The 125830-nt window shown below is 54.4% G+C and overlaps 38 protein-coding genes and 5 non-coding genes across 43 annotated transcripts; 28 read left to right on the top strand and 15 right to left on the bottom strand.

The window, feature by feature from the left end:
- Positions 1-8391: 8391 nt before the first annotated feature.
- Positions 8392-12804, bottom strand: GLRG_06647 (ABC transporter; the record flags this gene model as incomplete). Its single annotated transcript, XM_008097332.1, has 10 exons — positions 8392-9269; positions 9342-9457; positions 9518-10047; positions 10124-10299; positions 10356-11109; positions 11179-11325; positions 11393-11672; positions 11742-12398; positions 12459-12646; positions 12700-12804. 10 exons carry the CDS (start codon positions 12802-12804, stop codon positions 8392-8394), a joined length of 3831 nt encoding a protein of 1276 aa, XP_008095523.1.
- Positions 12805-17931: 5127 nt separating this feature from the next.
- GLRG_06646 (glycosyl hydrolase family 61) lies at positions 17932-19029 on the top strand (the record flags this gene model as incomplete). The annotated part of the gene is made up of 6 exons (XM_008097331.1): positions 17932-18024; positions 18164-18193; positions 18253-18506; positions 18557-18617; positions 18683-18932; positions 18986-19029. The coding sequence occupies 6 exons, from the start codon at positions 17932-17934 to the stop codon at positions 19027-19029; spliced, it is 732 nt and encodes a 243-aa protein (XP_008095522.1).
- A 446-nt stretch (positions 19030-19475) lies between these two features.
- Positions 19476-19558, top strand: GLRG_13172. Its single transcript has one exon. It is a non-coding gene; the product is annotated as a tRNA-Asp (tRNA).
- Positions 19559-20240: 682 nt separating this feature from the next.
- Positions 20241-21404, bottom strand: GLRG_06645 (glycosyl hydrolase family 28; the record flags this gene model as incomplete). The annotated part of the gene is made up of 2 exons (XM_008097330.1): positions 20241-21128; positions 21204-21404. The coding sequence occupies 2 exons, from the start codon at positions 21402-21404 to the stop codon at positions 20241-20243; spliced, it is 1089 nt and encodes a 362-aa protein (XP_008095521.1).
- A 2571-nt stretch (positions 21405-23975) lies between these two features.
- Positions 23976-26123, bottom strand: GLRG_06644 (multicopper oxidase; the record flags this gene model as incomplete). The annotated part of the gene is made up of 1 exon (XM_008097329.1): positions 23976-26123. One exon carries the CDS (start codon positions 26121-26123, stop codon positions 23976-23978), a length of 2148 nt encoding a protein of 715 aa, XP_008095520.1.
- Positions 26124-26786: 663 nt separating this feature from the next.
- On the top strand, positions 26787-28174 carry GLRG_06643 (phosphoesterase; the record flags this gene model as incomplete). Its single annotated transcript, XM_008097328.1, has 2 exons — positions 26787-27063; positions 27156-28174. 2 exons carry the CDS (start codon positions 26787-26789, stop codon positions 28172-28174), a joined length of 1296 nt encoding a protein of 431 aa, XP_008095519.1.
- Positions 28175-29371: 1197 nt separating this feature from the next.
- Positions 29372-29460, bottom strand: GLRG_13171. The gene has a single exon. It is a non-coding gene; the product is annotated as a tRNA-Asp (tRNA).
- A 649-nt stretch (positions 29461-30109) lies between these two features.
- Positions 30110-34867, bottom strand: GLRG_06642 (uncharacterized protein; the record flags this gene model as incomplete). Its single annotated transcript, XM_008097327.1, has 2 exons — positions 30110-34544; positions 34608-34867. 2 exons carry the CDS (start codon positions 34865-34867, stop codon positions 30110-30112), a joined length of 4695 nt encoding a protein of 1564 aa, XP_008095518.1.
- Positions 34868-35702: 835 nt separating this feature from the next.
- Positions 35703-36938, bottom strand: GLRG_06641 (GTP cyclohydrolase II; the record flags this gene model as incomplete). The annotated part of the gene is made up of 2 exons (XM_008097326.1): positions 35703-35750; positions 35817-36938. The coding sequence occupies 2 exons, from the start codon at positions 36936-36938 to the stop codon at positions 35703-35705; spliced, it is 1170 nt and encodes a 389-aa protein (XP_008095517.1).
- Positions 36939-39380: 2442 nt separating this feature from the next.
- Positions 39381-40409, top strand: GLRG_06640 (uncharacterized protein; the record flags this gene model as incomplete). The annotated part of the gene is made up of 1 exon (XM_008097325.1): positions 39381-40409. One exon carries the CDS (start codon positions 39381-39383, stop codon positions 40407-40409), a length of 1029 nt encoding a protein of 342 aa, XP_008095516.1.
- Positions 40410-40960: 551 nt separating this feature from the next.
- Positions 40961-42628, bottom strand: GLRG_06639 (uncharacterized protein; the record flags this gene model as incomplete). The annotated part of the gene is made up of 5 exons (XM_008097324.1): positions 40961-41510; positions 41621-41991; positions 42112-42179; positions 42300-42336; positions 42452-42628. The coding sequence occupies 5 exons, from the start codon at positions 42626-42628 to the stop codon at positions 40961-40963; spliced, it is 1203 nt and encodes a 400-aa protein (XP_008095515.1).
- Positions 42629-46083: 3455 nt separating this feature from the next.
- Positions 46084-47964, top strand: GLRG_06638 (GMC oxidoreductase; the record flags this gene model as incomplete). The annotated part of the gene is made up of 2 exons (XM_008097323.1): positions 46084-46161; positions 46267-47964. 2 exons carry the CDS (start codon positions 46084-46086, stop codon positions 47962-47964), a joined length of 1776 nt encoding a protein of 591 aa, XP_008095514.1.
- Positions 47965-48846: 882 nt separating this feature from the next.
- Positions 48847-51187, top strand: GLRG_06637 (voltage gated chloride channel; the record flags this gene model as incomplete). The annotated part of the gene is made up of 2 exons (XM_008097322.1): positions 48847-49818; positions 49901-51187. The coding sequence occupies 2 exons, from the start codon at positions 48847-48849 to the stop codon at positions 51185-51187; spliced, it is 2259 nt and encodes a 752-aa protein (XP_008095513.1).
- A 541-nt stretch (positions 51188-51728) lies between these two features.
- On the bottom strand, positions 51729-52184 carry GLRG_06636 (NADH-ubiquinone oxidoreductase B18 subunit; the record flags this gene model as incomplete). Its single annotated transcript, XM_008097321.1, has 3 exons — positions 51729-51830; positions 51957-52081; positions 52160-52184. The coding sequence occupies 3 exons, from the start codon at positions 52182-52184 to the stop codon at positions 51729-51731; spliced, it is 252 nt and encodes an 83-aa protein (XP_008095512.1).
- A 1621-nt stretch (positions 52185-53805) lies between these two features.
- Positions 53806-55915, top strand: GLRG_06635 (serine carboxypeptidase S28; the record flags this gene model as incomplete). The annotated part of the gene is made up of 8 exons (XM_008097320.1): positions 53806-54033; positions 54092-54209; positions 54270-54424; positions 54498-54793; positions 54862-55067; positions 55149-55314; positions 55376-55573; positions 55657-55915. The coding sequence occupies 8 exons, from the start codon at positions 53806-53808 to the stop codon at positions 55913-55915; spliced, it is 1626 nt and encodes a 541-aa protein (XP_008095511.1).
- Positions 55916-56230: 315 nt separating this feature from the next.
- On the bottom strand, positions 56231-57001 carry GLRG_06634 (short chain dehydrogenase; the record flags this gene model as incomplete). Its single annotated transcript, XM_008097319.1, has 1 exon — positions 56231-57001. One exon carries the CDS (start codon positions 56999-57001, stop codon positions 56231-56233), a length of 771 nt encoding a protein of 256 aa, XP_008095510.1.
- Positions 57002-58519: 1518 nt separating this feature from the next.
- On the top strand, positions 58520-58608 carry GLRG_13170. The gene has a single exon. It is a non-coding gene; the product is annotated as a tRNA-Asp (tRNA).
- A 1033-nt stretch (positions 58609-59641) lies between these two features.
- On the top strand, positions 59642-59746 carry GLRG_13169. The gene has a single exon. It is a non-coding gene; the product is annotated as a tRNA-Phe (tRNA).
- A 541-nt stretch (positions 59747-60287) lies between these two features.
- On the top strand, positions 60288-61103 carry GLRG_06633 (dynactin Arp1 p25 subunit; the record flags this gene model as incomplete). Its single annotated transcript, XM_008097318.1, has 3 exons — positions 60288-60326; positions 60430-60659; positions 60785-61103. The coding sequence occupies 3 exons, from the start codon at positions 60288-60290 to the stop codon at positions 61101-61103; spliced, it is 588 nt and encodes a 195-aa protein (XP_008095509.1).
- A 520-nt stretch (positions 61104-61623) lies between these two features.
- GLRG_06632 (5-methyltetrahydropteroyltriglutamate-homocysteine methyltransferase) lies at positions 61624-62997 on the bottom strand (the record flags this gene model as incomplete). Its single annotated transcript, XM_008097317.1, has 3 exons — positions 61624-62186; positions 62261-62575; positions 62664-62997. 3 exons carry the CDS (start codon positions 62995-62997, stop codon positions 61624-61626), a joined length of 1212 nt encoding a protein of 403 aa, XP_008095508.1.
- Positions 62998-63998: 1001 nt separating this feature from the next.
- On the top strand, positions 63999-65411 carry GLRG_06631 (F-box domain-containing protein; the record flags this gene model as incomplete). The annotated part of the gene is made up of 2 exons (XM_008097316.1): positions 63999-65257; positions 65315-65411. The coding sequence occupies 2 exons, from the start codon at positions 63999-64001 to the stop codon at positions 65409-65411; spliced, it is 1356 nt and encodes a 451-aa protein (XP_008095507.1).
- Positions 65412-66073: 662 nt separating this feature from the next.
- Positions 66074-67117, top strand: GLRG_06630 (uncharacterized protein; the record flags this gene model as incomplete). Its single annotated transcript, XM_008097315.1, has 1 exon — positions 66074-67117. One exon carries the CDS (start codon positions 66074-66076, stop codon positions 67115-67117), a length of 1044 nt encoding a protein of 347 aa, XP_008095506.1.
- Positions 67118-68144: 1027 nt separating this feature from the next.
- GLRG_06629 (PRELI-like family protein) lies at positions 68145-68861 on the top strand (the record flags this gene model as incomplete). Its single annotated transcript, XM_008097314.1, has 1 exon — positions 68145-68861. One exon carries the CDS (start codon positions 68145-68147, stop codon positions 68859-68861), a length of 717 nt encoding a protein of 238 aa, XP_008095505.1.
- Positions 68862-69802: 941 nt separating this feature from the next.
- Positions 69803-71144, bottom strand: GLRG_06628 (RF-1 domain-containing protein; the record flags this gene model as incomplete). Its single annotated transcript, XM_008097313.1, has 2 exons — positions 69803-70992; positions 71141-71144. 2 exons carry the CDS (start codon positions 71142-71144, stop codon positions 69803-69805), a joined length of 1194 nt encoding a protein of 397 aa, XP_008095504.1.
- Positions 71145-72235: 1091 nt separating this feature from the next.
- On the top strand, positions 72236-72928 carry GLRG_06627 (glutathione S-transferase domain-containing protein; the record flags this gene model as incomplete). The annotated part of the gene is made up of 1 exon (XM_008097312.1): positions 72236-72928. The coding sequence occupies one exon, from the start codon at positions 72236-72238 to the stop codon at positions 72926-72928; it is 693 nt and encodes a 230-aa protein (XP_008095503.1).
- A 298-nt stretch (positions 72929-73226) lies between these two features.
- On the top strand, positions 73227-73320 carry GLRG_13168. The gene has a single exon. It is a non-coding gene; the product is annotated as a tRNA-Pro (tRNA).
- Positions 73321-74559: 1239 nt separating this feature from the next.
- On the top strand, positions 74560-75202 carry GLRG_06626 (uncharacterized protein; the record flags this gene model as incomplete). Its single annotated transcript, XM_008097311.1, has 2 exons — positions 74560-75025; positions 75105-75202. 2 exons carry the CDS (start codon positions 74560-74562, stop codon positions 75200-75202), a joined length of 564 nt encoding a protein of 187 aa, XP_008095502.1.
- Positions 75203-75596: 394 nt separating this feature from the next.
- On the top strand, positions 75597-76229 carry GLRG_06625 (uncharacterized protein; the record flags this gene model as incomplete). Its single annotated transcript, XM_008097310.1, has 2 exons — positions 75597-75672; positions 75733-76229. 2 exons carry the CDS (start codon positions 75597-75599, stop codon positions 76227-76229), a joined length of 573 nt encoding a protein of 190 aa, XP_008095501.1.
- A 1868-nt stretch (positions 76230-78097) lies between these two features.
- GLRG_06624 (uncharacterized protein) lies at positions 78098-78563 on the top strand (the record flags this gene model as incomplete). Its single annotated transcript, XM_008097309.1, has 2 exons — positions 78098-78314; positions 78457-78563. The coding sequence occupies 2 exons, from the start codon at positions 78098-78100 to the stop codon at positions 78561-78563; spliced, it is 324 nt and encodes a 107-aa protein (XP_008095500.1).
- A 537-nt stretch (positions 78564-79100) lies between these two features.
- On the bottom strand, positions 79101-80609 carry GLRG_06623 (RNA polymerase Rpb7-like domain-containing protein; the record flags this gene model as incomplete). The annotated part of the gene is made up of 1 exon (XM_008097308.1): positions 79101-80609. One exon carries the CDS (start codon positions 80607-80609, stop codon positions 79101-79103), a length of 1509 nt encoding a protein of 502 aa, XP_008095499.1.
- An 894-nt stretch (positions 80610-81503) lies between these two features.
- Positions 81504-82577, top strand: GLRG_06622 (NmrA-like family protein; the record flags this gene model as incomplete). The annotated part of the gene is made up of 3 exons (XM_008097307.1): positions 81504-82102; positions 82160-82494; positions 82558-82577. The coding sequence occupies 3 exons, from the start codon at positions 81504-81506 to the stop codon at positions 82575-82577; spliced, it is 954 nt and encodes a 317-aa protein (XP_008095498.1).
- A 535-nt stretch (positions 82578-83112) lies between these two features.
- On the top strand, positions 83113-84739 carry GLRG_06621 (uncharacterized protein; the record flags this gene model as incomplete). The annotated part of the gene is made up of 2 exons (XM_008097306.1): positions 83113-83217; positions 83318-84739. 2 exons carry the CDS (start codon positions 83113-83115, stop codon positions 84737-84739), a joined length of 1527 nt encoding a protein of 508 aa, XP_008095497.1.
- A 123-nt stretch (positions 84740-84862) lies between these two features.
- On the bottom strand, positions 84863-85764 carry GLRG_06620 (hydantoin racemase; the record flags this gene model as incomplete). Its single annotated transcript, XM_008097305.1, has 2 exons — positions 84863-85543; positions 85651-85764. The coding sequence occupies 2 exons, from the start codon at positions 85762-85764 to the stop codon at positions 84863-84865; spliced, it is 795 nt and encodes a 264-aa protein (XP_008095496.1).
- Positions 85765-86290: 526 nt separating this feature from the next.
- On the top strand, positions 86291-87698 carry GLRG_06619 (actin; the record flags this gene model as incomplete). Its single annotated transcript, XM_008097304.1, has 3 exons — positions 86291-86312; positions 86469-86891; positions 86968-87698. The coding sequence occupies 3 exons, from the start codon at positions 86291-86293 to the stop codon at positions 87696-87698; spliced, it is 1176 nt and encodes a 391-aa protein (XP_008095495.1).
- Positions 87699-90811: 3113 nt separating this feature from the next.
- GLRG_06618 (uncharacterized protein) lies at positions 90812-92239 on the top strand (the record flags this gene model as incomplete). The annotated part of the gene is made up of 2 exons (XM_008097303.1): positions 90812-90857; positions 90936-92239. The coding sequence occupies 2 exons, from the start codon at positions 90812-90814 to the stop codon at positions 92237-92239; spliced, it is 1350 nt and encodes a 449-aa protein (XP_008095494.1).
- Positions 92240-93638: 1399 nt separating this feature from the next.
- Positions 93639-94491, bottom strand: GLRG_06617 (ribosomal protein S24e; the record flags this gene model as incomplete). The annotated part of the gene is made up of 3 exons (XM_008097302.1): positions 93639-93715; positions 93888-94135; positions 94409-94491. 3 exons carry the CDS (start codon positions 94489-94491, stop codon positions 93639-93641), a joined length of 408 nt encoding a protein of 135 aa, XP_008095493.1.
- A 710-nt stretch (positions 94492-95201) lies between these two features.
- GLRG_06616 (uncharacterized protein) lies at positions 95202-96362 on the top strand (the record flags this gene model as incomplete). The annotated part of the gene is made up of 2 exons (XM_008097301.1): positions 95202-95447; positions 95529-96362. The coding sequence occupies 2 exons, from the start codon at positions 95202-95204 to the stop codon at positions 96360-96362; spliced, it is 1080 nt and encodes a 359-aa protein (XP_008095492.1).
- Positions 96363-102240: 5878 nt separating this feature from the next.
- GLRG_06615 (uncharacterized protein) lies at positions 102241-102753 on the top strand (the record flags this gene model as incomplete). The annotated part of the gene is made up of 1 exon (XM_008097300.1): positions 102241-102753. The coding sequence occupies one exon, from the start codon at positions 102241-102243 to the stop codon at positions 102751-102753; it is 513 nt and encodes a 170-aa protein (XP_008095491.1).
- Positions 102754-104164: 1411 nt separating this feature from the next.
- GLRG_06614 (RNA recognition domain-containing protein) lies at positions 104165-105776 on the top strand (the record flags this gene model as incomplete). The annotated part of the gene is made up of 2 exons (XM_008097299.1): positions 104165-104244; positions 104351-105776. 2 exons carry the CDS (start codon positions 104165-104167, stop codon positions 105774-105776), a joined length of 1506 nt encoding a protein of 501 aa, XP_008095490.1.
- An 8084-nt stretch (positions 105777-113860) lies between these two features.
- Positions 113861-115687, top strand: GLRG_06613 (uncharacterized protein; the record flags this gene model as incomplete). The annotated part of the gene is made up of 3 exons (XM_008097298.1): positions 113861-114037; positions 114289-114396; positions 114476-115687. The coding sequence occupies 3 exons, from the start codon at positions 113861-113863 to the stop codon at positions 115685-115687; spliced, it is 1497 nt and encodes a 498-aa protein (XP_008095489.1).
- Positions 115688-118363: 2676 nt separating this feature from the next.
- GLRG_06612 (phosphomannose isomerase type I) lies at positions 118364-119782 on the bottom strand (the record flags this gene model as incomplete). The annotated part of the gene is made up of 2 exons (XM_008097297.1): positions 118364-119578; positions 119633-119782. 2 exons carry the CDS (start codon positions 119780-119782, stop codon positions 118364-118366), a joined length of 1365 nt encoding a protein of 454 aa, XP_008095488.1.
- Positions 119783-120876: 1094 nt separating this feature from the next.
- Positions 120877-121917, top strand: GLRG_06611 (SAGA-associated factor 29; the record flags this gene model as incomplete). The annotated part of the gene is made up of 1 exon (XM_008097296.1): positions 120877-121917. The coding sequence occupies one exon, from the start codon at positions 120877-120879 to the stop codon at positions 121915-121917; it is 1041 nt and encodes a 346-aa protein (XP_008095487.1).
- Positions 121918-124840: 2923 nt separating this feature from the next.
- Positions 124841-125655, top strand: GLRG_06610 (ADP-ribosylation factor family protein; the record flags this gene model as incomplete). The annotated part of the gene is made up of 3 exons (XM_008097295.1): positions 124841-125090; positions 125223-125369; positions 125492-125655. 3 exons carry the CDS (start codon positions 124841-124843, stop codon positions 125653-125655), a joined length of 561 nt encoding a protein of 186 aa, XP_008095486.1.
- Between the last annotated feature and the right edge of the window lie 175 nt (positions 125656-125830).

Raw genomic sequence — 125830 nt, 5'->3', positions numbered from 1 at the left:
TATATTTATTTATAAGTAGAATACTAATTAATAAATATATAAAGAATCTTTTATAAATATAATTTAAGGTTTTAAAGTAATACTAAAGTTATAGAATATATAATAAGTAACTTTAATAAAGGAAAAAGAAAAAGAAAATAAAAAGTAAAAGTAAAGTAAAATTAAATTTAGCCTATAGGTAAAAGACCCTAGAAAACCTTTTCAAAAATAGCCTTAGGCTAAGGGGCCTAAGGGTATATAAGAATTAAAAAATAGCCCTAGGCTAAGGAGCTTAATTAATATTTATTACTACTATAGAAAAACGCCTTTATTTATAAGTTAATAAGCCCCTATAATATAGCCTAAGTGCCCTAGTTAAGGAGTAACTTATTAATAAAGCTATTAATTCTAGTATATATATAATATACCTTAAGACTAAGAATATTAACTAAAGGAGAAAATATAATACCTTTATTATTTACTTTACTAGGCTTATTTTTTATAACTACTTTTTCTTTTTCTTTTTTTTTCTTAGCCTCTTTAGCCTTTTCTTTTTCCTTAGTAAATAATTTAAATAGTAGTCCTATAATAGCTTTTTTATGATTAAAAAAGTAAATAAGACTACTTATACTTTATAGTATAAAGCTATAAATTATAATAATAAAGTTAGTATTAAAAAATAATAATATAATAAAGATATATTTTATACTTTTTATAAAGTACTACTAACTAATAAAGTATATAGAAGTATATTAACTAGGCTAATTAGTACTATAAGAATTAGCCTATAGCTATTATAATTTAAAATATAGTACTATTATGTCTTAAGATATATAGTCTATAAAAGAATTTTATAAGTATACTATAAAAGTAGTAATTATAAAGACCTATAATAGTAATATTAGTTACTAACTTTTTCTATATATACTTTATAGTATTAATAAAGATACTATTATTACTATTACGCTTTTTACTATTACCCTTAAGAAAAAAAAAAGATCTTAATAGAGATTATTAGTAATACTAGTGTCTAGGACTAAGATTAAATTTTTTAATCTATTAACTATTAAGAAAAGTAAATAGTTAATAAGTATATAAAAATAAAATAATAATATACTAGGTAATAATAAAAGAAAACTATTAATAAAGCCTTTTTCTTTACTAATAACTAAGAGTTATTTAAGATACTTTATATTTTTATAAATACTAGACAGATTATAGCTATATTTTTCTTAATTACTAACTAGGTTAAGGTAAAGTTATAGACTTTAACCTTTTTTAGGAGCACTATATAATAGTTAGTTATAAGTAATAAGTAATTATAATATAAGATACTTATAAGCCTTTTCCTTAGGGGTATTCTAGCCCTTATTAAGCTAAAAAGGCTTCTCTTGTAAGAGTAAGCACAAGAGCAATAAAGTAAGGTAAATAATAATATTGCTAATCTATAGTAGTGTATATCTATAATAAAGGAAATCCTCTTAAGGCTATAGCAGAGGCTAGTAAAGAGGTGAGGGGCCTAGGAGGTCACGTAACCTCCTAGTACATTGGCCCCTTTATAACACTCCCCCTTAGGCTCTACTAACTTAATAAATATTATACATAGGGGCAAAATAATAGCCTAATCTAAAAGCCTCTAAATCTAAGGAGTTTTTAAAGTATATAATAACTTTAGCTATACACTAGTAATTATCCTATTAGGCTAGTAATAATTAATTTATATACTAAAGTCTATATAATACTAATCCTTTAATATATATCCTCTATAATAGTCTATATAGCTTTTTAATCTAACCTATTTACTATACTTAGTAACTATATAAAGTCTTTATATTTAGTTAGTGCTAGTAGTTTAGTAAGACTATTAGTAGCTATCTTAGTGCCCTTAATAAGTTAGAGGGTAATATTCTTTTAGGTATAAACCTTTTATATTATCTATTTATATTAGACGTTAATACTTTAGGTATATACCTTATTAAGGGGATTTATTATATTAACTATTATATTAGTACTATTAGTAAAGAGGATAGTTAGTATATCTAATAGTTAGCTAAGGAGCTACTTAGTATAGTAGTAAATCTACTTTATAGTAATAGTAGTAAGTATAAGGTTAATAAACTTTACCTTTATAAAGCTTAGAGTAATAAAGGTCTACTTCTTTAACTTCTAGGTAATTAGTAATCTTATAAAGTAAATAATACAACTATATATAGAAACCTATAATAAGTAATTATTAGTAAAAAAGTATTTACTATTATATAGAGGCTAATATTAGCAGAGGGGTTAAGTTTACTAAATAAGATACTATAATAGGTAGTACCTTTAAGATAGTAAAAAAGATACTTAATAGCAGCTAGATAGGTAGATAACAGGCTAGTATTAGCCTAAAAAAGCTTACTAACTATAAAAGTAATATCTAGGCGTATACTAGTAGCTAACTAGTTAAGGCAGCTAGTCTACTTAATATAGGTTTATTAGTTAGGTTTAAAACACTTATCCTTTACCTATATAGTAAGTAACTTATAGTTAGTAAGTAATAGAGTCTTAATAAGTTAAAAATTACTATATTTAAAGTAATAAAGTATACTATTAGTATACTTATTTTAGTTAATAAAGATTTTATTAATAATAAAGTATTAAATCTAAAAGCTAAGAAATTAGGAAGCCTTACTAAGGTCCTTTAATAAGTAGACCTTAGTAAGTATATTATATACCTTTTTAGTAGTCTTCTTATTAGTAGTAGCTACTATATTATTATTAATATATATTAAGGTGTACGTCTAGGTAAAAGCTAATTTTTTCTATTTTACCCTTAATAAGTATAAACTACTATAGTAGTACTTTATAAAGGCTATAAAGATCCTTATAAAGTAACTATACCTTATTATTATTAGTAGTATAACTAGTAAATTAATAGATATAGATATAAGTACTATTAAGTATTAAGGTAGTAAGAAAGGCAGTATTAAAGTTATGTATTTTATATACTAGTCTATATAAGGTAATAATAGTAAAAAAGAGGTGTATAGTAGTAGTAGTAGCTATAGTAGTATATACCTCTTATAAAGACTATTTACCTTACTTATAGTTACTATAAACTACCTATTAGGCCTTATATCTAATAATCTTATTTTTTATATTAGTTTTAATATTAAATACCTACTTACTAAGAAGAATCTTTATATTAAAAAGAGGATTAATAAGGGTATAAACCTCCTTATTAGTAAATTATTAGATCTTAGTATTATAAGCCTGCTTCTAGTGTTACTAGTGTAGGCCTTCTTTAGCCTTCTTAATAGTAAATAAAATATTATATCTAGGTAGTAGTATATATAATAAGGTAGTAGTAGTAAGTGTGCTAATAAAGTAATAATAAGCGTTATTATAAACCTAAATATCTATAGTAAGATAAGCCTTTTTATTATACTTTTAGATACTAGTAGTATTACAGTAGTAGCCTAGTAGCTTTATAGTGCTAGTATAGCGTAGTTAGCCCCCTTTAGTAACTAAAGTAGTAGTAGCCTTAGTAATAAGGTCTAGCTAATCTTCCTCTATAATAGGGGCTAGAAAGTTAGCCTCCTGTTACTTTATATTATAAAACTTATCTTTAGTAGTATCTATATTATTAGTCTGTTAAGTAAGGTGTATAGTAGAAATAGGTTACTATTAATAATTTTCTAGAGGAGAAGTTATATAGTAGCTATTATTAATACGCTTACTATCTAACTTACTACTATTAGATTAATTAATTTACTAGTTATAAGACTTTTTAGTAATAAGTTAATATAAGTTAGAGATATAGGCTAAAAATTAGGTAAAGAGGTTAGGCTTATTAAATAGTATATTATAGTTAGTTTCTACTAGAATAATAACTCTATTAATAAAGTAAAGAATAGTCTTCTTAGGCTCTTTATAAAAATAAATATTATAATAGTAAATAACTTACTTCTTACTTAGGATATAAATATAGTAAATATAGCTATATAGAGAGCTATATTTAATAAGGTAACCCTTTATTATATAGGGCTTTATCTTTATAGAACACAGGAGGCACTTACTACTCTTTTTTTATATATATACTATATAACTAAAGGTACAAAGGTATTTAATATAAAGGGGCTTATAATTAGTAATAAGGTTAAGCTTATAAGTAATAATTTTATAGAGGCTTATCTTACCCTTAGTAAATTAAGGCAAAAGGTTAAGGATCTATACTATAGTGCTAAAGGTATAGTCCTAAAGCTCCTTTAGTAGGCTATTATTAATAAGTAATATATAAGTAGCCTCTATAAGTATATAACTAGCTTGCTTAATTAACCTATTTATTAATAAAGTATATATAATTATAAGGTTAAGCCTTATACCTATAAAGTAAGAATTATAAAGTACCTTCTTTAGCTTAGGTATATTATTAAAAACCTAGCTCTAAATAATAAGGCTAGTTATATTAGTAAAAGTAATATTAAAGTTCTTAATAGTATTAAGTATAACCCTCTAGTAATAAGTTTATAAGAGTTAAAGCTATTAGTAGCTACTATAATAGTTAAAAAAATAAAGAGTATATCTTATATTAGTCTTTAATAGTAGTTTAACCTTAATAAGGTTAAAATAAATCTCTTTATCTACTAAGGTAAAAGGTAGTAAAGTATTATAGCTAATAAGCTTTATAAATTTAGCTAAGTAGTAGGCATTATAGTAAAAGGTATTAATCTTAGCTTAAGTAAATTATATAGTTACTAAATAGTAGGCCTTAATAACCTATAATAAATAAGTATAAATAAGTTAATAGTATATTATTTTAAGGGTTATTTAGTACTTACCTTTAACTATAGATAAAGTAAAGGTAGTTACTACTAGTATAGTTAGCTTATTCATAATATAAAGTATATAAATATTAGAAATCTATTTAATAGTAGCTAATTAGGCCTTAGATTTAGTATTAATAATACTAGTAGTTATATAGTTATACTTAATACCTACCTTATAAAGTTTACTAAGGCTAAGAAGGTTAGCTAGGCTGTAAAGGCTATACTTAATATCTTTAATAGTCTAGTTAATTATTTAAGATAGATTAGCTAGATCTTAAGTTTAAAAGAAAATAGTACTAAATCTCTTTAAAAACACTTACTCTCTATTTATAGTAGTAAAAAGAAAAAGGTTATTATAAATAGTATATAATATAAAAAGTTAAAGTAAGTTAAAAATAAGGCTTAAGTAGCCTAAATCTAGTATAATATTAAATAAGGTAATAGCTTTATTACTTATAGTAGTAAAGATAGCCTTACTTAGTTATATTATAAGGCTAGTAATTAAGGAGCTACCTAGTGCGCCTAAGGCACCTTTTATAAAAACTAATATAAAAGAATTAGGTATAGTAAAGGCAGTAGCCTTTTTATAATCCTTATTATAAATATACTTAGCTATATAAGTAAGTAAATTCTTATAAAACATATAGTTAGTAAGAATAAGCTCTAGATAAGTAGTCTAACACTTTATAGTAATATAACCTTTCTTATAATAAAGGTAAATATTATAGCCTAACTTCTTAGTAAGAGTAGCACTTTAGCTATTAGTACTAAAGGTAGTAGTAATTATAGCCTTATAGTAAGTAATAAGGCCTATTTTTTACTTTTTATCTTAAGTAAGTATATAAATAGTCTTAATAACTATAGCCTACTTAGGCTTCTTATTATTATTAGTATAGTGCTTATATATATTAAGTAGATATATCTTAAAATAATTAAGTAAAAGGATAGCCTAATAGTAGTTAGAGTTTTTACTATAAAGGCTAGTAATATAGGCGTATAAATACTATATACGTTTAAGGGTATTATAAAAAGTCTTATAATCTTAGGCACTACCCTTAGAGAATTTATTAATAAGGGCTCTAACTACGTCTTTAGATACCTTAAGAATATATTTCTTAAGTGCTTTTATTAAGGTATAAGGATTACTATTATCTTACTATTTTATATTAAGGAGCTTATTAATTAATATATTATATAATAAAATAAAAAAGCTATATATAATATTATAGTTAGCTTTTTATAAAGTAAAAGCTATAGTGTCTTTAGCTAGTTAAGGAATATTATAGTTAATATACTTCTTAACTTTATTAGTATAAAAGGTAGCGCTAATAAGTATAATCTATAAGGACTAGTTTAACTTCCCTTTAAGCTTAAGGATAGTTAATAAGACTATTTAGTAATTACTACTATTAGCTATAATAATAGTAATATAAGTAAGTTACTTTAGACTATAGTTAGCCTAACTATATATTAATCTTTATATATTTCTTTTACTATAGTAAAAGGCGTATTTAAAACGTTATATAATTTACTACTATTTAATAGACGCCTAAAGTAATAAATTAATATAGTTAATAAGTAAAAGTATCCTTATAGTAATTAGTAAAAGATTCTTAACTTAAGCTATAGTAAAAATAGTAAGTAAAGTTAAGTAACTACTATAATAATTAGTAAATAATTATAAATTAATAAAAATAAGTAAAGGTAACTAATTAATTTATAAAAAAAATTAATATAGGCCTAGGCTTTATAACCTATAGGAGCATAAGAGTAATAAAGTAAGGTAAATAGTGATATTACTAATCTGTAGTGGTGTGTAGTGGTAAGGAGGAAAATCCTCCTCTTAAGGCTATAGGCAGAGGCTGGATAAAGGTGAGGGGCCTAGGAGGTCACGTGACCTTCTAGCACACGGGCCCCCTCACAACATATTACTAGGTATTAATTACTTTAGATTAAAGGGTTCTAATAAATAGATTTTAGTATATAAATTAAGCTATCTATTTCCTCCCTATAAAAAGATACCTATTACCTATTATACGCTTTACTAAGCCTTTTACTTATTAATAGTTAATATATCTACTAAGGGACTATTAAAGGGTAATATAGGCAGCTAGATTATCCTCCTAGGCCTAGGATAAGTGCTGCCTATCTTTAAAGGCAGTATTCCTACTTTACTTACTAAAGTATTAATACTAAAGTGTTATATATAGTATACCTTATCTATAAGTAACAGCCTAGAGGCTATACTACCTAGACTATATATCTAGGAGGGCCTGTTAGAGCTTATCTTTAGAATATTGCTTTATAATAGTTTAAAGAAGGTATCCTAAAAAAATAGCGTTATTTAGCGATAAATAGTAATTGTTGTGATAGTTTAAAAAAGGTAGTGGTGTTAATAAAGGAGGGGAAATGCGGGAATTTCGGGTGGTTCGGATGCGGGGGTGGTTCGGATATAGGGTGGGGGAGTTATACCAAAACCTATACGGATAATTATCGTAAAAGTGCGTTGGGTGCTCGGCAACATGCGCGATAAAAACTTCACCCATGTCTTGGCTATTGGGGCTAGAATCCAGACAGGCATTCTGCGAGCATTCCTTGGCCCTGATTTATACTCTGGCATAGTGGTGTTGGGCGATTACAATTGTTTATTCGCTGTCAATGAATTGCTATTTTGGCAGGAAACCATCGGATATAAATCCGAACAAATGCAATCTGTACGAGTGGGTGGGTGGTGCCGACACCCTGATTGGGAAATAAGCTTATAACGAGCCTTTTGGGGTTCCGTAAGTTCCACTTAGAACAGATAGCCAATACCATAATGCTAAATATAATTAAAAACTATAAAAACCTTACAGATCCTGTACTATGGTATCGGGCCAAAGTTTAACCCCCTCGTCAGGTAAATGTGGCCGTGCTTTTTTTGATTATTTCAGCAACGGTACGGATACTTTAAGGTTCTTGTGCACATCTATCATATATCATAATTCTGGCTAGTGAGAGTCTCTCATACGTGGGTCACAACTCCACACTACCTGTTATAGAGTTTAAACTTACCCATCATACCATAGTATGTGTAGTCAGTTGGGGCAATAACTAGTTAGAGCCATAGCTGTTGTAATATAAGTAGAACTAGTAATATCTTTAGTAGGAACTAATAACAGAGAGGAGCAATAATTGAAAAGTTGACGCTGAGCACAGTATTTTCCTCACTGTTGTAGTACGTAAGGCGTTAATTGCTGCTTGCGATTAACGGCGTCGTTTTTGCGACACTCACAAAGAGTGTTTGATTTTCAGGACTTTAGATGTATGTGTTTGCTTTTTCGATCATTGATCCAGACTGCTTTCTACCTCGACACATTTACAAATTCTAGCCCAAACTACATGATTAAACCATCAATATGATACTGAGCAGCAGTACCTGCTTCACGTGAGTCAGCTGGTTGCACCAATACGACTGTATAAATTATGGTATCGTGCTTCACCTAGGTATGTACATCTAGGGGTATTAACTCTTTTATATGATCAGTCATACTTGATAGAGCATTTTTATATATGATTCCTATGTTCTGCTTTTATTAATATATACTATGAATACTTTTTCCATCTAGTTGAGACTCTGCGCCGCGCACATATCTGAGTACATGCCCCCCTTGGCCAGCAAATCAATATGCGTCCCCATCTCAACGATTCGTCCGCCATAGAAGACACAAATAAGATCTGCGTCTTTGACCGTCGACAAGCGATGCGCCACGGCGATCGTGATCCGGTCGCCCCTCTTGGCGGCCTCGGCCAGCGCGCTCTGGACGATCTTCTCGCTCTCCGTGTCGAGCGCGCTGGTGGCTTCGTCGAGCAACAGGATGCTCGGGTTGCGGACGAGGGCCCGCGCGATGGCGATCCGCTGCCGCTGCCCTCCCGAAAGCTGGGTGCCGTTGGAGCCGACCTGTGTGCCAAGCCCATCGGGCAGAGACGATACGAAATCCCACGCGTTTGCCTGCCGCAGCGCCGCCTCAATCTCATGATCGGGCGTCGACGAGATCTTGTCGTCTTGGCCAGGCTCACCTGCGTCAACGCCGAGTGAAATGTTCTCGCGGATAGAGCCTTCGAACAAGGTCGGCTCTTGCTGCACCAGGCCAACCTTGCGCCGGTACATACGAGGGTTGATATCCTGTAGAGACTCGCCTGCGATGCTGACAGTGCCGGCGGTCGGATCGTAGAACCGTTCGAGCATCGATATTATGGTGGATTTGCCGCAACCTGAGGCGCCTACCAAAGCAACAAACTGCCCTTTTTGTACATCCAGACTCACGCCCTTGAGCACGGGGAATTTCGGTCTAAGGGGATATGAGAACTGGACATCTCTCAGATCGATTGGGCCGCCCGACTTGGGTTCGTGATTTTGATTCTCAGGCGTCTCCCGCACTGTCGGTTGAAGCTTGCCCAACCAAAAGATGTAGTTGGCGCCGTTTACCCCTTTCGTCATGCCTTTTTTTCATAACCGTTAGCGGTTGGGTTCCTTTGGCTCGTCTTCATCAATGAGGCTATGAGTTTCCTTACTGGTTGAGAATTGGAAGATCTGGTCTGTCCCTTGCGCGGAGAAGAAGACGGCCATCAACGCCACAAAGAAGGAGAATACTGTGATTTCATGTGACGTAAAAAGCTGTATGCCGTACCTGTAGAAATTTCAGCTGCTTATTCCGTTGATCCTAAATTCGAAACGGGAGGGAACCAACCAGAAACCAAGAGCCAGGAATAGGTACTCAATCGATTGCGTTAGGGAAAACCACAGCATCATCCACACGAGTGGCTTGATTGAAGTAGAGATGGCATGGTCAAGTTCGGCTGTATAATGGTCCAAGACCGAGCCCTCGATCGCGAGGGAGGATACGGTTCGAATGGCGGTGACCGACTCTGATGCGATCGCCGAGCTAGCTGAAAGCCGCTTCGAGATGTCGCGCTCCAGCTTCCCGTCCAATCGCATCCTCAGCCAACCGGAACCCACAAGAGGAGGCAGCCCGACCAGCACGATTACCAGGCCCAGCTTCCAGGCGAAGAAGATGGCGAGAACGCTGCAGGCAATGACACTGAGCGCAGCGATTATGATGACTCCAATGTTGTAGCCCATGAGCTCGAAAACAGCCTGTGGATGAGAGTCGAGCCGACTGGTCAGGGCCCCAATGCTGTTCTCGGGTCGGTCGAAGAACTTCAGATCCTGCCGGAGCATGTCTTCGAAAATTCTCTTGCGCAGGCGGTGTGCCAGAGTCTACATCAAGATGGTCAGCAATTCATCGCTAACGAATCGGTCGCCCAACGGCGGGTACAAAAGTGCGTTCACATACCTGAGACATCGCGTTGGATCCATAGCCGACAAGGAACCAGGATATGAGGCATGCGCCTGCCAAGACAACGTACATGGACGCAAAGAAGTTGCCGGGGACGGTCATCTGGGAAGGAGATAGTGTAAAGACCTCGACCATGTATGCCACAAGGATAGCCTGAGCAGGAAACAGGCCGGCTGTAGGGTTGCGGTTAGAGTCAGTCGAGAATAGTGGTTGAACTGAGGATGCTTACAACACAGAATGCAGCCGATGACGGTAGCAGCATACGACATCGAGAGGTCCGTAGACTCCTTCATCAATCGATATACAACCATGATGAGCCCACCATGGTTGTGCGTCTCGTAGTCCTCACTGCTGATCTTGCCATCCACGTGGTCGAGATCGGCGGTAGTGGACCGGGTTAATGATTTCTCGTTGTACTCATCCAACTTGTCATTAATATACATCCTATCCTCGCCGCTGTCTTCTGCCGAAGCCTTGTGCGAACTCATGAGCTGTTGGACTTTCACGAGCCGGGCGTACGCGCCATCCTGTGTAATGAGGCTCTCATGTGTCCCCTGTTCGATGATGCGGCCTTTGGACATGACAACGATGTTGTCCGCCTTCCGGATTGTCGCCAGCTTGTGGGCGATGACAATCGTGGTCCGATTGATGGATGCTTTGTCTAGCGCTTTCTGGACGATCTCCTCGGCGTGGGGATCAAGCGCACTGGTTGCTTCATCGAGAAGCAAGACCTTTGGCTGCGAGACAATGCTGCGGGCAATCGCAATTCGCTGCTTCTGGCCTCCGGAAAGGAGACCGCCCCTCTGGCCTATCTCCGTATCATATCCGTTGGGTAGTTGGGATATGAAGTCGTCAGCAAAGGCTATTCTGGCGGCCTCCTGGACTTGCTCCATCTTCTTTTCCCTGGATTGGTGTTCCCACGGTGTGCCAATAAGACCGTGGGAAATGTTGTCAAACACAGTCCCTCGAAACAGTGTCGGCTCCTGGTGAAAGACACGTATTATTAGCGTTGAACAGTTGAAGCGTAAAACATATGTCTCCAGGATACTCACTTGCTGCACTAGACGGACGTTCCTTCTTAGCCAACCGATATTCAAAGTCTCAATTGGCCGACCATCTATCTTGATGGTACCCGATGCCGGGTTGTACCACCTCTCAAGTAGGCCGACAATTGTGCTCTTGCCGGAACCACTTTGACCCTGTCGAGATATTCTGTTAGTGTCTGTCGGTGCAATATGTGTCTACCAACGAATGGGTTCAACTCACCACCAAGGCAGTGGTTTTGCCTGCGGGAACTTTCAGTGAAAAGTCATCCAGAATAGTGGTGTTGGGTCTTGTGGGATAAGCAAAGGTGATGTGCTCGAGTTCCACGTCTCCCTTTTCCAGCTTCGGCTGGTCTCCAGACGGGTCAAACGGGTCAATGGCGCTCTTTCTATCAATCAGAAGAAACAATTGAACAGCGCCAGAAGCAGCGCGGGTGAACTCTATGCAGTACGGAGCTAGCTGTGTAATGCTAATAGCTGCAACGGTTACAGATAAAAGGACGCTACATGACGGTCGGGTTAGCTATTGCTTGTGTGGCAGGTTTGGAGATGTTGTGATTATGCAGGCTTACGTGAAAACGTCTCCAGTATTTTGGATTTCTCCGCTCGAAATCATGCGGATGCCTTGCCAAAACCCGAGTGCGTCACCGCAATAGATAATGGTGTACTCTGCCGAGAATAGAATGCCTAAAGGCAAAGAGCTCTTGTCGCCCCATCGGTGAGCCTCGGTCAGGAAGGTATCAAACTTCTTGACAAGCCTACTCCTCATCTCAAACGCATGAACAGTGCGGATGCTGGAAACAACACCTTCAGCAAAGGAGTTGGCCATAGAATGGCAGTCGATGATCCTCGTCTCATAACCAGCCTCAATGAAGGATGTGACGGCCATGACAGCGACGGTGAGAGGAGCGACGCAGCAGACGGTCAGAGCGAGCTTCCAATTTGTGAGGAAAGCAATAATGAAGGAGCTGACAAAAGCAGAGATACCCTGTATCGTGAGCCCAAGCTTCTCGGAGATACCGTTGTGGACAAGGCGGCCGCTCGAGTAGGCCTGTGTCGCAATGGAGCCACCAGTCCCGAAATCGAAGTAGGCCACTTCTTGTCGCAATGCCGATTTGATGTATTCATGGCGAATGTTCCGAACAATGCGGTAAGCGGTGTAGTGAAGCAACGTATTGTACACGTAAGCCATCACGAACCTGCCGATGGCAAGGTAGATGAGATAGAGGCTGTCGTTAGAGTCAGCAAAGATTCTCATATAAACATATCTGAACCAACATTGAACGTACGCCAAATTCGAGCCATATCTACGAAAGCCTCGGGTACCAGCAGGATCGTTTTCGAGGTCTGTAAAAACAGTAATGAACTGGCCGAAGATGATGTTTTGAGAAGCAATGCCGACTCCAGAAGCGACTGCAGCGAATGCGGCAACGGCCATGAGAGCGCGTTCTACCGGCCCGGCATATGTAAAAACTCTCTAAGATCGTCAACGTGTCAGTAGTGAGCTAATACCCAGTAACCGCTACTTACCCAGTATGCCTTCCACGAACTGATTTTGACGCCATCTCCGAGAAGTTTAGATGGGTCGAGGTCCTCTCCATCGGACACAACATCCTGACCGTTTTCGGTAACCATTTCGTATAATCACAAATGGCAGCTTTGAGAGGTGCTTTTCCATCGATGTACAGTTGGCACAAGTAAGATTCTTTCACGGAGAGAAACTAAAGTAGGTGTTCATGAACGTATTAAACATGAGCAAAGAGCCGCATGATAGAACGCATGGTATGGCTGATATTGTGCGCGAGTAAGAGCTTCCGGGGACAGTCGAAGATCCCGTGTTTTACCAAGAGTTTTAGTTGTGCCTGACGTACTAGAGACGCTTGATTTACATAACGCCAAGTTTCATTCTAAGCAAGCATAGCCGAGTCTTCCCCCCTTCTCTTGGGTTTACCTCTGTGGAACTATTTCTAGGTATTTTGCTTGGACGCCGGCGGAACTTTGGCACCTTCTAGGCATCGCTCCAAGGGCAAGTGAATTAGCTTTTCGTGGTTCCTCAAGATGTTCCATCAGACAGACGTACTCAGGACCGTCAGCCTAGCAATTCTGCAACATGCATTGACAATGCATAAACCGCATTGACGCCTTTGAAAGAAATCTAGAGAATTCTAGAATAATATCTGATCAGTCTTTCCCCATTTGATTGTTCATGAGACAAGATGACAGGTACTCTACTCAGACAGTGTGTATCACGTGATTTCCCGCAGCCCGAGATTGCTCATGCGCCAGAAGTGATGCACTGTGGCTTGGGGAGCTGATAATACTCGCTGATGGTGATGAAACTTTGATTTCTAGTAATGACCCTGCTCTAGTGCCCTGGAAGATCTGGAAACCTCAAGAGGCAACGGGGATGTTAGCGCCACTAAAAGACGGAGCGACACTGTCCAGAATGATGGATTTTGTGGTTATGCTGCGTACAGAAGAAAGTAAAAGCACACTCGGATGATTTCAGATTACTCGTCACCCACACAAGAGGAGTAATCTGATCTCAAATGAGGGTGTGGGCATGGGCGGGGGTTAATGGCAATTCGAGACCCATGCGAACCTGTGTTGGTCTCTTCTAGCCGAGTCACCAAGAGGGACTCCACGTGGGCAAATCCAGCCGAAAAAAGTTCGAGTAGCTGTTGCGTTATGCAATTGATCTCACATATTGTTCTCGTCTTTCTTCTTACCATTTTGAGACCTTCGCCCAAGACGTCATATAGTGGCATAGTAGCTAGAGACATGTTTCCGGTCTTCTATCCCCACCTTGTAACTTTATTGCGACGCGCTCATGCTACCGATCTAGCAGGCGGTCAGATAGCTGTCGAATTGAAAGTCTAACCCTAAGCCAAAGGAATGCAAGCAAGATCCTTGTCATCGGCAGTCGATTCGTGTTGCTGCCGAGGCGGTAGAACGGGTAGTCCTAGACTCCTAGGGGCCGACTCGAATATACTGGTGAGGGTTTAGAGCCATGCCAAGAGGCCAAGATAAATAATATTGGAATGGGACTTCGATTGAGAATGTGATCATGAGCTGAGTGTTAACAATGCATAAAGGCAAGACTAAACCCATAATGGTAAGCCAAGGGTCTTGCTCAACACACCATGATGAGTAACTGTCCCGAATCGCCAACAGCCAGCGCTGTCATCATTCGATGTGTTGCAAATTCTTAACCGACGCCATGCTCGTGGGATGACTCACACGGGCCATTAGTGCGAGACCTGACCCAGCATGCCGGACTAGTTACAGGAGTAATCGGACGATCGTTTCGGCAGGCTAGAATCTGTTCCGAACAGATACGCATACATCAAACTTGACTATGTCTGCTAACGTATTTCTAAATAAAGAATTATTCTCTGATCTGAACCATGGTACACGGACTAGTTATCATTCATGTAGTAACTTATTCAACAATTGCTCATCAATCGCCACATTGCCACCTCGCCTTCATTTGGCCCTGTTAACCCGCTGCCTAGCAAGTTGAACGCATCAGGCCCCGAGCTGTTGCCACATGACTGATGATCACCCCGCAGGCATACTTCCACGCTAGTGTGAAGACATGCTAGGGCAAGATAGATAGCACAGACCTTTCGAAATAACCGTTCATGCATTCACTGAAACGGAGCGTAAGAGCATGTAAGGTAAAGAAAGTTTAGCCGCTAAGTAAAACGAAAAACGATCCAAGGCTAGCCTCATGGCTGTCAAGTGATAGCTGTCTCACAAAAGAAGGCTAGGGGTGGTCAGATCTTGATGAGCCAGACATGATGTAATCATGTAGAGTCTGGTGATATGGATTACGGAGTCATGAAAACTAACTTTGTTGATAACGAGATGGCATAGGAAGAGATCAACGGCTTTTCCTCTGGGCAAAGATGGAATGACTTAGTGAGGGGCAAGAGGATAACAAAACAATCGTCATGCTAAGTCCATATGATGCCCAGTCTAGATGAGGGGAACGCTCATCTTCATACTGCCAAGTCTAATCTAAAATGAGTCATTCTACACGCGGAGACTGGAAATGTCCCGGCCCTCTGGTAGAAAAGAGCACATAGTCATTCAAAGGCATAGTATTCATGACATGACATTGAGCACTGTCTCTATTCTCTATGGGCTCTGAGTCATCAAAACACCTTGCAGGCCATGAGCTGATCGATCTCAACCCTCGCGGTGTCTGGCCTCGGCGCCAGGTCATCTCCACTTTGAAAAGGCGACTCTCATCATGGAATCATCCTGTAGTAAGTTGCGGCTTTGACAATTTGAAGCCGTAGCCCTATGTTGACTTTTTCCTCGGACAGATATATTTTCCTGACTCAACCCAGGAGAGATCAAAAGCACTTACACCTCCAGTTCAGATCGGACCACGACCCAAGAGGTAGGGCTGAGAATTTACGATGAGGGCCCGTTGTATATAGACGACGCTATGACTTGCTCAATTAGTAAGCTCATCGAAGATCATGTGGAGAAAGCGGTACACAACGTTGTTATTAATCTTGTGCCACTTGACGGTAGACAGCATCTTTCAGACGGACGCTGCGGGTAATCCATATGGCACCATGAAATCCGACGCGATATCAATGACATGACCATTATTTTGGCTGCATAGTTGCGTCAATATAGAGTTCCTGATGTTGGACGATCCGGTCGGCGGAGCAGACTCCGCATACGCGTGTGACGTTGGGCTTCCGCAATTAACTTTGCAGCCTATTTCCAGCGTCTCCAGCACCACAATTAGTGGCCCAGAGTTAACGTTGTTTAGATGAAAATCTCTGAAAAGTAGAAAGAAAGAAATAGAGAGACTTTATCAATTCTTGACAAAGCTCAACTACAAAGCGTGATGGGGTAATGACAACGACAACAAACCTTGGCCTGGAAGTATGGTCTGTAGAGTAAATTGGGGTTGGTTGTCGTTTTGGGTTCTATTGACGTCGCGATACACAGAGTGACTAACTCTTCATGTCGACTTTTTGAGATGTGCTAATAAGGAATTCGGTTCAATAACGTGGGGAGATGAGGTTGTTGCCCAGTCAATTACACCGTGCCATCCGTCATCTTCAAAGCATGTTTGAGACTACATTGCAATGCATTATGCCTTCATATTTGGCGTAAAATTGGCTTCGCGCTTCCAAGAGGATGTCATATCTGATATCAAGTTGCCGGTTTCGTAACAAAGACGATGTGTTGCACCTCGTTAAGAGCATCAATTCGCCTTTGAGTACGTCTAGTCTATGCTTCTGAGGCCTATCTTCTCAACTGCTGCCGCCGTATGGCAAGCCGGATACTACGTAGTTGTTACTAGCTTTTTTGTGGAGACAGCATGTCCATTGACTCTCTTTCCCTGGAGAAATCCTCCGCTACATTACCACGAATATCTACAGAGTTACAGCAATAGATTTTTTGAACATGGCGTGCGCTTGATTGCAATAGGCAATATAAAATATGAGACTGTTTATGTTACAGCACATGCATTTTGTGGGCAGATGTCATGTACCTATAGCGGCCTGGCCCGTAACCTTAATCAAAGATACCCCAGGAAAACTCTTGATTAGTTTCATTGGAAGGGAATCTATGTCTCGCACGTGATAGTCAAATTCCAATTTGTTGACAGGGGCTACCATCAAGCCCCCTACCAATTGACGGATTTCTGCAGGCTAGCACGCAGTCGCGGCTGTGCAGCTGACCGCATTTGGTTGAGATGCCGTATTGGTTCTGGGCTCTGACCGGAAGCACCGATGGTTGAACTAGTCATACGTGGAACGGAAACAAGCGTGGCGATGCTCAACAGTCTACCAATCCGGACTCTCTGGATGTTCATACAGTCGCAGCTTCGGATGGAGCGCTGCGGTTTCGACATCTTTCCGTGAAACGTTTCAAGGAAAATAGGCTATAGCCGCTGCGGAAATTTTTTGAAGCCGCAGTCTGTCAGTTGTGTTTCCGCATATCCCTGTTGGTTTGAAGTTTTGTAAACACTGTGCGAGTTTCGGTGCCGAGCTTTACAGCTGCCTGGTCGGTTCCGCGACTTTAATAAGTGACTGAGACATTAGTGCTCGGCATTGTCTTCATGCATCCTCGACACTCAGGGGCCAGACATGGTGGCAATGCAGAATTCAAGCCCACATCACATGGGGGACCGAAGCGTAGCGGTTCTTGGAGTCTGCACATGCAGTGTGTGTGAATTGGCTCGATCTCTCTAGTTGGCTCTTTGAATTAGAACTTGCTGTGTTGGCAGAAGACTAGCACCGATTCTCGGCTTGCTGTGGTCATACTTGATTGGTGGAATCGCTACCTCCAAAGTGTCTGTCGGGTTTCGCCCAACCTCATTGGCAACCAGCCCCTGCTGAAATAATCAACTTGAGCCATGGCACTCGCTTGCCTTGTTCCGATCTTTCCTTTTGCGTTTACCGCGTGGTTCCCGTGACGAGATGCTACGCCCGGAAGAGAGCCGATAGAGCCATGCCAGGCACACTGTTGGTTGTCGTTGTGTCTTGGGTCGAATATTGAGTAGGAGTGATGATTGAGGCAACAAACAAGGCTTCTGGCAAAAGAGGTGTACTTTTATAATAAATATGAATTAGGTTCCTAGGTCTGAGCAAGTCGATGGTTCAAAGTCATCAGTCTCAACAGTGCTTGCAACACCGTTTTTGTTACTCTCGCAACAGCTGATTGCCAAAGTTTCAGATCATTCCTCCAAAAGAAGCAAGTCTTTAGGGAAGAACTTTAAGCAATATGCAAATTGCTGCCTGCATTCTGGGCTTTGCGGCTCTCGTCGCCGGTCACGGCTACGTTGACAATGCTACTATCGGTGGAACCTACTATCAGGTATGTTTACTCCTGTACCTCGCACCAAGGTCAGCAACAAATCTAACGGCCACATAGTTCTATCAGGTGAACAATCCTATCTAGGTGTTCTCTTTGGGAGAGGTATGCGCTATCAAAGCATAGAAACTAACAATACTAGCCATATTCAGATCCCTACATCAACCCTCTTGTAAGTTGCACTCGTTTCCGTACCGAATGAGTCGATTGACGAACCAATATGGCTTCTAGCCCAAGAGAATCTCTCGCCCTATTCAGGGCAACGGCCCTGTCGAGAGCGTCACTTTGATCGATCTCCAATGCGGAGGGTACACGGCAGGAGGCATCTCTGGCTCGCAGCCCGCAGCCCTCCACGCCCCAGCTGCGGCGGGCTCGACCGTCACGCTTCGCTGGACCCTGTGGCCCGATTCCCACGTCGGACCTGTGATCACCTATATGGCGCGGTGTCCCGATGCCGGATGCAATGACTGGCAGCCTGGGACCTCGTAGGTAGTCTGAGGGCTCGGTAGTAAGCATGACTAACACGTTTTTACAGTGCTGTCTGGTTTAAGATCCAGGAAGGTGGACGCACCGGAACCTCCAATACATGGGCATCGGTAGGTTCGGACCCGGGCATGAATCACAAGATGGCGCGTATTTGCTGACTCGATACTTCCAACAGAGCCCCCTCATGGTTGCCGGCTCTATTGCGCAATACACCATCCCGTCTTGTCTGAAGCCCGGTTACTACTTGGTCCGCCACGAGACCATTGCTCTCCATGCTGCCTCCTCCTATCCAGGTGCACAATTCTACCCCGGGTGCCATCAGCTGCAAGTTACCGGCTCCGGAGCCAAGACGGCTACGTCTCTGGTAGCCTTTCCTGGCGCATACAAGGCGACCGATCCTGGGGTCACTTACAATGCTTACAGACGTACGTAGCAACTCCCCATGAGATTACCTTTGACGAATGTTAACTTCTTGAAGCGTCGACTTACACCATACCTGGCCCTGCCGTTTTTACCTGCTAAGACGCCCGACTTTGAGTTTTACAATGGCAGCATTCGCGACTGAGCCCTTGAAAAAGTATAACCTTCGTGTACATAGTTAACACCGCGATAAACATACCTATACATTATATATTATAAGAAATATTCTACGCACCTACCTGTCAATAGACTTTGAAATCTTAAGGCCGCTCAACCGGCTTGGAAATCGCCGCAATTAACCTAATCCTCTCTCCCTACCGGCTTTTGTAGTACTAGGCATACACCCGGTGCTTGGCTCTAATGTCTAATAGCTTAGGTAAGAATTGTGTGGCCTCTTTAAACCTTGTACCCCCTCAAAGTCTAGTAGGTTAGTATCTACTCTTGATTTAAAGTCGTGAGTGATGAGGTAAGCTATTTCTCAGACAATATAATTGATGTAGTCACCCCTTCCCCCAACCCGCTATCACTGGATGAACACATCCAATCATTCCCCGATAGTCTAGTGGTGAGGATATCTGCTTGTCAATCCAACGATTCGCAGGGGACCGGGGTTCAATTCCCCGTCGAGGAGATTCTTTTGCTTTTTTGGGTGACCTTGGAATTTCCGGGCTTTGTTTGTGTATCGTGTTGCGGATGCGTACCCAGCATTTTGTGGCCCCAGTGGAGACGGGGATCCATTCTGGGTCCAGGGATGATGTGTCTAGGGCCATGTCATCGAGTCTACTGCGTACTGCTCTGCGTTTTGGACTTGATTTACCGTTGGGTGATTTATGAGCGACAGAATAATTAACAAAAACCAGTTGCATTGCATCTGCGATGTGGTCTTGATTAGGTACTTGGACCGCGGCCAAGAGTATACACGAACAACGTAGCGTCAAGCTGGAATTCCATCCCAAAGCACGACTCACTGGGTACAAACGGGGCCTAGTAGAGTAGCGTATTGTCATGTAACAAAAACGACGCTGTTAGTTACGGGGCAGTAACAAACGCTTATATATCTCGTGACACACACATATCGACGTTCCCTGGGCCATGCCCTGTATATAGCAGGCTGCCCAACTGTGATGAACCGCAGTGTCTGCAAAATGAAGTGTAACATAGTCGTTATATCGAGAAACTAACTATGGCCCGCTAATCGGGGTGAAATAGCATTATAAGTAACCCGTGCGGTAGGTAAAGTACTAAAGCCACGTCTGCGGCGCCTTCACGACACCAACGCATGTTTTGGCTGAGACCCCGTTTGTAAGAGACATTCAGCAAGCAGCGCCGCTGCCCTCGGGAATGCCGGTGCAGTTGGGGTAGCTTATGCCGCCAGTGACGCTGACGTTGGTCCACGTCCAGTCGCTGCAGGCGCCGGTGGCGCAGAGGATGTAGACGTCGATGGCGGAGGAGGCGACGGTGCCGGTGACGTTGCTGAGGGTGAGGTTGGTGATGGGGACGCCGTCGGTGGGGTGACCGGTTGGCTTGCCGTTCTCGTAGTCCTGCTCGACAACGATGCCGTAGTTGGCGATGTTGGACAGGGCGATGTCCTTGTACTGGACGTTGGAGACGGAGCCGGTGGCGCGGTAGACCGTCTTGACGCGGACGCCGTTGGCCGAGTTGGAGATCCTGGAGTTGGAGATGAGGACGGTGTCGACGACGTTGCTGCTGTGGCCGCCGACGGAGCCGATGGAGAGGCCGTGGCCGCCGGAGCAGTCGCCGCCGGTGAAGGTGATGTTGGTGCCCGAGTTGATGGCGAGGCAGTCGTCCTGGTTCTTGACGACGGCGCCGGAGATGTAGACGCCGTTGGAGGAGCCGACGTCGAACGCGTCGGTGTTGTGGCCGCCCTGGGTGTCGCCGAGGGAGTTGTCGAGGGTGACGTCGTAGACGCTGAGGTTGGTGACGCTGTTGATAGAGAAGGCCTGGACGGGGGTGTTCAGGACGTTGATGCCCCTGATGATGGAGTTCTTGAGGCTCTGGGCCGAGAAGAACTTGGGCTTGACCTTGCCGCCGTTGCCCCCCTTGCCGTCCCACCAGCGCTGGCCCTGGCAGTCGATGACGTGGTCGCTGGTGCCGTCAATGATGATGTTGGAGCCGGAGAAGGAGATGAGGGGGCCCGTCCACAGTGTGTAGCCAAAGGTGGTATTGCCTTGGAAAGTAACCTATACTCGCGTGTCAGTCAGCGGAGCTGCTCGATAGACCGGTTGATTGGCTCGAGGCTCAAAGCTTAGACGCACGTGGGTGCCGGACTTGAGGCCCGTCATGTCAAGAGTGGTACCGGCGGGCACGGCAATGTCCTTGAGGACGATGGTTTGGCAACTATTCTTGCCCTTGATGGCCGAGGCCGCATCGGTGAAAGTACAGTTGGCAAGGGCATCGAGGGGAGCAGCAACGGCGGAGGCGACCAAGGCGCCGAGAGCGAGAAGGGAAGAAACCATATTGGCAAGGTAAATCGGCTCTTGTTGAGAAAGCGACTTAATACACAGTATCAGAATGTCTTGGATAAGATAAGGTAGAACAAGCCAGGACAAGGTGTCGAATGCGCCAAGACGGGAGAAGGGTAAGCTGCACGTTTGATGGCTTGGATCATCCTCTTGGCGGCGACCTGGGGGAGGATTGGCGGTTGGGTTTATATCCAAAGCCACCAGATCTCTTGGCGTAGCCTTGTCGGGATTTCTTCACCAACGGCTCTTTGCTTTTACCGCGACATACAGGACGCCACATTCACGCGGAAACGCTGGCCGGATCAAGTAGATTGGTCATGGAACCATTCCACTGCATCTCGCGAGTGCAGGGGGGGTTGACCCTTGCACGACTAGCGGCGGATATAAGTCTACAGAACCCCACAAAGGCTCCTAGAATTCGGCAAACATGCCAGATTCCGTGGCTCAAGGGGCGCCGAATCTCCCTTCAGCCGACTTTGAGAAGCTCCTTTTCCCTATGCCTCTGAGAGGCATCACCCGGAACTTGTCCTGGCGGGATCCAACTGATGCCATTCGGCGCTTCTCCTCAGCTTCCGTGCCGTCTCTTCCAGCTCCAGTGGGGTATTATTCCGTTGAGATCAGTCGAGCTACCAACGCACATCCGACGGATGCATACGAAGCACAGGAAAGCGTAATGGAACAATGGTTCATCAGGGATGACAGTGACATGGCGCAGTTATTGGTGGAAGTTTGCTACCAAGCATCGGGAACTCTAAATTCAACATATTACGTATTACCACCAGTATGATCGACGACCGGGTAGCCTGAGCAAGCATGTATACTAACTACATACTACCGTATGGTATGATGGGTAAGTTTAAACTCCATAACAGGTAGTGTGGAGTTGTGACCCACGTATGAGAGACTCTCACTGGCCAGAATTATGATAGATGTGCACAAGAACCTCAAAGTACCGTCGCTAAAATAATAATAAAAAAAGCACGGCCACATTTACCTGACGAGGGGGTTGAACTTTGGCCTGATACCATAGTAGTATGTCGCTCGGGGACTTCTGGTGGTGGGGGTCACCCGCTAGGTTGCAACCGGATTGGCTTTCCGGAAAGCAGCGTCTCCTCCCTAGTATCAGACGACGGCTTCGTTTGGTCTGTGTTGATTGGCGGATATCTACTTTACGTTATGCGTGGCAGCGCAGGGAGCCCAGGCTTGTCTTCCAACGACCTTCAAGGGAGACTTTGGCCTTGGCCATCTAGCGATCACGAGGGTGGCATGATTTCTAGTCCCGTCGAACGGGAACGTTGCGTGACGGACTTGCCGCTGCGTAACTCTGCGTGCGTATGTCACCACGACGAGCCGCGTTTCCTGTCCCTTGCCGCCCCGATTCCGAGATAGAGTTTGGGCTGTCTCGTGTCCACGCGACGAACGGCTGCAAGGGGCCGGATTGGAGAACCGCTAGGTAGTGTTTTAACTTCCAACGTGGTCGCGTCTAAGTCTGGATTCGCCGCATCGGTGGGATGATCGTCGATCGTCCTCGAGACCTCGACGCATCTTCGGTGTCCATACGAAACCCATCAGACCGCGAAGACGTCGAAAACGTCGCTGCTTGGCACTCATTCGACTCAACGTTCGTGTTCGTGGTAACCTTATGCAGACCAATAGTAAACGCAGCAAGCGACAACATCAGGCCCGAAAGGCCCGGCCTCAAAGCCTCGGTTCCCGTTGCATCCCTCTTCGATCAGACGATGCCTTCTCCGCCCAAAAGCCACCGACATCCACCGGAGAAAAGTGGACTTATTCCGCTCCCTGGATTCTCAAGGCTGGTCTCACGTCAGACACAGCCGGGAAAAGCACAGTATAATCATCCTGCCCGGTGCTCAACACAATTGAAAAAAAAGGTTTCTAAGTACCATGGAATATCATAACTAAACCCTCCCTATCAACCAAGACAGAGCTTTGGGGTGGGGCACAATACGTCGGCACAATGGGGGGGCTCCTCGATGCACGCGGGCGTGGCAGGGAAGCGGAGAGTCTCGAGGCAGATCAAGTTAGTACTTCGCGGGTATGGCCTTGTTCAACCCATTCCTCATCTCCCAACTTTTATTACGCACGTATCCCCCCCACTCGAGAGATGGAGACCGCCTAGCTTGCCAGAGGTGGTCTCCGGAGTCTAGAACCTCGCGGTCGAGAGATGCTGCCTCCCGCCCGCCCGCCCGTCCGCCGCACCTCGGTGACCGGCATCTTCCGTCTGGGCTCACATGCGTGGAGCTTTCCATTACGTTTAGTCCAGCAGCCGCGCGGGATACGCTCATAGCCATCATCACGAAAAGCCAATTTCAGAATTCTCGGCGCACTTCTGAGCAAAGCAGGTCGTGTTGTCGGCACTTTCGTCAGTTGACAGAGTTTCTTCCTCTCTTACGCCGTGGCATTCTCAAGCTGTCGCGTGATGGGCAAACGAACGATATGGTGAGAGGTAAAGTTTTATCCATGTTTGGTTTTCTTCGTCACAGTGAATGTCTCCCACGGGCTTCCCGCCATCCACCCTCTTCGAGACGCGGGATCACGGCCATCTCAGCCAAAGTTGCCGAACCAGAGGTCGTCGCCCGGCCGGACCCCCTTCTCGACCCCCGGCAGCCCGCACAGCCGCGTCTCCTCCTCGCCTGCCCGCCACCCCCTGGACGTCTCGACCATGGCCGCGATGACCATCATCATGCCGGCCTCGGCGTGCCACGCGTTGTGGCAGTGGAACGCCCACATGCCGGGGTTGTCCAGCACGACCCTGACGGCGGCCCACCCGTACCCCTGGACCGTCACGGTGTCCCTCCTCAGCGGGTTGCCCAGGACCCCGGCGGCCGCGAGCTCGGCCTCCAGCTCGGCCGCGCTCCCCGGCGGGTACCCCGTCGGGCCCTGCTTGAGGACGAAGACCTTGTGGCCGTGCAGGTGGAAGGGGTGCGCCCCGTCGTCGAAGTTGCTGATGACCATGTCCACCGTCTGCACCCCCGTCGTCTGGTACACAAACTCCCTTTGCGGGTCGAAGGTGACGTCGTTGACCCCGGTCGTTAGGGGCAGCAGGGTGCCGTTTTCGGCCTTCGAGGCCTCGATGGCCCGGTACAGGGCCGGCGACGTGACGTTGGCGTGCCACGTCGAGGCGTTGAAGAAGCCCCGGGAGAGCCGCCAGGCGCCGATTTCGAAGTTGGCGCGCAGGAACATGGACGCGGTGGCCTTCGGCGCCGGCACGGCCTCGACGGGCCTGAGAATGGAGGCGTCCATGTCCCGGCATTCGACCTCGGGGGCTTCGCCCCAGCTCTTGCTCTGCGGCTCCGCGTACGTGTCTGCGGCATCCCGTGCAGTAGTGCTCCTCATGCCCTTCGGGCGTGCGGGAGAGCTGTACCGGACGACGGCTCTCACTTCGGGGTCGAGCCAGGGGTTTTCTCGCGCGAAACAATGGGTGACCATCCTGGCGCGCATCCAGAACGAGTCCCCGACCGTCGCGTTGGTCTCCAGCATGACGCTGTAGCGCTGTGCCGGGAGGACGTTGAGGCGATGAAAGGGCTCGGGGTGGACCGCTGTGCCGTCGACCTCGGTGATGTAGAAGGGGTGCTCGTCGATCTCGACCTGGAACTCGGCGAAAGCGCCCGTGTTGATTATTCGCAGTCGATGCCGTTCGTTCGGGGCCAGGTCGAAGGACTCGAGCGACTGCAGCCGAGGAGCGTTGTTTTGGCAGTCCCAGCCGTCGAAGTCGGAACAGTCCCGGTAGTTCCTCCCGTTGATGAGGCCGCTGGACGGCACGGGCTCCTCGTTCTCCCGGTCCGGTTGGAGGTAGTCCATCAACAGCTCGGCGGAGGTGTTGTGGTAATGATCCTGGATCATGACGACGCGGTCGGTCGCATACGTGTTTTCCGGACCTATCTCGGCCGCCGAGTGGATGACCAGAGGGCCGACGATGCCGTCCGAAGCCTGCACGCTGTGATGCGCGTGGTACCAGTACGTGCCCGACTGGTTGTCGACGGTGAAGCGATACGTGAAGGTCGCGTTGGGAGCGATCGGACACTGAGTGACGCCGACGGTGCCGTCCATCGAGTTCGTGCCGTTTTGCAGCATGCCGTGAAAGTGGATGGCGGTAGCGTTCGCGGCTTCGTTGCGGACGTGGACGACGATGGTGTCCCCTTCATTGCACTCGATGAGCGGCCCCGGAAACTGGTTGTTGATCAGCATCATGGGTCGAAAGATGCCATCCGGATTCAAGGTCGCATCTTGAATGGTCCAGTGATATTCCCTGATGCTGCTGGCCGCACCGAAATCCCAGGAAGAGCCGAGGACATATTCGGACGTGTCCCTCAAGTGCGGCGTGGATGGGATAGGTTCTTCGACCACGTGAACTGGTGCCGCAGCCGCTGAGCTGTGCGTTGAAGTCGCCGGGAAGATCATGCCCGACGCGTAGAAGACGACGAAAAAGACTACGGCGCCGAACACGGCGGCAGAGAGTCCGGTCTTCCGCGGGGCGTCTCGTCGGCCGCGTCGCTGATGCGGCAGCTCATCGTCATCTTCGTCGTGACTGAGACGGAGGAACGGCGACTTCTCGGAACGGTCGTCCACTAACACGTCAATGAACGCTTCATCATCATCATCATCATTATCCGAGTGCCGGTCCAGCACCGTCAAGCGGCTTGGTGGGGCATCCGGCGGTATCTCATGAGTGCTTCCTCGTTCAAGGTCCATGATAGCCTCTGCTTGTCATCATCGCCGGCGCACAACGCTGAGAGCAATGCAGGATGGATAAACGGTGTTGAAGGACGAAAAGCGGTTGCCGCTGGGTGGAGAGGGGGGGATCAGACCGCGCTCGGCGGTTCCGTCTGCGGGATGTGATATGCGGATCTTCTGACCCGAGTGGCAGTGTGTGTGTGTGTGTGTGTGTGCATTTGTGGCGCGGGAATCTTGCAATGTCAGTGTCATTAAGCCCACAGATGAATCGGCATCACCGTGCGCTGCACGTGTTCTAAGCAACGGTTATCTCTAGTCCGACCACCACCAGATAGATCCCAGGGTTCAGCCCAAAATGCCGTTTGATCCATCCGATGTGTGGCGGCATAAACGTCAGGGGTAGGGGAGGGGTAGGAGAGGGGATCCCCGGCCTGCAAGAGTTTCCCCCCTGTCCTTGCTTGCTGCGGTCTGCCTGCAGGAATAAGGTACTGATGCAGGCATGTCCGCTTCGGCGAGATACATAGTATGTAAATAAGATGTTCGGGGGGTCCGGCGTTTGAAGGCGGGCGTCCCCCTTCGTCTTTAGGCCTGTCAAGAGACGTCTTCATCTTGTCTTGTCGTTCCTTTGGAAAGGGGGCTTTTTGCTGCTTTTCACCGACAACTCATCTCACACATCCCAACATGCGTTGCGCCACTCTCGCCGTTCTCTTCGCGGCGACCGCTCGCGCTGCCGTTGTCGACGCCCGGGCGACGACGACGTCCATCAACGCCTCCTCCTCCGCCACGACGGACGGCGGTTGGGAGACGAGGTACACCGCAACGGGCGCCGCAGACGTTGCTGCCGCGGCCGCGACGGCCAAGACGAGCAGCCCGACGAGCAACGTCACTGGCAAGGCTTTCGACCGGTTTGTCATAATCTGGAACGAGAACACCGACTATGAAAAGGCTCTCGGTGATCGTAGGTCCCCCCCCCCCTTCCTTTTCTATTACTCCGTGATGTGTATATACGGACCTACGACGGGAATTTGCTAACAAATCCCCCACCCCCAGCCAACTTGGCCTGGCTGGCCGAGAAGGGCATCGTGCTGGACAACAACTTCGCCGTCACGCACCCCTCGCAGCCCAACTACTTCGCCTCGGTCTGCGGCGACTACCTGGGGATGCAGAACGACAACTTCAACCGCGCGGACCGCAACGTGTCGACCGTCTTCGACCTCCTCGACACGCGGGGCATCTCCTGGGGCGCCTACATGGAGGACATGCCCTACTCGGGCTTCGAGGGCATGGCGTGGGTGAACCGGCAGAACGGCGCCAACGACTACGTGCGCAAGCACAACCCGCCGGTCCTCTTCGACAGCGTGGCGTCGTCGGAGCAGCGGCTGTCGCAGATCAAGAACATCTCCATGACGCAGCCGGGGCGGTCCCAGTTCCACGCCGACCTCGCCGCCGACGCGCTGCCGCAGTGGATCTGGATCACGCCCAACATGACGGACGACGGCCACGACACGTCCGTCACCGTCGCCGGCGGTTGGACGCGCCGCTTCCTCGAGCCCCTGCTCTCGGACGCCCGCTTCATGCGCAACACGCTCGTGCTCGTCACCTTTGACGAGAGCGAGACGTACACGCGGCAGAACCGCATCCTCGGCCTGCTGCTCGGCGACGCCGTGCCCAGCGCGCTCGTCAACACCACCGACGCCTCCTTCTACAACCACTACTCGGCGCTCGCCACCGTGCAGGCGAACTGGGACCTCCCGAGCCTCGGGCGGTGGGATGTCGGCGCCAACGTGTACCGCTGGGTGGCTGAGAAGACGGGCAGCGTCGTCCGCCAGTGGAGCGCCGCGGCGACGGTGCCCGACCGCTTCTGGAACCAGTCGTACGCCGGCGTCTTCAACACCGACGCCCCCGCGCGCTACCCCAAGCCGAACCTGGCGCTGGGGAGCAACGCCGCCGGGAGGGGCGTCCTCGACTCGATTAAGGAGATCTGGAAGGACAGCACGGCGCCCACGTACTACGAAAACACCATTCACGTCCCCGACGGGCTCAACCCCCCGAGCGGCTACGCGGCCTGAGTGGGTTTACTTGATAGAGTAATACGAAGACAAAGACGGACGTTATGGTACCGCCTCATAGTATATAGTCCGTCATTAATATACGTAATTAATTCACCCACGCGGGTTTGCCGTCGTGTCATCACTCTCGTCCAGGTCAGGTTTTCTTTTTATCGGTTCACGCACTTAGTGTCACTCATCACCCTGCCGTTTATGTCCCTTTCTGCCCTACAGAGGCACGAAGAGTAAATTTCCAGACCGCCGTGGAAGGGTTAGGGGCAACACGCATAGAGTAGAGAGAGCGACAGACAGATGCACGCGGCTAAGCTACTCCCGACAAAAGTTCCCAAGACTTGCACCGGTTCCCCACAGCAAACGTCACCCGGATAGGCAGGTGAGCATATTAATCCACCTAGACACACACACGCACACAAGTAGGTACGTAAAAGCCCCTGCGGTGTAGGGAATAGCGTCAGTAACGGCATACATACAATTACCTAATCACATGTAGACGAGTCATCGAAGGGGGCCATCACTTCCGGGGGGCGCATCGGGAGTGGATACGGACCCGGAACCGCCCCCACATGGTCCTTTGCCCGCCCGCTTTAGGAAGGTCAGCGGCGATGCATCCCCCGTGACTGGGCGGGCGAAACCAGCGACGGTTCCCCCGGGAGTCGGGACTCCCACTCGGCGGCGGGGGGGCAGTGGGAGTGGCGTTTACGATGTGCAGGTGTCCCCCGTTTATTTATCCGTATTTAGCATCGTCGCGGGGCCCCTGGTGAAAAGGCGGGCCTTGGTAAAAAAGCTTGTATTTGTTTCTGCTCCATAATAATGCCTCTTATCTGCTGAGGCATCGCATGGAGCGCGATTTCACGGCATGGAGTTGCCGGAATGCGGTGTTTTTCTTCTTCTTCTTCTTCTTTTTCTTTCTTTTATCCCGTCAATACATGGGACCACCTTGGTGTTGGCTTTTGTAGCGGGGACCGACTGCCTAGGGCGGTTCGAAGGCGTTTGCATCCCTAGGACCAGTACTATTACCGTCAATTTCCAGACCCAAGATTATTAGGCCCTCTCTTTAAATTTTCTTTAGGTTGTCCTTCTTGCTGTAAACAGACTTTTGACCTAGTACTGTATACGGATACATACATACTGGTTACAAAATAATGTGTGGGGGAAAACAAAAAAAGAAAGAGAAACAAAAAGGAAGGTGAAAAAAATCTCCTCGACGGGGAATTGAACCCCGGTCCCCTGCGAGTTGCTGCCTTTGCAGTGACAAGCAGATATCCTCACCACTAGACTATCGGGGAATTGTGGATGTTTTCATCCAGTGATAGTTGGTTGGGCAAGGGTGAGCCGCGAAGGATACATATAGCCTGCGCACTGGTCTCCTCACGCAACACAGGCACACATTCCCGGGAGCCGACGATGGCACCACTGTGCCTGGTCCACTAATACATTCGGTGTTTCTTCTTTCTTCAACCCTCTCTTGCCATCCCTCCCTCCCTCTCTTCTTTTCCTTGTTTCCTCTCTTTCCTTGTATGTTTCCAAATCACCGTAAAACAAGTCACATCTAGCTTACACATTGAAACTCGTCCCCACCCGGGCGTTTCGTCCGTCAGATATACCCGGACGGGTTTCCCCGGATCCAGGTTTCATGTATAAAATGTCAACGGTCTCTCCCAAAGTATGACAAAAATAGAGAATGGGGGGGGCACAAACTATCAGACGGGGGTTTCGAATGCCCAAGTCTGTGGTCAGCGTCATTGGTTCTGAATCTCGTCCATTGACGTCAAGCAAAAGGTATCTTGCCAGGTAACGGGTATTTGACTATCAACTCATGTTCCAATTTGCCAGTTCCCACAGCAAAGAGAAAAAGGCTATCAAGTACAAGTCCAACTCGCTCATCCATGCACGCATAGGCATCCCCTATCAACGCCTGCAAAACAAAAGTCTCTCCTAAAACATCGATGATGGCATGCGTTGCCCTCGTCCATTGACGCCGGGGTTGGCAGGCATGGAACTCGGGGGGATAGACCGCCTTGCGCTAGCCGACCTTGCCGTCGCCTGGTTCGCCGGCACGCTCTTGGCCCGCGAGCTTGCCCTGGGTGCCCTGGTTTTCTGCACCCGACCGGAACTACGCCCGAGACTGTTCCTCCTGTTGCCGTCCTCATAGTCGGCATCAATACTGTCCTCCGCGTAGTCTTCCTGGGGAGGTGAACTAGATGGGCTCGACGACAACGTGACCACTTGAGAGCCAGGAGGAACCGCGAATGGAGAGCTCTTGTGCACTCGCTGTCGCAGCAGTCTGCCGCCCTGCTCCCCAACAAGAGGTGAAGATGCCGTCTTCGCGACTGGCTTTATGTCGGGCATGTCTGCCGACTCGGACAGCGGCGATTGGTCTGGCCGGCCGGAGGCGGGGAAAAGCCGCTTTCGGGTCTTTCTAAGCTCCAGAGGCGCCTCGTCTTTGCCGTCTTCTTCGTCACTGTCGCTTTCGTCAATCCGTCGCATTGCCGCCTCGTACTCCTCGTTGCGCGGCAATGTCGAGTCGCGAGACAGGAATGGGACCAATGCTTGGGCCTTGGAAGGGCTTTGCGTCTGGCTGTGCAAGTTCTGTTGCGAGGCGGTCCTCGCCAGACTTGCCAGCGACGGAAAAGACTGGTCGGTTGAGGGCGAGGCAGAAGTTTCCTTGTTCCGAGTAGGTGTTTGCCCTTTGGCTTTCGGTGTCGGCACATCGTCGTCGAGCACGAGAGAGCCGTCGCCCATGTCGCTAATCTGGTGGAGATCGTCACCGCTCACATTAAAGCCCAAGTCGTCGGGATCAAGCTGACGACCGCTGCGGATGCTACTCGCACAAGAAGACGGTGCCGCAGCCCCTCCGCCAGCGCTTCCTGCAGTAGGGCCGAGCTCTTTGTTGGGCACTTGCGTCGCAACCTTGACCATGCTTTCCTGGGAAAGGGGCGACCTCGACGCAACGCGGGAATGGCTGGCGACCTCCGCCATCTCCAGCAACTGACGAGAAGGGCTGCTGGTCTTTTGACGGAGGACGGAGGGTGAGACGCCCTTGCGGAATCCTGCGTCCTGGATCATGATGCTGATCTCATGGCGGCGGTCCGAAGTGACAGAGAGAGCGCTATCGTCGGAATTCTGCGACTCCGCGTTTTCTGTTGTTGGTGGTTGGTATTCATCGTGTGCATGGGTGTTTGCTCGAGGGGTCGACATGTTCTCTTCGTCGATGGCTTCTACATTATCGGGCTGGGCATCGGGGCTGTGGCTAAACCGAGGGTCTGCGACGATTCGAGGCTGTTCGTCATCCGTATTAGCCTTGGCTCGACCGTCTTCTGCATCGATTGGTAACTGACTTCCATCTTTATCCGCCTCGGACCGGCCAGCATCTTCTCCGTTAACCTGGTACGGCTGGCTGTGGTCATCGTAAACGGTCTCATGAACAATGCTGTCGGTCAGAGGGACGCTCGATCCCTCGTTGTCTGCGGGTTTTGCCCGGTCTTCCAGTGGTAATTGCACAATTTTGGGCTCGATAAGCTCCGCGTACGTTAACCTGCGATAACCCCGGTCGGGCTCATCGTCCGCATCGTCGTCGTCATCGTCATCGGGTGCCTCAAACCGGTCGTACACCCTCTGCCCTGTTTCTTCATCGTACTTTTTCTCCGTCCTGTCCACTTCTCGATCTCGGTGGGCCAGGAGAAACTCGAGATCAGTCGCCTCCTCATCATGTACTCTAACAAGAACGCCGGTCAGGTTGACGACCTCGGGTTGCCAATTAGTCGCCGGAGACAAAAGCCACTGCTTCCAGGTGATGACCATGCCCAGCTTAGCCTCTCCCGGCCGGAGATCGGGAAGCTTAGTCAGGTCTGCGGGCAATGATGGAAGATCATCAACGTCCGTCGCCTGGCTTCCTTCAGCTGCGGTCTTGGGTACTAGAGGTTCTTCAGGCGGATCATCGTAGTTAAGCGTCGTATCTCCTTCCTCCAAAGACTCGGCTGCATCCGAGAAAGTCACGCCCATGCTCTCTCCGGTTACCCGACGCTTCTTCGACGCTTGAGGGTCTCCGTCTTCGTAGAACTGCGCTTGATTGCGCTGTGCGCGCTTACGTTTCCCCCCGCGCTTATTCTTCGAACCGAACCATTCGTCCACCTGCTGTTGGGGGTCCCACCGCTGGACAAAAGGAAATGGCGGTTCTGAGAGCTCAATCCCGTCGTGACAGCATTCTACGGCTCGGTAAGCGATTTTCTCGCGCCAGGCTTCGGCATCTTCCTCTACCGATTCATGTGTCTGAGGAGGCTCGTCATGCTGCGACGCCGCTTCGGCCAGACGGGCGTTGGTGTGCGGACGAACACCCTTCATCAGGTCTTGTCGAATCTTGTCTTCGTCGGCCTTGGTCTTGGGGTTTTTGAGGCCGAGAGACCCCATGAGCATTCGACGCGTGGCACCAATGTTGGGCTTTATCCGACGCTGGGCCGAAGCCTCGGCTTGTCCAGCTACACTCTGCGAAGCCACCATGGGGCCAGCGCCGGCGGAGGAGGGGAGGCTATGTTCCCTCTCCCGCGGGGTTGAGTCGGAGAGTCCCTGGAAACTCTCCTCGCTGGTATGATCGACCGGACGGTCAGAGGCAATGGCGTTAAGCAGTGCTTGCTTTCTCGCGAGGAACGATGCCTCTTCTGCACTGGCCCCTATAGCCGGGGTCTGAGAAGGCTCTTCGCTGCCCTGAGCCGACCTTGACTTGCCAGCCGCCAACTGCTTGGCAAGCTTGCGCCTGGCATTCCTTTTCTGGGTTTTGGACAATCCTTGTCCAGGAGGGACGGTAGGCTGTTCGTTGGCAGGTGCTGCTGGGGCGGCCGGTGTGGCTTGAGGCAGCTTGCGGGGCGCCTGTGGTTGGGAATCCTCCAAAATCTGGCGCTGGCTGGTGAGGGTCTTGCTAGGAATCTCCTCGGGCTCAGAGTCCGAGCTCGAGTCATCACTGCTGCTGTCCTCGGACGAAGAATCAGAGGACGAGTCTGATGAGATGGAAATCGCAGCATCGTCCTTTGGGGGGCCGTTGTTTGCGGCTGCAACACTTGACCCATCACTGCCAGATGCCTCCGACTCGGAATCATCATTCGAACTGGAGGCATCCTGGTCCACAGAGTCGGCATCCTCTTCATCCAAGACGGATCCGCCATCTTCCGGCTCACTTGATCCGTCATCTTCTTCGTCTTCATCTTGGCTGCCATCGCCATCATCGTCATCGGAAGAGGAGGCCTCCGAATCGTCGTCAGAAGAGTCCTCGGCCTCTCGATCAAGGTCGGATGTTGCTGCGGCGACGTCAGAGCCAGAGTCCGAGTCCGAGTCCGATTCGGACTCGGAATCAGAATCAGAATCAGAGTCTGATCCCTCTTGGCCACTTCCTGGGCAACGGTCCGTAGCGGTATTATGGTTCAGCGTTATCGAGGCATCCTCGTTGTCTTCCTCATCCTCATCCTCATCATGCGCCGTAGCATTGGAGGCCCTCTCGGATGGGCTCGACTCTCTGAGGACGAGTTCCCGTCCCGTGCTCGCGTGCTTGTGCGCGTGCCGAATAGGGCTGCTGGACAAGCTTTGCGCCTGGTGATCTAGGGTTTGCTGGAGACTGAGGCGGGCAGCGAAGGTTTTGCGAAGTTTGCGATACGTCCTAGCCGAATCCGCATCATATTTCAACAGAGTCTCCTCGATGGCGGATACCTGCGCACCAGGGAACGCCGCTTTCAAAGCTGCTATCTTGTCAAGGGTGTCGAGACTGAGGCGGTGTCTGGTGGCTTGTCCTCCGGACCTGACAAGGGCGTTGCCGGCCGAAGGTGCGGGAGAGTCACCAGAAGCCTCCGCCGAACGACTGCTGCCCGGTCCACTCGACGCCCTCTTGTTCCGGATGTCGCGGAGTTCTTCGAGGATGTCGCCCTCGCGGACAGCAGCGTTGTCTTCTCTGAGAAGGCGCAGCTCATCCTGGATTTCGCCGTCGTCCGAGTCCATGTTGTCGTCATCGTCCTCCTCTTCGGCTCTATCCACGTCGGGGTCATAATTATGCTCGACCTCAGAGTCGCTATCGGGGTCGGCATCGTGGAAACGTGTGCGCAGCTTGACGCTAGCCGGGTCTTCCTGGGCTCTCGTGGATCCATACTCCAGCTCCAGCATGGGGCGTTCCTCGTCGTTTTCAGGCAGAGAGTCTTGTTCGTCTTCGCTGCTGTATGCGATCCGGGCCTTCTTCCTGGGTGGAAGGGTGACGGCAGGGCGGTCTCGGGGGGCTCGGAGCCAGGGTCGTCCAAAGGCAAGGCCGTCGACGAGATGTCTTCCGTCAATCGAGATTTGATGTCTGCCGCTCAGTCGTCGTCTCTTGAGATCGCCAGTCAGGAGAGGTCGAACACTAAGTGTAGAGCGTTAGCTTGTATCGAGTAGCAGAGTGGGAAGTAGGGCGGAAGGAGCTTACAGGACTTGGTCGTCGTCCTTGAGAAGCTTGGACACAAGATGGTAGTGGACGCATTCGAAGGCGTCGCCGGAGGCATCCTTAAGCTCCACGGCGTAGTCCTCCAGGCCCCATTCGCCGCTCTCTAAGGGAACGACTTCGTTGATCTGGGCGAGGAGCTTCGAGATGGTGAGGTCCTCGTCGGCGGTTGTGTTCCAGAGGAGCTTGACGTCGGGCACACCATGACGTCGCACCACGAGGCGCAAACGCAAATCCTTCTCCATCTTGGCCGGAGATGGTTTAATTCGTGGCGCGTGGGGTATAATGCATGGAGGGTGTTGTGACAAGGTCGCCCGCTGTGTGTCGCAACAACGCAAGGTGCAATCGGGAGGGATTAAGAGAAGTTATAGCAGTGAAACAGAGATGCAAAGGGAGGTAGAAGAGAAGAGACGAACTTTTCCGATTTGGGGGGAGGAGGGGGATTCTGGGATTAGACGCGGCAGGATGGAAGGGGAGAATGAATCAATTAGACGCGCGTGGGTACCGTATAGGTTAGGGGGAAAAGGTAAAGGTGAAGCTTCCAACCGCGACTGACTGACGCAAATTTCTGGAAAGTGGGGCCGGGCCGTTGCGGACGGCCGCCTAGCAGACGCCACCCTGAAGGCTCCCATACTGCGTCGTGGCTGGTGGAAGTGGCTAGCTACTAGGTATGTATATGCAGTGTCTCACCCCAACACAACACACAGGGTAGAACGGAACGGAATTATAGCCATAATCTGATAATCATATAGCAGGACCGATCAATGACACACCAAATCTTGTGCCGGCCTGTCTTGGCCGGCTGCGCACGTATATCTGACGGAAACCAGCCACCACCTCCATGATATTTTCCATGCATGAATTGCCATGAGTCCAGTATCCAACAGGGTCTCCATGAACAGTCCCCCGGGTTGTCGGGGGTTCCAGATGACAGAATATGCCACAATGCGCCAGTCCCAGGTATTCGTCTCAAAAAAATCAGAACGCCGTATCTACCCATATGTTTTCATCGCCCCAGCGGCTTCCCCGTCTCATCTCGTCTACTGCCAGCCCTCACACAGTCTCTATCGTCGAGCATATTCATGACGGCATGCCGCCCATGTCGAGCATGTGTCCCATCTTTTCAATCTGTCACTGAGTTAGCCGCGGCACCACACACATACACACATACACACGGCGCCGGGGCGAACGTACCTTTGTCTTGAGGTAGCCCTCGACCTCGTTGCTCCTGAACCCGCCCCTGCCCTTCCAGGACAGCGGCACCATGGCCACGCGCTCCGTCACCCTGACTTCGCGGTTCGGGCCCTCCACGGCGCGGATCTTGTCGGGGTTGTTGGTGAGAAGGCGCACCTCGTGCTGGCCCAGGTCCAGAAGCATCGAGGTCGCGAGGCCGTAGCTGCGAGCGTCGGCGGGGTGGCGCAGCAACAGATTGGCCTCGACCGTGTCGGAGCCGAGGTCCTGCAGGTTATACGCCTTGAGCTTCTCGCCGAGGCCGATGCCGCGGCCCTCCTGGCGCAGGTAGATGATGATACCGCCGTTGGTGTTGCCGGGCAGGCTCATCAGCCTGGCGGCCTCGTCCAGCTGCTCGCCGCAGTCGCACCGCGCCGACCAGGCGGTCTCACCGGTATAACACTCGGAGTGGATGCGCACAAGCGCGGGGCCGCGCTGGGCGGGGGGGTCCTCGCCGACGGGGGTGGCGACGCCGCCGGGCATGCCGCTCGTCGAGCGTCCGGGGAACAGGCGCCCCGTGTAGGCGCCGCGGATCATGCGGTCCATCTCGGTCTCGCCGGGACGCGGCGCGTCGAGCGACTTGCTCCGGATGTGGGGGCCGAAGACGATGGCGAGGTGCTCCTTGTTGTCGACGTTGTTCTGGTACAAGTGCAGGAACATCTCGGTGCCATTGACAGTGGGGATGCGCGCACGCACGATGCACTGGACCTCGGGCAAGGTCTCGAGGAGGCGGGGTCGCTTGGTGCCGCAACCGCCAGAGGGCACGGAACTGTCGACAGGAACGCCGCGCGGGGCGTCCTCGCTGGTGAGCGGCGTGGATGTACCGGGGGTGGCGGGGGGCGTGAAGGCGGGCGACAGCAGGGAGGGCGGCGGGATCTGGGTGGCTGAGGCCGTCGGGGCAGCATCGTCGTCAGTCGTCGCGGGGGCGGCGGGGTCGGACAGATCCAACTGTTGGGGCTCGGGGTTCTCGGCATTGACAGCAGGACCGTCAACGGGCTTCGTTTTCGGTGAGTAGAAGGAAGGGAGATGTGTGGTTTCTTGGCGCCAGTCCTTGGGCGCATCGGCGCCGTCTTCGAATCCGGGCATGGCGGGGGGGTTGCGAGATGTCGGTTCGTAATGGGGAAGTGGGGGGTGGGTTGTTGATGCGTGGATTGAGTCGAGATGTGTGGGAGGGCCAATTCTAGTAGGTAACGGTCGATCGGGTATAGCGAAGAACAGACAGCAGAAGGGAAGTCGAAAGGAGGAGGAGGAATCTAGATGTCACGAGCGGAGAGCAGAACAGAGGTAGACGGCGAGTTTAGTTGCATTGAGGAGCGGTTCCGCTCGGAGCGGCGAGGAGTGAGTGGTGCTAGTGTAGATACGGTAGCGGAAGCGATGTGGTGTACGGAGTATCGGTAGAATAATGGATTAGTCAGATAGTATCCGTATGTGGTATGTACCGCCGCCTGCAATTGAGGGACGTTCTTCGCCGAGGTTCCAGGGTCTCTTTCTCTAGTGGACCCCTATGGCGGGGTCAGCAGCAGTGTCTTTCGTACTACCGGTAAGCGTTTTGTGTGCTAGGTATCCGTATCCGTACAGGCGTGCGAATGACCCTGATTACATCATCATTGTGTGATTACATCATCTCATCCTGGAATCGGCTAATCCAAGAAATCTGCATCTCGCGCCGCCCTTGTCTCCGGTCTTCGCAGTGCGTGCGCCCCCCCATATGATTGATTTGATGAAGTTGCTCTCGTATCCTCACAGTTGTGTCGTCTCGTAATTCGATACGCTTTGTTTGTTTACTCACGACATGTCGCCGACAGCCAACGACGAGATTGACTCCCAAGACTGACTGGACCATGAGCAGCCAGCCAGCACGTACATGCACACACACATTCATAGGTATTTAGGTATAGGTACCTGTATGTTTCTGTTGTGTATCCGTATACGGAGTATGCTTGAGGACATCGCTAAAAGCTGGACCAATGAAAAGCCTCGCCATGTCGAGTATCCAGGATTTCTTCAGTCAGCATTAAAAATCACCCGCGCGCTGCCAAAGCCCTCAGTCAGCAGCCAACGACAGGAAAAGGAAGAAGAAAGAAGAGGAAAAGGAAGAGAGAGAAAGAGAGAAAAAAAGAAAGAAAAAAAAAAGGGAGAGAAAAACGGCCTTGGAAATCTCGGCAGCCCCATCGCATCGCATCCACCGCATCGCGTCCATCGCATCACATCCATCACAGCAAGTCCATTTGTGCCCTGCTCCTGGTCTACGGATACTGTGTTATCCCTTCTCCTGGTGGTATCGCGAAACATGATCTGTACCGCAACATACTGGATCCAACTTCCTCAACAGGTCATCGGCTTCCCGTCGTGCGGGTTCCTGCATCAAGTGCATTCATTCTCCTTGGCTCATCCCGGCCTCCCGAAACCCTTTTTTTCCCCTTCCTGGTTTCCCATTCTGAGAATTTGGACATGGCACATTTACAGTAAGTAGTAAGTACTCCGTGATCTACCTACTGTGAACTTGAGGCCCTCCTCTCTCTATCCACTTCCTCGGCCCGCATCCCATGACAACCAACGCGCACACGCGCAGCGGGAGGGAGGCGGAAGGCGTTTGGCTGGCGTTCGTCGGTCGCGTTGCGTCTGGGGGAGGACCGGGGGGGGATTCATGGATGTGCTGTCAAGGTGAGTCACATCCGCATCGCAGAACGCGGCCTCTCGCCAGAATCCAAAATGCCAGGCCAACAGCCCCGTGCGGGTGGCGCAGAAACCATTGGCTATCGCGCTCCCGTCATGCCGCAGCCTGCAAAGCACTCACTCGTCCCCTTGGACCCGTTTCACGCTGCTTGCATGTTGGGCATCTTATGAGAGGGCCCTCTTGACCCGGCTGGCGGGACGGTTCGTCGTTGATTGTTTACCTTTTGTTTACGGTTCCGTGGCACCCACAATCCCAGTGGCTGTCGTCGTCTTGTTTCTTGTTTTGTGGCCAACAACACGCTGCGCTCATCCAGTGGATAGGACCCCCTTCTCATGCAGCCGGGCTACCAAAACATCGCCAGCTGGCTCACACACACACTCACACACACACACACACTCTCTCTCTCTCTCTCTCACACACTCACTCGTGGTATAAGAAGATCAAGTGACTTGAATATCTTGTTCGTATATTTCTTGATTTCTAAACATCAGACTTTGCAGTCATCAGACAATCATACGTCTACAATCATACCACACTTCACTCATTCGAAGGCCTCGATAAGATCGACTATTCAGCAGGTCATCACCCCAAAGCGACAGCACAAATTCTTAGCTCGCTCACCTTCACTCAAAAACTCTTCATTTTTTTTTTTTTTTCAAATTATCTTATTTTATTCTTTGCTGTATTTTCATTCCTATACTTTCGCTCACGCAAGCCAACTGACTTCTACTTCATCATATCCCCTCGTCAATACTCATCAGCCTTTCCCGTCTCTCTCTTACCCTCGACCACCTCGAACTTATACACACACACACACACACACACACACACACACACACATCCTTCAAAAAATGGAAAACACAAACGTAATCGCCTGGCTGCTCCCCTCCAGCACCAACCTGCCCGCCATGGAGGCCGTCCGCATTCCCCAGAACGCCGCCAGGAGGGTCGAAGCCGTACCCTCGTCCTACGACCCCGTCGTCCAGACCCCGAACCCGGACGCCGCCCCCTCCACGCCCACCATCGATCCGTCCGTCCTCACCAGGACCTCATCCCCGTCCGGAAACCCCCGTCCGGCGCTCGAGCTGTCCTTCACCAGCCCCCCTAGGAACCACGTCGGCTTCGTCCTCGGCACCGACCCCGACGTCTGCGACGTCGTCCTCCCGCCCCTGGTCGGCATCAGCCCCGTCCACTGCCACATCACCTTCGACGCCGACAGGCGCCTCGTCCTCCGCGACACCTCCGAAGCAGGCACCGCCGTCTGGTACGACGGCGCCAGCTCCGGCGACCGCCGCCGCGAGTCCTGGGCCCTGAGTGCCGGCTGCACCTACGCCTTCCCCGCCATGGTCGACCGCGTCGTCGTCGACATCCAGACCGTGCGCTTCCAGGTCCTCGTCAACGAGTCCCACATGCTGCGGCCCGACGCCTACCGGGACAGCGTCGACGCCTTCATGGCCAGCCTCGCGAGCGGCTGCAGCGTCGTCGAGGAGGGGGGGGAGGGCCTCGTTGACGAGGAGGAGGAGGGGGGCCTCGTCGACGGCGTCGCCAAGAGCATCGTAGGGAAGCTGCCCGTCGTCACGCAGCGGGACGACGAACTGTGCGACTTTTACTACAACTTCGACTTCGACCTCGGCTTCGGCCTGACCTACGGCGACCACTACGACTACGGCTACGACTTGGACTACGACATGTTGGACGACGACGACGCCGTCGACGACGTCGATGACTGCGACAGGATAGACTTCCTCCCGTCCGTCCCGTCCGTTGTCCCGCCCGTGTACGTCAAGTACCTCCTCACCTCGGACGACGGCGCGCCGCCCGAGACCTACCTCTGGAACACGACGCGGCCCTGGGAGCCGATGATCAAGGTCGCTTGCTGACGCGGTCATGACGTGCCGCGCACGCCCCGTTGCCCGAGGGTGACAAGTCTTACATACGTTAATTCTTTTTGTTTGATAAGCGTGGGGGAGAGGAGCGTTGAAAAGCATTCCATGTACCACCAAGTACTACGGGGTAAAGCAATACCCTTTTTTTTTTCTTCTTCCTTTTGTTCGAGCGAGCGTAGAAGGGGGCGTATGTTTTCCGCAGGTTCACCCGGGATTATCAAATTGTAGTGTATATGAGAAGGGCGAAAAAGAGCCTCGTGTAGGAAAGTGAAACCCCTTAAACACCAATAAATACCCAATTTGAACTCTTGAAATGAAACCAAACAAACAGACCTACCAGCTCAATGGGAAAAAAAAAAGATTATTAAAAGTCGGTTCCCTTGATATCAAACTGCCAGGCCAAAATATTAAGGTGGACAACGTCAGCTCTAGCCATTAGAGACGAGACCATAAACTCGCCGAGTATCCTCTCCCTCCCTGTTTTTGTCATTCCTAAGAAAAGCTTCGACAGACCACAGAGACGTCTCCCCTTGGTATGGACGCAATCAATTGGCATATCCCCAGCTGTGGGTTCTCTCTCGCCTGTCCTCCTTGACACTAGTCTCCGTCGTGACGACGATGTTGTGGCGGCCGACGCCCGCGACCTGACCGCCGCCGCCGCCGCCGCCGCCGCCGCCTCCCTGCATCGGGTGGGCCGTGAACACCGACGACCCACCCCCGGAATACCCGAGACCGCCGGTGCCGGTGCCGCCGAAGTCCTTGAGCACGAGGTCGTCGGTGCTGGCCCCGGCCCCCGTATCGACCTCGTCGCCGCGCCTCGCGCTGCCGAAGTCCCTGGACTTGCCGCCGCCGCCGCCGCCGCCGCCATGGGAGAGGCCCGAATGGCAGTCGCTCGACTTGCGCGCCGACGAGAGCCCCGCGCGCGGTAGCCACTTGGCGAGGAGGGGCCGGATGGTCGGGAGCGAGGCGGCGATGATGGACGTGTTGAGCTCGATGACGGACCAGATGGCCGCGCCGATGTTATCCCACGTCGGGTCGTCGCTGAAGACGGCGGTGCGGAGGGTGAACATGCGGTACATGGATATGATGCAGACGCTACATCAGTGACCATATCAGCTTGCTTGAAACCCCGACGGGCCGCCATGACGGCGGGTTACGGGCTGCGAGAGAAAGAGAGAGGGGGGGGGGACGAAAGAAAGACATACCCGAAGCCCAGGCAGAAGATGCCAAACAGCATGAACTTTTGCTTCCTCGGCAGCTGGAGCTGCAGCACGGAGCGCAGCGGGATGCAGAAGATGGCCAGGTCGGTGATCAGGCTCATGGCCGACGAGAAGTACCAGATGGGCAGCGTGTCGAGGCAGAAGCCCGCCGTGCTGGGCACGATGAAGGAGATGGGCAGGCAGCTGAGGCCGAGCAGCGTCGCCTGGACGCACGCCCAGACGGCGACGTATGCCATGGCCCAGGCGCAGACGCGCCTCACGACTCGGTCGACGAAGATGCGCCGGTACTGGAGCAAGAACGAGACCTTGGCGACGTTCATGCCCATGTTGTAGTGGAGGATGGTGATGAAGAGGTACTATGTCGCTCATAACCCGGCGACGGTCAGCTCCGGTACGGTTCATAAGGCCGATGATGGGGGAGGTGTGGGGGGTGTACGTGTATGTGTGTGTGTATGACAGGGAAATAATGTACGCACCTTGAGTTGTTCACGCATCTCCGCCGCAGAGACGTTCTCGGTATGTTTTCCCATGCCATATCTCACCTCTGTGCCGTTGGGGGGGGAAAAGTTGTTAGTCTCATCTCAGACCCCGCCTTTCTCAAGAAGAAGAAGAAAAGAATAAGGGAAAACGACGAGCTCGCTCTTGCAGACGGCTGTCCACTTACCCATGCACGTTGACATTGTGACGACCACGGCGCAGACCTTTTCAGCGCGCGGTCAGCATGATGCTCAGAGACCCGTCGTGGGGGGGAAAGAGAGAGAGAGAGAGAGAGAAGAGAGTGAGTGAGTGAGAGGGGGGGAGGGGAATAGGCCTCACCATCGCGATACAAATGGTCCAGTCATCTTTCCCGGCCGTCTTCAGGAGAAAGAGCCGGGTGTAGAGCCGGAGGGAGAAGACGGCGGCGGAGGCGATGGCGAAGCCGACGGCGATCCCGGTGACGTACGGCCCGTTGGTCTCGGTGCGTATTTTCGGGGCGGTCGCGTTAGCGGCCATTATATATGGACTTGCTCTTCTCGCCGAGAAGTAGGCATAGATCTGAGAAGACAGAGGAGACCCGCCGGTGATGTCAAGTCCTTTTGCTGTCTCGATTCTCTTGTCCTTGCTTCTTTTCTTGATTCAAGAGGGGGAGGCGGGTTCTATAGCCTCGGTAGCAGCCTCCCCCATTCCTCGCTGGGTAGGCCCTCTCGGTGTTAAGTATCTCGGACAAAGCGAAACCGGGGAGGGGGGGGGGGGGGGGGGTCACCAAACCCGAGGGCGTTCGTAGAAATACACGCAGCGGTCTTTATCTTGCCAGGTTGGTTCTTCTTTCTCGTCTCTCGCCATGCAGTTGGGTATCCGACGGCTTCCTCTCACAAATAACACTGGTGCCACGAGGAGAATGTGTCAAGTCGGGGGAGCATCAGATTCAACCCTTTAGGGTACTGCTCGTTTACAGGGTAGCCGAGATGGAGCCGGACTACGCATAAGCAAGAGCCAATGAAAGGTCATTTGCGATCTTTTGTCTGAACTTTTCAGCATTGAAGATTGGAGGGATGAGGAGGATGAGACTGAGGAGGTGGTGGAGGAGGTGGCGGAGGAGGTGGGCGCTTGAAACTGGATAGACTCTGGTCCACCACGCTTCATGGAAACAATATTTTCTCGCCAGGGCGGTTCGGGGTTGGCGGTGGCATGCTCCGAAGAAGTTTCCATGTGGCCGAAGCGGAGCTTGCGACGGCTGATGGGGAAGATTGGGACGATGGAGGGGGATCGTGCTCGAGCCGCGAAGTGGAGGAGGTCCTCGCGTCGAACATGTCTTTTGGCCCATGATGTTCCGCAACAGGCTACAAAAGTTTATCCCCCGCCCCCCCCCCCCCCCCAGTTGGAGGGGCATCTCGACATGGCTCTTTCGTGTTCAAGCCGAAGTTTGCGAGTATACGAACACTCGTAAGGGAGGGGGGAACGAAACAAAGGCAGTTGGGCCCGATGACGGCGCGGACGATTCCCATACGACGCTTATTTTTTTGGAAGGCAACACACTCGCGCAGCGGATTGGGGACGTGTGATCCCTTTACCTTTGTCTTGGTCGAACGCCTTCTGCGGCGAGAAGGTCAGCCGGTCTCATTTCCGTGCCAGACGACAATTATCGAAAGCCATCTTGCTGTTTTCTCATCCAACCACTTGTTACCTACCAAGGTGTTGATACCAATGCCACCGCCGCCCGATGTATCCCGCAACCCTCCCTCAAGGCGGCTAAGGGTCGTAGCGAGGACGTGCGAGGCCGCGCATGTGGCGTCTGCACCAAGACGAGCACCAGCTCCAGTATCTTATCCGCAGTCCACCTATTTGATTCTTCTGTCATCCTCTGTTGGGGGCGGGCAGATATACATCGTATGTCTTGTTGACCCTTACTGCAAGGGCAGGGCAGGGTAGGTTAGGTTTGGGTAGCGAGGGATCGCCCGTCAACGGAACCCACTGCCAATGACACCAGGTCAGAAGTTCCAAAGCGGGAAAGTGAAGAAAAGGTTTTAAACTGCGTGACGTCGACTCGGCTAAAAGAGCCAAAACCTTCGTTGTTGCTGTCACACGAGATCGAACAGGGTCCGCGGTCCACCAAAAGAAGGGGATGCACCATCAGGATAAGGAGACGAGGAGAGGAGTCTATCCCGAACCTTGACCGCTACTAGGTTGAGTCGAAGGTCACGCTATGGAGTCTGGCAACTCTGGATTAGACTATGCGTACTTATCATGTATGTGTGTCTGCTGTACTAACACTTTGGCACGTGTTATGAACCACTTACTGCGTACTACCTCGGTGTCCTGTGGTTTAAATAAGGATGTGGCCTGAAAGAGATCCCCCCATCCGCCCCGGATTTGCCCTATAGAATGAATCATTGAGGTAGTACTTGATCGCCGATGCGTTATATCTAGTAATCTGATCTGACTAGTGCACCAACCTACCAAACAAGCCGAGTGGAAGAGGCCTATCGTTTGCAATTATTACCACTCCTCGTTGCGCAGACCTGTCCTGGTCCATGGGACGTGCCATAACTTACGTACTAGATATGCGGTCAGCAGCCAGGGTTGTCGGAGTGTTGCCAGTGGCCGGACGTTGAGGAGGACCACGTTTCCATGCTGACAAGACGGGCGTTTCACGCGTCAATCACACTTAGATCCCTGCTAGGACGGGTTCAAACAAACTCGCGGACGAGGGCGTTTAGACTTTTCGCACGTCCCTATACATACTATGTACAGGTGCTATCAGCAGTATATCCGCCGCCTGGACTCGCCTCCCCAATACTTTGCAAGGGGACCGTTGGAAACCTCTGCGCCTCGTTTGCGCTCCAGCACGGCGAATAAGTGGCCGCGCTCTCTCGTTTCGTTGCGCCTTGTTTTGGGTGCATTTCCGTCACAGGATTCGTCATCTTTGGGACCGCCTGCGAGTCTGAAGAAGGGGGACAGGCGGAGAAGAGTCCGCGAGGCCGACCCGGAGCCACCCTCGTGGGCTTTCGGAGAGAGGTCTCAAACCCGACTTGAGTCAGACCGGAGCCCCGTGAAGGAGGGGAAGAGGGGGAGGTCATCTCACCAGCCTACTGCCGAGTGCTCTCCAAGATCCCTCCTGGCCCGGACATGACATGTACCCCCGTTCGATCCGTTGCCATTGGCCCAGGGAGACCGGCAGTGACTGGAATCAGGCGCCATCAAACCTTCGGTGCACACGAGGCCACACCACTCCGATGATACTCCGACAATGCTCCGGCGTAGCAGAGTCGTCGTCGTCGTCGTCGTCCCCGTCGTCTCTGGCGTGTTCGCCGCCGGGATCGGGGTCTTCAACGCTGCCTTTCGCTCGGGGCCCACGTCTAAACTGGTGGTTTTGATCATAGCTGGGAAACTCGTATTCCGCTTACAACCTCCCCCGCATCGGTTAGGATGCAATATCTTGGTAAACTCTCCCCCCGGTCCCATCGCCCGAACGAATCATCGTAGCTGGCGTTGCGTCAATGTACACGTAGAGCGTTAGGCAATTGCCGGTCGTTCGCACTGCGGGGGAGGGGAGGGCTAGACCGGATTGCCTTGGCCTCGTCCTGACCAACGACTTTTCGTCCCGACTCCGAGGAGCGTTACGTTAATAAAACAACCATATATATGCAGAGATGATGTGGCCCCCTTCGGCAACTACGCGACGTCCAGCTCGGGAATAGCCACGTTCGTCTGACTGTCGCACGCGCGCGGGCCGGTTCCCGCGAAAGAGTACGAGTTGCCAAAGGGAGTGTAAGATACACGCGGAGAGCAAAGACCCGGCCGCGTACAAATTGGAACCCCAACCCATCAGACGACGACGACGGCCACGGCGACGAGAAGCGCGCGCTCTTCACCACCAAACCTAGAGCCTCTTCCTCTGCCAGCCTCGGGCGAAGCATCGGCTGTCTGTTCGCTCCCGCTTCCGCTCCCACCCACCCCCTTCTGTCTAGATGGCTTCCTTCAAGCATTGGCTGACCCTGCTCCTGGTGGGCACGGCTTGCGATGTCTCGGCCAAGTCCTACGACTACGTACGTCTACCTCCAGTGCACCTTTTCCACCCATGACTCTCCCTTCTCCAGGGAGATGGCCGAAGGGGAGGGGGGGCTTTGACTAACACGAAACGAAACGACCAGGTCATCGTCGGCGGTGGCACGTCCGGCTCCGCCCTGGCCGCGCGCCTGAGCCTCGGCCTCCCCAACGCGCAGATCCTCCTCCTCGAGGCGGGTCCGGGCGCGCCCGACGAGCTCCAGATCAACGTCCCCGGCCTGCGGGGCTCGCTCCTGGGCACCAACTACGACTGGAACTTCACCACGGTCCGCCAGGGCGGTCTCGGCGGGCGCCGAATCGACGTCAACCGCGGCAAGGTGCTCGGAGGCTCGTCGGCCTTGAACTACCTCTGCTACGACCGTGCCGCCGCAGTCGAGTACGACACCTGGGCCGACCTCGGCAGCAAGGGGTGGACGTGGGAGGCCATGATCGACGCCATGACCCGCTCCGAGAACTTCACCGGGACGGACCGGGACACCCGCGGCCGCGCCGGCCCCATCCGCAACACCTACAACCGCGTCATCTACGACGTCGTGGCCCGGTGGCTGCCCGCCGCGCAGGAGCTCAGCCTCCCCATCAACGAGCAGGGCTACATGCACGGCAGCCCCATCGGCTTCATGTTCCAGGGGGCCAACGTCGACGACCGGACCTACACGCGCTCCTACAGCGCCAACAGCTACCTGCCCCTGGCCGGGCCCAACCTCGAGGTAAGGACCGGCACCCGGGTCGCCAAGATCAACCTGGAGAGCGACTACAGCCAGATACAAAGGGCGACGGGGGTCACGCTGGACGACGGCACCATCATCGACGCCGCCGCCGAGGTCATCCTGTCCGCCGGCTCCATCCAGAGCCCCGGCCTGCTGGAGCTCTCCGGCATCGGGCGGCCCGAGGTGCTCGAGGCGGCCGGCGTCGCCCCCGTCATCGCCCTCGACGGCGTCGGCGAGAACTACCAGGACCACGTCCGGACGTCCAACATCTACCGCCTCAAGGACGCCGTCGACTCGTTCGACGCCTTCATCTACGACAGCGCCGGCGCCAACGCCACGGGCGAGCTCAAGAAGTGGACCGACGGCGGGCCCTCGCTGTACGACTACACGACGGTCGCCTACGGCTTCCTGGACTGGGGCCAGGCCGGCGGCGCGACGCGCGACGTCATGGGCGCGCTCGCGCGGGCCGAGTTCGGCAACAGCACGAACCCCGTCGACCGCAAGAAGCTCGCCTTCCTCGCGGACCCGTCCGTGCCGGACTTTGAGCTCCTCGTCGAGGCCAACTGGGTCGGCCTTGCCGGCTACCCCGGCTCCGGCAAGTACCTCACCATCATCGCCGCCGTCATGCACCCCTTCGCCCGCGGCAGCGTGCACATCAACCCGGCCGACCCGGAGGGCGCGCCCGTCATCGACCCGGGCTACCTCGCCAGCGAGCACGACGTCCGCGCCCTCGCCGAGGCCGCCCGGTTCGCGCGCAAGATCGCCAACACGGGCGCCATGCGCGACGCGTGGGAGGTCGAGGCCGAGCCCGGCCCGGCCGTGCAGACGGTCGACGACTTCCGCAAGTTCGCCGCCGACAACGCCCTGAGCTTCTACCACCCGATCGGCACCTGCGCCCTCCTCCCGCGCGTCGAAGGCGGCGTCGTCGGCGCCGACCTGCGCGTCTACGGCACCACCAACCTGCGCGTCGTCGACATGAGCGTCGTGCCCGTCATCCTGTCGGGGCACATCCAGACGGCCGCGTACGGCATCGCCGAGATGGCGGCCGGCAAGATCATTGCCGATGCGGCTTGTTAGGTGCATGTAACCGAAAGTTTGTGCTCGACCTGTCACGACCCTCCATTTCTCATGTTGGTATATCTATTATATACTTTAATCACCCCGAGCGCCGCCATCGAGCGGGAATTAAGCCTACAAGGACGCCTCCCTTGTGGATATAAGCTACTCACCTAGGCTATAATGGATTGCCATCTCCTTGCCGTAACGAAAGCTCATCGAGCACCTGTCATCCTCGTGTCGAGATCTGTACGGGGTTTTGTTGACGATTTACATCATTAATATAATGTAAACAGAAATATGAAGTGTATATTCCTAAAGCCATTGGTGCTTTTGAAAAGACAGCACATGGTTTTCCGCCTCCGCGTGACTATGTTACTCCGCGGAGAAAGAAAGTAATCAAAGCAAGACCGCTCTTTTTAGGTTGAGAACTCCGAACAGCTGGTTAAAAATAAAAATAAAACTATAGCCCAGGATAGTCTAGCGCAGACATTCGGACCAAACGCAGAGAGAACCCGTGAAGACGGGCTGGGCTGACATCACTAACCCCCGAGACCTTATCTGTCACGCAGCCGCTCGCCACATGCGTATCTCCAATCTCTGACCTCCACAATCTCATGGCTCCCAGATCTCCGCGGACATCTGAAATGGCGTATACACCATAGAGGAAAGAAGGGGGAAGGGAAGGGGGGGTCATCGTAGGCGTGTAATGTTTATAAAGACTGTATCCGGTGATCGAAACCGAGGTGGGATAACTTCGACGACAAAAAAAGGCAAAAAAGCGCTGGCCCTAACGCTGCTCTCACCTTATAAGCGCACGTCGGTGTACACCGCCGGCCCGCAGAAATAAAGAGCAGAAAAGCGACGGCCGCTGAGTTAGCGGATACGGGACGAACAAGAACCATGGCGTCCGAGGACCCGCCGCCGCCGCCGCCGGCCGAGACGACCCCACTGCTCCCGAAACCCACAAGCCGCATCTCCATCCCCGCCCGTTTCTCCTCCTCTCTGCCGAAGGCTGACCGCGCCCCCGACCAGTCGCCGCCGTCCCGGGGCGACCGCCTGCCCTACAACGACTACACCGCCATCGACTGGCTCCGCGACCTGACGCGGGACGCCGCCCGCGCCCGCCGTCTGCACGCGCGCCGGGGCCTACGCGGCCGGTTGGCCCGCTGGTCCGACCAGTGCCAGGGCTGGATCGCCGCCGCCATCATCGGCGCGCTGACGGCCCTCGTCGCCTTCGCGGTTGACGTCTCCGTCGCGACCGTGAGCGACTGGAAGGAGGGCCGCTGCGCGAGGAACGCCCTCCTAGACCGAGGGCGGTGCTGCCGAGGCGTCGCCGGTACCGACGCGTGCGACGCGTGGCGGCCTTGGGTCGTCCTCGGCGACGACGACGACGCGCAGAAGGGCGGGTACGTCGCCGGGTACGCCGTCTACGTCCTCGCCGCGTTGCTCTTCGGCGCCGTCGCGGGCAACGTGACCATGACCACCAAGGCGTCCCTCCCGGCCGTCACCGCCGACGCCGACGACAGCGCGGTCGCCGCGGCGGGGGGCAAGACCATGTACATGGCCGCCGGCAGCGGCATCCCCGAGATCAAGACGATCCTCTCGGGCTTCGTCATCCCCCACTTCCTAGGCCTCAAGGTACTGGTCGTCAAGGCCGTCGGCGCCACCTTTGCCGTCTCGACGGGCATGTGCCTGGGCAAGGAGGGCCCTTTTGTGCACATCTCGACCTGCGTCGGCCACCTGGTGGCCGGCTGGTTCCCAAAGTACCGCGACAACCCGCGCAAGATGCGCGAGATGTTGAGCGTGGCGTGCTCCGCGGGCCTGTCCGTCGCCTTCGGCGCGCCGATTGGCGGCGTCTTGTTCAGCTACGAGGTACGTTGCGGGTGCGATTCGTAGGCTTTCTTTCCAGATGAGAAAGGTACAGTTCAGGGCATTGACAATCCCGGGAAAATAGGAAATCAGCACGTACTTCCCGCGACGCGTCCTGTGGCGTGCGTTCCTCTGCTCCCTGATTGCGGCCATCGCGCTCAAGGCTCTCAACCCCATGGGGACAGGGAAGCTGGTGCTGTTCGAGACCAACTACGACGTCGACTACGATCCCGTGCACTACCTCGTCTTCGTCTTTCTCGGCGTCTGCGGCGGCGTCTTTGGTGGCGTCTTCTGCCAGGCCAACTTCCTCTGGTCGAAGCGCTTCCGCAGGTACGACATCATCAAGGAGCACCCCGTCCTGGAGCTGTGCGGCGTCGTCCTCGTCACCGCGCTGCTGCAGTACCCCAACGTCCTCATCCGCGACACGGGCGACGTGTCGCTCTCGAAGCTACTGGTCGACTGCAAGGACCCGACGGGCGAGTGGATCTGCGAGCAGGAACGGAGCGACGATAGGACAGGGTACATGCTGCGGCTGGCGGGCGGCGCCGTGGTCAAGCTCGTGCTCACCATCATCACGTTCGGGTGCAAGGTTCCCTCGGGCATCATCATCCCCGCGCTGGACGGCGGCGCGCTGTTCGGGCGGCTCGTCGGCCAGGTCATCGGCGACATATCGCCCGGCATCTTCGCCATGGTGGGCGCGGCGGCGTTCCTCGCCGGCGTGAGCAGGATGACCGTGAGCCTGGCCGTCATAATGTTCGAGCTCACGGGCGAAGTGACGTACGTGCCAGCCTTTATGTGTGCCATCCTGACCGCCAAATGGGTCGCGGATGCCATCTCGACAGAGTCGGTGTACGATCTCTCGCAGCACCTCCTGGGCCACCCGTTCCTCGACGCCGAGCAGGCCTACGAAGTCGTCCGTCACCGGGAGGCCACGGCCCGTGAGCTGGTCCCGCCAGCGGCAACGATGGCGGAGATCACCCTTGGAGTAGGCAGGGAGTATCAAGTGCGGCGGGACGTGCTCGCGGAGAAGCTGCGGAAGCTGAAGGCCAGGGGGTTGATGGATGCGGGGCTCGTGCTGGTCAACGCTTCCGGTTTGCTTTTTGGCTACTTTCCTGAGATGGAGATCGAGTACGCGTTGCAGCTCGAGGACGAAGCCGATGAGATTGACGTGCGAGACGAGATCATAAGGGAGCTAATTGACCGGACGCCGATCACGGTCAGCGCCGAAATGCCCATGGAGCACGTCCTCGAGGTGTTTGGGAAGCTCGGGCCGAGGTATATCATCGTTGTCGAGCCGGAGACTGCCAAAGTGATGGGTGTCGTTCTCAAGAAGCGACTGCTGGACTATTTAGATCGGGCGAAGGAGCAATGATCGATCAGGCTGTAGCTGGTTAACCTGGGTCGTCTCGCCGCCATTCCGGATTTTGCATCATTGTGTCTGGTTCCGTTCCTTGCTCGTAGTCGAGATGTAGCCAGCCTCCGGCTTCTTGATTACAAAGTGGCATTTCCGTATCGCGCGTTGACCTGCCGGTTGGGGCGTGCTGCAATGCCGTAGTAAAGCCCTTGGGATTGGGTGGTTCATCCTGCCGCGCTTGTTCTCGCCCTGACACCCGAGTATTTTCTGGCCGTTATCCTGTCACTGTCACCTTTGCCAACCCGATTCCTTTGGTGACCGCCGAGGATAAAAACTACATATTAAAGGTCCAACGATCAATCGGTTGCAAATCGCAAAAGACGTAGATTCGGCTCCATCTATGGCCCACGCGGCAAGACCAGCACCCCCCTTGTGCTTTTCTTTTTTTTACTTTGCCCTAGTCCCTCGTTCTGGTCCTCGAATAATGGGTTATGTACACAGACGTCGCACCGCCTCCGGGCCCCTCTTGTCGTCGTCCCACAAATGCTTCTTCTCTTCTTTAGTTGCTTCTCGTACCCTTCTCGGCGCGGAGCTCGTTCATCTTGGCGACACGCTTCTTGAACTCGTCGTACTGGCACTTCTCGTAGCTGTGGCGCTCGTCCTATTCCAAGACGGTTAGCGAACGTGGTCTCTCGGCGGCGACTGGGCCGGTAGATGGGGTCGGGGCGAGTTCAGCGCGAGCGACGCATGATAGGAAGCCTTCAAGGCGCGGAAGGGGGTAACGAACGTTGCACTTCCACGGGAGGTACCAGGAGTCGACACGGCAGCGGTTAAGGGGGATGAGGAGGTGGGCGCAGCTGTCGCGGTAGGCGAGAGGGAGCTTCGCATCCCGCATCTCCTCGCGGGTCGCTTCTGTAAACGGATTGTCAGCCATTGCGTCAGCGGAGAGGGGATTGCGACAGGAAACAGGAGGTAAGGGGGTTAACGGACCCCTTGGTGTCGAGTCTCCGGCCATTGTGACGATCTGTGATGGGCGAATGAGGCTATCGACGGTGGTCAATTGAGATCTGGATCTTGAAATGTCGTCGGAGCTTTGGATTGGACTGTGGAGCCTCGCCGACGGTAATTCCCTTGTGGCCTGGAATGTAAGGCTTAAATGTGGTGATGGTATTCTGGTGTCTCTGATTGGCTGGAGTGATATTGGTGGTGCACGGGCCGCCTGATACCTCCTTCAATGCTTAGTCATTTATCTTTATTTTATGCTTATTCTATCATTGATTCCCCTCCTAATATCTTGTGTCTCTCTCGTACGATCAACAATCAACAATCAACACATTGCCACTTCTAACACGGTTCAGCATGACTTGGCCACGCAGCGCCCGAAACTTCTGTATCAATGTTCGCTGCATTGAAACATTTTGTTTCGGCGTGGAAACAAATAACAAACGGGGTTTGTTTCTAGAATGACTCGATGCTGTCTGTCGTGGAAGACAATGCTCTCGGTGCTGTGCTTTGTTCACCTGCTAGACCGGGTCAAGACCCAAGCGTTTGTGTACCCGTTTGTTCGTCTCATGACGGTGACAGCTGGTCAATATCGGAACCACGCCTGCGGCTCGGGAGGTACACGGAAGGTTGGTATACTTATGATGCTATCCAAACTTCTGTCAGTTAAACTCAAAACCAAAAGACCTGGATCATATCCGGGGAACTCTCGTCTACTATGTAATTCATATCAACCCCTCAGCGTAAACCTCGTTCTGCCTGCTACTTGGAAAAGCAACTCGGTTAATGGGACGCGAGACTTGAGTCGTTCATCTGAAGATCCATTTCTCTCCTTCTTGTCAATACTTTACAGAGTATACACCAAGTATGAACTAACGGCGGGTCCGTAGGGTTTAGGGCGAGGATCATCGAGCGGGTTACGGATTATGGCCACTATTTCACAATCAACTCCGCCCTGAACTGATTTAACCTTTCCCAAAGTAGCCACCTTCCCATTACCGCAGGTCGTTCACTCGTATTTGCATGAGCCCGAAGGCAAAGCTTCCCAGTCGGAACGTCGATGTCGAACGGCCCGTTCCTGGTAACGGGGCTGTGGAGTATTCCTAGCGCTACCTTCCGTTTCGGGCTAACACGTTCGCGGCACACCATCCATAACCGGTCACCCGCATCAAATCAACCCTCGTTCTCTTCACCGGCCTTTTAACCAAAAGAGCTTTATCTATAGCAGCTGCATCGTCACCGGGGTCAGGGTTAAGCCGAGCCCCTGTGTTCATCTCTTGGAAAGCTTGTTCCTACCGACGTCGTACGAATCACTATGAATCGTACGCATCGCCTTGGCATGTTGGTTGCGCTGATCAAATGGTCCCCCCATCATTGCTTCATCTGCCGTTGGCAGGGGCGTCAAGGAGGGGGAGGGGAGGGGGGAGTAGGAGGAGGAGGGGGGGGAGAGAAATAGCTCCACGCTCTTATCTAGACCCATGGTCACCGAGTCTCTTTAAAAGATGGCAGTACTCCCCGCCGTGTCCCAGTTGACGAGGCTCTTCTTGTCTGGTTGACGTAGTCGCGAAGCAGTCGTCGTCCTGTGTTGTATAGTCTGGTTCCTGATTTCCCTCCTAAGCATTGTCTCTGCCACTATGAAGGTCCCGCTCGCTCTGCTCACCTGCCTGACGGCGGCGGCTCAGGCCCGTTTCGCCTTCCGGCCCACCCAGCCTCCTTTCAAGGCCGACGATGTAGACGGACTTCTCTCCAAGCGCGCGCTCGGCAGCTTCGAGCAGCTCATCGACCACAATGACCCGGAACTGGGCACCTTTCAACAGCGGTTCTGGTGGAACAGCACTTTCTGGAAGGGACCTGGCTCTCCGGTAAGAACCAACGTCCCGCCGAGAAGTTGAAATAGACATCCCAACTGACCAGCTGTAGATTGTCCTCTTTACCCCTGGCGAAGAGGACGCCGAGGAATACACCGGATACCTGACGGACCGCGCTCTCACGGGCGCCATTGCCAAGGAAATTGGCGGCGCCGTTATCATGGTTGAGCGTATGGAAACACAGGCCACGCCCATAGTCCACGGGGTTCCAAAAGACTGACGCTTTGCAGACCGCAACTGGGGCACCTCCCTGCCGTACGCCCTCCAGGACACGAAGAACCTCCAGCAACACACCGTGGCAAACGCCGTCCAGGATCTCGTCTACTTCGCTCGCAACGTCGAGCTGCCCTTCGACACCAACAGCAGCAGCAACGCTCCCCAGGCCGTAAGTGCTTCATTCCTGTGCCCCCGATCCGAAACCCGCCGCCTGTGAGACTTGCTGACGCCAAAACCTCCAGCCGTGGGTGTACACCGGCGGCTCCTACTCGGGCTACTTGGCCGCCGCCATCGCCAAGCTGGCCCCGGGAACGTTCTGGGCCTACCACGCCAGCAGCGCCCCCGTCGAGGCCATCAACTACTACTGGTCCTACTTCCTCCCGATCCAGGAGGGCATGCCCAAGAACTGCAGCCGCGACTTCGAGCGCATCATCGAACACGTCGACACCGTCTTGAACAACGGCACAAAGGACGAGATTTACGCCCTCAAGAAGAAGTTCCTCATGCAGGACCTCCCCCACGACGATGACTTTGCCTCGTAAGTCGGACCTTTTCTATACCTAAACGGCCGCAACGAGATTTATTACTCCTGCTGACGCGGCTCAGCGCCTTGTCTTCGCCTCTGGGCTTGTGGCAATCCATCCAGCAGTACGACGGCTACTCGGAGTTCTACCAAATGTGCGACACCGTCGAGGGCGTCGCCGGCAACGCCACATCCGGCAACTCCACAGCCCCCGGCCCCGACGGTGTCGGCCTGCCCAAGGCCCTCGACAACCTGGCCGCATGGTGGCGCGCCAATATGATTAAGAATGGTGAGCAAACACCCTTCACCTCCCCTCCCCTTGTGGTTATATGAGGTTGTCCTTGAAGCTCACTGTGCCCCCCCCCCTCAGTTTGCGCGTCCTACAGATATAAAGATTGGCAAGACCCCATGAGCGTGGCCTGCTGGGACACGTACAACGCGTCGAGCCCCGGCTACACAGACTGGAGCGCTGCAAACGTCTTTGGCCGCACTTGGTACTGGATGTTGTGCAACGAGCCCCTGTTCTACTGGCAGACGTAAGTTTGACAAGTCCTTCCCGCGTAGCTTCCCACAGCCCGATCCTGACAGGTTTCACAGTGGTGCTCCCGAGGACCGCCCGACCATCGTCTCGCGCCTCACCACGCCCGAGTACTTCCAGCGCCAGTGTGGTCTCTTCTTCCCGAAGCAGGGAGAGTACACTTTCGCCGCCGACCTCGGCAAGACCGCAGACGACGTGAACAAGGTAACCGGCGGATGGGATTTCACCAACACCACTCGCCTGGTCTGGACGAACGGGTAAGTTCGGGTTCTGCCCTCCCCTTTTGTCGGCACACACACACACACTGGTCTTGAACTCAATACTGACTATTAATCACCAGTGGATTCGACCCCTGGCGCTCCGCCTCCGTGTCCAGCGAGCTCCGCCCCGGCGGTCCCCTCCAGTCGCGCCCCGGCGCGCCGGTGAACCTCATCCCCGGCTCGCGCCACTGCAACGACCTGCTCACCGAGAACGCCGAGGTCAACGCGGACGTGAGGGCCGCCGTAACGGCCGAGGTCGCCCAGCTCAAGACCTGGGTCGCCGAGTTCTACAACGGCAAGGTGACGCAGAAGCGCCGTATCGCGGCGACGTCTAGCTAGGCTCGGAGCTTGATTTAGAGTTAATAATCGGTGGCTGTCAAGGATGGGGGGACGTTCCCCAGCGGCCTTGCAAAAGGGGTGCGCTCCCCCCCACCTTCTACTGGCAGGTGGCGCGAAGCCAATAATGATGACGTTTTATATATTCTCGACATAGATATTTTCACAAAACGTACATAGATTCACGGCCCTTTTTTCCCTTTCACGAACCCGTTCTGTTTGTGACGTATGTGGAATAGTATTATATAAATTAAGTCTGACAAGTCTATCTATAGTGAGTCGATAACCCCCCCCCCCCAACACTCCGAGACTTCCAAATCACCAAGGCAGACCAGTGCCGTCGTAGTTCTTGAACGAGCCGGTAATCTCCTTGTTCGCCTTGTCGATGGTGGCTACCATGCCCTCGACGCTCTGCTTCACGGTGATGGAGCCGAAGGCTTTGAGGTCGGCGCCGGACTTGCCCGCCAGCTCGAAGGCCATGTCCGTCTCCACCAGGCCCGGGTGGAACACGAAGGCCGTCAGCCACGGCTCCTCGAAGCTAAGCCTCCGCACGAACCAGCTCAGGGCCGCCTTGCTGGCGCCGTACGGGCTGACGCCCACGGGCATCCGCGCGATGGCCCCGGCCGCGCCGTTGCTCCCCATCAGCGAGGACATGCCGACGAACACGGGGTTTCCGCTCGCGCTGGCCTTGAGGAGCGGCTCGGCGGCCTTGAAGAGCACCGCCGGCGCGACCGAGTTGACGGCGAAGTGGTCCAGCGCCGTCTTGAAGTCCACGTCGGCGACCCTGGCGGTGCCGTAGGAGATGCCGGCGTTGGCGATGACCACGTCGAGGGCGGTGATGCCGTGCTCCTCCCGGAGGACCGAGATGGCCGACGCCGGGTCGGACTCGACCGAGATGTCCATCTTGACGACGACGACCCTGGAGCCCTCGCCCTTGGGCAGGTCGGCGAGGGCCTTGGAGGACGCGCTCGACGGGTCGCGGACGGCGGCGACGATGGTCGTGGCGGGGCGCTGGATCAAGAGGGACACGAGGCCGAGGCCGAGGCCGCGGTTTGCGCCGGTGATGAGGTAGGTGAGGCCGGAAGACATTGTGCAGGTGGCCAAGGAGCTCTTCGGCTGTCTAATGCGATGTTGTGATGGGAGGATGATGGTGAATGATGTTGCTACTGATGGTGGTTTGTTTCCCAGGAGCTATATGGGCGGACAATCATCACCTCTTAAATAACGACATGTTGCCGATGCACCTAGAACCGATTCTGTAGAGTGACACTCTTACACGGCCGTAGCAGAACAGAATCGACATGGATTCATAAGCAAGAGAGCGCTTTTTCGGCGTCGGGTATGCAGACTGACGCGGCAAGAGAGCGTTTGTTCGGCGCCGAGTATGCAGACTGACACGGCAAGATTGTTAATCAACAATTTGCTTCTCCCAGCGAGCATCAATCGAGGTATGGTATGTCAGTGCCGGTAGGGCTGGCAGGGTTGGTGGAGAAAGCACCGTGCCAGGCATGGTGGTGTGCTATCGCGAGATGACTTATCGAAATGTACGCAGCGCCGACGATGCTAGCTACGTACGAGAGTGTTGCCGACACGACTAGCATGAGATTCTACTGGCTTGGATACATCTTAGAGACGGCAGACGCAAATAAAGACACAGAGATACGAATACCCATGGGCGGTTGTTGTTAAGCTGCAGATGGAAGTCATGAAGTATCAGGCACGGCGTGGAGAGCAAGTCAGAAACCGATATAGGCAGGAAAAAGAAGAAGAAAAAGACCCGGTCATCGTTATTTTTTCATTGGGAAGAATTCGGCCAACAGGTTGAATCGTCAAACGCTAGGCTTCTACGGAATGTGAGTGGCTACTATTGGTGTTCAGCCATGTGTCGGCCGATTTTGGTGTTTACTGATCGCGAAGCCCTGCCTCGCATTGGGCGGACGGGGCTGTTCACTAATCGGTCCGGGAGCTTACTCAGCACCCATGCGATACTGCGCAGGTGTCGTCGGCGTGATCGTTTTCAACATATGAGGCGCTGCATCCACATCACAGACAAGTTGTATTGTTCAGATCCGAAAAGTCCTCTGTGTAGGTCTCACTCAGAGAACCCAACGGTACAATAACAGGGGTTTCGGTATACCATACACTAGTTTAGGTGACGAAGGGGACAATATTGTTATTGTGCTATTTCTGTGGAAAGAGGCAAGTTATCTAGGGGCTGGCAACTTGGCTCATGAGCCCAGGTCTTCCCTTTCGGCCGTAGCTATCCCAGGCCTGAATAGATTCGATTGGCCAAACTGTGCGGGATAGCTGGTATCCAGTGGTGTCTCATTCCGACCGTGCTAAACACGTGCGTTCCGAACAACTTGCTGGTAATCCAGGCCAGTTCTGGCTTTGTTAGTGACTGCGACTAAAAAGCGGAATTGACGAAGCTACATAACCTAGGCACTACAGACTGCTACTAAAGATGTTGAACCATTTTGCGAAGCCTAGTTCGCGGGATTGGGGATCTCTCGACGTTATGCCGATGTGGGGAGCACACAGACTATATAAGTAGCACTGCAACGCTTAACCCCCAACCAACTATCAATGGATGATAACATCCACAATTCCCCGATAGTCTAGTGGTGAGGATATCTGCTTGTCACTGCAATAGCAGCAACTCGCAGGGGACCGGGGTTCAATTCCCCGTCGAGGAGATTTTTTGCATTCGCCATCTGTTCCTCAATTGGTAAAGTGGTGCTTTGCATCTTTGTTTTGTTCTGCTTTTGTTTTACATAATGGCGGCGGTGCTTCGTTCGTTGGGTGAACCGGCTCGGTTGGTCGGTCGTCTGGCAGTTGGCCAAGTGTGCTAGGCGTAGTCGGGTTGGTCTTGTTGTCTGCCTATAGTCGACTAAGTGCGTCGGGAACCAGACGGTCTTTGCCTGGCTTGTGGAGCATCTTGAGGTCGAATTGGCTGATGTATTCCACTGCTCTGACGAGCTTTTTGTTCGCAGTAGTGCGTGCGGTCGAATTCGCAATGTCGTTGACTTATCGTGATTGAATGTCTACAATAGCTTTGTGGTCGGTGAAAAAATCATGACTGGTTCAACTTGGGTGCTCCATATCCAGCGAATATGATTTTTTTTTAAAACAAAAGTTGCGTCAAGAGACATTATAATAGACACTCGTGGTTTCGATCCTATAAACAGATTATGCCTCATGGGTTTTGTTTACTCTTCGAGTCGAGCTCCTATAGCCGATTTTGTTCCTTGAAAGCTGAGCATACGCGAAGTCCAAGGCCTGGAAACAGCCGCTTTAAATGCGTTGCTGTAGACATTACAATGAACCTTGATATCGGCGAGGAGTATCGAGGAATAACAGTTGTCGGCTTCGCTAGTAAATGCAGAGCCTCATGGACTTGGCGCCCTCTGATGTCCAGTCTCTTTTGCCATCTCTTCATGACTCCATGTCAGGATAAGACACCTCGTCGCCAACCTACCAAATACGCCCCGATATCTCTGCCCACCGGATCCGCCGCCCTGCCAAACCAGCACGCAGACAGACGTGGCCATCCGGCCCATTCTCGCCATGCATCAAAGAGCCCCGGAAACTCCGAGCAACTCCGAAGATGAGCGGCGGGCATGGCTGCCCCACAGCCGTGTCACAGCCCCAGACACAGGGTTGGTGCCCTCTTCTGACTCCACGATATGAGCCCCCCATTCCCGCCTCTTCCATCATCCGAAGATAGCGGCGGGCATAGCTCAGTTGGGAGAGCGTCAGACTGAAGCGGATCTCGATCCGAGAAACTTCATTCAATCAATCTGAAGGTCGTGTGTTCAATCCACACTGACCGCATCTTCACTTTTGCTGTTTGGTCAGCTTTTTTCATTGATTATGTATGATCTGGCGAGACCTGGTTTGTGTGCGTCTCACTCATTGTGAGGATGCCGCTATAGTGTGTGTGTTGTATGTAAGCGAGGCGTCGAGTTGGCTAGATATTCAGACAGAATAAGGAGCCAAGGGGGAGACGAACAAAGTTGAACAGAACTAGAAAAGACGATAAAATGAAAACCAATTAAACAGCAAGCATATCTATTCTTTCAATACCTTGATTGCTGAGTTGGCAGAGAATCAATACCAACAACACCTCCTTGTCGTCCATCCAGAAGAGAAGTGAGCCTAAACTCAGCGGCCGGAAGACCCTGGAATCATCAGCCTCTAGCGCCCCGTGGACCCACCCGATCCGCTGAGAGCGCCAGCCAGCCCACGTCACACCCCAACGCAACGCACCCCCCCCCCCCCCCGTACGCGAACACGCGTTGACAACTTTCCCATCCCGCTTCAAGTCGATGAGCCTGTGAGCAACATCCATCCCGCCCGCCCTCAACCGCCCACCATGTCGCGACGACCGGCGAAAGGAGACTACATCGAGACCGTACGTTGATTTGTTTGTCCCCTCCCCCCTCCTTGCGTCCCGATGCGCACCGAAACATCGCACACCGCCCGCCCCGACTGACCCGAACCGAACCGCAAAACAGGACACGGGCAACAAGGTCGCCCGCAAGGCGACGCTCGTCGGCACCCAGAACATCATGCTCGGCGGCAAGACCGTCATCCAGCCCGAGGTCATGATCCGCGGCGACCTCTCCCGCACTGCCCAGCCCTCCGCCGCCGGCGCCCCCGCCAACAGCACCGCCGTCGCCATCGGCCGATACTGCTTCCTCTCGAGGGGCGCCGTGCTCCGGCCCCCGGGCCGTATGTACAAAGGGTGCGTCCTCTCTCTCTCTCTCTCTCTCTCTCTCTACCTCTACCTCTCTACCTCTCCCTCCCCGACATCCACCCCAGTCTCTCTCTCTCTCCCTCTCGCTAACGAGCGCGCAACGTCCCCGGCAGCGTCTTCACCTACATGCCTCTCCGCATGGGCGACCACGTCTTCGTCGGCCAGAACACCGTCATCCAGGCCGCCTCGCTCGGCTCCCACATCCACATCGGCCGCGACTGCGTCATCGGCGAGTTCGCCATCGTCAAGGACTACGTCCGCGTTCTCGAGGGCACCGTCGTCCCGCCCAACATGGTCATCCCCAGCTTCAGCGTCGTCGCCGGCCAGCCCGCCCGCGTCGTCGGCGAGGTGCCTGAGGGCGGCCACGAGGCCTTTGAGCTGCGCGAGCTGTACAAGACCGTCGGGAACAACCCGCAGCCGCTGACTGTCTAGGTAGGTGCTGGGTTGAGGAGGAGAGAGGGGAGGAGGGCACCAGCGGCCACACGGAAGGTTGAGAGGGCGGAGGGCGGGAGTCATGCGGATACTGAGTGAAGCGGCGTTGAAGCGTGTGTAGGTCGAGCCATGTGCTCAAATGATACCCCTGTTTGTTTGTTTATCTTCTTGCAGCAGCAGCAGCAGTCTGAACTTCACGTGGAGTGACTGACGTCCAGTGAGCGATGGATGGAAGCCGTCTATCTGCTTGCATCAAATACGTCAAGACATATATAACCGTGCCGAATCGTGAAGTGTTTGCGGTGGGGACAAGTCATATTCGATTCCTCGCATTTAACACGAAATTCTGCTTTGAAAAATGTTGCATAACCCAGCAGGTCACCAAAAGCTGATTGGCAAAGGACTTGCTTCCCCCCCCCTATCTGGAAACCATATGATCCCACAATACCACCCATCACCCTCGCCATGCACCTCACGCCGCAACACCCACTGCTTCGAGCCCACTTGGCGCCCCTATCTTTCACGGCTCGCCCGGCCATATCGAGTCAGCCAGCTGCCGCACCAGCTTCAGCTTGTTCACCATGTCCTGGTGAGAGACCGAGTTGCCCAAGTGATGGCTCGCGAACCCGCACTGCGGGCTGACGCCTATCCTCTTGAGCGCCTGCGCGCGCGTCTGGCCCGCGCCCTTGGCCACATGATCGGCTGCCTGAAACACCCGCTCCTTCGTCTCCTCCAGGTCCTCGAGCTCGGAGAACTTGGACGTGACGACGCCCAGGATCAGGTTCTTGTGCGCCGGCAGCGCCCTGAGGGGTTCGAAGCCGCCGGCGCGGTCCGTGTCGTACTCGAGGAAGTAGGTGTCAGCGTCGATCTCGCCGAACAGCCGCGGCGCGATGCGATCGTAGCCGCCCTCGGAGAAGTGTCGCGAGTAGGCAAAGTTGCCGCGGCAGAGGTGGATCCCGACGTGCATGTCGGCAGGGCGGGACGAGATGCAGTCGTTGTACAGCTTAATATAGGACTGCAACAGGGCGTCCGCGTCCTCGCCCGCGTCCTTGAAGCCTTGGAGCATCTTTTCCGAGCAGAAGTCTTGACCGCATGGTTGTTAGTCAAGATGCCATTGACCGGGGGCAGTGTTTGGGGAGGGGCGCGGGTTTATTTACACGCCAAGTTGGGGTCATCTATTGTGATATTCCGAACGCCATGGCTGTACAGAATCTCCAGCTCTGTGCGGTATGCTTTGGCAATGTCCGCAAAGTACTCTTCGTCATTGGCATAGACGTCTTTGGGATACGCATGCCCCTTCTGATACCGCAGGTGATACCACTCGGGCGCAGGCAGAGTTAACTTGGCCTCCTTGACGCGCTCAGGCGGGATGAGGCTCTTCAGGAAGTCCCACTCCCTCAGATACGTGCTGCCCTTGTGCTTGATCTTGCCTGTGCAGACGATGGACTCGCCGGGCTTGTGGTCGCTCTCGACTGGGGATTATGGCCGTCAGAAATCAGACGTACGTACGTACGCGCGCAGGCACGCCTTCGGCAATCGGAAGAAGAAAAAAAAACTCACCAAAAGCCGCAATGTCTGGGACGAACATGCGGAAGATATCCCAGCTCGGCGTCTCGACCTCCTCGAAGCCCTCGAGACCGGGGAAAAAGTTGCCCCAGAACTGGTGGCGGCGGTACTCGCCGTCGGTCACGGCGTGGAAACCGAGGTCCAGCTGAGTCTTGACAATGTCTCGCACGCCTTGCTCCTCAAGCTGATTCAGCTCCTCGTCTGCGGCAATCTCGACGGCTTTCTTGCCGTCCAGGGCTGTGCGCTTCTCGGTCAGGGCCTTGGGTCGCAGCAGCGAGCCCATGTGCTCGGCGCGGAAAGGAGGCCTCTGATGATTCTTGGCAGCCATGATTTCCTTCTGCACAGACGGAGCGAGGAACTGCATTCTCAAAGATGTGTCGGAATGAATCCAAGCAGCAGTTATTATGTAGACCTCGATACTCGAGACGGCTTGGGAGTGTAGGTGGCCTGGTTTACATACGAAAATACATTTCGATGATGCGGGTTTCGAGATTCGGCAGCAAGCCAATGACCCGGCCGGCAGGGTTCCTTGAAGAGAGTCTATGTGATCCAAGTGACCATTTTTCGCCTTCCGGTCCTAGTCCCCCGGCCTCGACGATGTCATCTCGATCCATCATCGTCATATTCCCCAAGCTTCGCTAGCGCACCCGCCTCGGTCCCCGCTTTCCCCGCCCTTTGTGATAGGTTAGTCGGGCGTACGGACTGTGTGTGTTGTGTGTGTGTATTGCTGACAACAAATGACATGCAGTAGTGGCCGCTTGACTAGATGGGGAGAGATGGTTGTTGCTATTGGGACATGCATCTCTGAAAGCCCGATTGCCATCAAGGTACGGATTGGGAGGAATAGGAAGGAAGGAAGGCATGAAGCTCTTATCGTCGTCTTATCGAAGCTTGAGTGGGGCTGGGCTGGCGGTGGCGAAGGCAGGCCTAGCTAGCTAGGCCTGTACTTGGCTGTCTCAAAGGACCCCTAAGGATAGACCCCGCGATGACATTCATTGCGAACCTCCAAGCTACAATACATCACACAAATCTCGGCTGGGCCGCGGCGCAACATCACAACTATCTATTTGCAGCCACTCGACCATAAAGTTTCTCATTCAAAAGACAACGCTGTGTCGCCGCAAACACGCATCACGTTGACACCCTGTTCAAAGGCCAGAGTTGCTATCATCCGAACTTGAAACTTGCCTCGGCCGTAACTCTTCCGTGAAACAGATCGCCCCCAAGTTTAGGTTAACGACACGGCCTCCAAAGGCTCGTTGATGACATCCATATCTGTTCAGAATACCTGTCACCCACACATCCGACGACATTCTAATAGCTCTCAACATGGTCGTCACCATCAATCATCTCCCGAACGAGATCCTCGATCAGATCTTCTCCCACTTAGATCGCCCAGCGCCGTCGGACTCGAAGCTTCACGACCAGCCATCCTCGTTTATGCTGCAGAATATCTTCTTCGATCGAGACCTCAAGACCACTTCCCTTGTATGCAAGCGATGGCGAGATGCTATACTGCCCACTCTGTTCCGTCATGTCGTATGGACCTTCGACCGGTTCGAGCTGCCGCTGATGGAAGAGACGGGAGACCCAGCATCCGCAATCGACTTTCTTGTTTTCCTCAGGACTAACAATCTGACCAATCATGTTAAATCACTGTCACTCTTTGTCGAGGATGCCATGGGCGGCATCTCGAACGGCACCAGCAGCGCCACGCTCATGGAGACCGGTTTCGCCAACAAAGCCTCCTACAGCGAAGATTACAACTGGCTATGGAGGACCATCTTCGACCATGTCGATCCTATCCGGTTTACAATCATCGCATCGCCGCGAGTACTGGCACAATTGCTATCGCGCATGCTCTTCCTCGGAGATGCGTGGAACTTCTCCATGCCCCAGCATGTCCTTTCTCTCTCGCGGAAAGACAGGAAGATGCCCGCAACGAGACACAAGTCTACCGCTACCGCCTCGTCGAGCCAGTCACCCCCTCCAGAGGCATCGCACCAGAAACGTGTCCCCTGTGACCTCTTCACCATCCGCCCGTGGCAAGCTCTCCTGCTCAACGAGGGCTCCTCGACCCGCGTCTACAAGACATACGAGTTCTACTTCAAGCGTCCGCCGTCCATCCTCGGTGCCCTCCTCGGATCTGAAGAATTCCCCAATGACGAGTCGATGGTGCCGCCGTCCATCCGCGACCTGTCCTACGTCGGCATCTTCCCCCTCTCGAGCCACTTCAATACCCTCGTGCAGAACATTCCCCGCCTCGACCGCCTTTTTGTGCAGCTTGTGCCCCGGAACGACATCCTGCAGGACGCTGACGAGATGCGCAACGTGGACCTCGTCGACCTGTGGATGGAGCGCAACACAGCCTACTCGATGCTGTTCCGCGAGCTCTTCGACCCGGACATGGACAGCCCCTGGCTCGACCTACAGGTCTTTGAGAGCGGTGATGCAGCGGACAAGGAGGCATGGGAGATGGCTGTGCAGTTCGTGCAGTTCAGCGGCGTCCAGGGGTGGAAGGTCGAGAGCGAGGGCGTCTTCGTCCGTGATGGGGGGGAAGGCGTCAGCGCGATCCTCGGCATGTCTCAGTCAGTGGTGCCGGAATCACCATGATGAACTCGTAGAGGTACTAATTCATGCCAAAGCCTCCCAGGTCGACTTAGACGCATGGCGTTTAATGGAATCACCGTGTTGCCTGTTTCCAGTGTATCGCTCTATATGGGAGACGCAGCCGCTCCATAGACGGTGTTCGTAGGGCAATCAACGGCTCCGCATCAAAGAACATTCAGTGTCACGGACCAAGTTTATGTCAAGAGCTTTTGCTGGTCTTCCCCTGTTAAGATTCTGACTGCTCTATACCTAAGGAGAATCTTCTAGGCAGCGCCTCGTCATACTGTATTTATCATGACCTTATGGGTAAGAACTACCAGCTGATATGATAGACTCGGCCCTAACCTTGTCATTCTACCCGCGGTGGTGACTAGTCCAGAGGTTGGCTTCTGATTGCCGTCACGGATAGATTTTATTGACGGCCTTATCCGTGTGTATACGTTAAGAGAGGTAGCGGGTAATCTCAGTGGACTGAGCGAACTCTGTGCCTCTCGGAGAAGAAATCTGTATGCCTGTCCACACCCAAAAGCCGTGAGGGCATCAGCAACCCCAGCACGCAGTGTTCGACTGACCGGGAGAAACCAGCGGCATGTTCTCAATTCCCGTCTGTGGGCCAATGTTGGTTAGTGTTTTATTTGACTGAGGGCTTCGGAAATACAAGGTATCGGCGGGGTGAGATGCATTCGCTGTGCCACAAACAACTGCATGGTTTATTGGTTGTTGTGTGGGAGATCTGCAGGACAGCTTGCAGCGCCTTGGCTAAGCCTCCCCGTATCCATGAACGTGACGTCTTCATGAATTTGATCAAGCTGGGCCTCAGCACCCAGGAGACGACTGCATTTGGCTACCCAGTGTTAGAGGAATTGTGGTTGATGGAACGCAGTGCAGAAGAGGTTGTCAACGCGATGAGACTGCTTGTTCTCAGCGGCGAGCTTGACGAGTATTTGCCGTCGCTGTTTCAGAGAACAGGCAACTACATTGCAAGCGATTCCATTGAAAGCGAGCTCTTTTCACACGAAGCCATGATAAGGCGTATGGTATCACAACTGGTATGGAGTTTCCCAGGGGTTCTTCAGATTATGGCCACCGAGTTCCACGAGTTCCAGATCGACCCTAAGCAGCTCCCGCCAGTGGCCCGCTTCGCCTCTCTCGACTGGCGCGATGCGAACCCCGACCTGCTACTCGACGAGATTGGCCGTGGAGGGGGCTGGGATACTGCGTCGTTCGAGGCTGTCCTCCGCGGGCCCAACTTCAACAACCTCGACGCCTTTGCCGAGGCCTACTTTTTCGGCGTGCAGAGTTTGACTGATGGGGTACACGAGGTTTGGAAACGAGACTTTGGAACGGAACCGAAACTCGAAAGCTGGCGCAAGCTTGCGCGACGGGTCTTGTCAGCCGCGTCAATGGAAGCTTTGACACAGACCGATCCTGTGTCGGTGTATCGAAAGCACAATCTATCGCCGTTATTCCGTGGCTTGTTTTACTTGAATTCTTACTTTAGATGGTTCGACATAAAGAAGCGTAGATGGCGACGTCGTATGTCCAGAGCCGTGGTCATGTGGCTCGAAGATGTTCCGTCTTCAGGCACAGACCTAGACGAATACGGTGCGGCAGTGCGAAAGCTATACCTCGACAACGCATGGCTACATAGCTGGCGGTGGCATTTGTTTGGAGGCAGGGGGCCGCGGTTAGTTGCGCTCACAAGTGGTCCCAAGCCTGAGGACTGGAAGCTGCACTGGGACTGGGACTGGCACTTGGACGACGACAGGTTTGCAGGTGAATTCTGGGAGATGACGGAGAACCCGCCACTGCGCATTCCGGGAGGATGGGTTGACTAATGAAGTATCGGGGGTACGGATGAAGCTTGAATGACATGGCGTAAGAATCTCTATGACTCGAAGAGCTCTGAGCTGAGAAAGAAAGCCCTTGGTGGAATGATTCAAAGTATGAAAATGAGTGATGTTGTGTTTCAAGGTGGGGCGGAGGTGAGGCTTAAACCCAATTTAGAGTTAGTAGCACCTACCCAATAGCCTGAGTACCTACTGCATAATAGTTACTACCGTACGAGTGACAGCTCACCCGAGCTCTCGGTGAAGCTCGGTGTGCTCCAAATCATGTGACTTCGCCACTAGGACATGGCCCAAGCTCGCATGAGCAAAAAGCGGGGTGTTGCATGATCGACCGACCAATAAGGGGCTTTGGCTTTGGCCAGCAAAAGCCAATTGGCGCCGTCCCTCAGTGGCTGCTGGCAGGTGCCGCTAGTGTGCAACGGAAACAACGATTTGGCCGGGGAAGGGACGGATGGCCTAGACCAAAAAACAGTGTCGATCGTCGTCGCATTTCTCCCCCAAAATCAGTCGACCTATCGAACGACACACACACACACACGAGCACGAGCACGAGCACTACATCATTATCTGCCACCTTCTCCTCCCCTCTTCTCCTCCTACTCCTCCTCTTTTTACTTCCCGTATCTTCGTCATCACCATCCCCCCTCTTTCCGCAGCGGCCGCTTTCTTCGTTTCTTCCTCTCCCTTGTTTGAATCTCTCTACCTTCACCACGACAGCAACTTGTACTATACCAATCCCAGAGACGCTGATAAAAACCGTCGATTCGGTGCCCGAGCTTCCGGATATAGCTTCAAATTCTCCCCAAATTCCAAAAAAAGCAACCCTGATACTTGCCTTGGGTCGCCCACAATAGGCTATTCAATGTCAACGCCTCTTTCATCCCGAAGAAAGTGAGCGCCGTTTCGCACACCAAGGACGGAAATAAAGAGCTCGAGATACGAAGAACGATACAGCCGATACCCTCCTACAACCAACAACAACAACAATCCCAGACCACTCCATCTTCAAGCCAACATGGTCCTCACCCACACGACGAACCACACCTACTCCCACCCCTTCCCGACCGTGACGCTCGCCTACTTCCTCCGCTACTCCTCCCCCAAGCTCAACCCCTTCTCCACCCATGTCCTCAGCACCGACACCATCGACAGCCACCTCGACCCGGCCACGGGCAGGCTGCACACCACCCGCATCCACCTGAAGAAGTCGCGCATGCCCGCCCCCATCTTCAAGCTCCTCCCGGCCTCCATCACCGGTGGCGGCTCCGCCAGCGAGAAGGCGAGCTACGTCCTCGAGACCTCCGTCATCGACATGCGCGAGGGCTGGATGACCACCGAGAGCCGCAACCTCAACTTTATGAATGTCCTCTCCGTCGTCGAGAAACAGGACTTCCGCCTCCCCGCCGAGGCCCCCGCCGATGCGGCCACCGACGTTACCACCACCCTCGTCTACAAGTCGCGCCTCGGCGACCGCCTCCGCGGCGGGAAGAAGGACCTGGCCCCTTCGGCCGTTGACCAGCCCGAGCAGAAGGACGGCCGCTGGATGCCCGGATGGATGAGTGGCATCGGCGCTTGCGGCGTCCAGCGCAGCATCGAAAGCATCGCCTCGAGTAAGACCCAGGACCAGATGGGCAAGAGCCGCGAGGGCATGCGCGTCGTCTTGGAGAGGCTCCGCAAAAACGGTGTCGTTGGCGTATTGGAAATGATGAGACGGGAGCGCCAATTGGCTTGAAGGCCTCTCCCGCCTCAATGAATGCGGACATTGGAGCGTGATCTGGACCGGTGGAGGGGAGAGAGAGCGCGAACACATGTATATCACTCGCGACGGACTCTTCCTCTGACGGCCAGGCAGTTCGCGGCTCACGCTCCGGTGTACCCCCTTGTACCCCTAACCCAACCCACTTGTTGTACATTACTATATGACCATAGCGCGGCGTCTTTATGGCTTTCTTTACGGCGGTTGGAGGACACACGGCACGAAAACGGACTGTGGACTGCCGGGAAACAAAAAAAATTATTGGGCTTGCTCTGTCATGTCGTTTCTGCATGACACCCCCTCTCTTGTATTTGGCACGGATGTAGTCAAACATGTATTCAAATAAAACAAAAACTTTGAATGTTTCAATGCGCAAGCGCCACCGGCATCTCGTGAAAACGTGTCTTGTGCATGGGCGAACACCGCACACATATATACACACATACACACACATACCCCTGTGGCAGACTGGTCAAACCGAGAATCATTTACTCAGGCTGGTCGGCGGACGCCCCGGGAGACTGGCTGGAAACCCGGCTGGTTTAAAGCATACGGCCCCGGGGTTTGGCGGCCTGCACGACATCCGGAAGGGTTGGACAATAGTTCCTGATCCCACCCGGTCGACTCCAGCCGGTCTCGTGACGGGAAACACATGGAGTAGCAGATGGGAAACAAAACTCATAGGCCAACATTGTCTGTCTGTCTGTCTGTCTGTCTGTCTGTCTGTCTGTTCTTGTCTGGATCACTCGCCCGTATGTGGAAAGGTAGGCGGTAAGGTTGGCTTCGGAACGGACCCTTTGCGGTTCGTCGTCGGCGGGCATTTCTTTCGCTGCTCTACATAAATACATAGTCTACAATATGATACATGAACCCCTCGCGTGCGCCGCCACCGCCGGCATTGGAACATCCCCCGCTCTCTATTTCTGCAACTTCTTGGCCTTGGCCTCCTCGTCCGCCATCATGGCGGCGATGTCGGCCGAGACGAGCCAGTCGCGGACGGCGTCGACGATCTTGTCGAGCGACTCGCCGCCGTTGATGACGTCGTCGAGGTTGTAGACGTCGAGGCCGGCGCGGTGGTCGGTGACGCGGTCCTGGTTGTAGTTGTAGGTGCGGATCTTGTCGCTGCGCGAGATGCGGTGCTGGGAGAGGACCGAGTCGCGCAGCTGGGCGGCCGCCTCCTCGCGCGCCTCGCGCCGGATCAGCGCCACGCGCGACCGCATCAGCTTCCAGGCGTCCTCGCGGTTGCGCGACTGCGACCGCGAGTCCTGCATGCTCACCACCGTCCCCGTCGGCACGTGCGTCATGCGGATCGCCGACTCGGTCTTGTTGACGTGCTGGCCGCCCGCGCCGCGCGCCCGCATCGTCTCGATCTTGACCTCGGCCGGGTCGATGTAGAAGTCGCTCTCGGGGTTGTCCATGTCCTGGGCGCCGCCCTCGCCGCCGCTCTCTTGGAAGGACGGGAGGACCCACACGGCCACGGCGCTCGTGTGCACGCGGCCGTTCTTCTCGGTCGCCGGGATGCGCTGCACGCGGTGCATGCCGGCCTCGCCGCGGAAAAGGTCGTAGGCGCCCGGGTCGTGGATCTCGACGATGGCCTCCTGCAGCGGGCTCTCGCCGGCGGCGGTGGACTGGTCGCCGGCGGCGTCGGCCGTCTCGTACTTGATCACCTCGGCGCGGTACCCCTTGCGCGAGCAGTACTGCTTGTACATGCGGAACAGCGTGTCGGCGAAGAAGCGGCCCTCGAGGCCGCCGGGCCCCGGGCGGATCTCGAGCAGGCAGGGCATGTGGGCGTAGGGGTCCTTGGGCGTCAGCGACGCCGAGAGCCTGCGGGAGACGGCGGCGAGCTGGTCCCTCGTCGACTCGAGCTCCTCGGCCGCCATGTCGCGGAGCTCCTTGTCCTTGGAGCCGAGGAGGCCATTGAGCTCGGCGACGGAGCTCGTCGCCTGTTCCCACTCGCGGAGGGCTGTGACGACGCTCGAGAGCTCTCCGAGGCGCCGCGCCGTCTTGGTGTCGTAGTCTGATTCGAGGGAGCGGGCGAGGGCTTCATGTTCGGTGGCGATGGTACGGGCTCGTTGGAGGAGGGCCGGTGGGAGGTGTGCGGATGTGTCTGCGAAGGAGGGGAAACAGGGTTAGCTCACGAGCGCTTGGGTGTAGAGACGGTGACGACGGAGGGGGGGGAGCTTGCCTGAGCTAGCACGGCGGATGAATTGGGTGCTTCTGGGCTTCAGGAGCCCTCCCAGGCAACGCCGACACACCCATGGCGCCGCGAGCATAATCGAGTAGAAATCGGAGGAGCTGGCGGGGGAGAATTGGTGGGATTCGGTCCAAATTGAGGTGGTCGTTAAAAGAATTGAAAAAAAAAAAAAAAAAAAAAAGCTTGGTCGCAAATGGTCTCGACCCTGCATGCAAGAGCTTCTTCGGTACATTTTCCAGCTGCATCGTCTTTGCTCAGAAAACCTGTCTTATGTAATATGTACGTATTTTTCCATCGCATTACCATATATCCGTACACCACCACCAAAGGTCCGCCAGGTCTTCCATTTCCTTTCGTCCCAACTCTTCTCACATCCATACGGTCCCAATCCTCTGTTCTGGTCGTTGAACGATACAGTTTACCGAGCCCTTGCCTCAGTTTGACTCCAGCCAAAACTTGACGGCATAAGCTGTCGTATGGCCTCGAGCGAAACCACACAGGCCGTACCGGAGCGTTCGCCCCGGCTTGGTTGACCTCCACTTACACGACACGAACAAGGGCAGGTTCAATTCTAGCGATTGCACAGTCCAGACCCGAAACACTCGAGAGCTGGAGCTTCTAACCTCGTCTCCGAGTGGCAGAGCTCCATAGCTGGCTTGCCGGGGGCCCACAGCGTTCCCTTCTCGCAGCGCCCTTTCGTTGACATACGCTTCAAGCGACAGCAGCACGCGCTCCACAGATAACCGCATCTATGCGGATTGGCGCCGGCTCAGCTACCTACACACGCCTCTGCAACACGGGTAACCCGCAGTCGTTTTAAGCTTGGCTCCTCGAGGCCTGTTACCAACAATTACCTAATTTTGGCCCGTGTCCGTTGTCGTTCAACACCTGATGGCTCCGCCTGCGTGATTCTTCGCTGCTCAAACCGTGCGGAGCGAATGAGGTATCCGGAGACGGAGACGGGTATCGCCATGTGAGTCAAGCCGCTAGCTGGTGCGATATATATACACACACCAAGTTCCCTCTCACGCTCAGTGCCATCGAACACCATCCGACTTGCTCTTCATCTTTATCGTCACCCTCCCTTAAGCCAATCTTGGTCCAAGCATCTCAGACAGCCCCGAGACACTTTTTAGTCAAGCCTCCGTCACTCGCAATGGGCCTCGTCCTCTTCATCGCCAACAAGCGCTACTCTTCGTGGTCCATGAGACCCTGGGTGCTCCTCAAAGCCCTCGACGTCCCCTTCGAGGAGCGCCTGCAGACCTTCGCCCCCGGCCACCGCCAGCCCGCGTTCCTGTCCTTCTCGCCCACCGGCAAAGTCCCGACCCTGGTCGACGGCGACGTCACCGTCTGGGACTCCCTCGCCATCGTGGAGTACATCGCCGAGGCCCACCCGGCCGCCTGGCCACGGGACAGGGCCGCCCGCGCATTCGCCCGCTGCGCCGCCGCCGAGATGCACTCGGGCTTCGAGGCCATCCGCGACCAGTGCTCCATGAACGTTGCGCTGCGCATCGACCTCGGCGGGCCGCCCGACGCGGCGCTGCAGCGCGACCTCGACCGCCTCGACCGGCTGTGGACGGACGGCCTCGGGCGGTTCGGCGGGCCGTTCCTCGCCGGCGGGGAGTTCACCGCCGCCGACGCCTTCTTCGCGCCCGTCGCCACGCGCGTGCGGACCTTCGGACTGCGGCTCTCGGAGCCCGCCATGGCGTACGTGGAGACGCTGCTGGGGCACCCTGCCGTCAAGCAGTGGGTCGAGGAGGGCATTGCCGAGACGATGCGGGAGCCGACACACGAGGAGGACGCGCTGAGGGGACGCAAGGTCCTGCAGGACTTGACCCAATCCCGGTGAAGGTCATTGTGTGTGACATGATGAAGTACGTATATTCAAGTGCACTTTTTTATCCTCTAGCGAGCGTCTTTAAAGTAATAGATGTGGATTGCGTGCGTAACGTGCACATGACAGACGGGAACATGAGATAGATCCTTGGGCAATATGTAACACAATATGGATAACGGTGGGGGCTGTGGCTCATGATTCGGCTCTGTTTTGTGGGGGAGCAGTCGGCGTTTCCGCTCCCGCAGAAAACATATTTTCATTTCCGGCCCAATCAGTCATCCAGCAGCAAAGCCTGCAATCAATCCAATCAGCCCTGATGGTCTAGCGGTATGATTCTCCCTTAGGGTTGTCTTCACGACGATTCATCCTGGGAGAGGTCCCAGGTTCGATCCCTGGTTAGGGCCCATCTCTTTTTCTCTCAGAGAGAAAAACACCTTTTTTTCTTGTGCTGGCTGACCTGACTGACCTCGTAGGTGAGAGGGGATGAAAGAAAGTGAAAGTGGATGAACGAAAGTGAGAGGGGATGAAAGAAAGAAAGTGTGAGGGAGGGGAGTCCACAAGATGGTGTGGTTTTGGTGTGGTTGGTGCGCGTGAGATTATCGAAATCAACGGCAAAGTCATTCGAGTCAGACCAGTGGCTTCGTGGAAGATGTTCAAGGACGTACCGGATGAACTCGCTTGCAAATCGATGAGTCAAATCTTCAGATCCTTGTAGTAATTTGACGGCTTCTTCCTAGGGGATGTGTGATTGCGACGACGAAAGATGCCGGGATGGCGAGGATGATCCGATAGCTTCAGTCAACTCTTCTCTGTTGTACGTGGGTGCGAGCGGCGCTTGGGTTGCTTGCCGTTTTGGACGTTGTTCGTTGTTTGCGTAACAGGCTAGATCCTAATAGAATATGATAATGCCTTATAATCTAGAGTGTTAAATAGGCACTACTATTGATTACTAAATTCCCTACTTGTCTCTAGTTTCGTCTGCATTTGATCAAAGTTGAGTTCAGCCTGACCGGGATTGCAGGCACTCTCTCTCTCTCTCTTTCATCTGATTAGAAGTTTCACTTTCCCTATGTCCCCTTTCAAAGGCCGGCCATACCTATTTGACTCGATAGGCGGGCGCTATAGTATGATGAAGCAACTTCTGATTCTGACTGGTGCTGAGGCCTGCGGCATGTATCGGAGTGAAGGCAATATGCACCCGCCTGCTGCCTCTTGCCGTAAGTGAGGAAGGAAAAGGCATACGAAGGATGTGAACAGCAGGTCCATGCGGAGGTCAGCGGTTGTTGGTCGGGTCTTGCTTGGTCTTGTCGGATCGAGGGCAAGTTGTTGGTTGGCCAGATTCAAAGTCGGGCCAACAAGACGTGCATGAGAATGGCCCTCGACACTGGTCGGCGGCAAGAGCATCGACGCAAGGCAGACTTTTAGTTTGACGCCGGAGGCCGTCCACTCCAGTCCACGCTTTCCCCGAGTTGGACAAGAAGAGACTTTATAAACCATATCTCGGTAGTTCAAGACATCGGCACCAACGTCTTCTTCACCTTCAGCAACTAGAAGAACCATATCAAGACTTGAAAATACTCCTTTTGCCGGCCTCTTTTTCAGATTACCCCGGTTCGACAGCTCAAACATAAAATCACACAAAGATGGACTGCAGCCGCTTCTTCGAGTGCTTCCTTCTCGGACAGCCCCCGCGGCCGCAACGGCAGCAGCAGCCCGCCGTCACGGAGAAGACGTCCGGTGTCATCGCCGACCAGCCCGTCCGGTCCGCCCAAGAAGCCGCCAGCGAGTTCGTCGACATCCTGCGCACCGCCGAGAAGGGCGGCAAGGACCTCGAACGCCGCCTCAGGAACGTCGTCACCGCCAACTCCTGGACGGAGGAGATCGCAAAGCACATCCTCCGGGGCGTCGAGGCCCTCGTCCGGCACCGCGACACCATCGGCCAGGTCGTCAGGGAGGCCACGGACAAGGCCGCCGACGCTGCCGAGAGCATCTTCGACTTCGCCGCCGACCACCCGGTGTTCGTCACGCTCGTCGCCATCGGCGTCCTCGTCGCCGTCGCTCCCTGGGTTCTCGAGGCCCTCGGCTTCAGCGAGCTTGGCCCCGTCGCCAGTAAGCCCCCCCACGTCGCGCGACGTTTTGTTTCTGTTATTATTTCCCCCCGAGTTAAGCGCTGATTTTCCTACCGCAGACACCTTTGCCTCGTTTTGGCAGGCCCGTTACGCGGGCTTCGTGCCCAAGGGCTCCCTCTTCTCCTTCTTTCAGCGTCTCGGGATGGTATGGAAATGACTCCTGGCTCCGATATGGAAAGTGGTGCGGGTGAGGTCTAGATTGTAGTAGTATCTACATGGACGCCCTGTTGAGAACAAGGAGAAGCCAATGCATATATGTATGGAATAAAGACAAGGAAGCATACGCGGCCATTGGTCTTGTTTTGGCCCACTACCAACTCACTTGAGACGAGTGATCTTTCACACGCGCTTTAAGCCATCTAACTGGCATACCTGCTTGTCTGCCCTCTCAAGAGAGGACTATGCGTATATCATATGACCTCGCTCCCCCTCGCCAACCTTGTTTCAATCCCAACTTCACTCTTTACACTCTCAAAACATACCACTCCCCATTGAAAACTCACCACACATCACGCCACAACCTACAACAACGATCAGAAGACACCACCAAGATGTTCGCTTTCTTCGCTTGGCCTGTTGTTTTCGTGCTTAAGCTCTTTGGCTTTGGACCTCTCGGTCCCATTGCAGGTCAGTCCTCGTCCCGGGTAAACTCCTCTGATCGATCTACTGCTAATCTGTCCCATACAGGATCATTCGCTGCCTGGGCTCAGGCCTTCTTTTACGGCGGAGCTGTTCCTGCCGGCGGCCTCTTTGCGTTGTGTCAGCACATCTCCATGACTTGGTTTCTCTATACAGGATCATTCGCTGCCTGGCTTGGGAGCTTCTTTTACGGCGGATTCCTTGCATGGTTTCTCCGTACAGGACCATTTGCTGCCTTCTTTCAGCGCTTCTTCTACGGCGCAGGTGTTCCTCTCGACGGAATCTTTGCGTGGTTTCGGCGCACTACCATGAATTGGTTGCTCCGTACAGGATCATTCGCGACCTTCTTTCAGCGCTTCTTCTTCCACGCCGCAGGAGTTCCTCCCGGTGGATTCTTTGCGTGGCGTCAGCCCATCGCCATGACTTGGTTTCCCCGTACAGAATCATTTGCTGCCTTCTTTCAGCGCTTCTTCTACGGCGCAGCAGTTCCTCCCGAGGGATTATGTGCGTGGTGTCAGCGCTTCAATATGACTTGGTTTACCTAGCCTCGACATCAAGTTGAATGCCACGCCGCCTTCCGAACCATGCGGTCTCATGTGAAGCACAGGGGAAAGGGCAGAGCAAGGGTAGAGGCACCTGGTAACATTGGGAACCCTGGAATGGAGCGTTTGGGGATACTTTCTTGTCTCTGGCGAACCACGATGCCAGCAAAGATAGCACGGTAGCGCTACTTGGACGTACTTCAGTACCCGGAATGTCAAACTTCCTACCAAAGATCTCTCATCTCACCATTGTTCTCCTCCTGACTTGACCCCCGATGTGGTGGGTTCTCGATAAGGTTCTGGTTAGCGAAGGCGAAGACGAAGGAACTGGCAATGTCTTGGGAACACCGAAAGGCTCTTGAGTGTATTGTTTCTGATGTCGACGGCCTCCCGCGTTAGACCGAAGTTTCCCTTGCTCGTTGCATTTTTTGCCGCTGTCTAAAATCGGCGGCTATTCATATGCATGCCTCGTTGGCCCGATCCCGAACCTTGATAGCCAACTTACTCTCGTTTCGTCAAGGCCCGGCTAGGCCAACGCAAGCTGACCTCTGTACCCTTCCTTCATGTGATGCATCTCTTCAACGCCTTTCAAATATAAAAAGACCCCTTTCAGAAGGCAAACGTAGAGTGTCCACGCCAAGCCACTTCTTCCATAACCAAGACACTTCTTCCATTGCCAAGACACTTCTTCCATTGCCAAGACACTTTGCTCCTCATCGAAACGCCGCATATTACAATATCGACATAATGGGACCTTTTGCAGCTATGCTTGGGCGTATCTTTTTCTATTTCGCCATGTCGGCTCTCTCGGTCATATTTCTTCATTTTTTCGGGTTGTGATCTTTCGGTTTCAGCGCTGGTCAGTCTCTCCTGGTCCCAGCTATACTCCTCTGGCTGACTTGATGATGGCCTGTTTCACCTAGACTCCTCTGCTGCCTGTCGTCGGTCGTCCAAACATGGAGCAAATGTCATTGCTAGAGGACTCTTCGTGCGCCTCCAGGGCGTTACCACAATTGGGATGACGCCTGCCGCAATGTTGCGCCTCTGAATAGTTTTAAATTCCGGTGTGAAGGTAGCCACTATTGGTATGCTGGCGGCTGAAGGGTTGAATATGGTATGAGTCTTTCAGTCTTGCCGACAGAAGGATGTTTCGAGGGGTAGTACGAGTGGTATTTGGCTTCAAGTGAGTACGGAAAAAATCAAAAGCTTCTTTTGGAACCTCGTGACAGTGTTGTATTGCAACCTGTAGTGGATCTGTAATCGCGACTCGCTATTCAACAATTCCACATTATATTGGTTCCGTCTTAGTGCCAAGTTGTTCCTATCTGAGTGAAGCAAGTTAGTAGGACTCAGCCATAGCGATTTTTATTAAACAGCGGAAGAACAACGCTATCCTAGCCATGTTTCCAGACGCTACTCGAATCACTTCTCTCCAGGCCTTATCATGTCTCCTGATCCTCACCTGCAGCTGGCCGTAGTCCGACCCTTGAACTATGACGAACCAGGGAAGGATATAAACCTGCGACAAAGGGAAACAGATGTTGTCAAGAGTTCCAACCCAGCCTTTGCACATGATGATATTAACCGCGAAAAGAGAGGAAAGACCTAATAACGGATTGTTTCTGACCCCGATGCCCGTGATGAAAGGCACACTGCCGGGCCAAGACCGCACTTCTCGGCTCTCTTCCAGATCAGCAGCACGAGGTTTTTCTTCCCTCCTTCTTCCTTACTACGAAAAAGAAAAGGCTGTCAAATAAATAAAAAAGACCTCTTCGTGGGTAAACCCCGAACCAACTCGCGGGAGAAAGAAACCGAATCAAGTCGAGTCCTCCATCCTCCACGAACACACCCCGGAACGAAAATACGCAAGGATGGTTCTCCTGGAGATGACGACCTACCTCACCCTCCTCATCCTCGACTTCTTCAGCTCCCTCTTCGACGCCGGCCGCCATGCCACCCGGACGTTCGCGCACATCATCCTCGCCGTCTTCGCGTGGCTCACGGACATGACGCTCGGGATGGTCATCAGACTGTTCATCACCCCAGTGCTCTCGTGGATGGGCTACGGCCCCAAGGGGTCCATCACCGGTAAGTTGGCAGACGAGCTAATCCGCGGAGCACGCTCCGGGACCCCCCCGGAAGAGAGAAGGAAAAAAAAGGAAGGAAAAAAAAAGGAAGGAAAAAAACCCCGGCAGAAGAAAAGGCTGACGGCTTGGGTTCGGAGCGCTAGGATTCATCGGCCCCGCCTGCTGGGTTCTCTACCGCGACCTCGTGCCCGCGGCCGAGTTCGTTGCTCATCTGCAGCGGATGGCCACCACTTGGTACACTGACTGGTGAGGCGTTTGCGGCACGGGAAGGCACCGGCATGCGACGGACGGGTAAACGCCGTCCCGGTTGCGGGATCGAGAGGCATGTCGGGCAGGGAAACGAGACTGGCCTACACAATTCAGCTTGGATCCGGCCGTGCCTATCGACGCGGCCCTCCTCCTTCATGAACGCCGTTTTCTTGTTGTAGCTCCAAGAGAACACAGGGGAAGGGATCCATCATGTCAACGGCGGCAATGAAAGGGGGGACGATCATCTAGATGTTATGCTACAATAGCTCAAAAGGCACGGCATGCTTCTGCACAAGCAGATCGTCAGATATGGTTTTGGCTCCCATTTCGAGAGCTGCAACGGTGACATTACAAAGTACAGCCACCCTGCTTTCCGCGGTAGTCCGATTTTATCAGGACACGGACGTGCAGGTATTGGTGTCATGATTCAAAAAAATTTCCCTGATCCTCAAAACGCCCGAAAAGTCGCCCCCCAGCCAGGAATCACAGACGCAGAGCCGGGCCGCTCGACAAGACACCATGCAGCAGGCCCCCACTCCTACGCCTCCTCGGTCGAAATGCCCGCAAACGCCTCCTTCTCCCCGGCCTCGTTGCTCTCCGTCGCCGGCTCCGTCGTGTCCCACACATCCTTCCGCAGCGCCTTATCTTCCTCGTCCTCTACTGCGCCAAACTTGGTCACGCTGAACTCGGGCATGCGGCGCCGCTCCTTTGCAAGGATGCCTGCGGCGGCGCCAACGCCACTCTTACCGGCCCGGCGCCTGCGCTCCTGCTCGGCGTCGCGCTGGGTCGCCGCCTTCTCGCCCGCGGCGTCGAGCATCGTGCCCTCGAGGCTGAGGTAGCCGTGGTCGCCGCTGACGCCGACGTCGAAGGCCTTGACGCGGAAGCGGACGCGGCCCTTGACCTTGTCGCCGTTGCCGTCGACCCAGAAGCCCGTGGTGTGGATCTGGCGCACGGCGCCATGCTCATCCTCGGCCTCGGCCTCGGCAGCGGCGGCGTCGTCGCCGTCAAAGGGGTCGGCGACGTAGGACGCCGCCTCGGCGGAGCCAGCATGCACCCACCGCCATTCGGGCGGCAGGCGCGACGACTCGATGCTGGCGTTGAACTTGCCCCAGCAGACGACGCCGATGTGGCCCTCGCTCTCGAGGTTGATGCTGCCCTCCATCCAGGCGCCGCGGCGGGGCACGAAGAGGTCGACGTCGACCGTGACGTAGCCGAAGCCGACGGCGTACTCGTCCACGGACACGAGGTCGCAGTGCTCGCTGTCGTTGGTGGCGGCGTGGCGGCGGCCGGGCTGCTCCGAGAGGGAGACATTGCGGAAGGCGAGGAGGACGCCCTTGAGCTCCGGGACGTAGCGGTTCACGAGGGGCTCGAGGTGCTGCGACGCCGCGGCCGTGCAGGGCGTATCCCAGCCGACGGGGTAGATGGGGAGGTATAGGGAGACGGTCTGGGTGAAGAAGGGGAACTGGGGCTTGGACGGCGCGTCGGGGGGCTGGTGGACTCGGGACGTGGATTTCGTCCTCGCGGGGGAGTCGACGTCCATTGCGTCGTCTTTGTCGTCGGCTGCAGGTTCGGGAGACGCCGTCTTGGCCTTCTTGCTCTTCTTTTCCTTCTTTTCGCTTGCCGGCGCAGCGGCGGCGGTTGTTTCGATCGAGGGCTCCTCGAGGTCGTCCTCCGTCTCCTTTTGTGGCTTGCGCTTCTTCTTCTTGTCCTTCTTGTCTTTCTGCTCCTTGCGCTCGGCGTCCGATGCAGCACCTTCTTCTTCGGCTTCGCCTACCGACTTCTTGTGCTTCTTGTCCTTCTTCTTCTTTTTCTCAGGCGACGGCTCGCCATTGGTGGCCGCTGAAGGGGCTAGCGAAAGGTCCTGGGATCCCGAGGGAGACTCATCGTCATCGGGGACCACGACTGTACTCTTGGTGCGCTTGTGCTTGCGCTCCTCGGCGGCCTCGGCATCCTCCTCCTCGCGCAGGCGCTTCTTCTCCTTCTTGTCCTTCTTGCTCTTCTTGTCGGACTTGTGTCCATTGGTCACCGGGGAAACGATTGCCGCCATGGCTGCAGGTGCTGCTGTGTTGGGTTTCGTTATGTTGTGGTCGTCGATCTCGCCCGGCGGGTCGCGAGGCAGCTGCGTTCCCGATTTTTTCGAAAAATAGTTCACTTTTCTCTCCTTCCGTTTAAAAAAATTTCGAGGGAAACTTCACCGATCGGTGGTGGGGTCGCCCGTCTCCCGCGCTCAGGCTGTCCAGCCTATCAGACAACACCGTGACGGCAGGGATGTCTCAGTGGAGCTGATCGATACGTACCCAGCCCGGTCCATCTCGGGGGTCTTGGAGATTTACCGCCTTCCTCCCCCGAATATTGAACTCCAACACAACTGGCAGCACAGCAATCGACAAGTTCCATTTGGCCCCAGAGGTGGGAGCAGCACGATGTAGCTCTTAATGTGGAGAAGAGCGGTTGGCGGCCGCCTACGCGCGGGAATTTCGCCCTCATTGACTATGACGACAGGCGAGACCAACGACGCGGGGTTGAACGGCCCTCGGATCTCATGGTCTAGGTACTTGCCCAAACAGAGTTCCCCTCCACCTTCCTTTGAAGCACGTCTTAAAACCGGGGGTCCGTCCCGAAAGATTGAAGCACAACGAACGAATGAAATGGGCAGTGTGTCTTACAAATACAGCAGTACTTGAAAGATTAAAATTTGTGGGGGGCGCACTTACAGATATATAGTCCCAGCGGGGTGATGATTCTGGCCTGCCGTTATCGCTTTACGGAACAGACCCGATATCGTATGACTCTAGACGTACTCCAACCCGTCGTAGGAGTCGCGACCACATTCCCAAAACATTGCATCATTGCCTTTTGTGTCGCAGCCCCGCACCTCGAAGAATTATTGAAACTTGACAGCCCGTAACAAATCTTTGATACCATACGTCGACGGGTAACCATGTCAACTTTCAGCCCTTCCAAGATCCTCGTAGTTGGCGCGACGGGTAACATTGGCGTCTTCATCACCGACGCCTTGTTGGACGCCAGCCCGCCCTTCGGCCAAATCACCATCTTCACATCGCCCGCCACGGTAGAAAAGAAGGCGTCCTTGCTCGACGGCTGGAAGAAGAAGGGCGCCAAGATTGTCAGCGGCGACATCGACGACGAAGAACAGGTCAAGGCCGCCTACAGGGATGCCGACACTGTCATCTCGGCGCTAGGCAGGGATGTCATCGAGAAGCAGATCGACCTGATCAAGCTGGCAGAGGAGACCCACTCCGTCAAGTGGTTCTTCCCCTCCGAGTACGGCACAGATATCGAGTACAACTCGAACAGCGCCCACGAGAAGCCCCATCAGAAGAAGCTCAAAGTGCGCAAGTACATCCGCGAGAACGTCCGGCGGCTCAAGTACACGTACCTGGTCACGGGTCCGTATGCTGATTTTTTCTTTAAACTCGCCGCCGTCGCCCCGGAAGCCGGTGGTTTCGATTCGGCAAACCACAAGGCCATTCTGGTTGAAGACGGCGAGGGCAAGATCGGATTAATCACTATGAAGGAGTGAGTGCCGTCCCTGCGTGGTTCATATGTCGTCAAGCTCATACTGACTCCTTCCAGTGTCGGCACGACTCTGGTCGCCTCGCTCCGTCACCCCGATGCATCCTTCAACAAGGCCCTCAAGGTGCAATCCTTTGTGACGACGGGCAAGGAGATCGTGGCCGAGTTCGAAAAGCAAACCGGCGTCAAGTGGGACGTGACGTACTCGTCGCTGCAAATGCTCAGGGAGGCCGAGGAGAAGGCATGGGCCGAAGGTGTGCCGTTTGCCACCATTTTCACTCTGCGACGCATTTGGGCCGAGGGCAGCACGTTGTACGACAAGACGGACAACGAGACAATTGGACTTGGGCCCGACGACGTTGAGACGTTAGAGGTGGCCGTCAAGCGAGAATTAGGTAAGGTTCAATAGAATTGTTCAGTAGAGGCATAACTGACGATTCATATGCCAATGACGGTAGATTCCAAAGCAAAGTTGTAAACTGAGCTGGATTTGTGCACCTGACCAAATGATTCCAACTTGACATGTTATTGTATTTAATAAACGAATGAGTCGTCTACCAAGCAGTACATTGCTCCGGGAGCCATTAATTTCCCCCTTCACACTTCATTCATCTTGCTGCTATGGAACAATTGCATTTGGAGCCAGTTGTACGGATACATACATATAACTATGATTATATTAATTTTGTGCCATGTCTAATTAGGTGGTGCGGGGAGACGACAGCGCTAGCCATCAACGGGTCTGGGCCCACTGGCATAACCCGGAACACGCCCAGTGGGTGGTGTGGTCAGGAATGCGCGGGGCCGAAGCATGTGGACAGCTCCCTGTGCCCCAGATCCGTATTCGCTTGCTTTATCGTCCCAGCTCCCCCTCTACTATGTATGTACCCTGAGCTACCCTTAATTCATTTTCCGCCAAGCCAGGAAAACCAAAGCTTCCTCCCTCATACACAGAATACCTGGATTCGCTTTGGACGGCGTACTCAGTTGCCCAACACCGAGCGTTTCTCAATATGGCTCCCTCGGGTTTTCGACAGTGCATGCGCCATGTCAGCCTCTACCTCATTGTCTTGATTCTTGTCTCGACCTTGGGCCCCCTGCAGTTCGGCTTCCACCTTGTACGTATAGCACCACTCCCCGTCGCCCCTGGTCTTCAACTGCTTTCCCACCCTATTCGCGTTGCGAACGGGATGCCGACTAACCGCGACCGTTTGCTAGGCCGAACTCAACGCACCTCAGGATGTTCTCACCTGCCGGAAGAAGTCCATTGCCTCCAAGAGCATCATGCTGAAATGGGTTCATGCCAAGTCCCCCGACACCGATAGCTGGCTTCCCGACTGTATTCCCATGACCGATGCCGTTTTCGCGACCGTCTCCTCCATATTCACCGTCGGCGGCCTCGTTGGAGCTCTCTGCGCCGGCCCCTTCTCCTCCAAACGCGGCCGACGTCCTGCCATGCGGATTACCGCCATCTTCTTCGTCATCGGCGCCGTCATCGAGACGCTCGCTGGAGGGGCTCCCGCCTTGGCCATCGGCCGGTTCTTCACAGGCGCCGCCGGTGGCGCGTCGACTGTCATCGTCCCGCTGTACATTAGCGAGATTGCGCCACCCAAAGAGCGCGGTCTGTTCGGGGCCATGACCCAGGTCTCCATCAACGTTGGCATTCTGACTGTCCAGACACTGGGCTTCTTCCTGAGCTACGGCAGGGCATGGCGGTGGATCCTGGCCGCGGGCGTCTTCGCTGCCCTGGGCCAGGCCTTTGGTCTCTTGCTGATCCCCGAGAGCCCCGCCTGGCTCGCCGCCAACGGTGACATTCCGAGAGCACGCCGCACCCTGCAGCGGATCCGCGGCAAGGACTTTGACATCCGCGAGGAAGTCAAGGATTGGGATGGAGAGACCAACGCCGAGCAAGAGGGTCTTCTGGCCCAGGCCGACGACGCGCCGCCCGTGTCTCCTGCTCTCTCCAAGCATAGCTCGCCTGTTCATCTCGGCTTCTTTCAAGTTATCAAGGACCCGGTAACCCGCCCTGCCATCGCTGCCGTCGTCGGCATCATGTTTGCGCAGCAGCTGTGTGGCATTAACTCCATCATCATGTACTCCGTGTCTTTGCTGACGGACCTGCTCCCCGTGAGCTCGGCCCTGCTGACGATCCTGATCTCCGTGGTCAACCTCATCACCACCGCCGCATGCTCTCCGCTACCGGACAAGCTTGGCCGTAAGAGGTGCATCCTGATCTCCATCATTGGACAGGGCATCAGCTCGTTCATTCTGGCTCTATCAATCCGGCTTGGAGCCAAGATCCTGTCGGCCGTGTCGGTTGTGACCTTTGTGGCCTTCTTCGCGGTCGGCCTGGGGCCAGTCCCCTTCATCCTTGCCTCGGAGCTGGTTGGACAGGAGGCCGTTGGCGCGACCCAGTCTTGGTCTCTGGGGTCCAACTACATCGCGACTTTCCTTGTCGCTCAGTTCTTCCCCATCACTAACAACGCGCTCAACCATTGGCTTGGGGGTGCCGGCTGGGTATACTTCCTTTTCGCCGGCTTTGCTCTGCTGTTTGCTATTTTCGTCTCAGTCAAGGTTCCCGAGACAAAGGGCAAGAAGGATGCCGACGAGGTTTGGGGCCGAGCTCGACGCCTCGATTAAGACATGCAAGTGATTGGCCGCCATACAAGTTACTTGTGTTACTGTTATTTGGATAGGGTAAAAAAAATGTTTGGCGTTGGATGATTTGCCGGTGTTGGGTATTATTAATAGACGATAGACGACCTAAATTTGGAATAGTCGTCTGCTTCTGATGGTCTGCTCCAATTGCAAGATACCGGCCCTCACGCCGTCGATTACGAAGACCTGCCTGCCCTTGCTCTCACCATACACGTCAATGGCCGAGCTGCGGATGATGTCCTCCAGCCCAGCCATGCCGGCGCATCCCATGACAACGCAGCGCACGTCGCCGTTGCCGAGGAGCTTCTTGGTTGCCTGCTCGAGCTTGCCCCTCACCTCGGCCGGGCTGACGTGGTGAAAGTCCCCGGCCGTCAAGCCGGTCGACGTGACCCCGCCGAACTTGACGTTCTCCGACTCCTCCGCCTGGCCCAGGTAGCCCTTGACCCCCTTGCCGAGGTGCCTCTCCCAGAAATCGCCCGTGGTGACGATGCCCCATTTCGATGAGAGGTACGAGGCGGTTGAGCTGTGGGGCAGAAGCGCTGTCGCGGCGAGGATGCTTGCCTCGAAGATGCCGGTGACGGCGAGGGACGAGTGGAACTGGCGCGAGAGCTTCTCTACCAGAGAGTGGACGCTGTAGCACGCGATGAGCACGCCGTCGTACTGGTCGAGCTTGCCGCTGTTGACGAGGTCCTTGACGACGACCTCGGTGCTCAACTGGATGTCGACGTCATCGTTGATGCTCGCCGGGCTTTCCGACGGCGCCGTGTACGTATGGATCTCAAGGGACTGACACGGAAGTCAGCCTCTGCCGCCTTACGACCCCTTTTTTCCTTTTCTTTTTTTTCTTCTCTCGTTCTCGCTTATGAGTTGTGGAATTCGAGACCCCGGCTTACGTCGTGCAAGGGCATTGCTTGTATGGCCCTCTCCATGCCCCTCGTCATGTCCTCTGACGAGTTGGGGTTGATCACGAGGATCTTGATATTCCGTCGAAGTACGCGGGTTGTCATGGTTGCTGCTGTGGACAAAACAGTTCCTCAAGTGTGAGTCTCGGCCGATACCGAGCCCGCGCAAATTCAGATGGAAAAAGGAGTGTGAGGTTTGCCGTACTCCACGTCCTTCAAGCTCCTTCATCCATGTCCATCCAGTCTTGTCCCGCTGTCAACAGGTGGGGATTTATCTCCCGTCAGTGTGGGGCTGTAACGGGCCGTCAACGCTCTGCACTCCTGCATGAAAGTCTGCGACTTTCCCTCAGTGACAGTGCACACACAGCCCGAGCCCGAGCCCGGCCTGAGAAGATGCTCGCTGCGGGGTATCACGTGACACCATGTAGCTCAGCCACCTCTGGGCTTGACGATCCAGTTGCAGCACAGCAGGAGACTGGAAGGCAGCGAACCCAGCCCAACCCCACTATCGACGACACAGACGTAACAGCTTCCAGGGCGCTCTCCCCAACCACACCTCATCTCACTTCCCCCCCCCCCGCCCTTCCGCTAGAAGCTCTCAACTTGCTAGTTTATAGCTTCTGTTTTCACAATGGCAGCCGAGGCCCCCATCGGTAAGACAAAATGCCTCTGATGCAGCAGCAGCAGCAGCAGCAGTAGCTTGGCTTTAGCAGCAGCAGCAGCAGCAGTAGCTTGGCTTTGCTGCTGTCACGACTGTTCCCGTTCCTTGATGCTTCGATTGGGGAGGTGGCTGACGCAAAGATCCACAGTCCTCGACGGAGGAACAGGTTTCCTCAAGGTCGGCTACGCAGCACAGAACTTCCCCGAATTCCAATACCCTTCCATCGTCGGTCGACCGATCATCAGAGCCGAAGAAAAGGGCGAGGACAACGATGTGACTATCAAGGACATCATGTGCGGTGACGAGGCCGCCGCCGCCCGGACGATGCTCCAGATCAGCTATCCGATGGAGAACGGCATTGTCAAGAAGTGGGATGACATGCAGCATCTCTGGGACTACACCTTCTTCGAGAAGATGAAGGTCGACCCTCGCGGCCGCAAGATCCTGTTGACCGAGCCCCCGATGAACCCGCTGCGCAACCGCGAGCAGATGTGCGAGGTCATGTTTGACCGCTACGGATTCGGCGGTGTCTACGTTGCGATCCAGGCCGTCTTAGCCCTCTACGCTCAAGGTACGTTACGCCCGCAAGCTTCTCGGCCCTTCAATTGCAGATAGCGTACAACGGGTCTGACATTGGTGACCTCCAGGTCTGAGTTCCGGTGTCGTCGTCGATTCCGGTGACGGCGTGACCCACATCGTCCCAGTGTACGAGTCGGTCGTCCTGAACCACCTCACCCGCAGACTGGATGTCGCGGGCCGCGACGTCACGCGCAACCTGATTGCGCTCCTCCTGCGCCGCGGATACGCGCTCAACCGAACGGCTGACTTCGAGACGGTCCGTCAGATCAAGGAGAAGCTCTGCTACGTCTCGTACGACCTGGAGCTGGACAAGCGCCTGAGCGAAGATACGACGGTGCTGGTGGAGAGTTACACGTTACCCGACGGCCGCGTCATTAGGGTGGGCAGCGAGCGTTTCGAGGCACCCGAGTGCCTGTTCCAGCCTCACCTCGTGGACTGCGAGCAGCCTGGTATTGCCGAGTTCTTGTTCAACACGATCCAGGCCGCCGACGTGGACGTGAGGTCGTCGCTGTACAAAGCCATCGTCTTGTCCGGCGGCAGCAGCATGTACCCCGGTCTCCCTTCACGTCTGGAGAAGGAGCTCAAGCAGCTGTGGCTGACGAGGGTTCTGGGCGGCAACCCGGAGAGATTAAACAAGTTCAAGGTCCGGATAGAGGACCCGCCCCGCCGGAGACACATGGTATTCCTCGGAGGTGCGGTGCTGGCCAACATCATGGCCGACAAGGAGGCTATGTGGGTGACCAAGGCGGAGTGGGATGAACAGGGATCGCGTGTGCTCGAGAAGCTCGGCCCACGATGAGCAGCTGCCTCTCTCTCTCTCTCTCCCTCTCTCTCTCTCTCTCTCTCTCTCTGTGTGTGTGTGTGTGTGTGTCTCTATTTCTCTCTCCGGGGTTGGGGTCCGTCTTACTCTTGGTGGTAGACCTAGCATGCATGTGGCACGTTTTAGAGCCTCGTTTTTTTGTTTTTTTTTGACGAAAAAAAAGTTGATGAAGTCTTTTACCTGGCATTGCGTAACGCTTGAACGTGCATTGCTCACTTGAATGAAGTTGCCCAAGCGTCGAGACATTAGATTAGGTAAGGGGAAGGGAGCAAGGGATGGAACATCACGATGGTGCAAGCCGGTTAACACCGTGTGTCGCGGCAGGCCTTTTAGCACTGTAGATCAAGACAGACAGGCGGTGGTCTATCCGTACCACCACTCGAGATAGCGACGCACGCCCTGGCGAAATGTCGCTGGTTGCTTCCTTGTGAAACGTCTTCACTTTAACCTACTCTTTTCTTCCCTCACATACGCACACGCCATCAGGGACTTCATCACCTCATTCGCTTTCGCCAGTCAGTTGCTCTACGACGGGCTCGCTCGCTCGCTCGCTTGCTTCTCCTCCCGTCTTGACAATCTCGTGAACCGCCTCCCATCAGTCGTTCCTCTCGCGCGGGGATTTTTCTGCCCCAGGAGTTCTCCGCACCGAGATCTTCAGTTCCCTCACCCCTCGCTATCGCATGCAGTAAACGGCGAGAACGCGCGAAGCCGACCGTCGCATTGCAGGCATCAAGACGCAAAGCAAATCCTTTCAGGAGAATTGCCATTTCCCCCCAGCCGCGCGGCCGCATCATAAACATAAACGGTGTTGGCGAGTACGGATACTTACAACCAAATCCGCTGAAGATCCAGGGCCCAGTCTGCCCGACGACCCCAGAAGTCTTCCCGCGGCATCCACGCGCGTTTCCTCCGATTTCCGAGACGCCTCGCAATTGAATCAGGGCACCCACGCCCAGATCGGCGACTCTCCCGCGCGCGCGCGCGCACACACACACACACACACACACAGAGATACAGCCCCCGTCAACAGACGCCTAGCCAAACAATTCGTTTTCCGGGCTTCGCATGATCCTTTTATTCTTTTTTCTTTTCTTTTTGGTCTTATCCGCGACGTGCTGAACCGTTTAGATTGGGCATCACACCCTGGGCTTGCGGCATAAGAAGGCTCAGAACCCCCCCCCAAAGCACGCACACCAGCAGCGCCTTGACGCCTTAGGAGAAGACTGCGCCATTCTCCACCTTGTGCGGCGTACGAGGCTCTGGCTGGGTTCTGGCGTCTACGCTTATCCTTGAAGTTGACCCTGACGGACCGTTGATTGAGAGGAACTTGATTTGTCTTCTCTTGGTACTGGTCCATTTACCCTGCTTTGCCAAGCCGCCCTTGGCCTTTTTGGAGACCCTGACCGGAGCTGCGATCTTTCTACCCCCATCTCGGACTCGGATTTTGCCCCGAGTAATATCTGTTGGGGAAATTGAGAGTCGTTATCGCCACGTTTCGGCCAAGTTTATTAGAACAGACGAAAGCAACATCCATCCAGGCTCCCGGGACCGGGCAGTTGAAGCCTGGTAGGATCTCGAACTCGATCCTAATACGGTTATCAAAGCCAGCAGCGAACCCTTGCGAAGGATAATGAGTCTGACCAACCCGTCAACGTCAACCGTCGCCTCGGGCCCTAGCTCGGTTAGGACGGGCAACCACCTCAAGAGAAGCGTCCAGGCAGCGTTTGAAGGTGAGTTTTGACGTTTGCTTTCTGGTCCGGGTCCATCGTACCTACATCAAACTCCACGCCGTCACTTTGCCCCTCCCTAATTCCCCGTTTTTTGCCCTCGTACCTGACTCGAGTTGTGTCGATAATGTGTCATTCTGAAAGTCAACCGAGGGGTCAAGCGACAAGCGGAACGTGAGGGAGACTAGTATCCGTAATGTGTGGCAAAAAAAAAAAAGAAAAAAAAAGAAAAGGGACACCAAGTTCTGGTGGGCGGAGAAAAAGACACAAAGTGAGATAGACGTCGCGGTTTATCCCGTCGCCGCCGCCGCCGCCGCCGCTCGCCGGGCTTTCTCTTACCCTCTATCCGATGCCGTTTCCCTTGTTGTAGGATCTTATCCACACCTTTCTCCTCTTGCCTCTTGTTGATCGACCACCACCACCCCGGGTGTTCCATCCATCCGCTTTTGCGTGTCGAATCGCATCTCGTCAAATGCTCCCCCCCCTCCTAATACCTACTGCATATCTTATGCTCTACTGCACACACCCACATTCCCTCTTCCTCCCTCTCACAAGTACGGATAGACTGTTGGTTCTGGGATCTGCGAGGTGCTCGGGTATCGAGCCTAGCTTTCGTTCTCGCTTGCCGTTCCAAGTCAACCTCGTACTCTACATTTTTGCTTGGACCCATTTTTCTCGGCGAGACAATTCTCGACGTGTACACATCCACACACAGCACATATACATCCGAACAGCAACCCCTCCCCCCATATCCCAATCCTATTCCTTGCCCCCTCTTATCCCGTGCTGTCGGGTATACCGTCCCGTCTTGGAGAGGATACATATATCTTGAGGGGCCTTGCATCTGCAACTGCGGACTCCTCCTTTATCCCCCCCCCCCCTTCTCCACCGCTCCTTGCATCTCACACGATCGCTCTGCCAAGAGGGAGAGGATTCTGGCGCAACCCCGTGAGCGTTGTGTTGTGAATCGTGTATCAGCGGGTGACGGTCTGCATTCTTCCGCCCGGTGCCACTTTCTGCCATTACTGTTTATAGCTTAGAGCATTTTCCGCGAACGCCCCCAAAGCCCGTCTGCCTCATCCGGTCCCCAAACCCCAGGCCTGTTTCCACCTCTGACCAGCGGTGAGCTTTGCCTCCTGCTTGTCTTACGGCCGGCTATCGTCAGCTGCGTGTCGCTTCTGAGGCATCGTCCGGTACTACCTGCTTACGGACGAAAATAGCTAAAGAGAGACATGTGTCGTTGGTACAGCGAGTGCATACCGTGTTTTCCTTCCTGAACAATCTCATCCTCTCGCCAGCCCCACCCGTATAACCTCATCTCGTTCTACCAGAACAAGTAAATATTTTGCATTCTTCTCGGACAACATGTGGAGGGGTATCGGCTACGGCGGCCTACACAGTCACAGCTCCTGTATTTGACATCCTCTCCCGATCTCACATCGGTATCCACTTCACCCGCTCTCGGCCTTGCTGACCGAACTTCTTGCAGACCCGGCGGATCGTGGCCTCGGCCATATCAACTACCAGCCCAAAGTCCGCGTCATCGAGCGGTACAAGGTCGTAGGCTTTATTAGTTCCGGAACCTATGGCCGCGTCTACAAAGCCCTCGGCCGCCAAGGCCAGACGGGCGAGTTCGCCATCAAAAAGTTCAAGCCCGACAAGGAGGGTGAGCAGATCTCGTACACGGGCATCTCGCAGTCGGCCATCCGCGAAATGTCCCTGTGTAGCGAGCTGAAGCACGCCAACGTCATCAAGCTCGTCGAGATCATTCTCGAGGACAAGTGCATCTTCATGGTCTTCGAGTACGCCGAGCACGACCTGCTGCAGATCATCCACCATCACACGCAGAACCCGCGCCACCCGATCCCGCCGCAAACAGTCAAGAGCATCATGTTCCAGCTTCTCAACGGGTGCCAGTACCTCCACGCCAACTGGGTTTTGCACCGCGATCTGAAGCCCGCCAACATCATGGTCACCTCGGCCGGCGAGGTCAAGATTGGCGACCTGGGACTCGCGCGTCGCTTCGACAAGCCGCTGCATTCCCTTTTCAGCGGCGACAAAGTCGTTGTGACCATCTGGTACCGCGCGCCGGAGCTCATCCTGGGCAGCCGTCATTATACACCCGCCATCGACATGTGGGCCATCGGCTGCATCTTTGCCGAGCTGCTGTCCCTGCGGCCCATCTTCAAGGGCGAGGAGGCGAAGATGGATAGTAAGAAGACGGTCCCCTTCCAACGGAACCAGATGCAGAAGATTGTCGATATCATGGGCCTCCCATCCAAGGAGCGGTGGCCGCTGCTGACGTCCATGCCCGAGTACCCTCAGCTGTCGACCCTGCAGCCGCCCATGACACCGCACCACCATGGGCACCATGGACACCATCGCGGGCACGGGTACGGCCACCATCCGCCCGCGCCGAGCGGGTCGAACCTAGAGAAGTGGTATTACAGCACCATCTCGCAGGGAGCCTCGAGCAGCGCGACGTCGGCGTCGCAGGGCAACGGGGCACCGCTCGCGAGCCTGGGGGCCGAGGGGTACAAGCTTCTGGCGAGCCTGCTGGAGTACGACCCCGTGGAGCGGCTGACGGCGGCCAAGGCGTTGCAACACCCCTTCTTCTCGACGGGTGACCGGCTGAACGCGCACTGCTTCGAGGGGCTGAAGAACGAGTACCCGCACCGGAGGGTGAGCCAGGACGACAATGATATCCGGACGAGCAGTCTGCCCGGGACCAAGCGAAGCGGGCTGCCGGACGATTCGCTGGCTAGGCCAGCGAAGAAGTTGAGGGAGGTCTAAGGCCGGGTTCATTCCGTCCGGCGGATGGCCGAGAGGAGTGGAGGATATAGAACGGCAGCATAATATGGCGTTTCAGTGGTATCAGATCATAGTACAAACACAACCGCAGGGTCGGGCTTGGCGGAGAATGGCGTTGGGGGGAGGGGGGTTATTGATTACGGGACTGATGGGTGCACGGATACCATCATATGAGGTTTGATAGAGGAGAATTCACAGGCATTGCAGATATAAAAAGTAGAGGGGGGTAGTTTCGAGGCGATGAATGAAACCGAGGAATCTGGGCTTCTCAGTTTGGATCCCCCCTCCCACCCTCTCGAGCGAGACTGCATCAGTTGGGCTCGTACCCAGGCACAACGGCTTCTCGTGAAGGCAGTGATATGGCACAAGCTTCCCTCCCGTGTGTCTTTGTGGTCGGGCAGACGGGAGACGGGAGACGGCACGAAGAGTGTGTGACGCCCTGGTTGGCCAGTTGGTGGAAGATTATGAGGGGGGGCTACGTGGCTGCGTTGGGAGGGGGGCGATTTGTAACCTGCGTCTTGTGGGAATATGACGACGGGCAGAGAGAAGAATTGTCACTCGAGCCGTCTGGGATTTGATGTTTTTTTTTTTAACCTGCTCCCGAGACGATTAGGCTTCTATTTTTTTTTTTCTTTGGTATGTTCCGACGGGTCAAACATCAGCCGCTCTGGTTGTTGGTGTTGGGTGGAGAGGGAGGACGAATTCAGTAGGTTGTAAGGTTGTATCATGCGTACGGTGCCCAACGATGGAAAGAGAGCAGTCGTGTTTCGAGAAACGGCACGGCGTCTGCGTCGACGGGTGAGGAATGCCAAGGGCCAGCCGCAGGCGTCAGTATCGTAAGAATAACCCAAAGCCGTATTGACATGGAGAGCAGCATCCAGTCGGTCACCTAGAGACTGATTATTTTGGGACATCACCATGTTGAGCGTTAGGATGTCATCGACCCCCTCGGCACATGTAATCGTCATGGACAACAGCCAGAATTTGGGGGAACCGCCGGGGTGCTTGTTTTTTTTTTTTTGATGCATTTCATATTTGAGAGAATCATGAACCCATTCCCCCCGTTTCACGCCGCGTTTGACTCTAGTATTGCGCGGCCGGCCATAAATAAAACCTCTCGGGACCGGCACAGGGACGATGCAAAAAAAAAATAATGCACACACAAAGCCGCAGCCGAAATGGATAACCCCATGAGAGAGAGAGAGGCGAGGGGACGATTCCCCCCCCGGAGTGGAACAACAACACGAGAGCCCAAAGACGACATTTTGATTCGCATGTTCTTTTTTTTTTTTTGATGTTCCACCAACGCCGCCCACTGTTTTGCGGATGATCCGGGGGAAATCCCTCGCGTGCCTTAACCCTAGGCAACAAGGCGAGACGCTTATTCCTTCTTCTTCTTGGCACCCTTGACCTTCGCCGTACCGCGCAGAGTCTTCATGCGGTTCTTGCGCTGCTTGCCTGTGGAGCGCGGGTAATGTCAGTCATGCGGTCTCTTGGATGATTTGATTTTGCCACCGCGGCATGTGTCAAGGCACGTCCGGGTCTCGAAGACGGATGGATATCCGACCCGACGACCCGCCAAACCAGCGGCAGCAATCGGATGGGGAGAGGGGAGGGGGATTCGGCGTACGCTGCTGTCTGCTGGCCTTCTCGATCTTGCTGGCCTGGCCGACGCGGACGAGTCTGTAGTGGGGCTCGAACTTCTTCATGGCCTCGGGGGAGTCGTAGACGAGGGCGAAACCAGTGGTCTTGCCGCCACCGAACTGGGTGCGGAGGCCGAAGACGTTGATCTGGTCCTTGGTGGCCTTGTAGAGCGAGCCAAGCTTCTCGCGGAGCTCATCCTTGGAGATGTTGGCACGGCCGGGGTGGAGGATGTCACTGTGCGCATCGACCGTCAGCATTTCCGTACACAATGGAATAGTAAAAATCCTCATCGATCCCCCGAGAGAGCGCGCGCGCGCGTGCCAAGTCCCTCTTCCTCCTCCCATCCGTGGCTGTCCGAGTAGCTTAATTGGAGGCGTGTGTCGGTATGCCAATTGACGATATGCTTCTTCTTGTTCTTCTTCTCCCCCTTCCATCTTGTCTCCTTTCGATGTTGCCTTCCGTGCGCGCTTCCTTCGTAGGAAATGATATCTGGAGGGGCAAACTCACACGACCATCTGCTTACGGCCAAGCAGGGGGTTACGGATGAACTTGCGAGTTCGCAGGGTGACGGGGGTGTCGACGTCCGCCATCTTTGCGGTCGGGGGGGCTGATCTGTCTGTCGAGATGGGTTGGCGCTGGGACAGAAGAGTCGGAAAGGTGTGGTATCGTCAAAAGTTCGCAGAGTGATGTGTGGTTGTGATGGGGTCCGAGAGTTTTCGCCCGAAACTGTGGGTGGAAGCCCTAATTTGGTGCCTGAGGCCCGACGAGCCGCACCAAAAAACAGAAATCACGTGGGGTCGCTTGCCGGCACGGACCACACCTCTTTGCAAGTGCGAGAATCAGCTGACCTGTCAGCGTCCGAAATGCCATTGCTCGATTGGCAGTGCGGGAAAAGCGAAAAGCCAAGGGCGGCCCACCAGCAAAACGACACGGTGTTTGCACGGTACACCTCTTTTTTGTTTCTTCTTTTTTTCCCCCTTCTGACTCAGCATTGGTTCATTGCCTCGAATTTGGCGAATACCGACTGAAGAAGAGACTTCTACGACTTGTCGCCGTGTAATTACCTCATTGTGTCTTTCAGACCCGGGGTTTTCTCTGTATCTTCGATTCAACACGGGAGAACGCTTGGCTCCTTTCTGTTGGTGAAATCTGTCTTGCGTTGACTCGACCGGGGTATATAAACACTACGAAGTATCTTGCAGGGGGTGGCACTTGAGAGCGCAGACTTGAAGCTTCATATCTCACGGAATCAGGCAGCACACGACGTTTTCACGAGTGAAACGTTCGCCGTGTTACAACCATGGCGAATTCCATTCCTATGACAGATTCCGTCGAGCGGTTCTGCCACCAGTATCTTCAACTGGAAACGACCCTAGACTACCCTACTGCCGAGGTCATACGGGAACAACAAGCGCAAGACACGATTTATAAGAATCTCTTCTCGGACGAGGGGCCCCGTTACAGCCCCCCTGCGAGGTACCGCGTAAAAGTATTGAAAGAGCTTGTTGCACGCATCGAGTCGAGCATCGAGGATTGGGACCAGCACGTAAGCGCCCTCTACTGCAAGGCGCTGTGGCAAGACGGCTCTGCCGTCAGATGCGTGCATTCCCCTCTGACGGTGGCCTAGGAAGTCTCGGAAGATCTCATGGCAGCCTTGTCAGAATCTCTTGCAACCCCAATCCCTTCTGAGATATCCTCTGCTCAGCAGAAGGCCTACGTCACCTACCACATGAGCAGCCTTGCGCAGTACCCTTCCGAAACGCACTTGCATGGGCCTGACATCACCCTGCTCGAGTCCCGTTCGCTGATCTCTGCTTCTGGTACTACGGGCCTCCGAACATGGGAGGCCGCATTGCATCTAGGGCAGTATCTCTGCGCAAACCGGCAAATCATCCAAGGGAAGCGGGTTCTCGAACTGGGAGCTGGCACCGGATACCTGGCCATCCTCTGTGCCAAGCACCTCGCCGCCACACATGTCGTTGCCTCGGACGGGTCGGATGACGTTATCAACAACCTCCCGGAGAGTTTCTTCCTTAATGATATGCAAGAAAGCAGTCTGGTCAGACGGATGGAATTGAAATGGGGTCACGCCATGGTCGGAACAGAAGACCAGCAGTGGAACAACGGCGAGACTGTCGACGTGGTGATCGGGGCAGACATCACCTACGACCAGAGCGTCATCCCGGCACTCATCGCGACCCTCCACGAGCTGTTCTCATTGTTCCCGGGCGTCGAGGTTTTGATATCCGCAACCCAGAGGAACGAGGCAACGTTCGAGGCGTTCTGCAGCCGTTGCCGTCAGCGCGGGATGGGCCTCAGGTACGTCGACTTCCCGATACCAGTGAGGGAGCGGCAGACGGGTCCGTTCTACAGCGACAGCGTACCGATTCGAATCTGTCGAGTGTCGGCGCCATCTAGCACGGGCGTAACGTGGCAAGATGGTTGGGTGGGCGGACGATAATGTTCGGACGTGGTGTCATGTTGCAGCTGACTTCATGACATCTACCTCTCGCGTGATACGCTACCAAGACTGAGGTAGTGCTACAAGGCGGCCCCTCTGAAGGTCGCACATGCAACTGGCGCAAGTCGAGGCGAGATGAGATGCTAGTGACGATGCCCTTGCTCACTTGAATCATCACGAGCACCGGCTCTAGGCCTCCCAGACATCTCTGGCCCGCACGTCATTGGATAGTGAAGAGTACATTGACAGCAAAGTCAACCATTGACGATGGGCTCGACAAGTGTGGGTGGAAAATTATGAGAGAAATCCAGTTTGCAAAGTGAACTAGCGAGTTGACTCGCCGACACTCCAGGCTTGCATTCCAGCGCAAAGGTTGTCTGGAGGCGCAACAAGGATCAGCGATGACATAGATGCATGCAGGTTGTCAAAAGCCCCAGGGTCCAAGGCGAGCTCCGGATAAGTTGATGCGCCTCTACTGAGCTAGCCGGACGCCTCCCGAAACGCAAGAAACTTTGATTCACGGGAGAGGGCTACGGATACTGTGATGAACTTGTTGATACGAACGAGTGTGGACGAGAGTCTCGAGCGGCGAATAGCGTCGTCATCCTGGGCCCCGAAGGATGGAAATTTAGCAGTGAAGTCGGTCGGCACACGGCCCCGACCGAAGTTCCGATGATGAAGGCCATCATGCCATCAGGAACACAAGTTTGATGGAGGTCCCCGCGGACCAGTCGACTTGTCGGGTTTATCGCCTGTCGGACACGATGAGCTTCCCCGGATTTCTAGAGCTAAGCGGGTGTGGTCTGACGCTTTCGGCCGTCTCAGAACGCGGAGAAGGTTCGAAGTCGCTCGGCGGATGGTGTTGGTACCTTCTTCCCCCCTCCTTCCGGTCTGCACCCCATAAACTCAATTCATGACAGAGGGCTTGCTGAGGTAGGGAGGGAGGAAGTTTTAGGTAAGGTTGTGCTGGTAGCAGATACGGAGATGACGCTCCGGCTTGATGAACTACGGAGGTGGCAACGACGACGAGGAGGCAAACCATAACGATAAGAGGTTGGACGTCATATCTTTGATTTTGGACATGTGGCTGGAATCATTGGATCACGTACTGTACGTTGAAGACGACTACGTAAGCTCGGTCAGAGTGACGTTGGAGGTCGTGTGGCTCACACGAAGGAGCCCACTCACCCTTGCACATGATTCAGAAATGCGGGAAAACCAAACTAAGAAAAAGGGTTTGGGGAGCTCGATGATTGGGCGGATTGGGTGGGTTGGGGAAGCATCCCGGATGACAAGCGCATTGCCAATACATGGGGACTGCGGTGTAGCCATTCGGGAGGCACCTTCTCGGACGTTCTCTCTGGCGCATTGGGAAATGATAAGACGGCAGAAGCGCGGGAGCGCAAAGGCGGCGACAAACAGGGCCAGCGTCAAGCGTGTTGAAACGAGGCTATGAAGTCATCCTATCCGCCCCCCATGGATGAGCATCGGGGGACGGGAAAGGTCGAGCTCGGCTCGAGGGCCGGTGCTGGGCTCTCCCCACCCTTCTACGGGAGTTCGGTTGAATGCATTGGGTTGTCGATGAGGAAGAGGTGTGTATGTGTGTGTTTCGCTACATGCCAAAACATGCGAAAGGAGTTCCCGTCATGCTGGGCCCGAGAGGCTTCTCTGCAAGGTACGCAACCCCCAAATCCATGGTCTCGTGCTTGCAGTTGCGTACGCTGGCCGTCGATGACGGAAGCTGGATTGTCAGGCGAGGCTGATGCTGCCCGATTATTTGACGATGCACGTCCCGACTTCCGGTCAAGCTTGCAGCCGCTAGTAGACCGAATAGAGAAGGTGAAGTTCTGTCCGGCCGTGTGTCCGCTTGCATACCCGGTTCAGACGTAGTTGTGATGAGGATTTGGCCACCACACGCAGTGTAGGCGAAAGTAGCTGTCAAGCACCCAAACTAGGTATGTGATCGCCCCTCCCCCCCCGCTAGCCACGCGGTGAGGTAAACTAGGTAGGTACCTAGGTAGTGAGAGGAGGTACCGGTACACATGCGCGGCTGACCGCTGGCTCTCGGAATCTCAAGCCTAGCTGACCACATCATTGGACCTGCCCGGAATAACATGATATTCCATAACCCGGACCAATCCCTGACCCGAATCCTAACCCCAACCCTAACCGAACCCTAACCGACCCTATCCACTAACCCTACTTCGGCTTAGTGCGTGCACGGTCATCATGTCTGGTCAGGTCAGAGGCAGTGATCAGGTCAGGTCAGGTACCCCCCACAATGGTCGCCTTGACTACAGACTCGCTCAAAGAGGCACGTCGGTCTAGGCGTCTTGTCCAGAGGATCTCCCGCACGACGAATGTGCGTTTTCGTATGGGGGGGCAGAAAGGCCAACTCTTCTCTCTGGTGGGCAGCTCGGAAAGCTGGGCCGGACAGCGTTGCTTCTATTCAAAGCACAGGTCGGCGGGGCGTTATGCGAGTGGCCCGTCCCCAGATTAACCAAGATTAAACCAAGATTAATTAAAGGAAAAAAAAACAAAAAAACCATGCCCGATGGGTGCGGTGCATACGTCGTAACTCACCGAGGGCAAATCCAGGCAGGCAGACAGGCAAGGAAACGTGGGATGGATGATTGAGACACGAGCTGTTCAAGGTGAGGGAAGCATGTACGCAGTACGTCACCTTGTACTCACACTCATCTCTTGAGGGATGCAAGTACAAAATGGCACCAGCCTCATCGGCATCAGAACCTACGCAGTAGTGTGTCTACAGAGACAATCTAACAACACACACACACACACACAAACTGTACGACAAGCCATCTCATCCCATCAGACACGAAGCAACGAGACAAGTCTTGATATCGGCCGTATTTCCTTGCATTGATATGTATCACTGTGATATAACGTGGAACACCCCCGATCCCTCGGAAAACCAGCATAAACCCGAACAAGGACCACAATATCAGGAGGAGCATCAACGTCAACAATCACGAGAACAAGTGGCCGTTCCCACCGAGCATAGCCATACGCCCCATCAGCAGCAGCAGCAACAACAACAACAACAACAACATCAGCATTACGACCTTTCCCGCTTCTTGAATCTTCTGACATCCAACAGCCGCGGGCCAGTGCTCAGGTGAAAGCGAAGCCGGTTCCCATTCGCCAGACTATACTGTAATCGCATCATCAGGAACCCCTACGGTACGGCGGCTGCAGCCACGCCCAACGGCGCTAGTGGCTAGCTGAGGTCGATTTCGCCCTCAGAGGCACACTCGCACCTTATCAGGGAACTCTGGTTATCGCCTCCCCCCGACTGCATCGTCCGTCTCACAATCTCTCCAAGCCCGCACTAGCAGCGCCACGCCGACCCGACCCTGCGTATCATCGTCACGTCGTCCCCCCCTTTGAGGAGACTGACGGGCGACCCATTCCTCGTACCAGGGTACCAGCACACCCACCAACTCAAACCCAACCGAGCACACTGTCAGCCCAAGGTCGGACCAAGGAAAGCTAGCGCTATCAAACGTTGCAGGCTGCGCTACGGGGCAGAACAAGGCCTGGCCACGAACGTGGACTCTCTCCCATCTCGGGTTGCATAAACAGACGCACGCTGTGGCTGCGTTGAATGGCGCAACATTGAACCGGTTTATTGCACCACCGATAACGAGCTTGACGCTCTTCGTATTTCCCGTCATCATCCCATCCGGCCTGGCCTCGGGTCTACATATCGATTCGAACCAGGGGGGTTAAGGAGAGTGAGGAGCTTCCCCCCCTTCCACACCCATTTCTCATACATCCGTATCCCCGTCATATCCCGTCTTACACTACGGATACGTAGTATGGATACTCCTACTCCGTACACTGCTACGCTATCGGTTCCCCCCCTCATCCCTCCTTCTCGTTATCCCTAGAAGGAGAGGTAGATACACGCACAATCCGAACAAGGAAGAAAAAAAGGTTTCCGGTTGCCTTCGTCACGGCTGCAAGCACCACCATCAGCACACCACGGCTCTCAGACGGCTAAGGTTTTTATTTTAGTCTCTTAGTGCCGACGGGCTTTGACTCTGCGACGACGACGACGACCAACCTGAACCACTCCATCAAAAACCATCGTGGGCTCTCGCAAAGCTTCTAAAACCTCGTCTCGGTTACCGGACCGGCGCCACTTCTCGTACTCCCCCTTTTTCTCTTTTTTTTCTTTTTTTCCTCTCTCCCCCTCTCAAACCAAGGTTTGGGGGCGCACATTTTCCTCTCTACTCCTGACTACCGAAGCCGCCGTTACCCTGCTTTCCGTCTGCAACGCGGGTACTAATACTCGGTCGTTGTCTTGATTAACAGTGGGACTTGCTCACACATAATAACACTCTACGGAGTACACACACACACACACACACACACATACGAGCATACCACACCCCCCCTTAACTATCGGAGACATCCCGGTCGACGGTAAACGCCCTGTGGCTGAATGTTCCATTTCCACGAGGGGGCGCCTAGGCATTTGTGATTGCCGTACCAGAATTTGGCCTTGATTTCCTCGGCGACATCCTGGAATACCTTATTTCACAGACGGGACACAAGGAAACAGAGTCTCTTCTTCTCCTCTTTTCCTTCGTGTCTCCCGCCTCTTACGCAGGCCGTCCGTCACTTACCGGGCCACCCACAACTGCCTAATAATAAAGTCAGAGGTCCCCTTGACTGCTGACAGGTGTGTGGAAGGGGGAAGAAGTACTTAGCTGCGTTATATCCTGCAACCCCATCTGCATCGCGGCCGCATCGGACGTGCACACCGCAAACTGCAACCCCCCCCAGCAGCAGCCGCAGAAGAAGCAGAGCGAGAGCCACACACCAACCACACACACATACTCCGTATACACACACACACACACACACACACACCTTGGACTCTCTACCTGTAGATATCATTTGTTTGGTTCATACCCCTGCCCTCTGTTCCCCTCCCCTCCCGGAAGACACAAGTGCATTAGTCGTCAACCAAACATCTGCCCGACAGCTACCACGCGCTCCTCTTTCCGCATGCATCGTCTCCTCTTTTTCTTCACATTTACTGCGTAATACCGACGGTCGAGAGGGGCTGTCCAGACCGTCTACCAGCAACCCCCGCAAGCCTCTAACGTACGCCCGCGTGTTCCCCTCTCTCGTCTAGGCATTATACGCCAAACCGGGGGGGTACCGGTTCATTTCAAAGGAGACAAAGGCCGCCGGGTCCACCTGGAGATCGACGCCGTCGACAGGGCCGGGGGCTCCAGACTGAGAGGTGTGCGGTTACAAGGTACGGATACACACATCTCACTTGGTCTCGTTTAGTATTAGTACTCGGCGCCGCCTCCTCTGCCTCTCGAACCATCAGCTCAAGACCACGAGTCAACTCTCTTGGTCAAACCAGCCACACTCACCGTCCGGTTTTTACTCCTTGCCAACGCCTTTGTTTTGTCTGTTTTCTGGTCTTCCTTCACCCGTCAACGAGGAGGACAATAAACAGAAACGTTGGCCAAACATTCACCAAGTCAACAGACGCACATCTATATCTACCTTGTCAGGAACCGCCGTGGTTTCTCAGACCCGTTTTCCAAGCAGCAGCAGCAACATCATCACGTTGACGACATCGGCCGAAGCTAAACCCACCCGCCGTACATCACATCACATCACCTTTACACGAGAACCTTCATAGCGCATATTCCATCGACAACAGCTTTGGGGTATCGTCGCCACCTGGCTCTCTACCATCGCAACTTACAAGCCAAACCAACTCCTCCGTTAAATAGCCCTCAGTCAATTCCCAATGGGCTCGTCAATAGCCCAGAGACACATTACCTGCACATTACAACGACCATATCCACCAACATCAACAAAAATGGCAGCCCCATCTTGCCCACCTGTCTCTCCCCAGGAGCAGACGTCCAACTTCGCCCTCCAGCAATACCTCGTCCTGCACTCCCAACACGAGGAGCTCCGCCAGCACCTGGACCAGATCAGGCCCATGGCGACGTGCAACACGTCGCTCTCGTCGTCGCCGTCCGTGTCGCCGACCCGCAGCACCTACTCGCCCTTCGGGCAGTACCCCAACGCCTCGTCCGGCGGCGGCCGGAGGCACCACGGCCGCAGCAGGTGCCCGTCGCTCTCGGGGCCCAAGGCGCGGCGCAGCAGCTCGCTCGCGCCCATCGCGGACGAGACGACCATCTGGGCTGTGGCCGAGGAGGAGCGGCGCCTCTTCGACGTCAACGAGGGAATGAAGCGGGCCTTGATGGAGCTCCTCAACTGCGAGCAGGTGCGGAGCGACAGCTCGTTCCGCATGTGGGTGCAGTGCCGCCTGATGGACACGGAAAAGGAGTTGCGTTCCGAGCGGCGACGCAAAAGCGCCCCGTGAGGACCATGTCCTTTTTCTCTGTTGGATCATATACACTCACGCACACACACACACACACACACACACACACACACACACACACACACACATACCCACACAAATCCCACGGATCGACACAGAAAGAGGTGCATAGCGGCATCGTCGTCATTTTAATCTACGTAATTGCCCCCAGGGGATTCATCATTTGGAGGCGTTGGACGGGCAGGATATCACCTTATCAAACGGCGTTATGGCAAGGGATGCGGGTTTCCAACATGTGCCTAGAAAAGGCAGTGGCATGGCATTATTCGGGCTTGACGGGGAGCCACCCGCATCAGAAGGATCGGGGAGGGAAAACTGGCGCAAACGGGGGGGGGGGGGGGGGGGGCGGGAATTGTCTTGTTTAATTCTCAATCTCGCCTCGCCCGTCGGGGGTATTGGGTGTCATTTGGCGAAGAGCGGCCTGACATAAAAACAGCCTACCTACACTTTATTCTGTATTCTTGTTTATTATCTCTTCTTTCTCATCAGCCGTACTTTATCGGCATACACGTTTCACTGTTGGAGGGTTGTCGGATACCACAGACACATACAAACCTACGTGGTAGTAGAGCTTGTAGCTTGTAGCTTGTAATGACTGATATGACAACCAGATTACCAAGACTTGGCAAACTTTGCCAACCTTGTTCCCTTGGCGAAGCGAATCAATGGTCTGATCATTATGCTTAGTGGCCCCGGCCATGACAGAGAGCAGCGCTACCGAACAAGCTCAGCAGATTGATCAAATCTCCTTGGCACCGGCCCAAGGAAATGAAAAAGTAAAAGCCAACTTGGATATCCGGATGCGGTGGTGGAGCGGTGTTAGACAACTTGGTGGTAGAGAATACATGCCAATCGGACAAGTTCCAAAGATGCTAATGTAGAAAAGCGGAACCATCCCAGAAGCTCTCGTCACCGCCTGATTCGCCAACGATTTTTTCTCTCTGTCCTTACAGTGCGAAGTATGGATAACATGGTGGATTTGGACTATGTGACGAGGGCTTCTTTGTGTCCGCTGCCTGCCTCTCCCTCGGCCGATTGTTGCTCCAACATCACATCACACCGCCTTCACTGCAAACGCCATCGAACCCATACACACACGCGCACACACACACACACAGCCTCTACCCCCTGTCTTCGGCCGAGCTGCCGATCTTACACTACTTGTGCATTCGACCCAAGCGAAATACTTCGAGCGGCTGGTCTGTGTCGATCACCTTCTTGCGGCGCAGAGGCCGAGGGGGGGGGAACTAGCTCCGGAGAGCTCCGTCGCCGATAAGACAATCAAACCCACTGACGACAACCGCGACGACTGCGGCCATTCCATTGCGATTACCTTCGTTCAGCTACCGAGGCCAACAAACACAGGGCGCATACCAGAGACCCCGGCGCCATGTCGGTCCTCTTGGAGACCAGCTCGGGCGACATCGTGATTGACCTTCTGGTCGACTACGCCCCGAAGCTGTGCGAAAAGTAAGTCGCCGGCTCTCTCTCTCTCTCTCTCTCTCTCTCTCTCTCTCTCTCTCTCTCCCCCGGTCGCCGCGTCACAGCTCTTGCTCAGCTAACCAAAGCTCGCCAGTTTCCTGAAGCTCTGCAAAGTCAAATACTACAACTTTTCACCCGTCCACTCCGTCCAGAAGAACTTCTCCTTTCAGACCGGCGACCCCCTGGGGCCCCTGTCCAAAGAGTCCGATGGAGGCACGTCCATCTGGGGCCTCTTGTCCGGCGACAGCTCCAAAAAGATGTTCCCGGCCTTCTTCCACCCGAAGCTGAAGCACCTCGAGCGAGGCACAGTCAGCATGGCCACGGCGCCCTTGGATTCGGACCCGGACACCCGCGTCGCTGCCTCGCAGTTCATCGTCACCCTCGGCGACGACACCGACTACCTCGATGGCAAGGCCGCCGTCTTCGGCAAAGTCGTCGAGGGCTTCGACGTTCTCGAGAAGATCAACGACGCCATTGTCGACGACAGGGGGCACCCGCTAATCGACATGCGCATCAAGCACACCATCATCCTCGACGACCCGTACCCCGACCCTCCCGAGCTGCGCGAGCCCAGTGGCTCGCCGCCTCCGACCAAGGCGCAACTCGACACCGTCCGCATCGCCGACGAGGCCGCGCTGCACGAAGACGACGACCTGGACGAGGAGGCCATCGAGAAGCGCCGGAGGGACAGGGAGGCACGGGCGCAGGCACTCACTCTGGAAATGATGGGTGACCTGCCCTTCGCCGAGGTCGCACCACCCGAGAACGTCCTCTTCGTCTGCAAGCTCAACCCGGTCACCACGGACGCCGATCTGGAACTCATCTTTGGCCGGTTCGGCAAGATCCTCAGCTGCGAGGTGATCCGCGACGCCAAGACCGGCGACAGTCTCCAGTACGCCTTCATCGAGTACGCCGACAAGGCCTCGTGCGAAGCCGCCTATGCCAAGATGCAGGACGTCCTCATCGACGACCGCCGCATCCACGTCGACTTCTCGCAGAGCGTGAGCAAGCTGAGCCAGGTCTGGCGGGACGACACGAACCAGAAGCGGAGGAAGCACGCCTCCAGAGGCGGCTGGGGCGGAGTCGACGAGCTCGAGAAGAGGCGGCAGTACCGCGACGAGTACGAACGGACCCAAGACCAATACAACCTCGTATACGGGGACGAGGAGATGAAGGGGCGCCACGAGCGCGCCAAAGACGGTCGTCCGGAGCCGCCGGAGCGGAGGGCGGAGCAGGACAGGGACGCGCGGGACAGGGACCGCCCCAGAGCAGAACGGGAACGCAGGCGAAGTCGAAGCCCCGGACGTCCGAGGGCCAGGGACAGGGAAAGGGAAAGGGACAGGGACAGGGACGGCAGGGGAGATGGCGATCGATTCCGACCCGACGACCGGGGTGCCGGGCGGCAGCGGTACCATCACCAAGACGGACGGCGAGACGATCGGGACCCGGGTCGCAGGGACCGCAGAGATTGGAACAATCGGAATCGAGGCAGGGATCGAGACTCGGAGAGACGAAGATGAGCAGGATTTTGGGCAATCATTGGCAGCGGAAGCGTCGACAGCGGCGCAAGCCCAATGGTTTCTCGTCACCCCCTTTTTTTTTTTTTTCGTCCGCGGCGCAAGCAGTATACCCACAGCCGCCGTTGAGCGGGCGGTCGGCCAGTCGGTCACAGATGTAGAACCCCCCTCGAAGAAAATACATACAAAATCGACCGCCAAATGTCGGCCACTTGAACCCTCCCCCCCCCCCCCCCCGCGTAAGGCTAGTGTTTCATGGACAAGACCGAAATCTAAGTTGAACCTGTCGAGATGCGGGCCACGGCAACCTGCACGCGAGCCCCATCCCTCGTTGTCTCTCCCACACACGCTCTCTCTCGCTCGCTCTCTGTCTCCCCCCTTGGGGCTATGAAAGTCCGAGGGTAGGGGTGCAGCCGAGGGGGGGATCGCCAGAAGGTGAAGAAGCCGTGGGGCGGCTCGCCGTGTCGCACACACGGCGAGTGACCTCTTCGAAGCCAGCAAAGTTCTCACGTCGTTATTTCCCGCCGTTGGCAAACACGCTACCGAGGCCATTTCACTCGCAGAGCTACATGCAAGTAAGCGTCCTTCCGAAAGCCCCGCGGTGCTGTGGGGGGGGAGGAGGAGGTTGATGCACTCTCATGGTGTCGCGAAGGCGGAGGGGCAAGAGGAGGTTACATCAGCCCGCTGGCGTTTGATGAAGCTGTCATCTGTCAGTTGTCACATCTTCAAGGTAAAAAAAATTCCCTATGTTCTTGGGGGGGGGAAAGACAGCACCTTGGCGGCATCTAGACGGCCGGTGGGCCATGCAACGAGCCATCCCATATGCAAGTCCGCAGCCGCCCTCGTGCAGAACACCCAGGATTCGGTGCGACGACGCCCTCTTTTGGGCCTGTCAGGTCGACCGAGCCCCTTCTCCCCCTCTCCCCCCATCGTCGCCGTTCAGCTCTTGCCGCATGGGGGTTTTCGGGGTTTGCAGGGTGCTTTTCGGTTTCGGAATGGAAGGGCTGGGAAAGGTTCACGTCGGCGGCACTCTCAACTTGCATCCGACAATGGCCGGCTCTTAATCGTTTTAAGAATTCCGGTCCCTGGTGCTGCCGCCGTCGTCATCGACGCGGACCCCAATGTGAATAAACCCCTTCTTTCGTACGGTCTACGGATACTACTGTTGGAAATAGCCCCCCCCCCCCCCCCCCCGGGGAGGTTACCTTTTTACGAGTCAGACTACTCTTATCCCAGCATGCATGGGCACTGTTTGCTAACGCCTTTGGGGGGCCCCACCCTTCCTCCCCGATCCAACTTTACCTATTTCGTGTTTCTGCGCGGATCACGGCAACTACCTTGTGGACTAAGTAGATCGGTCCTATAGCCGTATTAGTACATTGCACACCATACTGGGTCAGTTCTAAGACCGGAAGATCATACGAGACACACTTACTGACTACTAAATACGATGGTGGAGCCAGTCACTTTTACGATTATCTCTATGTAGCTCTCCCCCTGGCTCGATCACCTCAATTCAAGCACTTGGTCTAGGCCTCTATAGGATGGGGAACAGCTAGGTATAGTCGCGGCTGTCATGCATCAAGGCAGGGCTGTCTAAGTCCGATGGGTAGTCTCTGGAGTCGTTAAAGAAAGTCAGCAAGGCCAGGTGTATCCGAAGCCCCCCCCCCCCCCCCCCCCAGCTGCTAATGTCGTACACGATCATGAGAAAGCGACAACGTGTCGAGTCTCTCTGCAGAGGGAGGCAGGTGAATGCGGTTTATTTCTGGCCAACGGGCATTACGTCTTCTTAGGTCCTGTGTAACGGGCCGTCTCTCCTCACTGAGAGACATTCAAGGGCCAGAATATCGGCCTCAGGTGTTGGCCAGGGGCGCAACGATGGCCGGGACCCCAAGAGACGGAGGACGCCGGTCGTCCCCCAATGCAGGCGGCGTCTCTGTTGGAGCCAAACCACGACATATTCGTTGGCACAGTACGTGCAAAGCTGGCACCGAGACAGCCTCACAAGGGGCCCCGGGGCTCAAGGCCTAGACCCTGGGCCTGACATGACGTCCATCACCGGCCAACGCGTGAGAGTGGGGTGGGGGAGCAGCCGGATCGGCTCGTCTCTCGCCCTCTCCTCTGGTGACTGGCCAGACGCAACGGTTGCCTCTTCTCCTGGACCATCTCAGTTGGGAAAAGGGAAAAAGAAGGAAAGACCTTGCTCCCGGACTGCTCCGGGACATGGCCGCGCCATGCTGTATGGCCTTGTCAGATGGCATTGTGTCTGTCCCCCCTGGAAGCCCGATCCAATCGCTTACGGGCTCGCGCGTCGTGTCGCCAGACGGCTGCCCGCGTAGAGACACCGGCTCTGGCAGCCATAAAGAAAAGGGTACATGCAGCTCCCCCGGAGGCGACGGCTGTAAAAAATTTCCGTTGTCAACGAAGGGGGGAGGGCTCCTGTTCAGAGCTCCCTCCCCTCCCCTGGCCAGGCACACGCACAAGAAAATGCCCGGCGAAGAAGCAGGAAAGAAGAGGGGTGGGGTGGCCGGGATCTGCATCACAGCAGTAGCCTGATCGTCGTCGTTGTCGTCGTCTTTGGTCGTCGTCAACTTTGGGGCCGGCGGGAGCCCATCCATCATCTTTTTTGCTTGCATCATGTCAGTGCTGGGATGTTGTGCTACGCCGCCAACGACTCCTCAGTCGACTCTCGATACGAACTGCCCGTTCTTGTAAACACATATGTTCCCTGGCGAGGCTTTTTGCTGTTGTCTTTGGGGGAGGGGTGTGTGGAAAGGGGGAGGGGGGGGGGGGGGGGGGGGGGCGTTCAGGTTTATCTGTAAGACCTGCTTTTTGGGCCCAGATATGACCGCGAACGAAGCGAGGGTATGTCTCAGTGTGTCCGCTGCGCCGCTGGGGTGAAGGAGGAAGGTGTTTTTTTTTTAAGCATACGCGGCGTACGAGTCTTGGTTCTGAAAAAAACGCATCGTTACGGACGTTGGGAAATCGCGATTGTCGATACGATCCCCCCTCTCCCGTCGGCTTCAGGCATAGGCGAGACTCTCCCCCCGTTCTCCCTCTCTCTCGGTTCCTGGAGGCCTGAAGGACTAGCCCATTCACGATGACGCCACAGCCGGGCAAGTAAACTAAACTCACTTAAAGCTCATGCATGGCATCTGCCCCTGGTTCAAATGCACGGCATCGAGGGGGGGGGGAGGAGGTAGATATCGGACGAGGTGGCATTGCAGCCCTCCTCTCATATCTCGCCTTTCATCTCATCGATATCACCATAATCGCCAATGTCAAGAGATGTTGACCGGCCACCCTCCGCCGGTGTGGAGACCACGCCCTCCCTCTCCCCCCCCCCCCTCTTGGCCCTTGCGGAAGCAGGTCGGAAGTTGCATTCGGATTTTGATATTCGTGGGGGTGAGAAGAAGAAGGGCATTTAAAGAAATAATAAAAAATAATAAAGAAAAGGCCAACGTCAACGGACGTGCATATCGCCCTGCGTGCCGCACGTGTGTACGTGTGTGTGTGTGTGGACGACGACAACGCAGAACCGGGAGCGGAGCCATACCAAGCATTGGTCGCCTTGGGATTACAACCACCACGCCGTCCCCTCGGCGGCCCGTTTGCTATTTTCGGAGTGCCGCTGTCATTGTTGTCGTCGTCGTCGTCGTCATCGTCTTCGTCGCTCAACCTCTTGTGCGGCGGTGTCGAAAAGCGTGTGCTGCCCGCCGCCCCGTCCTCGCGCCCAGAGACAGGCTCTCGGTTGCGGTTTCGGAATTGCAAGCTTGAGTAAGATTGAAAAAGGAAAAAAAAAAAAGAAAATCTGTAGCCAAGGTCAAGCACTTGTCAGAGAGCGAGGCAGACGAATAAGGAAACGAGGGCGTTGCGGATATGGCCTCTAGAAGCACGGCAAGAGAGCGGGAAGCATGGGGGGAGAAAAGTGCTGCGCGGTCAGCCTAAGCCAGAAAGAGCGAAAAAAAAAAAACCAAAAAAAAAAAAACAAAAAAACCCATCAACGGTGCAACAGAAGACGGCTTTGTTTGGCATCTCTCTGGTTCTAGAGAGTCCCTGAGTGGCCGTCTGACGAGGGGGGGTGGTGGTGGTGGTGGTGGTGGCTCGGCGGCCCATTCATGTAGCCCCGATTGCCCTCCCAACAGTAACATACGCACGTATGTACACGGAGATGCATATATGTATAATGTACATACACATTCACTCGAGCAAACAAGGCAATGCCGCGGCCGTTTCGAAGCGTGGGGGGATAGATGTTGAGACAAGACCCGGCCAGCGGTACCCGCCAGCGTCCTGACATGTTGCTCTCCCTCGTCAGCCGCGGAGCATCTTCGCGGAAGCTGCTGCAGCCGCCCTCAGATGCAGGACGAGGTTTGTTGTCGATGCAGGCGGCGGGCGAGCGGGCTCTATCCGGCCAGGGACTAACACCGGCCAACAACCACCAACCTCGGACACCGCCACTACGGAGTATGGACATGGACAATACACATACACATATACACACATGCATACACATATACATACACACATGCATATATACACACACTTACATACACACACCTGTCCAAGATGCCCATTTCTTCCACCCTTGGCCGGTCATGGGAATGTTTGGCGAACGAAATCCTGACGCACGCAACGCAAGCACGCGCCAGCTGCAGCAGCGAGCTTTTCCCATGATTTGCTTTCCTGTCACTCTTTGCCTGCTTTCTTTTTTTTTGGGGGGGGGGGGGGGGGGGGGGTTTCTTTTTTCTTCCCTTTTTCTTAAAAAAGAAAACTACTTCCCCAATCCACCGCTCTTTTCTCTCTTGTTTTCCTCTTCAGCAATTGGCCGTGTCACCTTGACCGGGAGAACCCCCGCGCGCGAGAGGGAAAAGACTGAGAGGCTCTGATTGTGTGTGAGAGAGTGAGAGAGTGATGGAGAAAGATGATGCCAGAGGTGCGCTTACCGTTTGATAGACGGGCCTCTGTGGCCGTTTCCGTTCGTTCGCTCGTCCCGCCGGTTGCTTGGATTGGAACGGATGGTCGATCGCCATCGCCTTGATCGCTTCTACATCATCCTGACCGACCTCACGTAGTGTACAGAGAAGGGGGGGGGGGGTGTGGCCGCTCTGGCAGCGTAACACGGGGGGGAACAGCGACACCCACACAAGCGTATTTCACTGACGATGGCTTGCGTCACGTAGCTTTCTGCAGTCCTGACTTACTTTTTTTTTCCACTTCTTTTTCTCTGTCAGGGTTTTCTCTTATTGCTTTTTGCTGTTTCTCATGTTTCCCCCTTCTGTCGTTGAATTACTCTCTCTCTCTCCGCCCGTGTTCTGATTAGCTTCTGCGCCCCCCCGGATGTACATGAACCGGGGGGAAGAGATTGCGGACCCAGCCTGTCCCATTTGCGCGTCCACCACGGCCGTAATTGATGGCCCTGATTCAGGCCTTCACGGTCAATGTACCGTGGCAGCGTCGGACAATCGAATCGAGTGCCGTGGTTTGCCTCCTCCAAGTGGGACTGAGATGGCCGTCTTACCAGACGCCAGACGACGCCGGTCCAGTGTTTGCCTCGTGGTGGCCCTTTCGGTGTCATTTGGGGGAGCATGGGCGCTTTTCCCTTTTGAGAAGCCCTCTTCTTCTCAAAGCAGATGCCGCCCTCTTTTTTCTTCTTCTTTTTCGGGGTCCCTGTGTGACCTCGTTGTTCTTCCGCAACTGGCCCGTAATCGGCAAATATTGAGCGTTCTGGGCCCGCCTGTGAAAGTGTTTGAGAACCAAATGGAGATGGAGAGATGGAGAGGCGGAGAAGGCTTCGCAGGCTGGCGGAGCTCCCATGGCATGGTACATGTGCCTCGCTCGTCGTGGAGCCCAGTCGTCCAATACATTGTATTGCCATTCGTCTAGTTTTCAGTCATTGGTCGACTCTCTTTGAGTAGTCTACGACGCTCACTGAGTAGTCTACACCAGTATCGGCCACGACACAAGTCTGGCCTGGGTTCTTCAGCAATACAAGCGCGCGTGCGTGGGGATAGGGCACGGGGGGGCGTCGACCCAGAAGGCAAGGCTCGCCGTGTCCGGGATGCGTCTCGATATTGAGGTTGCTGTCTCTCGTTTCCCCGAGAGTCAGCCATCAAATGGGGGCAGGGGGGGGGGGGGGGGAGAGAAAGAGAAAAGACGACATACCGACGTGCCTGTCATCTCATTGGGGGTCTTGGAGAGAGAAAATAAGCAGTCTCAGAGAAAAGGTCTCAGACCGCTCACGCTCCTCGTCTCTGGTTCCCAAGAGCTGCAGAAAGCGAGTCTCCTGGGCCCAGATTGGCCCGCAACCCTAGACCCCCTCCCCCCCGTCAGCCCAAGATACCCAGATACACTCATCCCAAGATTCAGATCGCCCGCGGCCCACTGGGCCCTACAGATCTACCGGGATCCCTGCTCTTCTCGGCCGTCCGCCGTCTCCTCTCGTCTTGTCTTCCTCCACCGCCGTGGCCTGCCAACTACCTAACCACGTTTGGAATCCCCCTTCCCCTTCTCTGTTTGCTCTCGTCTCGTTCCCGTCAAGTCCATCTACCTACCATCACTCCCACACTCCTCCCCCAGACCCTTCCCCAAATCTACAGCACATTCCCGATGGAAGCTACAGAGAAAAAGCAAGAAAAACAAGGGGACCTGCGGATCTTGGCTCTTCTAGCTACTCCCACAACCATGCGTGTTTGTCATTGCCACAGCGGACGTGGGGACCGCATCCACCCCCCCCCCCCTTTCCTCCCTCTACACCTGTCCTGCCCTCTGCAAGTTCCCGCGCCGGTGTGACGTGATACAGACGCATGGGTCTTTGCCAGTCGAGAAGCTCTACACCACATCTTGCACCATGTCTGCTTCGTCTGCTGGCTTCCCTCTGAGTATCTGCCATGAACTGGTCGGCCCTGTCCTGTCTACTTACAAGGGGTCTGCCAATGGTTGCAGCAGCCTCTCCCTCGCTGGGTTCCATGACACATGTCGTGTATTGTGCCCTCAAGCCTCCATGGGGGGGGGGGGGGGCGCATACAGCGAAGGAGGGGAGTGTGTAGATGTGTGTTGTCCTAATTTCCAAAGCCTGGTCGTTCGTTGCGCCCTATCTCGCTCTCGCTCTCCGTAAAGTGGAGGTATCAAGAGAATAGGGCAGAACCAGATCTTGATGGAGTGGGAAGGGGGTGACATCTGAGAGGCAACAGAGAGAGAGAGGGAGAGAGAAGATACTTACAAACACAGGCGCAGCGGCCAACCTCTCTGCACGGATCTATTCAGAGTCTGGACTCCAGGATTGTGATAGTATAACACTGCACCGGCTGCAGCTGCTTCTTCACCTTTCTCTGTCTATCAATCTTCTCTTCCACCAACATCTCTGGTCTTCATTTCCTCCTTTCCCCGTGTGTGGAACACTGACCAAGTCCCCGACTTGCTCGCTTTTTTTTTTTTTTGCTCTTCTTCATTTTGCCTCGCACCCGGGAGACGGAGCAGCATATCCTCTTCCTCTCTCTTTCTTTCAGACATCAGACGTCTGACAAGGAGAGACGCGGGGAGGCCAGCAAGCCGATCGATCCCCTTTCAGATCTTGTCCGCCTCCTGTCCACCACGACTTCCGGACCACCTGCCATTCTCCGGTCCTCGACGGCATCAAAGTCACGAGCGCAGGGAGAGACAAGGTGGGAGAAAGAGACAGAGAGGAAGCGGTCCGCTCGGGCTGAAACGAGACAGGCAGGTAGACGCTGGTCACGACAGCATCAGCATCGAGGCCTATCGTCCCATCGCGATCGCGAAGAAACGCAGGCACCAAGCAAGCCTTGAGGCGACCCAGCCCACCTCACCGGCACCCAACATCACCCGCTGCGGCGCTTACATCCCCATCTCAGAGACAACAGGCCACTTCAACTACTCAAGGGCCGGTCCCAGCCCTCGCTTCCTGTAACAGCACGCGCGCCAAATCCTTCCCAACACCGGTCCCTGTCAGTCACCGACGACCCCGTATCTTCCCCGGCCGCGGGAAAGCAACATCATCCGAGGAGGTGGTGCTTTTTTTTTTCTTTTTTTCTTTCTTTCTTTCTCTGTTTCTCTTCTTATCGTAAACCATGGTCAGCCCGAGTTACTACTCGGACGGACGACGATATAGCCGTCTGGACCCGACGTACAGCTACCCCGAACGCCAGCAGCGACGCTCACATTCTTCCGAAGCGCGGACGTCGTCGACCATGACTGAACGAGAGTCCGAGACCGATACGCCTCCTCGCAAGCGCATTGCTGTTGCTGTAAGTTTCTCCTTTTCTTTTCTCGTTTTCGCTATCTGCTTCTCGGTTCTGTCGTTTTTCATCTTCACAACCTGTATGCTTTGCTTTCTATATCTCATCTTGCGTGTAACCTGCTCCGTGTCTTTTCAATGTCCATGGAGCCCTTGTCAAGGGGTTTCCGTTGAAGACGCCGGAAGGGGAACCGGTATAGCCATCGTCGGCGCAGGAAAAAACAAAACGAAAATTAGGAAAACACCTAACAAGACCAACAGTGTGGTCGTTGTCGGAAGCGAAAGATACGCTGCAGCGGAGACACTGGCAACGGACATCCGTGCCAAAACTGCAAGGCCGCCGGCGCCGAGTCCTGCATGTTCTTACGAGTAAGTCTACAACCCCGCGCGGCCCCCTCCCCCCCCCCCCCTCTTCTTGAATCACAAAGACTAACACGCGTCATCCAAGGTCGCCTCGACCGAAGCTCCCTGGGTCCAGAACCCCGAGTTCGCGTACGAGCTCAAGGCGGCGAGGGCATACCAAGCCCAGCAGGCCATGGTGTCGCCACTGACTGCCTCCCCGCCGCACTACGCCTCCGAGATGCACGACAGCCTGTCCCGCTACCCCCCGGCCTCGGCCGGTTACTCGTCCTACGGAAGCGCAGGAGGAAAGTACTACTCCTCGGCGGCGACCATGCCGAGCTGGTCCTCCCACCCGGGCTACTCTGATGACGGCACCGGCGCCGTGGATTACAGCGCCGCGGCCATGGGCTACTCGTACCCCTACCAGAGCCACGACCCGGGCTACTACTACCGTATGTCCGCCAAGGCCGCCGCCACGAGCGCGGCGGACTTGTATGTCAATGCGGACGCAGCGGCAGGGTACGGTTACGGCGGCGCTGGGGCCGCGTCCCTGGTTCACCGGCCCGCCGCGACGCCATCGGTGCAACAGAACGAGGCATCAAACTTCTCCCTCTCCACCGTCGCGGCGTCCCTCCCGCACGCCGCCGGCGGCGGTGGCGACCGCCTACTCCCGAACCCGGCGCCCCGTCTCTCCAACACCAACGTACTCGCCTACCGCACAGACAGCGCCGCCGCCGCTTCGTCGTCCACAAAGTCCTCCGGCAGCCCCGTGCCGCAGACGTCCCCGATGAGCGCCGCGTCCGAGGTGACGGCGGGCTACACCGCCTCGTCGGTCGCCGGCCCGGGGAGCTACGATTCCTCGCCCGTGACGGCGTACCCGCCGCCCGCGCACACCCTCCCCTCGATGGCGCCGCAGAAGCACCACCAACACCACCAGCACCACCGGGCCACCAACGTGGCGGAAATGATGGGCTACCCACCGCCCTCGACGGCCGGCGGCGGCGCGGACTCCATCTTCAGCGTCTCGGACGCGAGCCTCCGCACGCACGGCTCCGCCTCCGACCTCAGCTACAAGTACACCGACGGTTCCTCGGGGGCGTCCTCCTCTACGGGCCGCCGCGGCAGCGGCGAGACGGCGAGCTCCGGCGGCTCGCTGTCCAACGGCCAGCAGTACACCGTCACGACGCCATCCGTGGGCATGTACGCCGCCGTGGCGGGTCACGGCCGGCACCACGTCTCGCAGTACATGATATCCGAGGACGCCGCGGCCGAGCATCACGCGAGCCGGAGATCCGCCGGCGGATTATCCGTATCCTAAGGAGGGACGGGGGAGGGGCATACGGCCGGATGGGTGTATCCCTCTAGTGTGCCGGGCAGAAAATAAGGATGGGAACCCCCTCTTCTTCCCACCCTTGGCAGCACCGCCTGCCTCGACGCTGCTCTCGCGGTTCTATTTTTGTTTCCTCTCTCTTTTCTTGTTTTCTTTGCATTTTCTGTGCCCGTTGCTTTTAGGCACGATACCAACACGTAGCGCCCGTTCACGCATTGCTTCCAGCATCCGAGGGGAGGTGTGGAAGGGGAGGGGAGGGGGGGAGGAAGAGACGACAAGAAAGCGAGGTCCTCATCCGACCCTCCATGGGAGGGAGAATACGGGAGGGCCTGGGCCTGGGCCTGGTGGCGTTTTCCCAATTTTCCAGATGCACTTCGGCAGCCATGCTCACAAGCAGCCAACCATCAAGTTCCGTAATTCCAGAGTCAAGGCGGCGATATCATCCCAGTTCTAATTTTGGGGACCCCTTCAGCTAAGCTAGTCTCTGCACGTATCAGCATCCTTCAAAGAATGTTCCCGGTCCCCCCCCCCCCTATTTGTCCGAGGCCTGTGACTGTAGGGCTCATATACGAAGCCCCCCCTCAACCCGAAACTCAACATCTCTTGAGATGACGGCCTGCAGGTTGTTTTCGAGGGCGTCGTGTTCCTTGTCCTCCTCCATGGCTCGCCTCGTACACCGCCTAGAGGGAAGACGCCACACACACATACTCACATACTCACACACACACACACACACACACACACACACACACACACACTGTACATGTTCGTACGTCGTCGAAGCAAAACGCAGGGCCTGTTGTCCATGGGAGGTGGCTTGTCTTGGCATGAGACCAGGGCCAGGACCGGGCACCGGATTGGGTTGCCAGGGGGCGTTTAGGAGGGCGTACTGCGCGCGTCTGTGGCCCGGTATGCACTTTTCTGACCACCGCCGTCGCCAGCTGTCGGACATATCACGGTTGGTTCGGCTGCGAGGCGTCTGAATGCAAGGGGTTTGACGTCTCGTCCCCCCGGCCCCTTGGCCTGAACCACAAGGCCAGGCTGACCGTTGGGCTTCTTGGCTTGACGCGGGCTGTCACTGGTCAAAGAGCGTCTTGGGATGTGTGTGGATGGTCCCCCTGTCCCGCCGAAAGGGGTCAACGTGTGGATGTCGGGTGTCCAACGGTCCAAATCGGACCTGACCCCGGGGCGGCGTCATGCGGCCACCCGACCCGGACGACCGCCCCCCCAGCCCTTGGTGGGATGGCCCAACCCCAGATCCCAGCTCGTTCCCTCCCACCATCCCGCTCGCTTCAAACCTAATGCCGGCCACCAATGGACGGGTCCTGCCCGGGCTCCCAGCCCCTCCTTTCGTGTTCCCAGCGGCCGCCGCCTCCTGTTCCGAAGCTGGCTTTTCTTCCGTTCAGTGGCAGATGAAGAGAAGGTGGGGGTGGAGGCGAGGTTTCTAGGATTATGACGTGCCTCGAGGCTGCATATAGTGCGGGAGATTTCACCACACATTCGTTCACCTCTCCTCCGGGCCCCCATTTACAAAATCAACCCTGGTCATTCCTTTCACCACGTAGGAGGAGACGTCGTTTCGTCGCCAATCGCCTTCGTCGTTCGCTTTCACTCTCATCTTCCACTTTCTTACTCTCTTTTTGCAAAAAAGAAAGAAAGAAAAAAAACCCCAAAAGCCTTGGCTCTTGCATGGGGCACCATGGGGATGAAATGGCATGGGAGGGGGAGCACTAATACCCGAACATTTGGGCGTGGCCCGAGCGAAAAAGTACTTGTCCTTGGTTTCTCTCTGTGTATTGCCTTCTTCTACGTCAGAACCTCTCCGGCCTCGGGTTTGTTCTGCTTTCCCGGCCTGTGTTGGCACCTTGCGCACCATCGTCTTCTTGCGTATGCCTTTTTCTTTTCTCTTCGCATTGCTTCCGTTGATTTTCGTCGGGACTCTCTCTTCGTCCATCCGCTCGTCTTTCAGGGTTCAGAGATTCTCCATTCGGGGCGGCTCATGGAGGGCAGGCGTGATACATAACGGGCGGATAGGGGGTTTAATAGGCATAGAGAGACCGGGTGGGCTGGGTGTATTTTTCTTGAACGGCTGGATGATGCGGTGCCCAAAGGCCTGGGATGGTCCTCGGGATACGGTGATACATAAAATTAGCGCGACTTTTGGGGCATCCGCAACCTTCTCGTCCTAGGGATTGGAGGAAACGAGGTCATGGCCAAGTTGGCATGTGGACAGAGGACATGACGGGATATGAGGTGTCTAAATATCGCGACAATCAAGGGGCAGGACCGAGCTGCGCATGTTGATTCCCTTACACGACGACGGCGTTGGGTCGTTTGCTTGTCCACCAGATTGCTGTTCGCTTTTCATCTTTCCGCGGTGCGCAGACCCAATCCAAAGAAAGTTTATGTCAAACCATCAAAGCTATCACTCTTTGGACCGTGACACGAAGACGGCACATACAAATAAAGCCGTCGGGCCCGGGCCGGATACCGCCCACACAGAGAGCAGGCGCCTGCACCAACTTGGTAGTATATCTCGTGATATTCTCTTCCTTTCCTTCATGATTGCTTGATTAATACTCGGTATACTGGGTATGAACTAATTTCGCGCCTCATCAGCGGATGAGCGCGCGCATGTGTACGTGGAATCCATGTGTGTGCTCTTTACAATTTCCCCTCGGCCTTTTCCTCAACCTCGCAAAACGCCTTGAACGTGACAAACTCATCATCCTCGTCGACATCGGACTGCAGCACCAACTCGGCCGTGGAACCGACGAAAAAGACATTTCCCTCGCTCATCTTGTGCACGGTCGGGCCAACCGCTATGGTGCCCTTGCCTGACGTGCAGAGCACGATGCTGGGACCCTCGATCGGTTCGAAAGTGACCTTGGAGCCATGCCCCCTCAGCAGCGAGCGAACGACGCTGAATTCTTCGATGGGAGGGTCGTACAGCATCACGGCGGAACCGGAGCTGTAGGCGGCGCGGTTGAGGGTGGCATAGGGGTACTCGGTGGGAGACATCTTCTGCTCGTCAATGGGGGCGTAGTTATAGGTGAGCATGTCGACAAGGGTGGTCACGTCCTTGAACTTGGGCGTGAAGCCGGCACGGACGACGTTGTCCGAGGCGGCCATGCACTCGATGATGTCACCCGAGAGATAGGCATGAATGTCGTCGGCGCGGAGGAACATGGCCTCGCCGGGTTCCATCTTGACGAAGTTGAGGAAGAAGAGGACAAACAGACCAATGTCCGCGCCAAAGGAGCTGTGGTTGCGGAGTACTAGCTCCGAGAGGGTTTCGCCGTCGGTCGTGCTGATGCCGCCGGCGGCAAAGTCGCTGCCCTCCGACTTGGCGAGGGCGACGAGCTTCTCCGTTTGCTTCTCGATCTCGTCGGGCGTAGCGGACAGCAGCGAAGCAAAAATGTGCTGCAGAGCCTTCTTGTTCCGGTCTTTGGTTTCGGGGTCTTCACTTTCCTCCTCTCCCTTGACCGTGTTGATGAACTCGTCGGCCTTGTTGTCGACGACCAGGCTCTTGAGGGGCGGGATGGTGGTCAGGAAGTGGGAGATCTCGGCGAGCGGGCGGAATCCGCAGAGCCCCTCGAATGAGGTGATGGCAATCGCCATCTCGGGCTTGTGGTTGTCATCGGGGTAGTTCTTGGGGTCGCTGGCGTGAAGCTGCTCGGCGAGCTTCTTGTTGGGATGGGCCTGTATGGAGAGGGCCTTGTTGATGGAGAGAACCTTGAAGAGAAAGGGTAGTTTGGAGCCGTATTTGGAGGCTACCGGTGAGGACAGGAGCTGTTGGTTGTCCTGAACAAGCTCGAGGAGGGTTCGGCCGGACTGCACCTCTTTGGAGGGATTCGAGGGGTGGGTACCCATCCAGAGCTGGCGGTATTAGAGCATGTCAGAGAAGGGCGGGAGACGCAAGGAGGAGCTCACCTCTGCGTACGGCTTCTCCGACTGGATGCTAAAACCCTCCGAGGGCGTCGTGGCAGCAAAGCGCGCAGCTGCTGATTCCTCTCCCTTCTTGCCCCATTCATACGAGTTCACTCCGCATTGGAGCTTAAACAGAGGGACTTGCAGAACCATAGTGTCAGTGCAGAGCTGTTAAACACTCAAAGTATTTGAAGAAAAAGTAAAGAGCAAGTCTCAAGAAGAAGAGAAGAAGACGACGACGAGGAGGAGGAGGAGGACGACGACGACAGCTGTGTCGTGGTATTAGAGTTGATAGGCAGTACGTACGTAGACTCACCCCACCATTGAATTTGACGTCAGGGAGAGCTTCACCTTGGAAGACCCCGCAAACTGGAGCCAAGGGGTTAATAGTCGAATCTGCTGCCTGCTCCAGACCCCTCCAATGTGATGGACGATCAGAGCACGGGCCCCGGGCGAGTGGTCGGGCCGCTCTGCGGAAGGTGTGCTGCCGAGGCATGATTGGCTTACTTAGCATTCCTAGTTTTCACCTTTCCACTTTGGGAATACGCGGCTGTACGGATACTTCCTGAGGTTCTGGTACGGTGGTACCTGAGCTGCTAGCGCTTACCGCCTGTATTCTGCCACCTGCAACCCCACCCAAGGTAGACCGTCTATAGCCTTCAACGTATCGTGGCCCCCTGTCTGCGACCTCGCCCGCTTTTTGGAAGTACCTGTATAATCGTGGACTGTGTCTTTTTCAATCGCATCATGACCTAGGCCCTCGTTACGCGAATCTGCATTTTTCTTTAATAGCTTCTTTTTGCCCTGAGATACCCAACAGCCATAGAGCGCAAGGCAGGCTCCATCTATCTGTCTAACACGACCTCGGACCTGCGGCAGCTGGCAGAGCAGGGCCCAAGTGAACGTCGCTCCTTCCCTATCCTGTGAGTAGCTGCGGATTAGACAGACCTTACCGACCCAGATCAGATCCAGGCTTCACCTGTTTGGATTGCTCCTCCTCAACAACCACTGCTCTATTCCAACCCAGCATCAGACGCGACCCAGGCGCTGACATAAACATGCCAGAGAAACCGACGCCCAAGGCAAACAGGCCGCTTCCCGCTGGTCGCAAGAGAAAGCTCGCCGCCACCGAATTCCATCCTGCGACGACGACGACGACTGGCTTGGGTGCACCCGTCGCACGTGTCTAGAAGAAACGCGATTCGCCCAACAACCAGCCCAGCCCTCTGGGCTCACTCCAGGCCAAGATGTCTCAACGCAACCGTAGCGGTCGCGGCTCGAATCGCAACAACGGCAGCGGCCACGGCGAGGAGGTACAACTATGGGAGTCGGCAAAGGAAAAGTTTCACGAGATAGTCAGCGGCGTTAACCAGGAGAACGACAACTTGACGGAGCTGTTGAAACTAGACAAAAAGGCCGCCATCGCGAGCATGGACGGCGGCAAGCCCACCGGCTCCGATCTTAACAAGATGGAGCAGAACTGTCGCTCGGGAGTCAAGCTGTCCGAGAACAACTCGAACAACATTAAAAACCTTATCGAGCAGCTCAAGATCCTCAAAGCCGTACAACAAGCCAAGGAAGCCACCGAGGCTCCCGCAACGACCAGCACATCATCACGGACCGGCAGCTCGACGCGCAACCGAGATGCTGCGGCGGCGGCATTGTACGATTTTGACGGGGCCGGCGACTCTCCCGTACCCAGCCCAATCGGCGGCAACTCGCGCAAGTTTGGTGATCGAGGCAGCAACCGAGACAGCATGCCGCCCAAGGCCGATAGCGTCGAGCCGCAGGGGTCGACGGGCTCCAACACGGCGGGGTCGTCCTCGGGCGCTCTGGGGTCGAGCGCTGCGTCGGCAGCCCGCAGCAAGGTGTCGTTCTCAAAGGGCGACAAGGTTGCATTCAAGCGGAAGAAGGACGAGCCGCAGCAGGGCGAGGCGCCCTACGACTGGATACTAGGTGAAGTCGTCGGCGTGATCGGCGAAGGCAAGAGCCGACGGTACAAGTGCCTGGACGTGGAGCCGGAAGACAACGTCAAGCCGAAGGAGTACAAGACGTTCGCATCGGGCATGATACCAATCCCCCCCGAGAACCAGACGCACAACCTCGCCAAGCTGGAGGCCGGCAAGATGGTACTCGGTCTGTACCCACAGACGACGGCGTTTTACGCGGCTGACGTTGTCGGCACGGAGGCGGACGGCAAGACGGTCAATCTCAAGTTCCACGGCGAGAACGACTCCTCGACCACGCATCAGGTGGAACGTCGCTACGTGCTGGAATTTCGGCCTTAGATGACCAGCAGCCCCGTGCGGCGTTTTCCGTCCGGGGGGTTTTCACGAGACGCAAAGAAGGGAGAGCGAGCGAAAGGCGGGGGGGGTGGCTCCTCTGGATTGTACCTGTATTAGCGACAGCCATCAGCGGGCGTTCGCTTAAAGTATTGAGTTGGTTGCGGCGTATTGGCCGAGGGATCACCGGGCCGGACATGGGGGAGGGTCTCATGTCGTTAAGGCTCATTAAACAAAACAAAAAGGGAACAAGGACGAGGCGGGTCGAAACGGAGTTTTTAACACGAGTATTATGACGCAAGGGTCGGCTCGGCGAATAGCGGCAACCATGGCAACAATAGGAAGGGTCGCGGCGGTACGGATATGAAGAGCTTGGTATTGCCTGTCTTGCACGACACCCTCATGGAGACGTTGCACCACCACAACCCCTTGACTGCCTTTGTACCTACATCTCTTTCTCTCTTGTTCTTGGTACGCGGACAAGGCGACGGTGCAATCAAACTTTATGGTCAGTTGGCTTGGAAAGTGTCAAGTGTCAAATGTCAGATTCCGCCCCCCTCCCCTGACTCCGGCATGGCACGTGCACTCGTGGAATGCCGCGCCGGCTGAGTTGCCTGCAGGTCGCTAAATATGCCCATTGGCCGGAGAAGCAGATGCCATGGCAGCAAGGGCTGAAGGGGGGGAACTGGTGGAGGGGAGGGGGGCCTCGGATTAAGGTCGACGAGTTGCGAGTCGTAAGCGCGGAGAAGCCAAAAGGAGAAATTGGAGAGGGGACGTGCAGGAGATGAGGAGAGTAGTTTTTGGCAAGAAACGGGCAGACCGTTGGCGAGAAAGACAGAGAAAGGGAGAGAGACATCAGCAAGCAGCACGGCGGATGAAGCTACTCCCAAAAGAGAAGCAGGACCCTTTGGAGGGATCCAATTTTTTTGGTTTTTTTGGAGAAGCCTTGATTCCTGAATCCACCTCGAAAAAAGGTACACGGGACAGCTCATTGGTCCGGTGCAGTTTCCTCGTCCCCGTGCGGGATGGAAAGGTGCCGGTGTGTGTGTGTGTGTTGTGTGTGAGTGAGTGAGTGAGTGGTTCCCAGTACGTACCTCCTTTCCGCAACGAATCTCCGGGCCAAGAGTCAAGATGGACCAGTTAGTTGGTCAGGTGCAGCCAAGCGGGGGGGGGGGGGGAACGTGGATGAAGGGAGAGCAACAACTGTGAAGCGAGAGAGAGAGAGAGAGAGAGAGAGAAACGGACGGATCGGGAGAAGGGGGGGAAAGAGCAGAGGGGGAGAGGACAGAAGGATGGAAGGAAAGGAAGGTCCCATAATTACGGATACTCTGTACGAAGTAGGTATCCGTACGGATACAAGTACGGTGTACCTTTCGAATTCCTTGCCTCTTCGCAGCAGAGAGAGAGAGAGAGAGAGAGAGAGAGAGAGAGAGAGAGTCTCCATCCGTACTTAGCTTCCGTGCATGCTTTCGCAAAGCACGCATTGCATGGTCTCCTGCCACTCATTGTGTGCATGTACACACACACACACACATATACGTGCCTTGCATTGCTGCATGGTCCAATAACCCGATGGTCCAATCTCTCCTCTCCGTTCTCCGTGATTAGCCATCGCAGTTTGGACACGGGGCCCCAGGAGAGGAAGAAAAAGAAGAAAAAAAGAAAGGAAAAAAGAGAAGAAGAAGAAGAAGAGGAAAAAATCCAAATTGTCATCCGAGGCAAGGCATCTGATGATTGATGTAACCGTGCCCATGATGGATGATTACAAAGTACGAGCGCTCGCTCACTCGCTTATTTGCCTGACCCTACCTTACCTACCACCTCGGCAACTTGGGTAGGAGTGAATGGAAGTAGAAGGGAGCCTCCCCCCCCCCCCCTCTTCCAGCAAACGTTGAAACGCATGAGTGAGGCAAGACGGAGGTCTTCATTCCTAACGGCAGCTCCAGACGAGCACAGCGTTTCTAATGGACCGAGTAGGTAAGGCCAGGTAGTGTACCGTAGGCTAAGGTAAAAAGGAGGTACCTTGGGATAAGGCATGGATGGTCACGAATACATGTACACATTCGGTACACATTCGGTACACTCTCGTACTGAGCTTTTGTTTCGGACGACGGTTAGCATTAATCTCGCCCCAAATATAGTTGACAATCGGCCTGTTATGACACTTGTAGTGTACTGACCTGTTCCTATCCCCCATGTCCAACACGTCTCGGCCCACGTCCCCAGTCCTAGTACCACCACCAATTCCCCGTTCCAGCTCCCTCCCACCACCACGTCCCATGCCTGAGCGACAAAGAATAGAGCCCGACTGCATTTGACCTCTGATCCTCGACAGCCACACGGGGCGCGCCAGTGTCAAATCGCAAGGCTGCTTCCTTTTTTTTTTTTTTTTCTCTTTTTTTTTTTTTTTTCTTTTCCTCTCTCTTCTCTCTCCTCTGCGACAGCTTCTTCAACCACACACACGCACACACACACACACACACACACTCTCTCTCTCTCTCTCTCTCTCTCTCTCTCTCTCTCTCTCTCTCTCTCTCTCTCTCTCTCTCTCTCTCTCTCTCTCTCTCTCTCTCTCTCTCTCTCTCTCTCTCTCTCTCTCTCTCTCTCTCTCTCTCTCTCTCTCTCTCCCCCTCTCTCTTGTCTACCGCCCAATTCCAATCCTCTCACCCCGACAACCGTGCAGCGCCTTTGCGGTTCAATCACACGCGCAACATCCGCCCGAATCCTTGATAGGCCTGCCGTCACCGCACTTGAGCATAAGTCATCAGAGGGAGCGACCCACCATACCACGTTGCGATATCACATCCCCTTTAAGCCCGACCACCGCGTCACCACGCCCGTCCACGACCGACACCTTTCGACATACATCCACATTCTGACTTTTGTACGCAACACACGCCATACCCATTACCCACCCTCGACCGTCGCAATGGGTGGTCAACTCTCCAAGATGATGGGCAAGATCTTCGGATCAAAGGAGATGCGCCTGCTGATGTTGGGTCTCGACGCCGCCGGCAAGACCACCATCCTGTACAAACTCAAGCTCGGCCAAGACGTCACCACTATCCCCACCGTCGGCTTCAACGTCGAGACCGTCACCTACAAGAACGTCAAGTTTAACGTCTGGGACGTCGGTGGCCAAGACAAGATCCGTCCCCTCTGGAGACATTACTTTAGCGGTGAGTCTGCCGCCGCCGCCGCCTCCGCTTTGCTCCTCTCCCCTTCTCCCTTTGCCTCGCCCGAGCGAATGCCCCCCCCTCCTTTTTGCCGTTTTAACAATTGCGCTGACGAGACGCCCCCCCTTTGCTCAGGAACCCAGGGTCTGATCTTCGTCATTGACTCGTCTGATCGCGCAAGAATCGAGGAGGCCAAGTCGGAACTGCACAGGATCATCAACGACCGCGAGATGAAGGACAGCTTGCTGCTGGTGTTTGCGAACAAGCAGGATATCAACGGCGGTAAGTTTGACACCAGCGCCCCTTTCCTCTCCCTCATGCGGACTCGGACCGCCGCCGCCGTCGAAACTGACCGCTGCTTTCCTCGACGGCACACAAATCGCTAATGCACATTCTTACCACAGCCATGAAGCCGCAGGAAGTCACCGAGGCCCTCTCGCTCTCCAAGCTGAAAGACAAGGTCTGGTACGTCGTGCCCAGTTGCGCGACCACGGGTGAGGGCCTGCTCGAGGGCCTGGCCTGGCTGTCCAACAACGTCAAGGCACCCCCCGCTCCGGCCAAGAAGTAAACGACCAGACGACATACATGCCTCATCATCACAATTCCCATCCTCTACGACTCGCCGACCGAAACTACCCACCCGTCCGCTCAGCCCCATCTCACCCTCCCCAATCTGTGCGTCACTCCAGATTACGCAGTGAGGCATCGACCGTCCCCCGAACCGAATCCGCCCGGATATTAGA

This window comes from Colletotrichum graminicola (assembly GCF_000149035.1).
Source record: "Colletotrichum graminicola M1.001 genomic scaffold supercont1.25, whole genome shotgun sequence".
Taxonomy (NCBI): Eukaryota; Fungi; Ascomycota; class Sordariomycetes; order Glomerellales; family Glomerellaceae; genus Colletotrichum; species Colletotrichum graminicola.
Note: the sequence above shows the minus strand (reverse complement) of the source record. Positions and strands in the feature narration are given on the sequence as shown.